This window comes from Pteronotus mesoamericanus, unplaced genomic scaffold, assembly GCF_021234165.1.
Source record: "Pteronotus mesoamericanus isolate MK-2021 breed Mesoamerican mustached bat unplaced genomic scaffold, CSHL_Meso_final contig_221, whole genome shotgun sequence".
Classification (NCBI taxonomy): Eukaryota; Metazoa; Chordata; class Mammalia; order Chiroptera; family Mormoopidae; genus Pteronotus; species Pteronotus mesoamericanus.
Genome location: NW_026555092.1, coordinates 17,719,146 through 17,841,041, shown reverse-complemented (window position 1 = coordinate 17,841,041; position 121,896 = coordinate 17,719,146). Strand labels below are relative to the sequence as shown.

The 121,896-nt window shown below is 48.2% G+C and overlaps 7 protein-coding genes across 9 annotated transcripts in view; 3 read left to right on the top strand and 4 right to left on the bottom strand.

Moving 5' to 3' along the window:
- The first annotated feature begins 6,297 nt into the window (after positions 1 to 6,297).
- Positions 6,298 to 9,002, top strand: HYI (hydroxypyruvate isomerase (putative)). Its single transcript, XM_054572086.1, has 8 exons — positions 6,298 to 6,509; positions 6,587 to 6,698; positions 7,755 to 7,869; positions 8,052 to 8,130; positions 8,218 to 8,267; positions 8,394 to 8,463; positions 8,602 to 8,736; positions 8,852 to 9,002. Exons 1-8 carry the CDS (start codon positions 6,311 to 6,313, stop codon positions 8,923 to 8,925), a joined length of 834 nt encoding a protein of 277 aa, XP_054428061.1. The 5' UTR covers positions 6,298 to 6,310; the 3' UTR covers positions 8,926 to 9,002.
- Positions 9,003 to 9,350: 348 nt separating this feature from the next.
- Positions 9,351 to 60,345, bottom strand: SZT2 (SZT2 subunit of KICSTOR complex). The gene is made up of 72 exons (XM_054572085.1): positions 60,249 to 60,345; positions 50,510 to 50,635; positions 49,566 to 49,739; positions 49,103 to 49,273; positions 45,571 to 45,702; positions 44,672 to 44,813; positions 44,159 to 44,265; positions 40,299 to 40,509; positions 39,910 to 40,080; positions 39,236 to 39,470; positions 38,916 to 39,045; positions 37,987 to 38,129; positions 37,589 to 37,741; positions 37,331 to 37,445; positions 36,908 to 37,125; positions 36,591 to 36,806; positions 36,198 to 36,276; positions 35,870 to 35,964; positions 35,169 to 35,337; positions 34,856 to 34,970; positions 34,646 to 34,759; positions 34,272 to 34,442; positions 34,007 to 34,101; positions 33,444 to 33,567; positions 33,174 to 33,338; positions 32,873 to 33,083; positions 32,476 to 32,591; positions 32,114 to 32,360; positions 31,474 to 31,615; positions 31,239 to 31,331; positions 31,001 to 31,079; positions 30,604 to 30,897; positions 30,305 to 30,446; positions 30,019 to 30,126; positions 29,867 to 29,930; positions 29,452 to 29,637; positions 28,945 to 29,112; positions 28,778 to 28,865; positions 28,569 to 28,640; positions 28,186 to 28,387; positions 27,267 to 27,366; positions 26,407 to 26,536; positions 24,047 to 24,199; positions 23,861 to 23,963; positions 23,666 to 23,771; positions 23,469 to 23,580; positions 22,720 to 22,838; positions 22,445 to 22,609; positions 22,093 to 22,177; positions 21,779 to 21,943; positions 21,524 to 21,691; positions 21,034 to 21,167; positions 20,428 to 20,594; positions 20,210 to 20,307; positions 19,987 to 20,119; positions 19,741 to 19,871; positions 19,505 to 19,605; positions 19,255 to 19,431; positions 18,787 to 19,054; positions 18,605 to 18,684; positions 18,392 to 18,517; positions 18,066 to 18,265; positions 16,072 to 16,162; positions 15,749 to 15,829; positions 15,593 to 15,667; positions 13,070 to 13,283; positions 12,536 to 12,689; positions 12,264 to 12,386; positions 11,750 to 12,155; positions 11,515 to 11,631; positions 10,023 to 10,091; positions 9,351 to 9,885 (listed from the first exon to the last, which is right to left on the bottom strand). The coding sequence occupies exons 1-72, from the start codon at positions 60,273 to 60,275 to the stop codon at positions 9,742 to 9,744; spliced, it is 10,305 nt and encodes a 3,434-aa protein (XP_054428060.1). The 5' UTR covers positions 60,276 to 60,345; the 3' UTR covers positions 9,351 to 9,741.
- Positions 60,346 to 60,387: 42 nt separating this feature from the next.
- MED8 (mediator complex subunit 8) lies at positions 60,388 to 65,766 on the top strand. Of its 2 annotated transcripts, none has more exons than XM_054571617.1 (7): positions 60,388 to 60,486; positions 61,831 to 61,949; positions 62,644 to 62,770; positions 63,285 to 63,425; positions 63,622 to 63,703; positions 64,071 to 64,319; positions 65,381 to 65,766. In XM_054571617.1, the coding sequence occupies exons 1-7, from the start codon at positions 60,481 to 60,483 to the stop codon at positions 65,443 to 65,445; spliced, it is 789 nt and encodes a 262-aa protein (XP_054427592.1). In that variant the 5' UTR covers positions 60,388 to 60,480; the 3' UTR covers positions 65,446 to 65,766. The 2 variants fall into 2 exon arrangements, with proteins under 2 accessions (XP_054427592.1, XP_054427590.1); XM_054571615.1 differs by having other exon boundaries at positions 62,626 to 62,770.
- Positions 65,767 to 80,019: 14,253 nt separating this feature from the next.
- On the top strand, positions 80,020 to 84,946 carry ELOVL1 (ELOVL fatty acid elongase 1). 2 transcript variants are annotated; one of them, XM_054572084.1, is made up of 9 exons: positions 80,036 to 80,131; positions 81,873 to 82,057; positions 82,748 to 82,807; positions 82,996 to 83,186; positions 83,358 to 83,438; positions 83,573 to 83,629; positions 83,720 to 83,825; positions 83,915 to 84,051; positions 84,229 to 84,946. In XM_054572084.1, exons 3-9 carry the CDS (start codon positions 82,762 to 82,764, stop codon positions 84,448 to 84,450), a joined length of 840 nt encoding a protein of 279 aa, XP_054428059.1. In that variant the 5' UTR covers positions 80,036 to 80,131; positions 81,873 to 82,057; positions 82,748 to 82,761; the 3' UTR covers positions 84,451 to 84,946. The 2 variants fall into 2 exon arrangements, with proteins under 2 accessions (XP_054428058.1, XP_054428059.1); XM_054572083.1 differs by lacking the exon at positions 81,873 to 82,057 and having other exon boundaries at positions 80,020 to 80,131.
- Positions 84,947 to 85,202: 256 nt separating this feature from the next.
- On the bottom strand, positions 85,203 to 88,845 carry CDC20 (cell division cycle 20). Its single transcript, XM_054572082.1, has 10 exons — positions 88,650 to 88,845; positions 88,397 to 88,545; positions 88,212 to 88,308; positions 87,902 to 88,030; positions 87,614 to 87,810; positions 87,410 to 87,504; positions 87,033 to 87,261; positions 86,753 to 86,878; positions 85,763 to 85,880; positions 85,203 to 85,381 (listed from the first exon to the last, which is right to left on the bottom strand). Exons 1-10 carry the CDS (start codon positions 88,828 to 88,830, stop codon positions 85,203 to 85,205), a joined length of 1,500 nt encoding a protein of 499 aa, XP_054428057.1. The 5' UTR covers positions 88,831 to 88,845.
- Positions 88,846 to 93,800: 4,955 nt separating this feature from the next.
- MPL (MPL proto-oncogene, thrombopoietin receptor) lies at positions 93,801 to 105,951 on the bottom strand. Its single transcript, XM_054571614.1, has 12 exons — positions 105,873 to 105,951; positions 105,591 to 105,756; positions 105,107 to 105,285; positions 104,326 to 104,624; positions 103,760 to 103,922; positions 103,377 to 103,503; positions 99,707 to 99,888; positions 99,392 to 99,534; positions 96,773 to 96,932; positions 96,470 to 96,566; positions 94,298 to 94,385; positions 93,801 to 94,088 (listed from the first exon to the last, which is right to left on the bottom strand). The coding sequence occupies exons 1-12, from the start codon at positions 105,949 to 105,951 to the stop codon at positions 93,801 to 93,803; spliced, it is 1,971 nt and encodes a 656-aa protein (XP_054427589.1).
- Positions 105,952 to 117,033: 11,082 nt separating this feature from the next.
- Positions 117,034 to 121,896, bottom strand: part of TIE1 (tyrosine kinase with immunoglobulin like and EGF like domains 1) — an 18,247-nt gene continuing 13,384 nt past the window's right edge. The window contains exons 16-23 of the mRNA XM_054572081.1: positions 121,637 to 121,747; positions 121,232 to 121,422; positions 120,122 to 120,235; positions 119,948 to 120,018; positions 118,794 to 118,834; positions 118,611 to 118,707; positions 118,428 to 118,527; positions 117,034 to 117,466 (exon numbers count right to left, since the gene is read on the bottom strand). Of these exons, the coding sequence (XP_054428056.1) occupies positions 117,395 to 117,466; positions 118,428 to 118,527; positions 118,611 to 118,707; positions 118,794 to 118,834; positions 119,948 to 120,018; positions 120,122 to 120,235; positions 121,232 to 121,422; positions 121,637 to 121,747 (797 nt within the window). The 3' untranslated portion in view covers positions 117,034 to 117,394. The remainder of the gene's footprint in view (positions 117,467 to 118,427; positions 118,528 to 118,610; positions 118,708 to 118,793; positions 118,835 to 119,947; positions 120,019 to 120,121; positions 120,236 to 121,231; positions 121,423 to 121,636; positions 121,748 to 121,896) is intronic.

Here is a 121,896-nt window from a genome sequence, read left to right as displayed (position 1 = left end):
CTGGAGAAATAGTCATATTTGTATCCACACACACAATGGCACATATAAGGATGCTTACTGTTCAAAATAGTGATGAATTGGAAACAATCTTGTTGTCCATCAATAGGGGAATAACACAATCTTCATAGTCTGGAATAATTCACAGTTAAAAGAATGGCCAAAGAAAGGGAGAAAGAACAATAAAGTACATTGAGTTTACATGTATTTTTTTTTCCCCAAGGAAAGACTTCCTATATATATCACTATCTGGAAAAGAAGTAAGTTGCAAAAATATATATATGCAACATCATTAGTAGAATTCATGAGCATAAAAATTAAACAAGGGAAGAAGATTCTATAGTCAGGGTTACTGAGGTTTTTCAAAATTCCAAATGTAAAAAAAAATCCAGCTTTTTGAACATTTGCACCCTTTGAGTTATACCGCACTGGTTGTATTTAAGTTTAAAGTTTGCATGTGGATGGGTATGTAATTAGTTAACACTCCATTAGTTAAGGCTGCAAGAGCCTTCTTGTGTTACCAACAGCCTGCATATGTAAGGGAGGGGCGCAAGAAGAGTTTCTGGATGTGATTCCAGTAACAGGATAGAAACTAAAGATAAAGTGTCAGTTATAGGCACTTCTTTTTAAAGATAAGGATGTATAACATGGAATAGCAAATGTTATAATATTCTTCCAAGAATGTAGATGACCACTCATGCAAGCACAAATTTCATAAAGTGTTTCAGTGCTGTTTTGTATAATGATGTTATTCAATACACTGTGCATGAAATGGTTCTGTTTAAATGTGCTGAAGTGTTAGTCACAGAGTCCTAATGCAGATGTGCCACAGATATTCCTCTATGACATGCTTGAATACAATAGAAACCTATGAAAGAAAAATTTAACCCAAGATTTAGTTTCCTTTTTGACACAGTTACAAGCTCTTATGAATCCACGTGATATGGACTATTACTGGTAAAACTGAGTAAAGTAGGAGAATAAAATCCCAAAGCTTGGAAATGCAGGCTCAATGGCTCAAAGAAAAAAAAAATAGAGTGACACTTGAATGTGGATATTCTTAAATCTAGGCAGCTGTAACTGAACACATGGTTGGAGGTGAAAATATATAACATATAAAATCTGATTTGAACATGCTGTATAAAAATGGTAAAAAGACTGGTAGCTCAAAAAAGGAAAGCTAAATAGGAATGCCATGCTCTTGTATTAGAGCAAGGTAGAAAAGCACTTAATGAAGACTGGGTGAAATAAAACACATCAGCATTAACTCCCAACTTTGAAAGATAAAGCCTTCCTTTTAGACACTGAAATGCCTAAGTTGCTGTGGGGCCACCCAGCCTGCTCCTACAAGCTATCTGGAATTATATAAATTCATGAAATGATATGAATACATAGTCCCAGTGTCCAGGGTCCAGATTTTTACCTTGTTTTTTTTTTTTCACCAAGAGAACCAAGTGTTCCTTGAAATGCACCATGCTGGATCTTGAGATGGGAAAAGCAAATTAGTTCTGGTACATCTCGTTTTTGGAAAGAGTTAAGATGAAGCAACGAAGGCCAGCCCGGCTGGTTCCCTTACAGAGGTTCCAAGTGCTGAACACAACGCCTCTCTCAGGGTTTCTTTGCCACTTCACTTGTACATGAGCTTTATTCTTTCTGGCTGACTGTCCCGACGAGGTATGGTTCTATTAGGAAGGAGAAAGGAGAAAACAGATGTTGGATAGGCAACCTGCAATGTCTATAACAGCTGCCGTGGTTGGTCCATCAAGGGTCAGGTGCCCACTCATTTGGTCAATCACTGAGTCTCCGAAGACAGAATCATCTGAGAAGATAGCAGCTTAAGGTGAAGAGGTGGTGAAAGTGATATAGTTCCCCCAAACAAGGGAACTGTACCCAGAAGAAGAAAGAGATCCTCTATTAGTTACCTACTGCTGCTAACAAATTACCCCAAAACTCAGTGGCTTGAAACAAGAGACATTTACTATCTAAGACTTTCTGTAGGTCAGGAATCAGGAGTGGCTCAGCTGTCTCTGACTCAAACCTTCTCTGTGACAAGGCTGCAATCAAGGTGCCAACCCGGGTACAGTCATCTTGAGGCTCAGCAGGAGCAGATCCGCTTCGAAGCTCTCTCCCAGGCCTGTAGGCAAGCCTCAGGTGCTTGCTGGCTGCTGGCCAGAAACATTAGTCCCCTGGCCAGTAGGTCTTACAATAGGGCAGCTCACAACATGGCGGTTGGTTTTTCTCAAAGCAAGTGAGTGAAAGAGTGAGAGAGGGTGTCCGAGACAGGAGCTACAGTCTTTTTGTAACTAATCTCTGAGGTGACATTGTACCACTTGTATTTTATTCCATTTGTTAGAAACAAGTTGCTAGGTCCAGCCCATACTCACAGGGAAGGGACGTGAGGTCATTGGGGACCATTTTACAGGCTGCCTACCATAGGTTCTGAGCAGGTAATACAACAAAAGACCACTAGACTGAGTAGTGGCATGTTGAATCTAAAAAGTGATATTTATAGTTTAATACAAACAAGCTGACTCTGTAGAAAAACCTTGAGATTATGATGATACTATGGTAAGAATGTTAACATAAAATGTGCTAACAGGTAGTAGTAATGCATATAGAAGGTTTAAAAATTTTTTATTAAATATGAAACAGATACAAAATGATATTTATAAGATATAAGATATAAAGAATAGTGATAAAATGAAGATGCATGACCACACCTTCCAGTGTAAGGGAAGGGGGTGTCATTACCTCTGAAGTGTCCAGTGTCACCCCCCGCCTTCCCCCACAGCGGTCACCATCATCCTGAACTTGGTGGTCATTATTCACTTGCTCTTCTTCATAGTGTTATAGATATGTGTCTTACAAACACCTTACACAAGGTATTGTTTGGTTTTCCCTGCTTTTGACTTACTAGAAATGGAATCATACTGTATATGTTTCTCTGTGATTGGCTTCCTTTATTCAAGATTATGTTTCTGAGATTTACCCATCTGGTGTTCACACTGATGTTTTCAGTTTGACCCCAACTTCACTAAGCTCTTCATATATGATTCTAATACAAAAGGAAACTCAATTTTATTTTTTGAGCCACCAGCTTTCTCTTCACTTTTGTATACAACAATGTATCGCTATACCACAATTCATCTATATATGATGTGGGTTAGTTTCAAATTTTTGCTATGTAAATAGTGCACTAGAACATCATTGACCTTGTTTCCTGATACACTTGTGCAAAAGTTTATCCAGGGAATACACCTAGGAAAGGAATGGCTGGATCTAGGGTGTATGTATGTTCAGCTTTAAGAGTTAATGCCCCATTTTCCCCAAAGTGTTTGAAATGATTTACATTCCTATCTCCAATAAATAAATGTTCTACTTGTTTCCAATCCTATCTGATATTTGATATTATCTGTCTTGTAAATTTTTGTCAATCTGGGAAGCATAAAATGGAATTTCATTGAGGTTTTTATTTGCACTTCACATGGGTTATAACATTTTTTTACCACATTGGCAGGTGCAATCTAGTGATCAAAAGAGACTCAACTGTACACTCAAGGTTTAGCCATTATCCATGTAACTCGTTACAAATTATTGTTACCTTAACTAATTGTCATACCTGTGCAAATTCTTTGGTTAAGAGTTAAATGCAAAGAATCAAGATTTGTAATAATAACTTAGTGCAATGCCTGTGTTGCAAAGTGGCATAAGGTATAGACAGTCATGGGCATTGTTCTCCTTTTGTATGTATGTATGTATGTATGTATTAAAACTTTTATTTATTTATTTTTAAAGAGAGGGGAAGGGAGGGAGAAGGAGAGGGAGAAAAACCTTGATGTGCAAGACATACATTGATTGGTTACCTCTCACATGCCCCCAAACTGGGGACCTGACCGGCAATCCAGGTATGTGCCCTGACTGGAAATCAAACCCTCAACCCACTAAGCGACACCAGCAAGAGCTTTTGTATTTATTTTGATATATTAAGTGAAGGTGTTTTAAGGGAATTAAAACAAATGTGAGTCATGTACAGCTAGTTCATATACCATTTCTGCTGCCCTAAAGGGTAGATGGGCAAAGGAGTGAATCACTGGTGGCTGGACAAATTTTGTTCCTGTTACAAACCCTAGCAGATGATGGTCCTTTTAAAGTCTTAGAATTTTCATACTCAGAGGTTTACAGTGAAGTATTAATAAAGAAATTACTTCCCTTAGATGATACTCTGTATGGTCAACATTGGATTGTAAACATGCTGAAGTTTGGATTGACTTCACATCCTGATTGGACTACACCCAAGAAACACATTGCAGGACAAGTCAAAGTGCCAGCTGCAAGTGGACAAGAGATCAGGTGATCTGTAGTAGCCTGTTCTTAGAGGCAGAGCTGAGATGGAACCTGCTAAGCACTTGGATTCACTGAGATGAGCCTGCTCTCCAGGTGTCTGAGTGGGCCTGGCTTGGGATGGAGGCTAGCATGACAGAAGACAGTGGAAGCTGGGTGCTCCTACTGTTTGTTTGCACTTTGAGCTTCCTTCTGTCAAAGCTAGCACAGAAAATAGACCAAGATGACTTTTACCCATGAATGGCTAAAGTATAAACATAAAACATACAAGCTTCGCGGGGCCCATGGTGGATGGACAGCATGCTGAGCCTCCTCATATAATGGAGAACTAGTAGTAATTTCACCATGGTAGTTGGGTCCAGAATTTTCTTTCAACATTGTGAACTAACTTTTTGCATCTTGCATCTCAAGAGGAAGGTGTATTTACTTTACTACTCTGAAAGAAGGAAGATTTTCTTCTTGCCCAGCAACAAGGCCAGCCAATGGAAAATGCCACAACTCAGCCAGTAAGTCCTGGTCACACTTACTTTCCCCCGAAGAACTTTCATTTTTCTTCAACCGAAGAAAACTGATTTTTGCCAACTGAAGATCGAAGGTCGTTATCATCAGTTCAATGCCAACAGGAGTTTCCAATTTGGGGTGTGGTGAAGGGAAAGACTTTATTCAGTGATAACAGCTCAATTATGAAAGAGTTTGGCTGTGGCTGGGACAGCTCAATCAGGAAACAGCGTGATTGTGGTGATTGTGGCGATTGTGATCTGGCCTTGATGTTACGACTCCAGTGTTGCAGCGCATCAGAGGGAAACTGAAAGAGCGCTCCACAGACATGGAAGGGAAGCTGGTTTATGAAGAAAAACGTTCCAGCCCCAAGTCCAGGATTGGCCCCCGCACATGGAAATGAGGACTCCGAATCATTACACTTTGGCTCAAAATGCACTACCCTGATTGGATGGAATGGAGCCAATCTGACTGGGTAGCAAAGATTGGATGGAGAAAAATATCCCAGTTCTATTGGTTTAATTTCTCCCTTAGGAGCTCTCTTATAAAGGTTGACTCAGGTGAGAGAAGCACAATACTTTGAAATGCAGTTCAAAGCAAACAATGATTGCTAGCCCCTGGTTAGGCATTTGAGCCCAATTAACAATGAGTCCTTTTTGGCAGGTATATATTTCTCTGGGTCAGCACTTCCTTGCCCCACTCTCCTTTTTATAAAAGCCTTTTTCATGTGTGTGGCTCCTCTGGGTAGCTCTCTGCTTGCTAGATGAGATGTTGCCTGATTCATGAATTGTTGAATAAAGCCAATTAGTTCAAATTTACTAAGTTGAAATTTTATTTTTTACTATGAGAAATGCTCACAAAATTATATTAAATAAAAAGCAGGCCATAAAACCACATATTCAGTATGATAAAAAATTTGAGAAAAAAGCTGCGCATTTATTTTTTTAATGTGTTAAAAAGTTAGTAAGTAAATGGTTTGATAATTGGTGACTTAAATGTTCTTTATCAGGTCATAATTCTTTATCTGTCCATAGCTTTCAAGTGTTCCATAATGAGCAGATACTATTTTTATAATGAGGAAAAAATACTAAGTGTAACTTAAAGTCCCATTCCTGCATTTCAGCTGGGCCCTGGAGGCAGCCGGGCTCTTGCCACCCCAACTTCAGCCAAACGGGCACCCAAGCTCCCCAGCTTCTCCCTGCCTGCGGCCTGGCTGCGCTGCCCTCGCTCGGCCCTCTCGCCTCTTCCCGCGCTTCCTTTCTTCCTCTTTGAAAATATTTCACTTTTTTGGACTGTCCCCGGTTTTCACGACACACTGCCTTTCTCACCAGAACAGGCCTGCACAGAGCTCGCGACCCTCACGCGCGGCGCCAGCGCGCCCCCGCACGGCCGGCCGCACCCTCGTCGGCGCGCCGTCTGCTTCCGCCTTCGGCCTCCGCGGACTTTGCCCTGCGCCCGCGCTCCCTAGCGGGTTATGGCTCCGCTGCGCTTCTCCGCCAATGTGTCTTGGTTGTTCCCCGAGCTCTCCGGCCTCCCCGCGCGGTTGCGAGCAGCGGGGAGCTCGGGCTTCGAGGCCGCCGAGGTCGCCTGGCCGTACGTGGAGCCGCCGGAGGCGCTGGCGCGCGCGGCGCGAGAAGCGGGGTTGCAGCTGGTGCTGATCAACACGCCTCCGGGTGCGCTGTGGGGCCCGAGGCCCGGGAGTTGGGGGCGGGGGTGTTGAGCAGAGAGCTAAGGTCCGTTTTCTCTGCAGGAGATCGAGAGAAGGGGGAAATGGGGCTGGGGGCCGTTCCCGGGAGGCAGGCGGCCTTCCGAGAGGGGCTGGAGCAGGCTGTGCTGTACGCCAAGGCTCTAGGCTGTCCCAGGTATCCATCCTCTGCTTTCCTCCTCCCTCGATGACCCATGACCTTGCCGCGCGTGGTTCGGGGTGAGGGCGAGGAGGACGCCTGGTGTTGAGGCTTAGAAGCTGAGCGCATTGGCCCTTCTGCACCCCTGCAGTTCTGATCCTTTGTAAATTGCCTTCCATGTTTTATTTGTGTGTCATTCACAGTTGGCAACTCTTTCATGCTTCTCTCCTGCTAGGATCCCATGCTGGGAGCTCAGTCTGACCCGGGAGATAGCAAAGTAAACAGAAAACGGAGGAGGGTTTCCATTTGAGGATGGGTCAATTCATGAGGTGGGAGCAGAGTAGGCACCTGTCTCGATTCAAAGAAAGCTTCCTACATACAGGTTGATGTCGAACTGGGTCTTATGGAGTGGACATTAGCTTGATGTAAGGAGCATTCCAGGCAGGGGTGCTGTGGCCAGAGGCAAGAGGAGGCTTGGTGTGTTCAGCAGAGTCCAAGAGGTAGCTTGTTGGGGTTGGAAGTGGCTGCGAGAGTTAAGATGGTGATCAGGGAGGTGGAAGGCTCAAAATGGGGCTGATCAAATAAATGTCAAATCCTGCAGGTCAAATAGGCAGAGAAGGAACTGGCAGCAAGGGGTCATTATTGGGGGGAGGGGGGACAAATCAGAGAAGCTAAGAAACAGATGCAAGAAGTAGAAACAGACAGCATGGAATTGAGAGAGGGTCAAAATAATTTCTAAAAGGTGAGACTAGCATGTTTATAGGCTGAGGTTGAAAGTACGGTAAGGGCTAAGTGAGGGACTGAGGTTCCTGAGGCAGGAGGAGGATGAGAATGGGTTGACCCTCTGAAGAGCTGAGGGAAAGGGTGTGGCCTTAGCCTTGGCTGCCCCAGGAGTGTCTGAGGCCTGAGTTTTAGGCCAGGTGGTGTGGACTAGCGACCTGGAGGGGCGGGGGGGACAGAAGGTGCTGGAACGGGTGGAGAGCAGCTGGAAGAGGTGCACGTCGGGGCGAGGGAGCAAAGGCCCTGCTTCTGGGATGTACTCCACAGCCCCCTCTGGTCCCGCTTCTCCCACAGGATTCACCTGATGGCCGGCCGGGTACCACGGGGTGCTGAGCGAGCGGCGGTCAGGGGTGAAATGGAGGCAGTTTTTCTGGAGAACCTGAGGCACGCCTCTGGGGTTTTGGCTCGGGTGAGATGACAATGAAGACACACTTACACGAACATGCCCGAGTGTGAGCAGAGGGGGGTGCACGGCGTGGAGGGCAGCCAGGCGCGAGGTCAGAGGGACTGGGGAGGGGTTTGCCCAGTATCTGGAAGGTAGATGGCAAACCTGGGGGAGGAGCTATATTCACAGACCCAACGTTGTGCCAGGAGAACCTCGTGGGACTGCTGGAGCCCATTAACACCCGCATCACCGACCCCCAGTACTTCCTGGATTCACCCCAGCAGGGTAGGACCCCGGCCCTGGGCTGCCTCCTCTCCCTTTGATTCTCGTGCTCCCCTTGAGTGTGACAGCCCCTCCGGGTTTCTCTCCCAGCGGCGGCCATCTTACAGAAGGTTGGAAGACCCAACCTCCAGTTACAAATGGTATGTGGAAAAAAAGAAGTGCTGCTTATAGAGGGCCCACGTCCTCCAGAGCTGGGAACAGTGTGTGTGTGTGTGTTGGGGGGGATGGTGCTGAGGGGGTCTCTGACTGTAGTACTCTCTGCCCAGGACGTATTCCACTGGCAGATCATGGATGGGAATCTGACAGGGAACATCCGGGAGTTCCTGCCCATCGTTGGTGAGAGGGTCCCTTTCTTTGCTCCTTCCTGGAATGCTGTGCTGCTTCCTTTGTCCTCCCACCCTCCCAAGCCCCTGCACCTGTCCCTCAGCCCTCAGCAGGAGCCTGGGCCTCACATCTGCCCGTATCTGTTCCCAGGGCATGTGCAGGTGGCCCAGGTCCCAGGCCGGGGGGACCCCGGCAGCCCTGGAGAGCTGAACTTCCCCTACATATTCCAACTGCTGGAAGACGAAGGCTACAAAGGCTTTGTAGGTTGCGAGTACCAGCCTCAAGGTGAGGATGGGCTAGAGCTCCAGGCCTGGCCCTGGGGGAGGACAAAAGGGATAGGTATTGGGCAAAGGCTGTTTTCCTCCTCCTGGGTTGAGGTGCCAGCTTCCTTCCCCCTCAGGAGACACAGTGGAGGGCCTGAGTTGGCTCCGATCCTACTGGGATAGGCGGGGCCGCCCACAGGCTGGCCAGTGAGGTTCTGCAGTCCACCCACGTGCCTCTCTGGGACAGCGAGTTGAGCATCCTGTCTCCTCTGAATTAAAGACAACCTGCTGAACACTTTCATATGTGTATGTTATTGGGGGTGGGGGGACACACAGTGTCTAACCCTTCACATTCTCCGGGTCGCTTCCCTCCTGTTGAGAAGGGACGCAGCTCATGCTCAAGTCCGCCAGTCTGTGCCGTGTTGCTGTGGAGATGGGTGAGCTTTGGGTCCACCTCATGTGCAGATGAGACACCAGGGTCCAGAAGCAAAGAGACTTGCCCATGCTCACAGGTCTGTCAAAGGCAGAGCTGGGACTTGAGCCAAGATGTCTTATCTCAGTGGCGACGTCCAGCAGTGATGTCCCAGGGGGAAACGAAGACCAGAGAGCTCAAGGTGGGAGGCGGGTGACTGGGAGGCGGGTGACTTGGAGGCAGGATTCAGGCAGAGGAGCTCTCGGGTGAGTGCTTGCCACTGGGCGTAAAGAATTACTGGGACTCCACCAGGTAAGCAGGAAGGAGGAGTCCCTTTCTGGAAGGGCCCAGGGACCTGAGAGGAGATGGGAACATCAAGGGAGTTGACCTGACCCTCTAGAGCCCTGGGCTGGTCAGCAGCTGTGAGTGTTGAGGGAGGGCAGCCCTGCCGCCAGGCTGGCGCTGCAGGCTCCCCCGAATACAGTCACGAATCCTTTGGTATCCCCCAGTGTCCAGGCTCCTGCCAGGGCACAGAAGGGCTGGTCCGTCCTGCTTCAGGTGGGTCATCTTGTAGATCCATCATTCGAGCAACAGTGATATTCAGCGGTCCATTCCTCAGAGGAGACGGGTCCAGAGGGTGAAACAGGCTGTGTTGATGACCGACTCAAGGTGATGGTAGGTGGAGACCAGCTGGGCGGGGGGGCTCTCACTGTCCTGGGGCTGCACTGGGAACGGCTCTCGGAAAACCACTGTCAGAGACTGCAGGGAACACAGTGGGGTACGTTCGTGAGAGGAAGACAGGGTAGGCACCCCAACCTCAGCAGATTCTGGGGTAGGGCGTTCGGAGGACAGCCTCTCACCAGGCTGACACAAAATCCCTCACCCCCTGTGCTCACCGTCTTTCCCAAGTGGGAATCCAGAAACACCAGCACGAAACAGTCAGTGAACTTCTGGTTTAGCACCACCTGTAGCAAAAGACCAAACGAGGCAGGGAGAGGCTTGTCTCATTGGAGGAAGCACTGACCATCCCAGAGGGCACCCTGGAAGTGAGTGGGGCCAGTTGGAAGGACGACGGCTTCCACCTCCACACCCGACCCCACCTGCGCTCCACGGCCACCCAGCACCTCGTCTCCAAACTGAACCTGTCCTCATCCTTGCCGGCCCCGGCCAGCCCGGCCAGGCCCATCAGAGTGAAGGGAAGCGGGGCGTGATGGGAAGGCTCCTGAAGTCAGCTATCGAGAGGCCCTGCACAAAGGTGGCACTGAAGCCCAACACTGAAGGAGCGTTCTCTGCCCTTGATGTGACCCCTCCTTGCCTCCTGACCTGTCCAAAATCTCCTGTCTCTCTGACCTCTCCTGGGACTGTCCCCTCCTATTTGTCCGTCACTCACACTCAGCTTTGCAATCTCTCCCTGAGTGATTTCTTCCACCCCCAGGGCTGCAGTGACCCCTGTTCATATGGATGCTGCCCAGATCTCCCTGTCCTGAGTGCCAATCCCCAGTGCCCACAGAAACCTTCCGAACTGTGGTCCTAGAAGGTCCTTGTAAACCTCAGACTCAACTCCCTGCCCTTCCCCAAACTCACCCCGCATGCTCACCATCCCAGGGGCCCGCCATCCGCTCACAGCCGCCCGCACTACTGCAGCCTTACCCCGACAGCCCTGGCTTCTCCAGATGGCCCTTCAGAGGAACTCGACACTAACCTTTCCTATGAGTACTAGGCTGTATCACCACGAATTAACTCCTACTTTTTCTTGTGAAGCCCTCTCTTGACTGTCCCCTTTCCTGGACCATGGCTCTCACTGGGCCCATCTCCCTCGTCTCTGAATGCCCCCACGCACATGCCTACCACCACAGCTCTTCTCTACCTTCCCAGCAGTGCTTTCAACCTCCACCTGGGGATCTGGCTAAAGGCAGATTCTGAGTCAGCGGGTCTGGAGTGGGGCCTGCGAGTGTACTTGGCAAGCTCCCAGGTGGTGGTGGTGCTGCTGCTGCTGCGAGGGCCACACTTTGGGAGAATAAAGCTTTCAAGTCCAAGGGGTCCTTCTGGGACTGCAGCTTCCAAGAGGATCCACTGAGATTCCAGAACTTGGTCCTCAGGATCTCTAGCCAAGGAAGGTGTGTGTTCTTGTGAGCCTTTGAAGGCAGACTTTAGGTTCTCAGTAAATCACATGTTATGGCCTGATGCTCAGAGCTCATGTTTTCTGCTTTCTTTTGTTTTTGTTTTGTTTTGCTTTTTACACATGTATCTGCAGTCTTCTCCATCTAAGCCTCCCTCCAAATCAGAGCTTGTTTCATCAGGCTGGGTTCGTGAAGGGGAGACGTGTCGTTTCTCTGATGAAGATTTCTGGCAAGTCTCCCTTTTCAGAGGAGGGTCAAGGGAACTTACCAGATACTGAGTTCCCAAGTCTGGGCTCTGGAAATGGCGACAGCTCTGGGGAAAGCGGCTCAGGAGAACCTTGATCAGGCTCTGGTACCAGGAGGCCGTCATAGACAGGAAGCAGTCCTGGGGGCAGGGGGTGCACAGGCCTGGAGGTGCTGTCCTAGAGCTACCCTGCACCCTCCACCCTGGCTGCCCAGGGCTTCCTAACATCTGTCCCAGCCCCTGACCCACAGTTCCTTACCAGCTGGGGGTCAATGTCCCCAATGGATTTGGCGTGGACCGCTTCCAGGAGCTCCTCCAGCTCAGCCAGGGCCAAGCGCCCCCCGAGCCGCAGCCGATCAGGCCCTGCTGGCTCCAGCAAGAAGAGGCGCTTCCAGAGGGTATCCCTGCGGCAGTGTCCTCCAGCTAGCCGGACCAGCTGAGCCAGCCGTGCCCGAGCCACGCCCACCTCTGCAGCCAGCGGGGGGAACAGAGGAGCTGGTCCAGAGGCCAGACCAACCCCTGAGGCCTCCCTAGGGCTGCCAGCTGAGCTCCCGGGAACCTCTGGCTCAGGGGGCAGTCTGGGTGGCTTCCGGAACCGGCGCATGTCAGCGGTTAGTCTGGGGAAGAGCTCTCGTTGGCTGGTGAGAACCACGAAGAACTGTAGCCTGGGGTGGGGACGGGGCAACAGTGTGATGGTTACAGCAGGAGACACATAGGGCAAGGGCGGGGGCGGGCAGGGCAATGGGCACACTCAAGGTGGGGGATCTGCTGACCGCAGAACATGCCGCTCGGCCTCTCCTTGTTCCTCAAAGGGTGCAGCACAGTGACAGACCAGCAGAGACACATCAAAGTCATCCTGGTGACGAAGTCCCTCAGAGTCTAGGTAGGAGCCAGAGCTGTGTGGTGAGGATAAGATGTCAACCCTGAGGTTCTAATGCAATCGCCCTCACCCCTACTGACCAAGAAAACACGGGCTTCCCTACTACAAGGGTGGCCCCGACCACAGCTCCACCAGAAAACATGCTGGTGTCTTCCGCCTGCGTACCTGTGCCACGCCGACACCAGGGCATATTCATTATGTTCTGGGCCCCCTGGCCGGGCCATTCGCAGTGGCTTCATGTGGTAGGAGCTGGCATGGTCAGCCACATAGTTGTACAGCTGGTGTGCAGCAATGAGCGGGGTGGGGAGCTCCAGGGTCCCTAAGGGGCGAATTACAGGAGACAGTGAGCCTGCGATAGACACACCAGCCTGGTTGGTTAGAGGGTTAGGAGCCCCTAAGGCTTTGACTGACAGGCCGACTGGCTCTGCCTTTCTGGGGAGCTCCTAGAGTCCTGTGAAAAATTAAGGTGGGACGGAGTGGCTCAGGACAGACACAGGGCAGGGTACACAACACAGGATCTAAGCTGTGATAGGAAATACACTGTGAAGAAGTTAAGACAGAGATGTGGGGACACAGTCCAATTGATATGAGGCAATTAACAATATGGGATAGAAAGATGAAGTCTGGCCCTAGGAAGTCGTCCCACCAGCCCACGCCTTGTGACCTGTTTCTTTTTTCAGGTTGCCCTTGGGCACCCACCTTGGTAAATGTGATTGCGACCGAAGTGGGGCCCATCAGGGTGGTGGGCCAGGAAGTGTCGCAGAAAGGTAGTGAGGTGGTAGCCGTGCCGCAGCACCAGGTGGGCTCCCAGAACATGCTGGTGCACGAGGCGCAGGTGGAAGTCATAGCTGAATGAGTGCACGTGCATCAGGTCCCGCACCTTGTCGCACTCCTCGGTGAACAGCATGGACAGCTGGGGAGGGGCGGGGCTGCGTTAGGAAGTGGTAGTACAGGCTGCCCTGCACATTCCCATTTCCCTCCTCTTGTGTGGGAAAAGACAGGCCAAGATTCGCCCTGTTGCTGTGGGCCCCCTCTGCCAGAACAGCTCTGGGAAGCCCACCTCATTATGTTCTCTTTTTTATGCTGTATTGTAACTCCGTTCACATGGAACTGACAATTTTGAGAAATGGAACTTTTTTACTTTGTACCCTGAAATCCATTAAAGTCTGGCACAGATTCATCGATGCAAAAATACTTGAGTGCCTGCCTCGTACTGTTCTAGGGGCTGGGAATGCCCTGGGAAACAAACCCCTGCCCTCGAGGCGCTTATATTTGAGTGGTAGGCAGATAAGACAATAAACATTAGACAGAGTAAATGTGTACACAGCATGTTAGAAGACAGTGGTGTGGAAATCAGGAAGTGCATCAGCTGCTATTTTAAACAGGGTATAGACCAGGTGTGTGGTTATTTTCTATCAGAAAGCTTTTGCTGGCCCCTTCCCATCTCTCCAGCTTTATTTTCCCATGAAACAACTGGCTCTTCCCAAGTACAACATATAGATTCTACCCTTGTGTACCTGCTGTTCTCTTTGCTTGGAAGGCAAAGATCCCCTGATCCCCAAACCTGGCTAACAGCTCATTGGTAAGCTTTATCTGGGACATCCTGCCAAGGCAAGGCTAGGCCAGGATGGGCCTCCTCTAATTGATCTGTGAATGAAGGAAGGGAGGGAGGGAGGGAGGAAGGGAGGGAGGCAGGCAGAGAGATGGAGCTGATGCTTCTCTTGGTGGAAATTACCATTACTGAAAGTGTGTTAAAAACTGGACCTATGGGGCCAGAATGGCAGAATCTACATGAGCACCTCCCTGGGGGCCCTCGGCATAGGAGTTAATAGGAAAGGAAATAAATGACTATAAAAGAAGCCATAGCCTAGGAGTCAGAATACCTGCATAACCTTGGGAAGGTCACCATCTACCTGCTTCAGTTTCCTCACCTACCACGGAGATAAAGTAAAGCTCTTCATAAAGTTAGAGGCAGTGTGAAAAATGACAACCAAGAATAAGCCTCAGAGTCAGAGACCCAGTACTGCCCCCACCAGCTCTGTGCCCTGGGGCAAATCAGTGAACCTCCATGAACCTCAGTCTCCTGATCTGTGCAGTAGGGATAAAATTCCTCTTCACTTAGTGTATATACTAAGCACTTAACAAGCAACAGCAATAATAAAGCAATTTAGAAATCTAAGTAGGGTTACAGATTAGCTATCTGGAGGCCGAGAGAGCCAAGTTGGATGGAGATCAGGGGGCAGGGAAGCCAGAAGGACTTCAGGAAGCTCCAGAGTAATGGGGGTGGGTCCTTCCCACCAACACTACAGCCAAGTGTGAAAGAGCACCTGCCATCCACAGCTTCCTCCTGAACACTGAGGCTCAAGTAGGTTCCTGCACACGGTCACCAAGCTTTTCTGGATCACATTCTCCTGTGATGATTGGGCCAGGCATCCACACCCAAGTTAAGGGCAATCACCTTGGGCTGGATATGAGCTGTCCAGATATGAGAGGAGTCTTATGTTGTTTGCACTGGAGGGTGACAGCCGGGACCCAGGCAGCTCCTGATCTCTCAGAAACTAAACGCGAGGCCCATGGAAGGCATGGGCACTCTCGTGATATGCGGGGCAACCCGACGGAACTGAACTAACTCTCCTACAGAGGGCTTCAGGTCCCTGACCTCACTCAAACCTCTTGCTCGTCTGAGCACTCCTTAGTGCTTGGCCCTCTTGGGGTACAGGGGCCCTGCCTTGAGGCAGACAGATAGGCATAAATAACAACTAAGTGACAGGGGCTCTGTGTGGGTGGGAACTCTAGCCCACATTCTAAGTGTCAGTGACTACGCTGACAATGCCAGGCTACCCCCAGCTGAAGATTAGGCCTGGACTGCCCATGGCACCGATCTACCCATGCGTCAGACTACCTGCCACGCTCAAGTGCCGGCACTGTCTAACCAGCTATGGTTATGGATTGACTACAGTGCCAGGCTCTCAGTGCCAGCATGACCAGGGTCAGACCAGCCACTCTGCTGGACAGCCTTCTGCCCTCTTGCTACAGCTGAATGCAGCTCTGGACCACCTGCAGAGTGACACTGGTGGATGGCCCAGTTGCCAGAATGACCACTGGCCTAGCCAGCCCACAGCATCAGATCATCACTGAGCCCATGCGTTACTCTTGCTACAGCACACCAGGGATGCACTGACTAGGTCTGAGACCCCACATTCCTCTGTCCCCACCACATACCTGAGAGTTGACCGCTTGCCCCATGGGGATTCGGGAACACTCTAGAGCGAACTGTTTAACACAGAAGTAACAGCCCTGGAGAGAGGGTGAAATGAGGTCAGGAGGGCAAGAGGCAGGCGGGTCGGGCTCTCCCTGCTCAGTGCTCCTCCTGCTTACCTGGAAGGCCAGCTCCATGAGGATGATGCCCCCGGGCAGTGCCCGCTGCAGGTGGTACGTGGTGACTGGAGAGCCAGTACTCTGAAGAAAGGAAAAAAGACGGGTTCAGGGTCAAGGGTTGGGGGTTCACCGGCTTCAGACCAGCAGGGTAGAAGTCTCTTGGGTGTATGACTTTAATGGTGTCAGGTCGGGATCAACGACCTCGGTCATCACCCAGGGTCCCTGACCTCTGGCCTTGGGGAAATAATTCAGACTTAGTGACACTGGTGTCTGGAGCATCACTGATTTCTTACTGTTGGGGCAAGTACATGGCGACCTGTTACCTTGGGGCTCCCATCAGCCTTGGTCTTCGGGCAGGAGAAGGAGCCCCGACCCTCTGTTCCAAGGAAAGCCATGGCCCGCTGCCGGCTGGTGCTGCAGAACAGGAAAAGGGACAAGATGTGGCAGGTCAGGAAGGTGAAGGACTAAGACATCAGGCTCACAATCCATTTCATGTGGAATCGTTCGGTAGGACAAGAGACAGGCCCGGAGAGGAAAGGACCTGCTTGGGCCACCACGGTGCCTAAGTGGCAAGACTGGGACTGGAGTCCAGTCTAGACTTAGGGCCCCCTCCACAGTAACTGCTGCTTAAGGGGATGTGTGAGCAGCGCTCAGTGCGCACATGGAGACCAGGCCTTTCCCGACCAGTGAGAGGAGGTGGCGGGGGGTAGGGTCAGAGAGGCTGCTGGGAATGTGGAGTGACCCACATGAGGGGATGGAGCTGGCTGCTCGCCAGGGCCGTGCGAGCGGCGGGCGCTGTGGGTCTGAGATTTCATTAGGGAAGCTCAAGGAAACGCCTGACGCCTGGTTAGGCGCCTTCCTCTCGGAGGGAAAGGGGGTTCTCTCCTGCACGGGGAATGGTTCTTTCAGCATTTCACAAGCCTACTATTTCAACTCAGAGGCAAGGAGAGAAGCAGGGAAAGTACTGTGAACGAGGACAACCCAGAAAGGGCTAGTGGGACCCAAGCATTATACTTAGGAGGTACACACTGCCAGAGCGCTTGTTGGGGGCGGGGGGCGGGGCGGCGGCAGTGTGTCTAAGCCTCTGGTGAAAAGAAATGTCCCATTTAATCCTTAAGGAAATAGGAACAAGACCTACCTAGTGATTGGTGATAGTTAAAGACTGGTGAGGAAGGCAGGCCTGACTTGAAATTTTTGCTCTAGAAACATTTTTTTTTATTCTAGTGAATTCCTTTTAAAAAGGAATTCAGATTTCTGATAAATGAATACAAAGTAAACAAACTGAAGTCTTTCAGAGAAGCTCCTACAGCTGGGACCTGGCCAAGGGCTGCAAGCTGAGCAACTGCCCATTGGGTTGTCACTGAGAAACAAGGCGGGGGGTCCCAGAGACACAGGCCTGTCCTCTCTTCCTAAAGCCTGGAAAAGAAGCAGCCCAAAAGGTAGAGAGTTGGTTACAAAACACTTAAGGACTTGGAACTGGTTTTCTGATCCAAGGTGGTATCTGGATTAAGAAAATACAATTATATTTACTAGCGTGAAAGGGCATCAAACTAAAAACAGAGAGGAGGGAGAAAACAAATTCACAAATCCAGAAACACAAAAGTAACTATGTAACATGGACAGATACTTTCCCATCTGCCCCTGGAAAGGGGCTGTAACACAGAATCCAGAGGCTCAGGTGTTGAAAAGAGCACAGAGCAGGGCCACAGAAATGGGGATCTGGGATTCCATACAGGAGGAAAGGTGGTTGCAGACTTGTCACTGAGCTCTGGGGAGATGGAAATTGATGACGGGGGGCCGCCTACTTTCCAAGTCTCAGACTTGTCATTAGTGGCCAGTGAATGAACATAACCAAGAACAGGCTAGAGGACAGTGATGCAAGCAGACCCAGTGCAGCGGCTCTTGGTGTGAAAGACAACTAACCCCGGTGAGCAAATGACTTCCTGGGTCACAAACCATGTAAATATCAGGAGAGGTCAGTGCGTGATGAGGGCAGCAATCATTAAGACCCGGGTCCAGGAGCTTAAGAGCGTGTACCAATCCATGTGCATGGATGTACACCAGCATGTAAGCACGTGGGTTGTATGTACACACGAGCTCTGTGAGAATGTACACGGTTCTGTGAGTTCTCTGAGATGTGTGATAGTTACAGGACATGCATGAGGGTTGCCTGGAAGTGTCCAAGGTCCTCGTGTACATGTGCTGGCCTAGTGGGGTGAACATGCACATGGCATGAACTGTCCTCATGGAACCCATGTGAAGGTAGGAAGGGCAAGTGGGCCTCACCCGCAGTGGAGGAGGGAAGAGATGGGCTCACCTGCGGGCAGGGGAGGGAGGCCGCAGTGGCACCAGCACAAAACCCATGCTCTGCAGATACTGCACATACTGCTGCAGGAACGCCAGGCTCAGCTCCTTCAGCCACGGCTCCTCACGGGTGCCTGGTGGAGGCACATCCAAGGCCTCACAGCTGGAGGGGGCCTCTCGGCTCCCAGGCCCTGACTCAGGGCGATGGCGCCGCTGTAAGAGCAGAAATTAAGGAAGGATCTATCCACTGTCAGCCACCCTACTAGGGGTGGAGGAATGGAGGTCACTGTGGGGTAAAGAGAGGTCTCAGGGGGGAAATCCAGGAGTCTTGAGCGTCACCTGCCCCTCAGGGGGCCCACAGGTCTCTGGGGGCCCGTGCAGCCAGGCAGCTGGGTCGAAGAGCAGGGCTGTTGCACAGTAATGTACCAGGCGGGATGACTGCTTCAGGGTCTCCAGCTCCCCAGCCTACGGAAATGGGGCAGTGAGCGCTAGAGCGGTGGCCAGGGAAGGGTCACAGGATGCTCCTGGAGGACGCGGGTTCCAGCTACTCACACTGATGGGCATGCTGGCTGGGGTGGACCGCTGCTGCCAGGTTACAAAGAGGTTCTCCATCTTCATCTGGCGCTCCAGCTCTGGGGGATGGAAGCATTAGTAGTGGCCTCCAGGACCTGCCGCCCTTCTCCTCCTAGACTCCACAGATTGCCCCTGCCCACCGTCTGGCCCAGCGCCCTCACCTCTGCGCTCTGTCATCTTGATCTCCAGGAACTGTTGTCCGTGGTAGGTGACAGGATCAGGGGGTCTGGGCACAGAGCCGAGTGAGGCGCTGGGGCGAGCAGCTGTGATATCCCTCAGGGCCTCATCGAAGGGGAATGTGTCCAGGGGAAGTGAGCCCCCAGCCCGAGAGGACCCACTCAGTCGGCCTTGCTCTCGGCTCAGAGGGGGGCTTGCGCTCCGGATGAGGGTCTCTGCATCCACTGTCGGCAGTAGGAATGGGTTTGGCTCCTGAAAAGATGGAGCCTCACAATGGGTGCGTGGCCTTTGTCCTCAGACCTTCTCTCCTGCCCCATGGCCTCCCCTCCCAGACTCTCTCTTCCCACTGCCTTGTCCCTTAGTCTGTCCCCTCCCCCTGCTTTGGAGATGTACTTTCTTAAACCAACCTCTCAGGAGCCAGAACTAGAGGAGGGAGCCTGAGCAGCAGGTACCTTCTCATCCCGCACTGGGAAGTCCAACTGGCCGTAATGATGAAAAAGTCCAAGCTTCTGGCTGAGGAGGCAGAAGATGAGATGGGCACGTGCATTCTGCCACTGCACGAGGCGAACCAGTGCTCGGCCCAAGGCTGCCCCCAGGTCTGGAGCCCAGTTGTAAGTCAGCAGCTGTAGCTGGGAGTCAGGGGTCAAGGTCAGTGAGGTCCCAGAACCTCTTTTCCCACCCAGCCCCTGGTCCCACATCTACCTTCTTATCCACGACCTCCAGTAACAAGAACCTCTGCCGGGGAGCATTCCGCCCTGAGCTCCCGTCGCCGCCTGGCTCGAAGCGCTGCAAGGCTTTGGCAGCTACAAGGTGGGGATGGGGGAGTCTTAATGGGGGTCTGGAGACAGAGTCCCCTCAATCCTGTCCTGTTGTCCGCAGGGTCAGAGACCACCCCTTCAGTCACTCTAAACCCACCCTCCCCTAGGCCATCCTCTCACCCTGCTGGGTTGGTCTCCTCCACTGCAAAAAGTTCCTTCCCAGCAGCAGCAGATGCCGTTCAGCTGTGGGGCGGGGCGTTGGGCCCAGCTGTCCAAGGGAACACGGACTGAAGACGTCTGGCTCTGAACTCCTAGTGGGAAGGAGGGATGCACAGAAAGCAGACTGCTTGGTTTTTATCCCCTAACCATCACCTCCCTGAGCGTAAGCCCCAACCCAGCTCCACCTCCACAGGACCCCACACTCACATATGCTGCTCAAAGACGCGGACGCTGGTGTCTCCAGCCATTGAGGTGACCAGAGTGGTGAACTCAGACAAGATGGATGGCAGGAGGAACCGAGACACCATGTGGGTGGAGCTTCTGGACACCGAGGCACAGCCTGGACCCAGGGCAAAGAAGTCACGGTGGAGCTGCAGGATGGGGACCAGGCTGAGGGTGGGAGTGGAAGGCGGAGGGGGAGGGGTCTCACCAATCTGAACCATGAACTCCATCCAGCGCTGAGTAACATGAGCAAACACAGGCTGCAGGGTCCCCACCTCGCCCTCTTCCAGCTGCGTGGTCCGGCGTCTGAAGACACACCAGAAGTAAGAACCTTACACGGATACCTGATATGTATGTACTTACATAAACCCAAGACCCACCTGTGATTTCACACCACACCCTCTCCTACACAACACATACATGCACCTTTGTCTCTTGGCTCCAGATTCCGGGCCTGATGCCCGCTCAGTTCCACCTGGAGTCCGAACATTTTCAGTTTTGTGACGCCTCCGGCCCCGAGTGTCTTCTGGCCGATCCAGGACAATGTCATCAGTTGTTTTGGGGGAACCCAAGTCCCCAGATTCTGTTTTACTCTGAAGGCAATGCAGTGAATGAAGAGGGGCTATAGGGAAGGGGAACAGGGTGGAGGATGGAGGCATCATGGAACAGTAACAAGAGCCTAGAGGATTTGGAGGCCCAGGTTCAGGCCCTGGCTTCACTGGAGGCTGACTAAGCAGCCCTGGGCAGGCTACTCAGCTTCTCTGCGTCCCAGCTGCCTCACTGGCAAAAGCCCCACTTATCTTGCAGGTTGTGAGGTATGGTAAAGAAAGCGGAAGTGAAGGCACTCAATAAGCGGAGGCTCTCTACCAGTGAGAATTTGCCAAGTTCTGCAAACTCCTACCCATGGGACAGAGTAGTTTTATATCTGTAACAGGAAATGTGAGGCAAGGCTTGCAGGGGAGTGTAGGTGGAACTAGGAGGCAGCAAGAAAGTAGATGCCAACTTCACCACTTCCTCCCATTCTCTCATTACCAGCATATCCCAGAAGCTACGCCGGCCAGCTTTGCTGGGGGGAGTCACAGGCTCCTCAGGGGCAGGCCCAGGGGGAAAGGCGCTAGCTCGGCTTGCAGGGCTCTTGGTTTCCAATGACCCGCTCCTGAGACTTCCTGTGGACATGAGACAACACAGACATCTGTCACTAACCATCAATCCCCACAACGTAGCCCCAAGACTGGTACTGATAGTGACTTAACACTTCCTCTACCAGTTAGTGAATGGCGGTATCTGCAATTGATAGCACATGGCTGTAGGTGTTTGTGTGAAACAAATTCCTGACATTTTCCTCTCTAAGTGGGTAACTCTAAGCATGGGTACATTTCTGCTGGTGACTTGCTGATGCAGGGAAGGCAAAGGACAACTGTGAATATGTATTTCAGATGGAGCCTTTGTGATGTCTTCCCAGACTCCCGCACCTGAAATACCATCTTGCCTGGATCTGTGACATTCTCTGGTTCCCACATACCTGGGGACATGTCCTCTGTGCACAGGGAGGCTGGCAGAAGCCTTAGCTCCATGACAGCATCAGCCAGGGCCTGGCGAGCTGCTCCTCGGAGCTTCTCTTCCAGTTGCACAATACTGATATTCCCTTTTTCCCACACATCCAGTCGGAGCCGGGGGGCCCCACTGTAAGCTGGAGGAAAGAATGGAGGTCACTTGAAAGCGCCCCCAGTTCCTAGAGCACTAATTGAACACCCCTCCTCTAACCAAGCTGCCCCACCTGAAGAACTGTCTGGCACGACTGGGCAGCGAGTGACCTGGGTCAGCTGCTCAAATTCCTCCTCTTGCAGTACATCTGGGGGCCCCGGAGAAGAGGGGGGCCAAGATGCCAGTGAGATGGGGGCCCCTCCCTCGTCCACAAAGGCTAGGGTGATGCAGGCAACTCCTGGGTAGAAATCCGCAGGAAAACTCAGGTCTGGGACTTCCAGGTCCCCCTTCCTCCCCCACAGGCCCTCTCGGGCAAGGCTGGGGAAGGCCCTCTTGGCCACGAGACCAGAAAGGGCTTTCCCACACCTGGCGGTGCCCGCACTGTACCTTTGCCCCCAGTGCCCTGTCCACCAGGCTTGTTATACAAGTAAATGTCCAGGTCGGGGAGGCTGCCCTGTGGTGGGAGTGGATGCTGGGGAGAGAACAGCCACCGAGAAGATTAGACAAATGGACAAAAGCCATCGTGGAATGCGTGTCTGGTGGGGAATGGGAAGCACAGGAAGACACAGATAGATAATAAAGGTGTATGTGAGGGGAGGAGGTATACACAGGTGCATCAGCAAAGATACACATGGAGAATCTATATAAAATCCTTACACCGTAAGGGTGTGTGTGGGTTGGGGGGGTGGTGCAGGGATGGGGTGCACGTGGGTGTGGAAAGAAGTGGGTGAAACCTCACCTGGAAGTGGTTCCGGCCGTTGCTGTCTGTGTACTTGGGAGAGTGAAGGAAAATGAGCAGGTTTTGCCGCAGGTACCAGGCCAGGGCCGGAAGCCAGGGCCTGCAGGAGGTGGGCAGGGCCAGATGCAACACCTCTGAGGGGAGACTTCCAGGCGGCTGGATGAACTGCAGAGAGTGGGAAGGGGGGTCAGAGCTGGGTGAAGAGGTTCCGGCCGAGACTGTCCCGCACCTGCAACTGCGCCACGGAGGGTGTTGGAGTCTCGAGGTGAGCTGACCTCCACGTCAGCTGGTGTCAGCTTGCAGTTCCGGACAAGCATGACTGTGATGACATCCAGAGTGGCCTCGTCCAGGCGCCGACGCAGAACCCGCACCAGCTCATCTGTAATCTCAGGACCTTGACACAGCCATGGTGGGAAGGGAGAGACACTGGCTGAGGACCAGCCACCCCAAACCAGCCCTTAAACCCCAGACTCAAACATTCTCCCCTTTACTAGAGGCACTAGGGCCTAGTTCTGCCAAGCTACTCACTGTGACTGTGGACAAATGAGTTTTACCTCTCAAAGCCTCAGTGCCATTAGCTATAAAATGAGAACAGCAGCATCTACCTCATGTGTAACCATCTTAGCCCAAGACCTAGTACACATTAACTGAGCCATAAATATTAGCTGGAAAATTCATTTGCCTAATAGACACCTCAGGCTCAACACTTCTCAAATCAGACCCATCATCTTCACCCCCAAACCACCCTGGTATCCAGCCAGTGGGACCACCATCTATCCATATAGTCACCCAGGATAGATACCTGGGTGTCAGCTTTAATGACTCCTCTTCCCCTAGCTGCATTTCAATCAACTACAGGTCCTACCCCCTAAATATCACAGCACTCTGTCATTCCCACCCAGCTCCTACTTGAAGGAAGCCCAGAGCATAGCGTAAGCTGGAGTAGGAAGGCTCCAAGTCAGGTCCCAGAGACTTCTGGAACTTCATCTGGCTCACTCTCCTACCCTCTCCTTGCAGGCCTTACCTGCCTGCCCTACACCATGCACCAGTAGCTGGATATGTCTGTCCACTTGGCCCACAGGACGAGCAGCATCTGCACTGCGGCTGGAAGCCAAGTTGAGGGGAGAACGAGGACCCTGTAGGAAAACTCTGGTCAAGGCCCACTCCAGGGAGCAAAGCCTGTAGGAGCACAGGGCATCAGAGAGTGGAGGGGATACATGCCGAGGCTTCCTCAGAGGAGATGGGCTCCTGGCTTCGGGACAGAGCTAGGGAGGGAGGCAGAGCATCGCTTTCCCATGGCCGCTCACTGCAGGTTGTCTCCAGGAGCCTAGGAAAGAGTGGCAAGATATTTGGATGTACCTCTTCCTGTGCCCTCCACGACCCATAGTTTACCCCATCTTCCCGGGGCCCACATACCGAAGATAATACACAGCCTTTGTTGCCCGCTCCTGATAAACAAACATATTCTTCCGGTTCACCACGGAGAAGGCATTGAGCACAGAGCGCAGGGCCTGGATGGCTGTGGGAGTAACAGGGGCTCAGGAAACTCCCTTCTCCAGAGCCCCCTCCTCACTGCACCTGCCCTCTCATGCCATCACATACCGCGGGAGACCCCCATGCTGGGACCCATTTTGAGGCGTGAATGGACTCGAATCACGGTTTCCCACACAACGTCACAGGAGAAATGGCCAGGGACAAACTGCATTGTGGCTGCCAGGTACCCTCGGGGTGCACAGCTCTCATCAGCGGCATAATCTGATGGGGGGAAGGCAGACTGTGGTCAGAAATGGGACCGAGCCCTCTGCCCTCTGTAAACCGGTCTACTCGTCCTCACTCCCCTGGCTCCTAGGCCCTATTGCCCTGCAGGGGAAAGATGGTCATTTTGCGTAATAAGGTAGGACCATGCTCTTAAGACGACAGGTCACAGCACAAAGGTTTTCAAAACTACATCAGGGAGACGTGAAGGAGACAAGAAGATGTATCAGGAGAGGCAAAGCATGAGAAAGTCCCGAAGATAATTCCACAACACACTGACCCTGTCAAAATATATGTCATAATATAACATACACCCCATCTGTGTACTCATTGGGAGATGCAACAATAACCCCTTAAAACAAAAAGGTATGACTGCTTACATACATCTGCCGCAGAGTGGGGAAAACTGTCTTGTGCTTTGGAGGACAACTACCCCAAGGAGGACAACTATGCAAGAGCCCACAGCCACAGTGCAATGCTTTGTCTGAACTTTTCCGGGTTTCCAGGTTGACACGGAACGTTCCAGTAGCCCAACAGTGGCATTTGGTTTCCTAGAGAAGCTGCTGTTAGATGTGAGCAGTGCTTAGGAAACCCAGAAGCTGCAGAGTCCGAAATGGAATGCTGATTGCTAAAGGTTTCAGCAAAACCACACGGAGAGACTCAAAATGAGGAAGGGCTCTGCCTGGTTTCTGACGGGTCTAACATCTCAGGCTGTTGGAAGTCTTGGGAAGCAAAAGTACCAGGCTGTCCTAGCTCATTTGCAGAAGATGCTGTCAAAACCCTGGGAAACCCACTAATTGCGGGAATTCTGCTTTGATATGGAACACATCCCAGGATGTGCTGAGAGAGGCGTTCTCCAGAGCTGTCAGGAAGGTTTGTCTACAGACTCGCTAAGAATGTTAAAAATAAGGAGTGGTCTGATTTTACTTTTAAACCAGAAGGGAGAACTGAAAAGAAATGACACAATTTGGCTTTCCTCTATGACAGCGATTTTCAACCTTTTTCATCTGATGGCACACATAAATTAATTATTAAAACTCTGTGGTGCACCAAAACATGTATTTTTTGCTGATCTGACAAAAATAGGTATCACTTTGATTCATTCACACAGGGTGGCTATTGCATTGGCTACTGTCACTTTCTAATTTGACAATCTAAGGGAAAAGAGGTCAATGCCCCTAACTAAATAGTCAGGTATTACGTGTTTTAAAACCCCTGTGGCATACTGGTTGAAAATTGCTGCTCTATGAGTTGGGGTGAGAGGTCATCAGGAGTCAGAGAGGAGAGAAGTGCAGACTTCAATCACATTCCAAGTAGATTACCATGCTCCCTAACCATGATCAGGAACACCAAAGGGGCCCTGTGTCTGCATGTACGGAGGGACAGACAAGCAGATGGCATATCCTCCTGCCAGGTCTCAGGCTCTGCTCCACTGGTCTTCTCTTGGCTGTCAACTGGCTTACTTGTCCCCCACCTCTACCCCCCACTTCTTGGCCCTATTTACCCTGCAGGACAAAGATGGTCACTTTGGAAAACAAGGCAGGGCCAAGCCCTTAGGGAGACAGGTCATAGCAGGCGCCCCTTCAATGACCCCTCTCTCCAGTATTCTTCAACCTCTCCTCCCTACTATAGAACTTTATGGCTCTTCTGCTGTGGAACATAAATGTGCTCAAGTCTCTTATTTTAAAATTGCTGCTTTGACCCCTTTCCTTTAGGTCCTGCCATATCTACTTCATCTCTCCCTTCACTGACAACCCACTTGAAAGAGTACCACATTTAGCTATGTATAATGTGTACTTTTTTGCCCAAGATTTTGAGGGAAAAATAAGGGTGTGCATTATACCTGGGTATAATGATTACATACCATGGATATAATAGTGAATACAATAATCCCGTGTACAATGTGCACAAAATGTCGGTGTGCATTACACATGGCGAAATATGGGAGTTATTCTCTGCTCTAGCTATGTAACATCCTTTCACTTTTCAATTTCCTCTAATTTGTATTCCCATCTCTCTACTGAAAATACTTCCACTGAAGTCACTGATGAACTTGAAATGGCCAAATCTAGTGATCCTTTTGTGTCTTCTCCTTCCTGCTCTCGCTGTATTACTTGGCACCAATGGCCAAGTAATAGTGACTCTACCCTCAACATCTCACCAAGGTCTTTGATAAAGGAAAGGAAGGCTCCCGGGTGGAACCTCACCCTCGCTGGGCAGTGGTGCCCGCTGCCGGGAGTGGAAGGGGGTCTCGCTGCGCCACAGATCTTCTTCACTCTCAGCCACCAGGAGAGAGTTACACACGTGACTGTCATGAAGATCCTGAAGAAGCAGCCGCTGGGAGAAGAAGCAAAGTATCAGGGAACTGGAATATTCCCTAATAAACTGATGGTGGTGGTGCAAGGTGATAAAAGGCCAGAAAGAATGTCCATTATTGCTGGGGGCGGGGGGGGGGTGTGCAGTCAGAGGTCAAAAAGATCATCAGTTCTCACTCGGAGGTCAGAGATGGTGTATCTAACAGTCACTGGGCTCAGGGCTCCAAGTGCTGGACCCCAGTTGGGAAAACATGTCCTTTTTCTTTGCCAGAATCTATTCACCATCCTTCAGGTCTCAGCTTAAAAATCATTCCTTCTAAGGGGCTTTCCCTGACACTTCAGATGGTCAGATCCTGTTGTATGCTCTCAGAGCCGTCTCTACCCTTCCTTGGCATAAGTCTTCACAATTGTAATGGAAGTAATTTGTGTAATTTAGTTGTTCATTGTCTATCTCCACTCAAGCACCAGAGTCAGGGTTTCCTCTTGTTCACCATTATACCCCTAATACTGTGCAATGAGTGGGAACATCTCAACATCTCATAGTCCCTGGGAGGGTATGAGAGGAACCCACAGTACTAGGGGTGGGTTAGGGAGAGTTCTCTAGTTTGTGGCGAGTCTGGGGAATAAGAGCATACCAATAACTAGGGGTCAAAGATGGATCAAGAGCCTCTGGAAGTCTAGGATCTGGAAATCCCTTCCTCAGCTGGGCTGTAACCATGCCTGGAGAGCCCTGCCCCCTGGCTGCCCCTTACCTGGTTGACCTCCCTGCAGATCTCCCCAACTCGCCTCACCAGGAGCTGCTGCAGGTGGCGACACTCGGCGCCTGGCCCTCCGTCTTCCCGAATCAGGCTCCTGGGAAGGAGGGATGGTGCAGACACAGAATTGCAGTGCGGAGGAAATTGTGAAGGGAGGGTCACGGGAGTTGGGGCCAAGAGGAACCATGAAAAGGAAGTAGACTGAACAAAGGGGAGGAAACACGAGGGGAAATGGGAAGGGTGGAATTCTCCAGAGCAATTCTGGAAGCCTAGGCTCCATGACTGCATCACCAGCCTCCACGAGGGTACCATACTGAGGTGTCTATCATGCAGCTCACTTCTTCATTCTCAGATCTTCTGTAACAGAAGGATGGCCGGCCTTTCTCTCAACCCCACCCCACCCCACCTCTGGGATTAGAGCAGTATTTAACCAAATGCCAAGGTACGAATCCCAGCTCGGCCACTTACTAACTGTGACGTTGGGGCAGTAGTTTACTTATCGGAACTTCAGTTTCTTCATTCATAATAAGCATAAGAACACTTGGTAGAGCTGTTTATAGATTAAATAAGCTGATCCAGGTAAAATGCTTAAACAGTACCTGCCACTTAATAAGCACTTGTTAAATATTGTCTATTATTCCTTATTTTTATATATCAATTTCTGAAGTTGCTCTGAGCTATAGATGCCCTTAATGCTCAGCAAGGAGCCAAAATTCCCACCAGCTTTTCCACTCCTTTAGAAAAGTAGAGTGACATGATTTGCTATTACCTGTGGAAGTAGTCAGGAGCCCCTAATCTTAGAATAAAAGTCAGACCGCTACCCAAACCCTTTAACAGCATTCAAGAGAGGTGATGTGGGACCAGAGAGAAGAGGCCAACATCAGAGTCAGGGTGCGGGGTCCTGGCTTCTGCTTACCGTGCATGTGCATACACTTCCACACGATCCTGTAGTATCCGGACGATGAGCCAGAAGTCAGGTAGGCAGGGCCCAAGGACGCCTGAGAGTGAAGTCTGTGGAGGTGTTGTCCCGGGCGGGGTCCGCAATGTGAAGGAGGTCTTCTCACCCAGGGTCTCATTGGGACCCTCACTGTCAGAGCCACTGCTGCCACCATCATAACCTGTGTCAAATGTGCTGAAGTTTCAACCCCATCCTTGGGCTCATCTGAATTTCCAAAGTATATCAGGCTCGGTGGGCCCCTCCAGGTTAGTCCCTTCTGAAGCCCCCTGGCCAGACCTTTCACAGTGTGCCTAAGTGCACTGCCCATCAGCTGGCGTTCTTCACCCCCGGCCACAGCTTACCTAGGTGGTCTGAGTCCACACTGCCCTGACTGGACATGAGGCTTAGTCCCCGGCTGGGCCTAGGCTGGTCCCCTGGGAAGAGAAGGGAAATAAATGCCTGGAGCCTCTCTCAGTCCCACTTAGGACTGCCTTCCAAAAATGGAAGCAGTCCAGGGACGTGCATGTCCTGGGTCTTGGCCTCAGACTTTGCTGCCCAAGTCCTCTCTTACCTCCCTGTGGCAGGCTGGGCAGACTGATGAGGGAGGGGCCCTCAGAATCCTCTGGGGAGCCAAGTGCTTGGGGGCTGGCTGTCAGGGCCTGAGGGGAGGAAGTCAGGGCTGAGTACAGACCCCACACACCCCACCACCATTCCCAGGTCAGCCCAGAAAAGACTCACCTCCCCTTCGATGCCTTCAGCCTTATCCTCATGGTTGTGCCAAGCCCAGGCCGCTGAAGAGGGCACCCCATGGGACCCACCTGGCTGCTGGCCAGCTGCCACAAAGAAGAAGCCACTGTCAGGGTCCTCAAGAAGAACATGGCCAGGAAGGTGGAGGCGACGGAACTCCTGAGGAGCAGAAGCCAGGGTCACAGTTTAGACAGGGACCGCCCCCTTTATTTGTGGCACCCCACTCTCCCTCATCAGACCCTCACAACTACCTCGTGAAACAGACACTAGTGTCCCCATTGCTATGGTATGAAAAGGTTCAGTGACTTGCCTAAGGTTCAGTGGGCCAGTGTCAAGGCTGGGAGCAGGGTCTTTTCCCATTTGGGCTGCCAGCCGTGGGGTAAGGGACAGACAGTGTGGTGAGGAGGTGGGTAGGAGGGTAATTCAACAGACTCAAAGCAAGAGAGGGCCTTCCAATTCTGTATCTGGAGTCCAGGCAGTGCTCTGAGGGCAGCATACCTCCTTGAATTGTGTGAGAGAACGCTCCGGCCCAAACACAAAACTCAGCGGCAGAGTTTGGCGAAGGCAGGTGGAGCGTCCGGTAGAGCTGTGGATATGGGCGGCCGCACGGTGCAGGGCAGGGCTCTGGGGGATGCCCCCTCTCCGAAGTGCCCCTACCATCTCATCCTCCAGCAACCAGCGGATCTGCAGTCAGAGGACAATCCAGGAAGTGGCAAAGAGCACCTCCCTTGCTGACTGGGGCTTTATTTCACTCCTAGACTAGAAGATACTATATGATATTCTGCCTCAACAGATTGAGGAATGTCTCACTTTGATCCCAGAATGAAGGGGTGCCTCACCCCGCTGATACGAGGGAAAGGGTATGTTAGTGTTGAGGGGCTGTCACTTAGGCTGGGGGAGGGAAAGCCCTCACCTCACTCATGGTGGTCTCAATAGCCAATCTGTGGGGTATGGCCAAACTGGATAGTCCTGGGTGCCTAATTGGAAGAAAAGGTCTAGACAATGGTTTCCAGAAAATAAAACTGAGGGGAAACATGGAACTCTGAGAGGGAGAAAAGGAAATACCTGTCTTCTTCTGGGGGTGGCAGTGGGGGTCCTAGGCCATCATCCGACCTTAAAGATGATGGTTGCCCTGGGGATCGTGGGAATGATGCACTGCTCTCAGATGTTGACCTGAACAGGGTAAGGAGCAAAGGTCAAAGGTCAGCAACTAATCTCCTCCCAAGACCTCCTCAGCCTTCCTTTCTTGAAGTATTTCAGATGTCCTTAGTTCTGAAATGCCCCTAGATTCCTTAATGGTCTCCCTACCCTAACAAGGCCCAGGTCCCCCCCCTCAAACTTGCTGTCACACCGGTGATGCTGAGGGTCCGAAGTTGGGGGGAGCTCCACTTCCAGCGGCAAGGTCAGCACAAAGACATCCAAAGTGACACTGAGGTCTCTCAGTGGCACTCGGCCCCCAACTGGGGGGCCCTCCAGACTGGAAAGCACCTGGCCTGGGAGAAGAGGAAAGTTAAGGGTTGCTGGGAACTGTGGGGCAAGCACAGATTCCCAGTTCTCAGGTTAAAGAGTTATACCCAAAGACTCTCGCCCCAACAGGCAGGCAGGCTGCACCGGGATCCATGGCTCTCCCCTCGACACTCCTCAACTCACCCAGGCAGGTGGGCAGGCTGCACACAGGTACTGAGCTGTGCTGCCCACGCAACCGCACAGAGCACGTGAGGTGCAAGAAGAGCGGTGGCAGGTCATGCACAAGGCTCTCAGGCCCAGTGGGCGAGTCGCCCCCCAGGATACTGAAGGAGTCTTCATCAGGGTTCACAGTGTCCGCATCTGACAGCGAGGTGGAGTCTAGCCCGGCAGGCCCCAGGTATGGTTCACGGCTCTCGCGGTACTCCACCTCCAGCTCTGGGTCACTCTCAGTGACCACACAGCCAGCAGATGTGTCTCCTAGAGATGCATGTCTCATGGTCAGCCGGAGAGGTTGGCAGGGGAGGCCCTTGAATCCTGGCTTGAAGTACCCTTCCCCACCTAGAGCCCCTTGCCCACAAACCTTCTTCTCCCATGAACTCAGCCTCTGAAAACTCCAGGTCACTGACTTTTCTGTCTACTGTGTCCCGGGGACCCTCATCCTGGGCAAGGAAAAGAAAGAGACAGTTTGATCCAAGGCAAGACAAGAGCCATAGTGAGGCGTGAGGGAACCAAGGGTCAAGAAAATCCAGGTGGGCTGAGTGGAACCTCTGGGGCTACAGGTTGGTGGTAGGAGAAAGGTAAAGAAGAAAGCCACTCACCTCTCGCCTGCTGGATGGAGGGCAGTAGAAGAAGTAGTGGGGATTGGAGGGCACTGTGCGGAAGTGGAGACCACTGATCTCCAGGAACTTCTCCTGTTTTGGAATTAGAAGGCTATAATGTCCGCCACCCCTCAGAACACTACCCCTACCCTACAACAGACACCTACACACCCCCAGCCCAGGAGAGAACATTAACCTCTGCACAGGCAGGGCTCCGCTTCTCTTCTACCCTCACCTGGATGAGGCTGTGAAGGGCATCATGCGCCTCTCCTCTGAGCTGGCAAACGTCTGTCAGAGAGATCTCCAGGCCAGGGTCTGGATTGCCAGGGACACGGGTGCTCTGAAACTCAGGCTCACTTAGGTCCTCAGTCTCTATGCTGAACAGTTGGGGTGGGGGTGGGAGGTGTTCAAGTTTTAAGAACCACCAAGTCCTCGAGGAGCCTGCTTCCCAGCTGGACACAGCACACAGCTGTCTTACTCTCTAGGAAGGGTGGGCTGGGGGCTCAACAGTGGGAAAAATACAGTTTTTGCGTCTGTGGAACCCAGATTAGTTTGGGGGATCACTACCATTATATGAAATGTCCTTGGAACAGCTTCTACTTTCACTCATATCAACTGGCAACTCCCTAGCTCTAACCCATCTCAATACTCCACACCAGAACAGGAGACAGGGAGAGACAGGAGAAAGGATGCTCCCTAAGCCAAATGGGAGGAGGACGTCTAAGTAGGAGGCAGGAAGCCAGTGACAGAGCACTACTGTCTTTCTGGGGCTTGGGTGCCACATTTGCACGGTCATTCCCTGAAGTTGGAACATCCCGGTTTATCGGGGCTTTGTCTGTGTGTCCCCTTCTATGTCATTCCAGGACAATCCTAACCTGGACTCAGAAGCCAGAAGAGCTCGTTCCCGAGGTTCAGGGCCCTCCTCGATGCTGCTACTAAATAGGCCAGGGCTGAGAGGACCAGGGCTTGGGGGTGCGTTAGGCAAACCCCGAATGTATCCGCAGAGTGTGAGCAGAAAGGGGGTGATGTCTACTTCTTGCAGGAGCTCCTCACAGGCATCCACTGCCATCAGCAAGTCCTGGGAGCTCACACTCTGTGCTTGCTGCAAGCTCCGGAACAGCCCTGGCAGAAGCGGAAGGTGCCACGAGGATCACACTCTGGACCTGCCTCCCCAGTCCCCATCCCTACAATCCTCATGTCTCCTCCCTGATACTCCCTCCTATGGCTTTCTGCTCACCACGGACGTAGCATCGCTGAGCATGCTCCTGCAGCAAGGCACAGTGGTTGGCTGCCTCCTTGTACCTGGGCTCCATCCAGGCTGAGGAGGGGGAAGTCTGGTCAAGAAACTGAGTCCTAGGAATGACAGGAAAGAGGGAGCTTAGCCAACTTCCCTGAGTGACACTTCAGACTCATCATCTGCCCAGATGCCAGTGGATCATCCATAGGTCCCCAATGACTGTATTCAAGGCCCAGGAGGTTCAACTGACTTGCTGAAGGAAGACCAGTGAGGAGCTGGCAAGACTTGACTAAGCAGTTAAGCTCCTGTCACTGCTCATCAACTTGTCTGTCCACACCTGAGTGTGTACCTAAGCCTTGGCTGGGGGAGGACTTAGGTCAACACTGAGGGCACTCACCGGAAGATGAGGTCTCGGGGTGCCTGAGGGGGCTGCATGCTAATCATTTGCTCCCTCAGTGCTTCCAGGGCACAGCTATAGATGAAGACTGGACAGCGGGTCCGGGGTCCATCTGTTTGTACACCCTCTGTTTGTGGAGCCTGACGCCCAGTGCAAGCCTGTAGATCCCGACGGAAGGGTGGGCTTAGCTCTCCTGGATTCTGGGCACTGTCTGTGGAAAGAGGTGTCACATGGTCTTCAGGCCATCTATTTGTTCCCAGTCCTGCTCCTGCTTAACTGACTTAAGAGTCAGCAACCTTACCACAGGCTGGGGTGACACTGAGGATAGGGACCTGGGCCTTTGGAGCCCTGACCCCAGTTCCTCCCAGATCTCTCAGGCTGGAGGCCCCGCTCCAATCTCCAAACTTGGGTTTGGTCTCCTCTTGAGAGGGTCCCTCTAGGCCATAGGCGGCCAGATGCTGGACATCTGAAATGGAAAAGAGAGACATAAATTAGAGCTTCCTGATAGCCCAGTGAGGGAACTGAGGGGTTTGTAACTGAGGGACTAGTGAGGAAGGTCAGTGGTCAGTACCTGAGAAGGCAGCTGGGAGGAACGTCAGAAACACATGCTGAGGGTTCACCAGCCTCGCATAGCAGCGCCACTGAGGGGGCTGGACTGAGACGAGAGGCTTGAGAGTTTCAGGAGGGCCTACGTTCTAAGAGAGAGAAACAAAATTAGAGCAATCTACAAGGGAACAAAAAACCCCTGCTCCCTTCCTCCACCTAGCTGGGGTGTCCAACCTTTTGGCATCTCTGGGCTATAATGAAAGAGGAGTTGTCTTGGGCCCCAGATTAAATACACAAACACTAACAAAAGCTGATGAGCAAAAAAAAAAAGGGTTTTAAGTAAATTTATGGTTTTGTGTTGATCTGTATTCACAGCTATCCCGGGCCACTTGCAGCCCCTGGGCCACGGGTAGGACACCCCTGAGGGTATAGCTTGCAAGATCCAGAACAAAGGGGAATGACAGTATCCTGTCATTGGCAGGAGGCATTTAGTATATCCAGTGATGGAAAGCTGGGTATGAATTGAATACACGGTGATGGAAGGAGGTCAGTGTGAAAAAAGACTCAAGGAGACGAGTAAGTGCTGACCAGGGTAGGAAGAGCCGAGTCTCCTGTGGCCTGAGTGCTGCCGAGTAACTGATCCTTCAGGATCCCATGGCCCCCCACTGGTGGCCCCTCTGGACCTATAATGAGGGCAGAGAGGAGTGGAGGAGGGCAGGGCCAACAGAGAGAGGCAGGGCTCTGAGGTGAAGAGGTAGGGAAGCCAAAACCCAAAGACAGAAACCACCTCCTGGGGTTAGGGGAGAAGGGGCTGGGCCACAGCCGGCTATTTGGAGAGAGGCAGGGAGCTTACCTGGACCGTGGTGGGTCCGCCGCAGCACCTCACTCAGAAAGGTAGCCTGGTCAGCAGCGCTCAGTGGGATCTCCCGGTCACTCAGCTCCTGCCCCAGGCAGCTATGCAGCAGGCACAGCACCATGTCGTTGGAGGGGCAAGGCCCCTCGGTGAAAGGGATGCCCTCCGGCTCTGCCCGACACACATTCTGCTCAGCACCAAGAGCCTCCTGCTACCCGGTGCCCTGGCCCAGCCCTGACCAGCACAGCTCCCAAGCCTCCTCTGGCCCCATCGCCCATCTGCTGGTTCGCAGACTCATCTGCTCTCTATGCTCTAATTCACCCAGGCTTGCAGGCCCTCTAGGCGTGGGGTGAGTGGGTACAAAGTTCACCCACCTCTAGAAAGCAGAAGGAAGAACATCTGGAGCTGTTGGCACTGAGGCAACAGTCCCATTAGGTCAAAATGGAAAGGGATTTCATGGACACAGGTGTCTCCTCCCTGATACAAGCCTAAGAGGGAGGAAAGGAAACAAGACCCATGTTGAGAGCAGGTTTTTGGTCTGTGGCTGCCCTACCCACTCCCCTCAGGGGCCCTTCCCCACTGACCATCAGAGACCCTCGGCTCTGGGGGCAGGGGACTCCATTCCTTGCTCTGGCACAGCTGTATCAGGTACTCAAAGCTCAGCATGGAGCCTATGCAGGCAGCATCCCGAGGGTGGAGCTAGGGGAGGAAGAACAGAGGTCAGGGGTAAGCCCCCCGGAACCCCAGAGACCCGGGCCTCCAGCTCTCAAGGAAGCCCACAGTCAGATACTCAGAACACAAAGATTCACAGGGATCAGAAAGCTCAGAGGCTGCGGTCCTCCCGAAGGGACAGCACCCAGCGTGGTAAGTGGTGCGGGCACTGCTGAGGTCACTCACAGCTCTTGGGATCTCAGAGTACGTCAAGTTTTGGAGGTGTTTCCAGCTCTCAGGGCCGGGTCCCACTCGCCCACACTGTGGCTCCACCCACACCTCGGTGACCAGGTTGAGCTCTGAGTCTCCCTCCAGGGCCTCCACCTCTACATCGTTGTCATCATCTGTCGAAAAACTAAAGGAGGAAGGGCCCTGAGCCTGGGAGTGAGGGGAGTCCCACCCACACCTCCATGGCCAGAGTCAGTCTCTGGAGGGCAGAAGGTGGTGGGCACCCAGGACAGCCACAAGTCGTATGTGCCCTTACCAGACCTGCACCTGCCTGATAAAGCATTTAAAAACGGCGCTCTCTGCTATGGCCAGTGTGGCTCAGTTGGTTGGAACACTGTCCCATAAACTGAAAGGTCACCGGTTCAATTCCGGTAGAGGCACATGCCTAGATTTGTGGGGGTTTGGTCCCTGACTGATGCATGTGCAGGAGGCAACAGATTGATGTTTCTCGCTCACATCCATCTTTCTCTCCCTCCCTTCCCCTCTCTTTCAAATCAGTTAAGGCATGTCCGGGTAAGGATGAAAAAAAATTAAAATAAAAACAGCACCCCCTAGCCCACCTCTCTCAGGTGTTGGAGACAGAACTTTAGGATACAGTAGCGGGGAGAAGGAGGAGGAAGGCGGAGAGCGGTAACTCTCCAAGAGGGGCTGGCTCTCACCTGTCCTTGGTGGAGGTGGAGTGTGGCGGGAAGAGGATGTACTGGACAACACATGTGTGCCTCTCTTCCATGGCAGCCTGCCCCGGGGGCTCATTCTGAGGGTTGAACAGGAGATCCTGGGCAAACCCCAACCAAGGCAGAGATAGCACCCCGCCCCCCCAGCTCTGACGCTCAGAACTTTAGCCCCCTTGCCACACTATCCTGGGACTGGCCTCAGGACTTGGCTCCCTGTGAGGCAGTTTCCAGCAGTCCCAACCCAGCTCAGAGGTCAGTGCCCCTGGGATGGTGACACACCTTGGTGCGAGGTGTCATGAGGAACAGCACCTACCTGAATGGGAAGCTCCAGCACCATGTTGATGATTCCTTCCCCACTGCAGGCAAAGTGGAACCCTTCAGAGAGTCGGACTCTGAAGCCCCATAAAGGTGGGGGCAAGGACAGGAGATGGAGGAGAGACAGTCAGAATACATCCCTGACCCCATGCTACCTGTGTACCCACCTTCCAGCAGCCATCCAGGCAGACTTGAGTGCTGGTGACCCTACTAAGACTAGTGGTCCCTTGAATGTAATATAGGTCTAATTAGGACCAGAGGTCTAAATAAGTAGAGCAGAGGGAGGGGAGGGGATGGCAGTAGCAGGCCTTGCTCTGTGCTGGACACTTTGCATAACAGCTTAGAGAGGGGCGGTGTCTGCCAAGTTGTCCGGCAGGCTCAGGTGACATACTCAGTGAGGATGGAGAGGAGCTGGGCAATGGCGCTGAGCGGCAGTGCAGGGGCCAGTCCTGATGGGACACTCCACAGCCAGCGCTGATGGTAGAGGTAACGGGACAGTGATGCTAGGCTAGAAGAAGCTGAGCGGCCCGACACCAAAGGTAGTGGCCCTGGTGGCTCCAGTGTCAGCAGGAAAGGAGCCCGGTAGTCCAGGGGTAGTTTCTCATACCTGGGAAAACAGGAGCAACCCCCAGTTGATTGCTACTTATACCCAGCTAAGCCACAGCCCTCCCATATGCTCCCAGCCCGAACCCCACCCTCTGCACCAACCTGATGAGTAGCTTGTCCAGTGGCTTCTGCAGGACCACGAGGCAGGGCCGGTCAGAGAGGGCCTGCTGTGGCCCCAGCAGAGGGGGAGACTTGGAGGGAGAGCTGCCCCCACCAATGCCTCCCAGCCCTTTTCGTTTCACCTTAGGCGTTGGCTCCTTGCTTTGAACCCGGTGCGGGAAACGTAGCCGCAGGATCTCTTCCTGCAAGCCTGACACAATCTGCGGGGAAAATGAGATCAGATTCTCCTGCTCCCACCACCTACTGATCTGGGAGAAGGGGCTCACAGACGAGATGAGAGAGCCGTACTTAATTTGGGGGCTCCTCACTCTACTGGCCCTGGCCCTGGCCCTGTGGGTTTGTGGAGAAGGAACCAGTCTACACTCCCGACTCCTTAGGCTAGGAGATAGTAAGAGCCCAGCTCACCTTGTGCCGGGCCTGTGCGGGTGTGCCGATGGGAAAACCCAGGCGGAGAACCATGCATGGGGCCTTGGAGATGATGCGGACCATGTAGAAGGAGGAGGGGGGCTGGTCTGGGGCACTGGGAAGAAATAGGAGTCAGTGAACAGTCCTACGTTGGCTGTAAATGAGTTTAGGAGCAAGTAGGGATACAGTCTGGGGTAAGAGGAAGAGATGATGAGCTGAGATGGCAGGGGAAGAGTGAGGGGACATCACTGTGCCTACCTGGAGAGCAGCTTCACATAGGAATAGCCCTCGACTAGCACGAAGCTGCTCCAGTCCCGAAGCAGAGAGGTCAGAGAGGAGTGTGAGATCCTGCACTGGACAGTGCTGTAGCGTCCATTGCTGCCTGGGGTGTGCAAATGCTTGGGGATGGGTCTGGGAAAAGCAGTAAACATTGAGGTCAGACCTACCAGCTCCAATCTTCGGGGAAAAGAACAGATTGCTACCTCTTTCTCCTAGAATCTGTTTGAGTATATGGGGGCTAAGGAGCAGGAAGGAAGGGTTACAGTTTTTCTTGGCCAGGGTTATTAAGGGCTCATCTGCTGTCCCCCTTCCCCATCATTCCCTGTCCTGTCACCCTTGCTCCTCCATCCCAACTATGGCCCTAAGACGATACTCACGTGTCGTGCTCCAGGATTAGCACTAGGCGGTGCATATGCAGCCAACGCTGCCATGAATTTGCATCCATAGACAACACCGGCTTCCAGTAGGCAGCAAACTGGGCATGGGATGAGTCGGACCCACTGTGTTGAAGGGAGAGCACCTGGGGGTGGGAAGGATAGCTCTATAGGAGCTTTCATAGAAAACCAGGGTACAGCCTCCAGACAGTGCTCAGAACCATGGAGTTCAGAGGGTCAGAGGTGGCAGTGGCTTAAGGCTAAAGGAACCCATAACCTGACCTGGGCTGAAGGCAAAAATTGCCTCCAATGTGAAGGGTAGATTAGGATGAATGAGCCCAGGGAAAGACTAGGTTGCCTTTTAAAGCTAATTCCAGGTAAAAGATGAGACTTGCCACACTTCTATCACTGGCTTCTGAGCAAAGCCACTGAGTGATGGCAGGACCTCAGAGGAAGCTGCTGATCATTAACATAAGCCCCATGGTCTAGCAATGCCAGGTTGGCAGCCGGGGGGCCAACTGTGAAGAAGGCACAGGACAAAGGAAGCTGTGGTCTTCAGGAAGTACACAGTTCACGGTGGTTGTTCAGGGCAGGAAATGGGTGAAGGTGGTGGGGGAGGCCAGACTATGCCAGATGGAGATGGGGCAAGGAGGCCTGCAGTCACCTGGATACCACCACCTACACCTTCTGTAAGTCTTTACCTCTGACATCACAGTCTGTTGAGGACAGCCAGCCTCTCCCTACAGCTTCTTCTCCTCCCCCGGGGGCTTGGAAGGAGGGAGGGGAATTGCTCTCAAGGTTAACAGGTTCTGGTTTGGCTGCCTCAGACTTGAGAGAGAAGGAAAAAGAAGGTGGTTCTGGACTCCAGGTGCCATGCCAGTCCAAGTCTGGGTGGGCACAAAATGGGGATGATGAGCATCAGAACCACTCACCGGGGTGGTGGAGCCAGGAGGGATGTAGAAGAGTGGCACTCCACTCTTGGTGCTGTCCGGAATCGTGAAGTGTTCTGGGACTGAAGAGAAGGACTGAAGGTGGGCTAGCATCTGGTCCGTCTGGTTAATGCTGTAGGACAAGGGCCAATCCTGAGCCACACCTGACTCTGGAGGGTACAGAGGAGGGGAGCCCCAGGCAGACAGGCGACCCTAGACACCAGCCTGGTGCTCAGGGTGACTCTCTTCAGCTCCAAGATTCACACATCCGTCCCTCCACACAACAAATGGGGCACCACTGACTGGGCAGTGACCTCACTCACCTCTGCAGTGTGTTCCAGAACCGCCGGATGACGTGGGTACGATACAGTGAACGAATGGGCTGCCTCAGCGCGCAGGACACATCATGTAAAATGTCATAGCCACCTTCCATCGTCACTTCCACGCGTGTTCCTCGAGGGCCCTCAGGCTCCAGGGGCCAGGGCGCCACAGCCACGTACTCAATGTGCATGTTGTGTTTCCACAGGAGCACCAGCTTCACCTCCAGCTGGGACCCTCCTTCAGGGGAAGCAGGAGGGCTCATTAGGAGAGGCAGGCAGAGGACATCGAGCCTGGGACTGAGCCCTATCTGAAACCCCCACCTACCTCATGGAACTCTAGCCTGGCCCAAAGTTCCAAGCATGGTTCCACAGATTTCAGGCCCATGGCCTGCCAACTCACACAAACAGAATTTTGCAGTAATCTGAAACAAAGCCAAGTTCAAGATACCACACCACTCTCAGGTGACTCACCTTGGGCAAAAGGGGATGGAATTGGGCACATAAATGCTAAGAGAACTAAGCCCTGAAAGAAATTCACTTGTCTCAAACGACAAGCAAAATCTTCCACTGTGACACTATTGCGTGTGATACATGTGTCCTCTGCTTTGTTCAGTGGGTCCTCCCACACGCAAAGCGTAAGAGATTTGTGGGAAACAGCAGGGTCTAGGGATCCTTACCTTTGGCTAGCGTGACCTCTCGGACACTGTAGCCCTCTCGAAGCCGCACAGACACGGTGCTGACCAGGTCGGCTGGCACCTCCTTCTCAGTGTGCTTCTTCCGTCGCAGGGCCAAGGCGGGGTTGCTGCTGGCGGAGACCAGGTGCTCATTAAATAGGCGGTGCTGAGAGCCTAGTGAGGATGGGGAAGGGGAGACAGTGGTTACCTCTTACTGGAGAGAGATATGGAGCAGGAGCTGTGCTAAAATCATGGGGCGAGGACAGTACCAGAGTAGTTAGTTGCAGTTATACTTTCAGTCCCCCAGGGACCAAAACCCCAGGTATACTCCTGTATCACCTCAGTGCGTTTACACTCCCCCATTCCCATACCTGCCCCAACCTGACTCTCACCACAATAATATTCAGGATTCAGGGCTTCCCCACTGCGCAGGAAGGAGTAGAGGAGAAATGCCCGGTGGTAAACAGTCAGACCCAGGTTGCCCGGCTCGGGCTCAGGACAAGTGGACAGGTAGGAGCCAAATGTTGCCATTGCGATGAACTTCATCAATTCCACATTGGGCACATGGCCAAAACTGCAGTCATACGAATAAACTCCTCCCACCTGGAAAAAGTGAGCAATTGGAGACCTCGTTCGAAAAGAGGCACCAGAAAAAGTACAAGAGCAGAAAAGACCAGGCTGGTGGCTGCTCCCATCCTCTAGACCATAGAATGGAAAGTGGGCTGGTGTCCTCCCAACAGACCACTGTAACTTTCTTTCCCTGAGCCTTTCTGCCAGAAGCCTGTGCCATCTGGTCACACATTTCTTCCTCAAACACCAGCCTGCCTCCACTCATTAAAGATCTTGGCAACTGGTTCACTTTCTGTCATCATCCTGAGAGGCTACAGTGTCTCTGACAAAGTGCTTCCCAAGCTTTAGAGTGCACACAATACACCTGGGGATTTTGTTCAAATGCAGCAGGTCTGGGACGGCGCCTAAGGGTCTGCATTTCTAACAACTTCCCTGGTGATGCCCATGGCGCTAGACTGTGGACCATACTTTGCACATCAAGGCTGTCGATCAGAGGTTGGCAAACTAAACATAATCTGTGGGCCAAATTTAGCCCAACACCTATTTTTGTACATAAAGTTTTGTTGGAACACAGCCACGCCTATTCATTTTCATGCTGTCCATGGCTGCTTTCACCCTACAAGGTCAGAGCTCAGGAGCTGTGACAGCCCTATGTCCTACAAAGCCTAAATTACTTACTAGTTGGCCCTTTACAGAAAACGTATGCAGACCTACTCTAGATGATTCGTTCAATTCTCTGGCCTCTCAGTTCCTTAACTCTCATCTCCTAGAACTTTCTTTACTCCTTTCGCCTTTCTGCTAGTTACATGCTGGCTAGTTCTGCTTGTCACCTTTGCTTTACCTGAAAGCACAACAGTCCCCCCTTATCTGTGGTTTTGCTTTCTGCAGTTTCAGTTACCCAGTCAACCACGGTCTGAAGATATTAAATGGAAAATGCCAGAAACGAACAATTCTTAAGTTTTAAATTGTGTGCTACGCTGAGTAACATGATGAAATCTTGCTCCCTCCCACCCAGGATGTGAACAATCCCTTTGTCCACTGTATCCAAGCTGTACACGCTACCTGCCCGTAAGTCACTTGGTAGCCATCACAGTTATCAGATCAGCAGTCAGATGGACTGTCTCAGTAGCAAAGTCCTTGTGTTAAGTAAAGTAACCCTTACTTTACTTAATAATGGACCCAAAGCTCAAGAGTAGTGATGCCAGCAATTCAGATATACCAAAGAGAAGCTGTAAAGTGCTTTCTTTAACTGAGAAGGTTTGTGTGTATAGGAAAAACATACTATATATAGGGTGCAGTACTATCTGTGGCTTCAGGCATCCACTGGGGGGCCTTGGAACATATCTTCCGTGGATAAGGAGGGACTACTGTACTTCTTTGCAATTTCAATTCCCCCATCACATTGTTTACACACAACCATATCCCTTTAGGTTCCTTCCATCCTCCTCCTCCTGCTGTTCTCTGACCTTATTAAGATTGCCAGGCCTGAGCCTCCACTCTCTCCAAGTGTATCAGCAGCCTCTTCATCCCCCTTTTTCAACCCAGCCGGGACCTTATGTTTAAGCAACTTCATCAGCATCATTTTAAATTCCCTGACCCTTCACTTTTTTTCTGCTTCTACCTCAAAAACCCCACTAGGATCTGTATCCCCAGGTGGGATTCCAATGGGTCCCAAATGAAGAAAAACACAGTTGTGTAGGTTGATATCACATCAAAACATATGATGCCCAACTCTGCTAGTCTTTCAATGCTGTCCTCAGGACAGCACCTTCCTTCCAACTCTGGCCTCCTTACCCTTACAATGCTCATCTTAATCGTTTACTGCACAGAGAAATCACAGGCCCTTGGTAGGATTTATCTACATCTTCACTTCTATCCTCCTGGTCTCAAAGGAAGATGTAACCCTCTCCTGCTCCTCAATCTGTTTCTTTAACCAATTGCCTGCCCTCCTCCTTCCCCCACCATTCAATTTACAGACTTTACTCCATCAGGCTTCCTTTTCTTTCCCTTATTTTCAAGCTCTGCTTCACCATGGATCCTTAGAAACATACTTAAGTCTATAGCTATACAAGCAAAAAAACAAAACAAAACAAAACAGAAAAACACCCCTCTCCCTCCACCCTGTACTTCCCTCTGGCTACCATTCTCTCTCACTCCCCACTTAATGACCAGCCAAATTCCTTGTGTCAACACTGTCTCCACTTACTTCTCGTCTATCCACTCCTCAACCCACTGCAATCATTTCCCTCACCACCTCTTCACTGTAATGGCCTGAAAAAGATCCCCGTGACCTCCTAGCCACCAAGACCAAGAGGCACTTTTCATTCCTCATTTTACACAATAAACTACTCCTTTCTTCCCCAAACTCTAAATTCTCTGACACCAGAATCTCCTGGTTCTCATCTGAGTATTTCCCTTCATTGCATGCAGAGTCCTCTACTTATGAAAGACCTTTAAACACTTGCGTCCCCCAGGTTCTTCAGGGACCCTCTTCTCCACTCAATCATCATCTGGAGGCTGACAAAACCTAATTCCCTCTCAGCTAGTGCTGCCTCCACAGTATCAGATGTGCAGATCCAACTCCTAACTGCTATGAATAGCAGCCATTTATTAAGTGATTATGCACTACATTAAGCACTTCATATGCATTCTCTCACCCAATGAGGTAGGTAGTATTATAATCTTCATTTACAAATAAATCCAACCAAGAAGCGATGTGCCCAGTGTCACACAGCTAATAAGCGGAGCCAGGATTTGGGCCAGGCATGCCTAACTCCACACGCCACGTTCTTAACTGCTTTCCTCTTGATCCGTCAGATGCAACATGCATAAACCTGGATGCATCATCTTGCCCTCGCTATACCCCAACTGCTTCTCTTCTTGTTCGTCCTGCCAGCTACCTACCTTCACTAAAGTCAGGAGCTTGGAGACAGTCATAACTATTCTTTCTCCCTCATCCCTCACCCCTTGCTAGTCAAGAGTCATGCTGATTCTATGTCTTCATTTTCTTAATCCGATCCCCTTCTCTCTTACCCTAATTCCCCTAATTTAAGCCCTTCTCCTTTCTCATCTGACCATTGCAATTAATAGTTTTTTTCCTCTATTCCTACCTTTTACACAGCATCAAGAATGACCTTTATTATATAGAAATCTAACTAGTGACTTTCTTTCTATTTATCTGCGTCACCCACAGAATTATGCTGAAACTCCTTAATATAGCAGAACCGGCTTTTCACGTTCTGGCCTATGCACACCCTTCAGCCTTGTTTCCCATTGCTCTTTGCCTCCTTCTCCACAGTCCATCGACCCAAACTGACTGCAGCTCCCTGAATATACCACTTTTCTCCTTTGCTTAAGCTAGTTTGAACTGGGTTTTCTGACCCTTGCAAACAAAACAGTAATAACTAATCAAATAGGACTGGAGCTGACTGCCAGATTTCAAATTCTGCATTCTTTTTACAATAATATACTGTCTCCCACATCCTAAGGAAAGAGGACAAAGACCAGAGTCCTCTGCCACCACTGCCGGCTATCCCATTCTAGACATGACACCTCTCCCCACCACACATGTAATTATGCTATTGGCTTTACCTGGGAAATCATCTCCTGCAAAAAAAAATAACTAACCACATCCTGCTGTGTGAGATGTCATACTTCCCTCTCCATCCTAGAAAGTGCTCACCTGTACAAAGGAACAAGCCACAGTGCCACTGCGAAGCTGGTTCAGCAACGTCTCACAGACAGCAACATCAGGGACACTGGTCACCCCATCTGTGATCACAATGATACCTGCAGCAGGAAACATTAGACTCAGACCCAGGACACTGACCCGGCAAAGTCAGGCACTCAACTGATGGAACCCTGAAGACCTCAGTATTTGCCAACAAATGTGCTTTATAATCCTCAGACGCCTTTCCCCTCCCTTACCCTCCTGCTTCTTCCTCTTGAGTGCTGGAGACCAGTCTCCTCCTAAGTGATGTCCTTAGAGCACTACTCCTTCCTGCTGGTATCCCTGATGGTTGTCAGAGCTGTGGGTACTTGAGATATCCACTAACACACCCTTAACTCTAACAAACAAGGAGGCAGATCAGATCCTCTCCCCTGAGGTCTACTGATCCCCTAGAAACTAGCTTTGCTGATAATGCTCCTAATACCCTTCCTGAATCCCAATCCCACAAACATTCCTTCCACTCACCTGCACTAGAGTTTGAGGGAAGCAACTGCAGCGCCAAGATGCCCTGACGAATCATACTGACCAGCCCAAGATCAGCTGTCACCATGGAGACTCCCATCTTCCGGCCAGGGGGCTCCCCTGAGTCTGGGGACTGATCTTCTGCCTGGCCCAAGTTACAGAAAAAACAGAATGGGACAGAACGCATTGCCGCATCCACAGCAAAGCCTGGATTTAGTGCAGCATCTCCCAAGCCACCCAGGCTCAACCCTGTGAGGATCCCAATCCCCTGACTATGTAGCTGAGCCCTGACTGCTCCCTCCCCTAGTGTGTGTTCAGACACTGACCCTCAGATGGGCAGGGAGTCTAGCACTACATGAAGCACTAGTCTGTGCTGAAGCAGGGTTTCTACACCTCTTGTCAATAAGGCCCCCTTTCCGTATTTTCCCACTGACATGATGAAATATCTTATACACCAGTGAAATTGTGTTTCGGACACACAGAACTTCCACCTGCCTAGCTACTTCTTCGGTATTGAAAGGAATGCGAGTGCACTCTAGTGAACCCAAGGAACTTTATCCCCGATCGTACAAAATACTAACTGGAGATCAAAGACACCCACGATCACCTTCTCAGGTCCGTTGACGGACCAGATCCTGGACTAAAAAAACACAGCAAACAGCTTTCACATTTTCTCCCAGCAAGATTTTGTATCTTGGGAAGAGTAACCAAGCCCTCCTCCCAACAGGGGACCTGTCGTGTGCACTCACCAGCACTTCTATCCCCGGCTCACTCTGCCTCAGCTCTCAGTTCTTATTTCTGCCTTCTTCCCCCTCTGTATTAGGCTTGTCCCTCCTCTCTCCCCTCTGTACCTTAACAGCTCCTCTTCTAAATGGCCTCTACCTACTCTGTCTCCCACGTACCTGGCTTTGGGGGTCATACTGCTGCTGCAGCATGGTGGCCACCTTATCCTCAAAGAGACAGAGCTGCTCATACACCTGCTGCAGGAACACTTCCCGCTGGGTAGGGTCCAAAAGGCAGCCCTGGACCAGCACCTGAAAAACATAAGGGAACGACCAAAACAGGAAGTTCAGGGGGATACTGGGCAGTATGCCTCCTGGTTTCTCCCTTTAGGCAACACCGACTTCCCCTCTAAGCAGGCTGATTCCACAGCCAGTTCCTCCCTCATCAGATCATCTACAGCATCAGTCCTCAGCCCAGGTATTCCTGCTCATTGCCCCCAGGTCATCAGCCACCTTATTCTGGGTTCACAACCTCCCTCTGCTCCAGTGCTCCACACTGGGTTTCCCCATGTCCCCTCATGGGGGCGCCAAAAGATCTCCCAGTTCCTTCTACTTGCACTACCAGACTTTGTCCATAAACCGCCCCACCTCAGCTGGCAAAGCCTTTTTCATTCTAACTCATATTTTTTTTCTTGTTGATTTCTAGGCACTGTACTTAGAGACTGTCTGGAACATTTCTCTTTTTTAGGTTCAAAATCTTCTTATTCCCTCAATGAATGCTGCTTCCTTCCCCTTACTCTCAGTGATAACTTCCCCCCTCAAATCTGTCAACAGGAATTCCCAGCTTACTCTAACTCTCGAAAGACATCCTCAGTGTTTGCTAGATTATGTCTGTGTTCCTATGCTTCCTTACAGGCTCTGAAGGAAGGATTTCTCCTCTTCCTCTTTTTCTCTAAAGATAATCTTTCCATCTAATCTTGGATCTTTTGCCTAGTATTTTCATTCTTTCTCCATGGGGTTTGTTTCCTTCAACTTACACCATAAATAAATGCCCCATCCTAAAAATGGTATGTAGGCCTGCTGGCCTCTGTGGTGGCCCTTAGGATATCTTCTTTTTCTCACCCTCAACCTGCCTCACAGGCCCACTCCTCCCAACCCCTGACCCCCTGTGCAACAACTACCTCTTTGCTCCCTGTTCAGAACAGGGGAAGTAGGCAGGCACAGTCAAAAGAGGGGAGAGGGGACCCTGCAGCACTGTGCAGTCCAGACTATGGGAAGCAAAACAGTATCGGAGGAATACACAAAAGTGTGAACGATGTTCACAGCTATATTGTTTAGAAGAGAGAAAATTGGGTCAGCCCAAGGGTCCAACAATAAAGGTTTGGCTACATACATAATGATAAACTAGGATAAAGTCAAAACAGTCATTAAAAATCATGTTTCTAAAGAACATTTAGTAACATGGAAAAACAACCATATTACACTTAAAAAAGCAGGACATAAAATTGTGTGTCTGGAATGAGTCTGATGTTTCTCCTTTATTTGGATGAGGGGTGGTGGTGAGGGAGGACACACACATACTCAAAGACAAGAAGGAAATTCCGTAAGATGTTAATAGTAGTTATTCTGGGTGATATATTATGGGTGAGTTTTGCTTTTCTTTTAATTCTATGTATTTTTCAAATCTCCTTCAATGGACATGAATAATAAAATGATTTTAACTTACTTTTCTTTTTTAAAAGCAGCAGGATACACCTTGAGGGAGCTATAGAGACGGTGGGGAGGCTGGTTCAGGGTTAAGTGGCCCTGCTGGCTTAACTAAGTCCTCTGCTCCCCACAGCTGCTGCCCTTGCTCAGGCCTCATCTCTTCCCCATGCTATAATAATCTTCTCTTCTTCCCAATCCAGAATTTGTCCTGATCCATCTTCCTTATTGGCCACAAGTGTGACCTTCCTAGTGTACAAATCTGATCCTGTTACCATTCATTTAAAACCTTCAAAGGCTCCCTACTACCTATGGCTACTAGTTTTCATTTGTACGTTTCCCATGTGGCAGGCACTGTTTTAAGTACTTGACATGTATTGATTCTATCACCACATAATATTAGTACTGTTACTATCCCCATTTTGGAGAAAAGACACAGGCACACGAAGAGCTTAAGAAGTTTGCCTGAGGGCACACAGCCAATAAGTGGTATTGCCAGGAAGCAAATACAAGTAATGTGATTCCAGATCCAGAGCTCTCAACCGCCACAGTAAACTTGCCAATAGAATAAAGTACAAGTTCTTAGTCATGACATTCAGGGTCTTTCATAATCCTGCCCCCACTTATCTCTCCAATCTCCTCTTTACCACCCCACCTCCACGTTCAAACTTGACTGTGTCAAACTGAGTAACATGTAATTCTCTAGAACAGTTTCACAACTTCATGTCTTTGCTTTTGCTGGTCCCTCCACCTGGAAAGTCTGTTTCCCTGTCTTTGAATGGTTATCTTCGATTCCTCCTCTTAATTAAGACACAGTTCGAATGCCTCTTTGTCTGAAATCCTTCCCTGTCTCTGCCCCAAGCTTGGCCAGATGCTCCCTCACAATGTTCCCTTAGCCTCTGAGTCATAACTTATCAGTGCCTTTATCACATTCAACTGAAATTACCTCCTTCAATCAGTTTCCCCCACTAAACTCTCAACTCCTCCTATCAGGATAGGGACAGGGTCTGATTAATCTGTATCTCCAGGACCTAGCCCAAGCCTGGCAGAGATCAGGCTTCAGTGTTTGCTAAGCCCAACCAAATGTTGAGTGATTACCTACTACCTCTTCTTTCCTTGCCTTGGCTTTTAATGTGCCTACGAAGCCTGGACTCTATCTGGGTATGGAGCCCATAACCAGCAGTCCTAAGAGCTGCACTAGGAGAGTTTAATCCAGGGTAGAGGGCTGGGATCCAGGTGTACACCAACTGCCTTGTTGTGTATTTCAGAACCTCAGATGCTGTTCCTTGCATCCCTGTCTTCCATAACTAGTCTGATAGCTAAGGTGATAATGCAGCCATCAGGGACAGTTTAGGGTAACCCCCTACCAATGAGTTCAGGGTGGTTAAGAGCAGAAGAGGGGAAACTGGGCCATGTTTATCCATGTCAAAAACAGATATTCCAATAACAGACTTGACCATTGTCCAAATGGAGTGTCTTGTGATAGCCTTGCCTGGGTGTGTAATTATCTGGATGGTCAGCATTACAGCCAACACTTCACAGGACATTCAGAGCAAATGACCCACCTCTGTCCCTGGAAGAAATTAGGTTTCTGGGTATTTGTTACATTTCAAAATCATAAAACTATTCCTAAAGACCATCTTCTGGAGTTAGTGCCAGCAGTCAGGATACCAGCAAACCTGATGAAACTGAAGGCAGGGGGAGGGGGAAGGAGAGAAACACACTGAGAAAACAAATGTCCAGTGGCCAGGACCAGGGACACACAGGAGAAGTGACAGAGGAATTTGTCCAATCAATGGCATCTGACCTAAAGCTTATGGGAAGGATCTTTAAGACCAGAGGAACTGATTCTTTTCAAAAGGAGACTCAAAGAGATGACTAAGAAACGGGTTTAAGCCAGCAGAGCTGGGGACTTTGGGTACAAGCAACAGAGACAGGATAAGGACTTGGTCAGAAGACTATCAGAAATGAGGTCTGAGGGTACATACTTGGAAAAAGAATGCAATACCTGGTGGGACTGCAGGCCAATAATTGAGGAGTAGGCCTGGATAGTTACGTAGATCTCAGGCTGGAAGTCAATGCAAGATCCAGGCACTCGGAGGGGCTGAAGCAGCCCGCCTAGGCAGCGGGAAAGGGCATGGAAAACTTCATCAAACAAGATCTCCCCTGTGGAATCATCCTGAGGGCAATAAAAAGAAAGAGCTCTCAAGAGTAAGCAAAGGCAGCCCTGAGCAGAAGGCAGAAACAAGCAGCTTCAATGGGCCAGTGGGGCTCTTATCTTTTCAGGCTGATCACACTCCCAAATACAGTGCCACTGCTGGAATGGGGTCTGTCTTTACCCAGCATTCTTTACTGGCCTGTCTCCTTTCCACAATGGTAGGCTGAGACCGTTTTTCATTTCTCCCAAGCCTTTCCCTCCCCTCCTCACCCCAACCCATCCTTTCTCCCACTGTTTCCCCAGAGTCCCTTACCACAATGCCCGTAGATGGGCTAAGGTCCAGCTCAATAACAAATCGATACTGCCAAGCCAAGAAGGTGACCCGCGTGGAAGGTACAAGGAGAAATGGCCTTGGGGCCACTGGTTCCTCTGGCTGCCACCCAGGGGGTAGGACACTGAGTACTTCCAACTCCTGCTCAGACTGAAGCTGACAATTAGGATGAAGAGAAAAGGAAAGGGTCAGGGAGGGGTCACCCCTTTCTTCCCGGGACCTGAACTTCCATATCCAAAACAACATGCCTTTGGCTCCACCTCCCACAACCCAACATATACTCTTCCTACATGGAAAGTTATGAAATAAAATTTCCCCTGTAGAATCATCTTGTGGGCAAAGTCACTTGCCCCTCACAAAGCCTGTCTCCCCTACTATCTCTTTCCAGTACCCTTTTCAAAAAAACAGATTTTCTGCCCTGGATGGTGTGGCTTAGTGGACTGGGAGCCAGCCTGTGAACCAAAGGGTCACTGGTTCAATTCTCAATCAGGGCACATGCCTTGGTTGCATGCCAGATCCCCAGTGTGCGGGGTGGTGCACACAAGGAGCAACCACACACTGATGTTTCTCTTCCTTTCTTTCTCCCTCCCTTCCCCTCTGTCTAAAAATAATAAGTAAAATCTTAAAAAAATAAACAAATAGATTTTCTGCCCTGGCTGGTGGCTGGTGTGGTTCATTGTATTGAGTGCTGGCCTGTGAACCAAGCAGTGGCTTGTTTGATTTCCAGTCAAGGCACATGCCTGGACTGCGGAGCCAGGTCCCCAGTAGGGGGCGCATGAGAGGCAGCCACACATAGATGTTTGCCCCCCTCTCTTTCTCCCTCACTTCCCCTCTCTCTAAAAATAAATAAAATCTTTAAAAACAAAACAAAACAAAACAGATTTTCCGAGCCAGCCCCCCGCACACTGTGTGTCTCTGGGCCTCACCAACATCTCCTGAGGCGTGGCCTGCACAGTTTGATGCAGGTGATTGAGGAACCAAGCCAGTCGAACATTTCGGGAGATTCGATAATCCTTTTTCATCAACAGGAACACCTGCCCAGCTTCTTCCACCTGGGAACAAAGAGACATTAATAAATTTGTAAAAAGTTATAAAAGTTCCTCATATATATAAGAGGGACCCAAAATACCCTTGGAATTTATTTATAAAAAATCGTGTATTTATTCTTGTATGTTTAAACTTCAGTCACTTTCAAAGTACTCTCCATTTGGTGCAATGCACTTATAGAGACTTTTTTCCACTGCTCAAAACAGTTTTTGAACTCTGATTCTGATGACTTTTAGACCTTCCATCGTTTTTTGTTTCACCTCTTCCACACTGGCAAAACGTTTCCCTTTGAGGACTTTTTTTTAAAATCCAGGGAAACAAAGGAAAAAAGTCGCTGGCACAAGATGGGGTGCATAGGAAAGGAGGGGCACGGGGGTCATGTTGTTTTTGGTCAAAAACTGCTGAACACTTAGCATGGTGTGGGCAGGTGTGCTCATAAATCACCATCATGAAATGGGCAAATGGGTTGAAAGAGTCCTAAAAAAAAATTCACTGAAGACAAACGCAGCCTCTCACAACATCACCAGCTGGTACACTGATACAGATGGGTTCCTAGAACACTCACCTAGCAGGGCAAGTCTGTACTACAAGGGCCCACATTCTAGAAGAAAATTCTAAGTTTTTTGGGGGTCCTCCCTCATAAAGATCACTGTGCAAGTAACTTGTCCAGGAAGTTCACAATTCATGAGAAGCAGGGTAACAGAAGTGAAAAGGTTACTCTTACCTCCACACAAGGTGTACCCAAGGATTCAATTATGAGCTCTCTGCTCCAGTTCCCCCTGCAGGTCTCTATGTAGATTGAGTGACCTTTACACACCGTCAAATGTTTATGTGAGTTTCCCCTATAAACTACAATCTTTTTGAGAATAGGGACTGTATCTTGTTCTATTTTTTGTGTCCCTGTGTTTGGCAAACTGCTTGAGAGAGAGCAGACACTCAATAATGCCAGATAATTCCTCTTAATGATCCTTGACCACAGCAGGAACTTAAGGAATCTTCACTGGGTGAATAGTAAGCCTGCTGAATACCTCAAAATCAAACTTCCATGGGTCACAATTTCCCACTCTTGCCAGTTATCAACACCAGTTCCTTCCCTCCATTGACTCATAGGCAGTTGGTCCAACGTCCTGACAAGCATCAGCTCCCTTGCCCATGTCCTAGTCCTAACTACATAAGCCCTGCCAAACGTTGATTCAGGATGAAGTTGACATCCCTTATCCCTACACATACCATACCAGCTGCTCTTAGAAAGAAAGTTGCCACCTCTGGCAGGCCTTTACTAATCCTTCTACTTCCCCCTGGTCAGCAACCTCTCTTATTCCCCTTAGAGGGTTTTCCAATCTCTCAACCCCCACAGTCCTGGCAGAGAAACAGGCCTACTGTTTCACAAAGAAAAGACGGGTCAACTGGTCTGAACTCCCCCAACGTTTCTTCGATTTATCCTCATCTGTAGCATTCCTTTACTCCCTCACTCTTGCCTCAGAGGAAAAGACTGCTCTCTTTCTGTTTTAGACAAACTGCAAATTTCTCCTGTGTCCCTGACTAGTGAAGGGGAAAATGCCAGGCTGCAAGGATTGAAGAGAGAGTGGAAGAGAAATGAACAGGAAGAAGTCAACATTTGCCTGTTGAGTAATGTGGTTTTGAAAGGAAGTGGTCTTCTCCCGCCTCCAAAATGGGGAAATACACATGGAGAAGAGATCAAAATAGCTCTGGAGAAGCAATAACAGAGGTGCCTAATGTCAGAGGAGAGTATGAAGAGCAGAGATGCTATGACTAAAGATGAAGAAAACCTATCTTCTTCTCTAAGACAGAGGGCAAGCATAAGAAGATAACAGGAACAGATACTGGGAAATGGCAGGGATGAAAGTAAAAGGCAAAAAGAGGAAAGAAATTCATATTTATTGAGCACCTAAAATATGTTCAACAGTAGAACTGTGGAGGTTAAGTGCAAGAATTTCAGATTCGGACAGCTTAGGTTTGAATCTCAATTCAGCCACTTGTTAGCTGGGAGATTGGAGAAAAGGTACTTAACCTCTTTAAACCTCAGTGTCCTCATCTGTAAAATGGAGATAATCCTAACACCATTCTAATAGTTCTGTTGTGTAGATTAAATGGAATCATGCATATGAAGTACTCAGCACAGTGCATGTTACTTAGTAAGAATACAATAAAATTTAACTATTACAAGTTATAAAACCAGACACACAACAGTAGGGTCTTACCCAGGTAAGCTCATTCAGTCTTCACACAAAACACTTACCAGAAGTAAGCCAAGATCCAAAAAAGTTAATTGACTTAAATGATTACTAGGTCATAGGGTCAGATGTCAGACCCAGGCCTGATGAGCTGCAAAGCCCATCTATTGAGAGTGATAAATGGATAAAAGTAGGGACCTAAGAACAGAAAAGATTTCAAGTGTTCACAAGAAGGAACTTGATGGGACCTTACAAGCAGAAAGGATACTGTGACATAATCAGAAAATTTAATTTATACAATGATTTGATGGGATTCAGCATTATTTTGTGTTGTTGATACACCATCTGGGATCACTCGCTGGAAAATCTTACTCTATAGTACACTGCTTCCTTACTCTGGGCTGAGGTAGACTCTGGCTAGGATTTTGCCTTTTCTCCTGCGTTAGGTCAAGGTACTCAACTTTCTTTTGACTGGGTAGTAACATACCTGCATTAAAAAAAAATTCCCTCTGGATCTAGGAGGACTGCTATAACCACGCCACTGTCATGGTTGGGCTGAAGCTGGGAGGCTGACTGTCGCTGGGCTGTTTGTTGTTTTTATACTGTACGGGATTCCTCCTCTTTTTTGTAATCTGCATTTATAACTGTAACAATCCTATGGTTACCAAAAAATTCCCTGTCTGCCATGTCATTCAGAAAGTTTCCTTAATGACCATGGGAAATGATAGTAGTCTAGACCACAGCTACTCAAAGTAGCCATTCTGTGAACTGTTTGAGACTGGTCCCAGAGGAGACAAACTGTGCTACAAAGTAAAACCACCACTGCCTTTCACTGAGAAAGTCTTGTTATGAAAAAACCAAATGTCATCTTAAACTCACCTTTGAGACCAGTGCATTTTAAGGGATCTTTAGAATAAGACAGGCAAGAACTGGTGATTAATTGGAAGTGAAGAAGAAAGTGACAAAAAGGAAGGTGTCAAGGATGACTAAGGTAGCATCAGAAACCAGTAAGTGGCAGAATGATTTCTAAGTTAGCTAGAAAAAATTGAGTTATTTACCATCACTTCTAACCACCACCCCTCTCAAAAGCTCCCATCAAATTACAGTCTTATTGCCAACTTCCTAAAAACAGAAAAGTGGTCTACTGGCAACGAAAGAAATTGCAGCAATTAGCCCTGGCTGGTGTTGCTCAGTGGATTGAGTGTCTGCCTATGAACCGAAAGGTCATCTGTTCAATTCCTAGGCAGGGCACATGGCTGGGTTGTGGGCCAGGTTCCCAGTTGGGGGCGTCAAGAGAAAACTGATAGATGCATCTCTCACACATTGCTATTTCTTTCCCTCTCTTTCTCCCTCCCATCCCCTTTCTCTAAGAATAAATTAAAAAAAAATCTAAAAAGAAAAAGAAATTGCAGCAATTACTTGCCCTCTCTCTGATCCAGGGTCTCAGGGTAGGACACTCTTATAAACCAGGCAACCTCTCCCTCAGAATTGACTGATGTGGGTGTGATAATTAGTGACCACTCTTGTCTCTTAGTTGACTATACTGGATTCTTGCTCAGGTCTTTATCCAGAAAAGGATAGGCTGGGGCTCACAGTATTATCAGAACAATGAAGAATATGCCACGTTAGCAATCCTTTTAGTTTATCACTCTATCACCAGAGCCTAGTGCAGTGCCTGGCATATAGGATACTCAATACAATTTGGCTGAATAAGTGAATTCACTGTATGTTCTAAGCAAAGCAAACTTGACATTTAGAACTAATCATATAGGCCCTGGCTGGTGTGGCTCAGTGAGTGCCAACCTGCGAACCAGAAGGTTGCTAGTTCGATTCCCAGTCAGAGCACATGCCTGAGTTGTGGGCCAGGTACCCAGTGGGGGATGTGGGAAAGGCAACCACACATGGATGTTCCTCTCCCTCTCTTTCCCCCTCCCTTCTCCTCTAAAAACAAATAAATAAAATCTTAAAAAAACAAACTGATCCCACAGGTACAATTGTTCTCAGGGTGATAAACTCTTAACACTAGTCTTGCTACTATTTTTCTTTTGTTTTCCTTTGGTAGTTAGTATAGACCTTTTCTTTTTCTTTTGTTCTCCAAATGCCAGGTTGTTGCAGCTGTGCAAAGAAACACCAGGGAAAGGAGTTTTGGCCTATTTTGAGCTAGACTTACAAGGGCAAAGAGCACATGTCCCTGGGTCAACACTCTAAGGACAACTGGGGACATTTGGTCACTCTATCTTCTAGGACTAAAATCTTGGCAATTCTGGGTTTAATGAGTGAATCTTTCCATGATTTTCAGCACTGCTAGGTATCTCTGTTGGGCATTCACAAAACAGTTTATAGTTCTTCATAGAATCCACCACAATTTACAATAAAGGATTTAGATACTTGTTAATGTTTGTTTCCCGTACAAGTCTAGAAGCTCCAGTGAAGTAGGGGCTGTGTGTACGAGTATACATAGTTCTTTGCTATATCTCTAGCAACTAGCACAGTGCCAAGGTGCATGAGGTGTTTAACATTTGTTGAATGAATTCATGAAAGAGAAAGTGCTCTCAGAATCAATTTACCACTTATTCTTAATGTTTCACTTTTATCAGTATCTACTCTTTGCTGTCGAAGAGTTTCCATCCTCCCTTATCCATCCACTTTATGGGAAAAATTAGCCTATTTCCTTGTTTGGATTTTTGCTTCCAAGAAAACTTGTTTTTTTTTAACCAGTTTTCCACTAGTCTGTTCTTTTCTGGTATTATCTTCTTTTTTGATGTTCTTAGAATCTAGGGAGAGGTCCTGATTTGGGTTCTAATAGATTTTGAAAAAAAAAAAGTATGATTTGATAGCTAAGACTATGGGCTTGAGCATTACTTTCTCCTCTGTAACATACCGCCAGCTACCCCAATGGTGTGTGAAAGCATAAATGCACACATCATTAAAATAACAAGTCATCAGTCAGTTGCTTCTGAGTCTATCAAACATCTGGTGACAGCCCTGAGTCTTTGCTTTTCCATAATAAACATCGCCAGGTTCTGTAAGTATATCTCAAATGGCATGACTTCAAATCTCTCCATTTTTTAATCTTATATCGTATGCCTATGAGTGAACTTTGGCTGCTCTACTTCTCAACTTAAAATGTGGGGGCCAGAATGGAACACAATACACAGGTGAGGTGACAGAGTTAGAGTTCCCTATGTTCTATTTACGTATTTTGGAAGGTTTACCATACCATAGTCAGGACACACCCACGACTTCTCACTTGTGTTGTTGTTAGGACACATTCACTCCATTCTGTCCTCATGTAGCTGGCCTTTTGGGACACATACAATTATTAAATTAGTCCTATTATATTGGGTAAATTCAGTCTATTACTCCATTATGAAACTTAGAGGGCTATTTTGTCTTCTACTAAATCTCTTTCTAGCTTAATTTCCTGGCTGATTTGATCAGGATACCATCAAGTCCTTATCCAAGTGCAAAGAGGAGAAAGGCAAGGTGAGTATGCATTCATTCATCAGCCAACAAATTTGTGGAGAGCTCGCTACATGCCACCACTGGGCTAGGTCCTAAGGATACAATGGAAAGCAAAAAATGGCATTCTCTACTATCACAAAACTTACCCAATGGGGGAAAAAAGTAAGTAATTACTTTAATTATTATATTACCATAAACTGAGTATGTTCACCAAAGGATACGGATGTGGTTCTATGATAGCAGGTAACCAAGTAACCTACCCCAGGCTAGGATCTTAGAGAAAGTGACCCTGAAGATTAAGCACACATCTCATTAAGCACAGTTTGCTAAGAGAGGAGGGAAAGGAGGATAAACCGGACAGAGGATATACAAGAGCACTGTGCTCTTAGAAAACTTTCTTCAGATTACTAGTTAGTAGGCTGCTTAATTACATTACTACACAACTTCCATTTCTCCACCTTTTCTCAAAAGTTATTTAGAATGATGGACTGACTGTCCAAGGCCAAGCTGAAGTCTAGTTCATCAATCAGTTCTTACAGAATCCACTCTCCTGAAACCATAAACATTTGTCTAATTCAATCTTTCTTACAACACTCCCCCTTATATGTGATTTTTTAAAATCAACCACCATGTTTTCAAAACATCTCTAAGTTTTCTTCATATCCAAGATGTAATTTATCAGAACCAGAAGATTTAAAAAAGATTTAAGCAGCTCAAATGGTATTTTTCAAAGTGTGATCCAAGGGCCAGCTGCATCAGGCAGGAATACCTCAGGTGCTTATTAAAGGGCAGATTCCTGGGCACCAACCCAAACGAGCTGAATTAGAGTTGATAGGGTTCAAGAATCTACATTTAACAAGCTCCCCAAGTGATTATTCCACCTTAATGTTTGAGAATCCCTGAATTACTTGTGTTCTCACAGCGTCTAAACACTTACACAGAGCTTCAAGTCCCTAATATTTAAGCCCCCTGAGTCTGAAGTGCATTACTCTTGGAGAAATCTGGCAAAGAGAAAGCAGTTTTGCAGTCAGAGAGATCTGGAATCAAACCTGGTTCTACTACTTACTATCTAGGTGAGCTTGGACAAGTTACTTAATATTTCCAGACCTATTTCTTCATTGATAACATGTAGACAAGAATATGTACTTCATAAGGATGTTGTTGCAATGAAAAAAAAGAGTCAGAACAATGATAGAGGAAGCCTATCATCTTTTGGAAAATTACTGAGGTCTACATACCATTTATAACAAGATGAATAAAACATCATCACATACTGCACTGCATATTATGTTTATCAGGGTGAAGGAAACATTCCCATCTCATTAATTTGTTGGTTTTTGCACCTATTGCTTTATGATTAAGGTATAATCAAATGCTTCCACTGTTTTGTTAAGGGTCCCATGAAAATGTAGACTTTTTCACCCCTTGAACTGTCTGAAGCCTCCTTACCACTATACATATGACAAAGGCCTGAAACTCTAGCATGACCTCAACCGGAATCTTCTTCAGCCTCACCTCTCCCCCATCTCCCCCTAAGTTAGCATTCCTAGTATCAAACGCTGGTTCTGCTGCTTAGTATAAGGTCTTGGTGAAGCTATTCAAACTCTCTGTGCCTTAGTTTCCTTATCTGTGAAATGGGAATAACAACAGTACCTATTTCATGGGAATTTTAGAAATATTAGATAACATTTAGTTAGCACTGTCAGCTATTCTCATTGTCACACTGTCCCTATACTAGCAGCTGCTCCCTCTTAGTTCTCTGAAGGCTGTAAGGTCCTTCTCACCTCAGGATTTTCACTATTCCCTCGGCCTATAATGCACCTGGCCTCTTCTCGTGGCCAACTTCTACCCATTCTTAAGGCTTAAATGTCATTCATCTGAAGCAGCTTCCTGATCCACCCCTGCCACCACCACTTCTTAACAAAGTAGGTTAAGGATCCCTGTTAAATACTCATTCACTCTGTATTTTTCCTTTGCAGCACTTATTATAATTCAATGTTTGTTTACTCCATTAAAATAAGAAACATGTCTCACACTACTCTATATCCACCCTGATAATTAGCACAATTCTGAGTCCGTAACAGCACTCAAAATATTTTACTTATTTGAGGAATGAATGATTTCTTAAATCTAACTATGCCCAATCTTTCTTTCTTGGGATTGTAACCTCTAAAAGTCAGTCACTTTTCTGCCCAGGGGCAGAACTCCTCACTCCCTTTACTTCCTAAGATAAAATTTTCAGAAATGCAAATCAAAAACTTAACAAATCCTAGCTTTTGGCTGGGTGGGTCTCCCAAGAGGGTGTCTCAACTCCAAGGTACTTTACATCTGTACTGTTCAATATGGTAGCAACTAGTTTATGGGGCTACTGAGCATTTGTAGTGTTGCTAGTCCAAAATTGTATGTGCTGAAGCGTAAAATACAGTCTGGACTTTAAAGACTTGGTACGAAAAAATGTTAAATATCTCATCATTTTATTACATGTTGAAATAATATTTTATAAATATAAGGTTACATAAATATATTAGTAAAATTTTCACCTGTCTTTTTTACCTTTTTAAATGTGACTACTAGAAGACTTACATATATGGTTTGCATTAGGTTTCTATTAGACAGTGCTGTTTTAGACTATCTGCGAGACGGTATGTTGTAGTTCCCCATATTATTTCCTCTCATTTTAATCCATAAAAAAATTTTCCAAATTCTTTCATGGTTTTTGTCAATTCTGATATTTCTGATGTATGGGGCTATTCCAACCATCCCTGTGAATATGTCTGATTATTTTAAAATAAGGCATAGTTTCCTAATCTTGGGTCTCATCACATCAAACTGCAAAAACAAAACAAAACAAAACAAAAAACCGTGGAGATTTATTTTTATACTATAAACATTATGGTTAGGAACCCAAGATCTAGAGCCAGGTCACGGGTTTTGGGAGTCCTGGCCTATATAGCTATTACTTACTAGCTGTATAACTTTGTTGCTCTGAATATCTCTGTACCTCCGTTTCTGCAACTAAAACATGGGGATGTTAACAGTGTCTGCTTCCTAGGGATGAGAGCACTAATTGCTAGTGGTAAAGTGTTTAGAACGTTGCCTGAGATGCTGTGAGCATTCAGTAAGTAATGACTGTCATCGTACATACCCCTCATCCTTCTCACCTACTCATATATTCTCTTGTAATATTGGACACCTCTCGTAATGATGTTGTTCCTCCAGAATTCTGCTACTTGTTAGCTGAGTAGCACTTGGGGAAGGAACTTAGCCTCTCTCACTTTTCAGTTTCCTTATCTGTATATGAGACTAGGTACTGCCACCTTCCTTGCACAAGTTTGAATAACACAATGTGTACGAGGTTCTTTGTGTGATCCCTTAACACCAAATAAGATACCTCAAATGCATTTTCTGGTTTAAGACATGCGGCACTCACAATACACCATAAGATAGGTATTTTGTAAAGAAGAAAACAAGAACTGCAAAGTCAAGACTTGCCCGAAGTTAGCTATCTGTGCAATGTTGGAACGAAGTTTCACTCTGAGCCAAAGATTTTTTTCACGAAACTTGAGCTGCTTTCCCTATGCACGAGTGCTAGAAATAAATTACTTCATGATGTTCATGGGATTGCAATGTTTGGAGAAATGCAAGAAACCGGCAAAGTAAGTCTATCGCCCTGTTGCCCGATGAAACTGCAATATAAAATCAAAATACAGGTTTTCTTAACACCATTATTAGGTCAAAGTACCCAAGAGCCCTAGAGTCGGCGACATGGACGAAATTTCAGTAAACAAAACAAAGCAACGAGTTTCTCCTCTAGCGCCCCGAGGAAATTGAGGACCTCGGGAAGGAGGTTCAATTGACGGGCCTTCGGGGCTGGGCCGGTCCCCGCCCAGGCTGCGCAGCCCGGTCGCCTCCAGACCCGAAAGAGGCCACGGCCCCGCTGCACCCGCCCACCCCTCACCTCCGGCTCCGGGCGCTCCGAGGCCATCCCACAGCGCTCCCGCGCCAGCCCGGGCCAGAGAAGAAGTTCCACTTGTGACCCCTGACCCGGCTATCTCGCGCCTGGTACAAACCGGAAGTGAGTGGGTGGGACAAGTTATGAGCTCCCTGATTGGTGGAAGGAGCCCTCTCAGAGTGACTCGCTGACTAGGAAACAGGAAGAGGAGGTCGTGGCCGCAGACTCAGACCCCGCCATGCAGGTGAGTACCGGTTTGGGGCTCATGGTTGCCAGTTAGCTTCGGGTTGCTGGACCGGGAGTGGCTGAGAGAGGAAAAAATTAGAAGCTGGGGCTGAGAGGAGTGGGCGGGGCCGGCGGCTAACGTATAAAGGAACGTGGTGGAGGAGCAAGGCCTACAGGATAGGAGAGATAGAGATTTGATGGATTGGGAGTCTTGCTGAGAGAGTAGCTGCGGCTAAGTCTGGAGGGAGGAAGCACTGATTTGCTGGAGTGTGGGGTAGGATCAGGTTGTTATTTGGGAAGGCTGAGATGTAATCTAAGGAAGACAGCTCCAGAAAGTGGCGGTTTGCTCAGGCCCCGGCCTTGGCTGTTGTATGGACGCCATTGGATGCAGAAATAACAGGAGATTCGTAATTGGAGAGAAGCCCGAGGTGACGAAATTGGGGGACACACTGACTAAATCTAAATTAATTATAACCTGAGACCGTGGGTAGAACCCTGGATCAAGTCTCTTGCCCTGGAAACCTGTTGGCGAGTTTGCAAAACTGTTTCCCAATCTGTGCCCGATAGTTGTTAAGGATAAAGATCTGAAGTTAAACTGGAGGTCATAAATGTAAAAGAGATTGCTTTGCAGACACCAGCCCCCCCCCCCGCCCCCTGCCAGCATTGACAGCTGTTTGTCTACTGCTTAGGATATGTGCATTTTTGTTTTTTTGTTTTTCATTTGTCATTTAGTTTCTTTCACCTGTAGTCTGTCTATAAATGTTTATAGGTTGACTAAGCCTGTGAAAGGGGCATAGGAATATTGGCACAGAGATAAAATGAGTGCAGATTAATTCAGCAAGGAGGAGGTTGAAACAGCAAATGCTGAAGGCAAATGAAGGGGGTGGTGCAGTGGTGGTGCAAGGCTAGTGTGCAGAGAAACCTTCATGTGTTGGTAGATTTCTCACAGATTGTGTGCCATTGACAAGAACAGCCCAGCTCAGAAGGCAAGTTCTAGGACAGAAGAGTATGTATGCTGCAGAGGTACACAAAAAGATAATAAACCCAAGGCATTTAGGCCTGGAGGAAATGTCTCAGTAAGAGGGATTAGAGTGTACTTAATACAAAGGAAAAAACAGGCTTGGATTAGGAGGTGATGAGAGAAAGGAATCGGTTGGTAGGAAGAATCGAAGTCAGGTGAATGGGTTGAAAGGTCCCAGGGTTGATGCTGTCTGTGACCCAAATACCAAAGATAAAGTACAACCTGACTCTCTAATGCCAGTGAGATCCTGAGTTAATTTGACTAGTGTTGCACACTGTTGTCCTGTATGTGTATGTCATACTCACACTCATCTGGGTAATCATCCTGTTCCTATTGGTGCAGAGGGAAGAGAAACAACTTGAGGCATCATTAGATGCATTGCTGAGTCAAGTGGCTGATCTGAAGAACTCACTGGGGAGTTTCATTTACAAGTTGGAGAACGAGTATGACCGGTTGACCTGGTAAGGGCGGCCAGGGTAATCTGGGGAGGGTTCCATGGATGGGGGACCAGGCCTCCTGGTGGATAGAACATCTCCAGTGATGTAACCATTTATCATTTGCAAACATCTTATGATATGTTAGGAGCTGGGTTTCCCAACATCTAACAAGTAAAGTATAGCTTAGGGCCTCCATGGCAAGGAAATAGGGAAATACCCAGTTTCCCAACCTAGATTCTTTCTAGCTTTTGAGTCTCACTCTTCGACCTCACTGGGAAGAGATCCTTCTTCAGTGGGTCTTCCCACTACAGTAGGAATACAAAAGTCATACTGGATTTCTTGCCATAAGTATTGGTGAGTATTTTAAGTCCAACCTACTCTGGAAGTATGGATCCTATTTCTAGGCCAGAACGACAGCGTTTACTCAGTTTCTGAGTTTTTAGTGGTAACAGTGTACCCATAGTTCCTATTTCGTCACCCTTCCTCAGCCCATTTAAATAATGAACTGCTGTTTTTCTCCCTGTGTCAGAAACTGAAAGCGTGTCCCTCTTTCCTAACCTTATAAGCTAGTCAGGTTCCCACCCCTGCCCAATCAAGACATAGGGCTATGAGTCTTTTGGGGCTGAGTCTGGGTATTCCTAATCTGAAGAATTCCTTTGAGACTACTGGGAACATTCTGACACCTTCTTACTACCACCAGGCCCTCTGTCCTGGACAGCTTTGCCTTGCTCTCTGGACAGTTGAACACTCTGAACAAGGTCTTGAAGCATGAAAAGACACCATTGTTCCGGAACCAGGTCATCATCCCTCTGGTGTTGTCGCCAGACCGTGATGAAGATCTCATGGTAAGAGGAGGAGAAAGGTACACCTTGGGAAATTAAGTTCTTAGATGAGGACCTAGAGCACAGTTGTTCTAGAGATTCTGAATGTGGAGTAGTGTGTGGCAATAAAAAGTGAGGGCTGCATTTTGGAGGCCTTGCTTCTTATCCTTCTGGAGTTGGGGAGTTATTCCCAAATAAACCTGTGTCACCAAGGCAAAGACCTTTTTCCTCCAATACCTATCTCAAGCAAAAGTATGTTCTTTTGTGACTTGTACATTTCAGTGTTTGATAAAAATATAGTAGAGAGATTTTCCCCTGTGTCTGGTAGGTATAAGGGTGTGAGGAGACAGAAACAAAGAAGGAATGGTATAGAAGTGAGGGATATATTGTCCTAGGAAGCTAAATATTATTATAAGTCTTAGGCTGTGTTTTCCCTGAAAATGCACTGTTTGCCTGTGGCAGGAACTACAATATATATCAGGCCAGACTGAATCTTCTTGGAATGCATAGGAGGATTAATAAAATTTGTGTTTTACAGCGGCAGACTGAAGGACGAGTACCTGTTTTCAGTCATGAGGTGGTCCCTGACCATCTGAGAACCAAGCCTGACCCTGAGGTGGAAGAGCAAGAGAAACAGCTGACAACAGATGCTGCCCGCATCGGCGCTGATGTGGCTCAGGTTGGGCTGATTCACTGCTCTGCTGCCCCCCATTCCCCAAGTCCCATCATGAGAAGCTAGGCATTACCATTGCTGTCCGGTAAGGATGCACAGTTGGTTGCATGTAAATTGCCCCTAGAAGAACACAAGAAAGCAACTTCCTTGCTTCAGTCATTTCTTGCTTGTCTTAAGCTCTGTACCAATTTTTGTGTTACAGAAGCAGATCCAGAGTTTGAATAAAATGTGCTCAAACCTTCTGGAGAAAATCAGCAAAGAGGAACGAGAGTCAGAGAGTGGAGGTATGGAGGGATCGGTGGCAAAATGGAGAAGGAAAGAGGAATAAGAGCACTTCTACAGGAATGGCATTTTTGGTAGGAATGCAATGAGGATGTAAGAATGAGTTCCGTAGGAAAGGGTTTACATCCATTCTGTTGGTCTTTTTACTTTTAAGGCCAGCCCAGAAGCAGGTGGAGGAAATGGGCAGAATGAAAAGGGAGAATTCTGAGACAGTCACGGGGAATCCTCTGGCTCCTCCTCTGGGCCACCAGGGAATCTAGATGCGGCTGAAGTCAGAACTCCAAGTTCTGGTACTCATACTGGTTTTCATACTGCTAAATTCAGTCCAGGGCCAGAGGTATACCTTAGGGTCCTCACCCTTTTCTTCAGGTCTCCGGCCAAACAAGCAGACCTTTAACCCTGCAGACACCAATGCCTTGGTGGCAGCTGTTGCCTTTGGAAAAGGACTGTCTAATTGGAGACCTTCGGGCAGCAGTGGACCTGGCCAGCCAGGCCAGCCAGGAACTGGAACAATCCTTGCGGGATCCTCAGGATTACAGCAGGTGCAGATGACAGGTGCTCCAAGCCAGCAGCAGTCAATGCTCAGTGGGGTGCAAATGGCCCAAGCAGGTCAACCAGGTAAGATGGCAGGGATTGACATGGTAAGGGAGCTTAAACAGGGAAGTGGGAATAAGCTGAATTGTCTGTGCCTCCAGCATCCCCAAAGCTGGAGATTTTCTCCTATTCTCCTGGACTGAGACCCAGAAAACAATTTTAAAGTGTAAAAATCTCATTTGAGACTCTAACAAACATGAAGAGAATGAATAACTTTCAATAAGAGAAACTGCTCTCACCTCCAACCCGCATCTCAAACCTCTGTCTCAACTACCCTTCTGTTTCATTTACTCTGAATATTTGATGTGTTGTCAGGGTTTTTTCTTAGAGAAGCTGGTGGTCAGACGTTAGTTAAGACCATTTGGTAGGTGGGTTGGGAATTGACAAGGAAGCAAGTTTCCCAAGTGCTACGTGAATTCTTTTCTCTGTATCCTGTCTCTCCTGCTCACTTTTAGTAATAATGATGAGAGCAGCCTAGAGGAGTTCCAATACAAGTAACTAAAAGAGATATTTTCTTCCAAGCTGTCTGAGAAAAGAGACAATTAAAATAATAGAAAACAGCCTGGCTTGTTTGGCTCAGTGGACTGAGCACCGACCTGTGAACTAAAAGGTTGCCAGTTCAGTTCCTAGTCAAGGCACATGCCTGGGTTGCAGGCCAGGTCCCCAGCTGGGGGCTTTGTGTGAGACAACCCATATCTCACATACTGATGTTTCTCTCGCTCTCTTTCTCCCTCCTTTTCCTCTCTCTAAAAGTAAACAATCAAGAGAGAGAGAACATATACTTTTACCTGTGACATTAAATAGGGGTCATACAGGTTTAGCTATTTTTTTCTAGGAGTATGTGAGCAGGAATCTGATCCCTCCCACTGCTCCCCCCGCCCCCCCGCAATCCATTCTTTCCTCCTCAACATCTTCAGGGAGAGATCTGCATGAGGAACCACACCTCTGAGTTTTGCCATCCAGGGTCAGATGCCACAGAGGTTCTGAGATGGTAGAGGAGGTGGCAGAAGGAAACCTGAGAGACCACATTTCTGATCCATCATAAAAGTCCTGTCATGTTTCACATGTCTTCATGTTCCTTTTAGGGAAAATGCCAGGTGGAATAAAAACCAACATCAAGTCAGCTTCAATGCATCCCTACCAGCGGTGAAGGAGGCCAGCAACCTCTGCTGCCAGGTGATCTTTGCAGAGTTGAGCAGTGAAATCGCCTTTTGCCCAAAGCTGACCTAGATGAGTAGGATAAAAGAACATGGGCTTTCAGCAGCCATATTTTCAGATAAATCCCAGCTCCACCACTGACTAGCTATATGACCTTGCAAGTGACCTAATTTTTCTAAGCCTATTTCCTTATTTGTAAACGGTGATAATACCTACCTCTTAGCGTTGTTATGAGGATTAAAATGAGAAAATAAATTTAAAACACTAAGCACCATGTATGAAATAATTGGTATTCAATAAATGATAGTTTCTACAGCCACTTCTGCCTGTTGCCCTCCACAATCCTTGATCCAGAACTGACCCTGGCCTGATACTGCTTCATGTCATGGGTGAGCTGATGAACACAAGACCACAGACCACTCTGTTCCGTTTGAAAGCCTGTGCTTATTTCGTGCTGCTACAAACTGCCAGCCTCTATGTCCTTAGAGGCTCACTGTCTCTGGCCAGGTTCCCCCCTGGCCATCTCCTAGCTGTAGGCAATAAGGCTTCCAAGCTTGGGTGAACTGTCTACCTGCAGCTCTGGTGAAGCTTGGGCCAGCTGTGCTCCCCACTCTCAGAAGCCAATTCAGCTCTTATCTGAGAAATAGTCACAAAGTTTCCTATCTTTTATCCTACTCTACACACATGAAGGAAGATGTTGAAGGCCCAGCAGGTGGGGGCTTCCTCAAGAAGTAGTTCTACCAGTAGGACTGCGTAAGAAAGGGTTTTCCTTAGCATGTGAAAAAAGCCCTTTCTTTCCCAGGCTCATTTTTCTTACTCAGGAGAAGAGGGAGATTTTACTTTACACTCTTCCTTTAGGGTTTGGTTATCATATGCCCAGTTCCTAGACTACAGCCAGGGATGGCTCTCCTCCAGTCCGCCGAGTCTGTGCCTCAAGTAAGAACCAGACTGATGGTGGGAGGGGGCAACCACCAGTACCTTTCCTGGCTTTTTTAAAGCTGAAGAGCAGTGTGTTTGGGTCTCCAGTCTAAGCTGCTTTTCTTAGCACCCCCTTGTGGGCAAGGGCGGGAGTTAAGGCAAAGGAAGTGGACCAAAAGTTTTCTCTGAATAAAGTTACTTAAATGTTGATGGTCATTGTGTCAGACTTACCTGACAACAATTTATGAAAGAGCTATATAGGGATCAGAGACTTCCAAGGTTGCTGCAAGGCAACTCTAATTTGTTCTCCCTAAAAAGTTTTATCTGCGATTAGCTTTGGTCTAAAATCCTGAGGTATGAGGACAGACTGTTCATACCTTCCAGCAGCCTTTTTTTCCTGCTCTCATCACATTGCTAGTACTTTGACATTTGTTTGGTGCCAGGCAGAATTCTGCCAGGCTGTGGCAGCAAAGGACTGCAAAAGTGGTCCCAGGTGTCACATCCATTCTTGTTCCATCAAGACAAGAAACCTACAAAGTATACCAGCCATATTACACAGCAGCACAGGGAGTCCTGTCATCAGCTCCGAGGCAATGCCAGACCTTTCTCCCACTTTATGGTGCTGCCTTACTGCTCTGTCAGTCCGCTCAGACAGGTCTTCATCTTATTGCCCCTTCTCCCAATGATATTAAAGCTAACTGTCATACTGCCCAGGGTTCATGCTGTGCTTTTCTAAAATCCCTGGAGTATCTTTTGGCAGCTGCTTCCCTTTATTTGACTGAAAGATTCCTTCTGGTTGAAAGGCACCAAACCCATTTCTTTGTTGTCTGTGGTTAATACTGACATCATTCCCACCATTGTATTTGAAATGGATTCCTTGTCCTCTAAGGATGGAACTATCCATCTGCCCTAACAGGAAGATGACGGACCCGACCTATATCTTGTACCCATAAGCAAATATTCCTTACTCTGGAGGCACTCACATCTCTATATTCTAAACTTTGGGAGTATTTGCTTACATTTCCAGGCCCTCCCCACCCCTAAATTCTCTGGAGCTCACAAACGTGTAGCATCGCCAACTTTGGGGGCCCATACAACCCAGTAACCACCTCAGCGGAGAGTATGCATCTCCTGCCCCAACACACACATTCGAGAGGGAATATATATGGAGTTTCCTTTGAAAATGAGGATATGACCTGCTTGCTTGCTCAAATTTAGGATTTGCAAAAGATTACCCTTTTGCCCTATTTTGGTAATATTCCTCAGTCTCTGAGTGCTCTGTTTTGCCTGGGGATTGCTTTTTCCTACTCTTGGGGTCCAGTGTTCCAGGTTTATGCTTAGGATGGAGAAAGAGGCAGCAGGTATGACATAATATCTTACTAGATATTATTACCTGAGTGCATCCTGCTGGAGGCAGGAGCTTACTGAATCAATGTCCGTGTGGCACCCATTGCCTAGGACCTCTTCCTCTCCAGCTCTGTCCTAAGGTTAGGGTTGGGTCATTGTTCAATCTCCATTCATTGCCCCAATCACCCGATTTTATTCCCTCCTGGTGTCCATTGCACTCTTACCTAACTAGTTTACTCCAGTTAACTTTGTACTTTCTTGGGAAACAGCCAAGGTAGATAGATAGGTTGTAGCTAAGTGTTCCTTTTAACTCCACAGGAAGTCCTGGCATTAGGACTGAGCTAGAGGGGCTGTCTTGCCCACCTCCTCTCCCGCTGCTTGGGGGAAGAAGCTGAACTCTGTAGGAATGTCCTAGTGCAAGGCTGGTCCCTTTTCCCACCCCCTTCTCACCTCCCCCAGGCAGCTGGGAACAACCTCTCCCTTTGTCTGAGCTGCTTGTACAGAATAATCCTCCTACAGACAATGTATTCTCTGTGCCCTGTGGACACAGGAGCTGTATGAGCTGATCCCAGCACCAGGCAGGACAGAGGCTGAATCCTTCTAAACGCCCACCCTGGGTCAACTCCTGATTACTGTCCAGAGAAACTAAGGCATGTACATTTTATTTCATCTGCTCCAGATTTGAGGGGATGACCTTCTGAAGTTTAGCAACAAGACAGAAGTAGGGCCAGGGACTTTGGTCCCTTTTCAATTTGATCCTGAGGGTTCGCTGTGCCTCACTGAGGAGTCTTGACGTGGCTCGAACCTGACAGCCTTGAACACACAGGGGCTGACTTTTGTAAAGAATTTGCCACCCTGTAGATGGGGCTCTCTAATTGGAACAGAAGGCAAACTCCAACCCATCTGACCAGGCCATAGCACTCTGTCACTTCAAGATGTGTTTGTCCCACTGGACAAACTTCTTCTCTCCTTCCCTTTAACTTCTCTTTTGTTCTTGAGCCCCTATGAGGCACTGTGGCAGATCCTGGATCTCCGCTGTGGTCTCTTGATGGGTTCCATGCTCTTAGCATGTCACCTACCATTAGGACGTGGCATCTTTTGCAAATTCATCACGGACAAGACGCCTGACTTCTCTGGGCCTGTTTTCTCACCTGAGTGATCCCAGTGTTCCCTCCTAGCTCTAAAGTCTCCGGAAATGATTCTTTTTATTTTCTTAATTGCATGACTATGTCTTGTAAAATAGGACAAATTTTTCTTAGATCAGCCCCCAAATTCCTCAAACCCCTACAGGCTTTTTTATTTTTTTATTTTTTCCTCATTAAACTTTGTTTAATGAGTCTCAAAATTCTGTGATAGATTTTTGGTCAAGTTGTTTCCATTAAAAGTACCGATTTTAAAAAAACTAGTAACTTAAAAACTGCCACATACACACAAAAACCAAATGGTCCGCAAAACATTCTGTTTTCCTTCTGAAGGTTTTCATGAGGCATTGGAATCATTAACGAGTCTTTTACTGTTAAACTTAAGTGGCCAATTGAAACAAACAGTTCTGAGACCATTCTTCTACCACTGATTATTTATTTAGCCTTCTGAGCTTCCTGGGCAGACTTGGTGACTGCTCGCTCCAACTCCTCCTTGTCCACTGCTTTGATGACACCCACAGCAACTGTCTCATGTCACAAACAGCAAAATGTCCCAAAAGAGGATAGTCAGAGAAGCCCTCAACATACATGGGCTTGCCAGAAAACGTATCGATGAGGGCAGCATCACCAGACTTCAAAAACTTTTGGGCCATCTTCCAGCTTTTTCCCAGAATGATATGTCTCCTTTAGCTCACCAAATTTGCAAGCCATATAAACTGTGTGACAATCCAGCACAGGTGCATGTCTGGCACTGATTTGGCTGGATGGTTCAGGATAATTACCTGAGCTGTGAAGCTTGCTATTTCCTATTGGTGTCACCAGCCACAATGCCATGACAAACATTTCTGACAAACACACTCCTGACATTGAAGCCCACAATATACCCAGGAAGAACTTTCCTCAAAGCTTCATGGTGCATTTCAGCAGTATTTACTTCGGTTGTTATGTTGACTGGAGCAAAGGTGACCAATGTGCTGGACCTGAGAACACCAGTCTCAGCTTGGTCCGCAGGAATAGTACCAATGCCACCAGATGTGTAGATACCCCGCAGGGTCAGAGGCAGGGCCTTGAATGAGCTGATGGCAGGATGTGATCCAGAGCTTCAAGCAGCATGGTGTCACTGGCTTTGTCATGTTTACAGGTCACTTTCCATCCCTTGAGCCAAGGCATGTTGTCATCTGGCTCCAGCATCTTGTCACCATTCCATCCAGAAATTGGCACAAATGCTCCTGTGCCAGCTACAATGTAGGTGCTGACTTCTTCAACAATTTCCTTGTGTATCTTCTGGCTGTCGGGTGGCTCAGTGGAATTCATTTTGTTAACACCATCAGTCAGCTGTTTCATACCCTGTGTGTAAAGCCAGAAGGGCATACTTGTGGGTCTGCCCATTCTTGAAAATCCCTGCTTTAAATTCACCAATCGGGACAGCACAGTCAGCCTGAGATGAGATGTTGACCGGACCAAAGGTGACTAGCATGCTGGGGTTGAGAACACCAGTCTCAACTTGGCCCACAGGGAAAGTACCAATAACCACCAGATGTGTAGGCATCCTGGAGGGACAGAGGCAGGGACTTGAGTGAGTTTGTGGCAGGATGCAATCAAGTTTTTTGTAAAGTCTGTGTGTCCTGGGACATCAATGATGGTCACACAATACTTGCTGGTCTTGAATTTCCACAGGGAGATATCAGTGGCGATAGAACGCTCACATTCAGCTTTTAGTTTGTCTGAGACCCAGGCACACTCCAAGGAGCCCTTCCCCATCCCAGCGGCTTCCTCAAATTTTTCAATAGTTTTTTTGTTGACCCCACCACATTTGTAGATCAGGTGGCCAGTAGTGGTAGACTTGCTGGAATCTATGTGCCCAGTGGCTATGATATTGATATGAGTCTTTGCCTTTCCCATTTTGGCTTTGATTTCATGGTGGTTTTCATGACACCTGTGTCATGGCAGCAAACTCATTACAAAAAAGCCCTACAGACTGTTCTTAACGCTCCTTCTCTGTCACCTGCAACTTAGCACATTAGCATCTTTCTGGACCATTACCCTAAATTTTTTTCTAGCTTTCACTAGTTCTCTAGTGAAAAGTCATCAAAGAGGTGACATCACCACAGAGATATATATATTATGGATCACAAGTCACCTTTCCATTCTAAGGCATCCCTCTCTCCCCGCCGGGGCCAAATATATGTACAGAGACTCCTCTAGTACAAGCAGTAAATTATGCTTTTTCCATGTGATGAGAACCTTCCCTACTGAGTCAATCTCAAGAGCCCAGGGCTGTTTCCTTTCCTACTTTCCCTCTGCCATTCCACTGCCTTCCCTTTTCTTACCCAAATGTCCCTAGTTGGTGGTCATTTTGATTCTTCTCTTGTCCATACTCACATGAAGGCCATCTTTTATTCTTTTTACTAATTTCCCTGGGCTGCACCTATTTTCAAAGGTTGGTGTCTTTTTAGCCTCTCTTCCTTCTTGATCCCACATCCCCACTCACTGACTCACAGCCATGCTCTTGAAATAAACAGCCTGCAATCACTGTCTCTTCGTCCACACCTCCCATTCACTCTTCAGGCCCTGAATGGGCTTCTTCTACCATTGCTCTGGAACTGCTCTATCATTGGTCTAATGGTTAAATCCAGGATTTTTTCAATTCTCATCTTATTTGATCTCCACAGCATTTATCGGTGCTGATCATTTCCTTTTCATCTCTTTCCTCTTGGCTCCTATTACTGTGATCATTCCTCGTCTGTAGCATTCGGCTTCTATCGCTCTGGCTGCTTTTTGAATGTTGTCATTCTCCAGGACTCTGTCCTTAACCATCTTTTCTTCCTCTTCTACCCTTTGTCTGTGACCACCACTTTCATGTACCTCTTTGGTGAGCTGCAAATAACTATTAGGCATCTCTACTCATATGATCCACAGATACCTCAGGTTCTGAATGTCCAACTCTAATCATCCTTCCTTTCACCCCCGTTTCTTTGTTGGTTTTCCTGTGTGTGACCTAAGCCAGGTCTACAGAAGCCACTCTAAACTCCCCCCTCCCTGCCCGCCGCATGTCCCCAGTCCCCCACAACCAGTTGTGTTCCAAATCCAGTCAGTTCTGTCCTCTGAATAGTCATCCATCCTGCCCTGCAGTTCAGGTCCTGGGCCTCTCACTCTAAAATTACCCAGACTCCTTGTCTCCAGGCTTACCCACTCCAACTCATCTTCCACATGGCTTCCAAATAGCTCTTTTAGCAGCCTAATTACATTACTCCCTCGATTGAAATCCTTTTGATAATTCCCTCCCCATGATTCTCAAACTGAGGTCCATACACCTGACAGATTGGTAGGGCCAGTGCCAGGCATACCGAGAGTCAGGAAAAAATCATCCTGGATCACACATTTCACTTGAGAGTAAGTAATTTGTAACAGAGAATACAAAATTATCATTTGTGTATTATTAAAAGAAAATAGACTTCAAAGGATCTCTACTATAGTCATGTGTTGTTTAATGAAAGGCGCATGGTCTGAGACATGCACTGTTAGGTGATTTCAGCATTGTGCAAACACAGAGTGAAGAAACCTAGATGGCTTAACCTACTATGTGCCCGGGCTGTATGGTGCATAGCCTGTAGTTCCTAGGCTGCAAGCCTCTAAAACATGTTATTGTACTAAATAACTGTAGGTGATTGTAACACTGCAAGTGTGTATCTAAACATAGAAAAGATACAGTAAAAAATATAGTATAAAAGATAAAAAGTTCTACCTGTATAGGGCACTTACAATGAATGAAGCTTGCAGGATTGGGATTTGCTCTGAGTGAGTCAATGAGGAAGTGGCAAGTGAGAGTGAAGGCCTCGGGCATTACTGGACACTCCTATAGACTTTATAAACAGTGGATATCAGCGTCACCACAAACACATGAGTAATGCATTGTGCTGTGACATTACAATGCCTACAACATCACTAGGCGAAAGGAATTTTTCAGCCCCATTACAATCTTATGGGCCTGCCGTTGTATAGATGGTTTGTTGTTTACCAAGATGTTGCTGTGTGGTGCATAACTACAGCCCGAAGGGCTTCAGACTGAGCCACTGGATTCAGTACTTACTTCTTTTCTTTTTTTTTTCCATTACATTTACTTCACTAGAAAACTTTGGAAAACAGCTCAAATGTTCTGGAAAGGCAAATAAGAGTCTGTGTGACCTAGCCCCCTGACTTCTTCTCCTGACTTAATTTATATGTATATTGTCCTACCACCCACGGTATTCCCAAGATATACAAACTGTTTGAAGTTTCCTGAAAGGAACAGACTCTTTTCCAGCCTCCATTTCTTTATTCCCACTGATCCCTCTGTGTGAAACACTTTGCCCAATCATTCTGTCTGATGACCCCCTATCCTCCCTCAAAATTCATCTCCTAAGTCACTGTGTGAAGCTTTCCAACAATCCAGTCTGCCCCCACCTCAGTGCCGCTCCTACTATGTAAGGTCAATTACTGCCTCCTTTACCCTCCATATTTGAGCCTTGTACAAACTCACTCTGGCTCATGCTGCCCTTTATTGTCCCCCAAGTTCAAGCACTAAAATGTCAGTGTTTGAATTCCAGTTTTTTCATGTGAGAGTTGTGTAATCTTTGACAAGATAATGTGTGTAGTATGCTAGAACACCTGTAATGTAGCATTTGGGTTAAAAGCAAGTTCCAGTGCCATGTTGCCTGGGTTTGAACCCTAGCTGTGACCCTTACTAGCTGTGTGGTTGTGGGCAAGTTAATTTACGTCTACATGCCTCAGTTTTTTTTATTCGTGGGGATGATAATAATAGTGGCTACTGCACAGGCTTGCTGTGAAGTTTCAATAGGTTAAGACATAGAAAGTTCTTAGCATAGTGCCTAACAATAGTAGAAGCTCAATAAATGTCCTCAAGGTAGTGTCTGCTCTCAGTAATTGTTGCTTAAACCAATGATCAATTTGTCTTAGAAAGAAACCTCTTCCACCCTCTGCAGCTTCTCTTTGCTCACATTCAGGAACTTGGCCTCAGGAAACATCCTCTATGCCTGTTTCATTCCCCATAGTGTCTCCTTAGCATATAGCATAGAGCAGGCATCACAACATGTTTACACTGACTTGCCTGATGTCGTAAGTCATTTTTTAATCTGGTTTTGTGGATTTTCTTTCTTCCACTTGTCACCTATATACTCTTCCATTAAAGCCCAGTATGGTCTCTTAAATCACATCATTTTGATTTGAGACCAAATGACAAGCTTCAGCACCTAAAATGCTCTATTTCATCTCTCCTACATTGTATCTCTTCCCTGTCCAAACCAGGTAGACTCGGTTCCACTGTCGGCCTACCTTCTGTCCCTAAACAGGGCCTTCATCACTGATAGATCTCTCTGTGCAGCTGTCATCAGTTCTCTCCCTGACTGTCCTTACTTATTTGGTCTGGGCTCAGGCCTTCATGGGTGGCTGTGTGTAATTCACTGGGTACTGCAACCAGAGCTCCATGCACGCCTCTCTTCCCTTCACACTCACCACCCACTCTTCAGGCCTTATTTTGTTATGGCACACCCACTGTTCTTGCCACCAAACTAGAAACACTCTCAGCTATAGCCATAAGGAAACACCTTGGGGTCAGGTGCTGTCTCACACCTGAATGGCTCTCTACCCTCTACCTGGAACGTTTGCCCTCTCTTCTTCTTGCTTCAAGTCCCTTGTTCACCCAGTGAACAATTCATCCTCCTAGTTCAAGTACCATTTCCTCCCTGGTACAACTGACCATTCTTAAATTACACTTCTCTGTACACTATACACACCTGCATTACAGTACCTATAGTGCTATTGCAGTATATTTACAAGTTTAAATCCTGACCATAACACCTACCTATCGTATGGCCTTAGGCAAATTACTTCTCTTCCAAGAACCTCAGTTTCCATCTCTGTAAAATGGGATTAGAGCACTGACCTCAAAGGCTACCTTCAACTGAGTATATTTTAAATTAAATTTAACCTCAGTTTTCTACAGGATAAAGTCCAAGCTTCTTAGAAGCATACAAGTCTCTTCAGGCATATAGTCAGCACTCAAAAGCTAACTACTTCCTCTACTTTCCTGAGCAATCTCATTTTTATTAAATGGTATATTAGACTGTTTTGATTGCAACACATTACATTAAACTACCTCCTCCAAAAACAAAAAAGGGGACCCAATTGCATTTGGGTTATGCAGATGTGGAGTGGAAGGGTGACTGGTTCTAGGCGGCTTGGGGCTCCAATGTTGCCTAGGTTGTCTGTTTCTGCGTTCCTCCACTCTACAGCAGTATAGCTCACCTGGTGGAAGAACTCCGTTCTTGCTTGGATTCTGTGCCATTAGGAGCTTGGGTTGCAGGGAGGGGGAGAACACCATGATTAATGAGCCAATGCAGTTGAGTTGGGTGGGAATTCCTTAAAGGAAATGAAAGCAGGGGGATGGGAAAGTGTCTGAATACAATCCAAATTCAAGCTACCATGGTCCACTTTGTAACATTTCATCTCTACAGACAGTCTTTGGGTTTTTTTCCCTCAAGCTCCATCCCTTCTCCTGAATTTACAGCACTGTGTTTCAGGTTGCCTGCTGAATGTGCTCTCTTACCTTGAACTTAGGACATCCCAAACTACATTCATTTCCTCCATCCTACTTCACCTGGTTGTCAGCTTAACGTTGCTGTCAACTCCAGGTCCTCTCTTTGTTCTCGACCCTCTTCTTCCTTCTCACTCTGATTGTTCTAGATCAGGCCTTCATTGTGTCACATCTGTACCTCTGAGCTGGTCTCTCAGTTGGCCTTTTCCCTCTTTTTCCTCTTGATAACATAGCTTTCTCTCATCAGGTTTGTCTTCATAAAGAACAGTGAGGATCATACCAATCCCCTTTCTTAAAAATCTTCAGGGACCCCCCCCCCCAATACAAATAAAACTCCTCTTCTTTCATTCAAAGCACTTCATGATATGGGGCCAACCTATTTTTCAACCTTCTATCATATGTAGGCCTTTCATTCACCTTATCCTTTAGCCAAACAGAATCACTTGCAGTTCCCTACGCCTGTCCTGTGCTTTCCTCCATCTCTTCACCCACACTTTTCCTGCAGCCTACAACACCTATGTTGCTTCCACCTTACTTGCTATGTGACCTTGAGAAGATCCTTCACCCTTTCTGATTCTGTTCTTTTCATCTGGTAAGCAGTGATAATAATACCTTACGGGACTGAACCATAAAAGCATGTGGAAAGCAACTGGCCCCATGCTGGCCAGGGAAAGTGCTGCATAGTAAACTACATTTTCCCTTTTCCCCTTTTGGCCCTTCTCACACATATTCCAGGTCGTGCCAACTCTCTTTCTTCCATCTTGATGGCCTCCTCTGGTTTGGTCCCTACCCAAAAGCTTCCCCATTTCTCTCTCCAGAGTTCTCCGTGAAGGTTTTATCAAAGCCCTCTTCCCTCCTCCCTGAGTTTCTTTACTCCAATTCAGCGAACACTCTGTGATACCCATAGTCTGTTGACATTGGCTACCTACTCTTGTCCCTGACCTCTCATGAGTCAAGGCAAACCCTCAAATTTCCAGCTGATATGCTGATTGTTTGCAAACAGTCTCTCCCTTCTGCCAGCTAGATGTCTTTCATGATCATGGTATCTGCCCTGTCAGGTAAATATTCAGATGTCTTTCCAGCACTAGTTTCTTCAGCCAAGGTCCTAGCCTTAAGCAGAAGTTTCTTTCTAGCTGGCGAAGGCGTAAGGACATGCAGAATGACTAACTGACAAACCCTTCATACTCATCTGTGCTCCCTGTCCTCATAGACTTAGCCCTCCCCTAAGCCCCTCAGGGTGAGTACTGTGTAGAAAGTGCCCTTTGTCTTTTACAGGATGGGGTGGGGAAGCTTGACGCAGCCCCCAGGAAGCTGCTTCCATCTCTACCTGCCACTCCTGTTGTCCCTCAGCCTAGACCCCTCAGTTCCTGTTGTTCTTAGATGACCTCCCCTGTCTCCCATACCCTATTCCTCCCACTGCTCCACCTGCTCATTCACTCACTCACCCACTCATGCGCATACAGGCATGACATTTTCCTTTTTTTAACCCATTACCATTCCTGTTTCTTTGATCCCACATTTCTTTAATTTTTCTGCTGAAACATATAAAGCCTAAAATAATTATGGGAATAGAGTTGCTAGAGTTTATACAAACGATGGTTTTCAGATGAAATTCTTGGAGAACATAAATCCATGCCTTCTGTGGAAAGAGGATGGAGAAGGGCTCCTTAGAAAGCAGGGAGAGAGCGGAGTGAGTCAGACAGGGTGGGACATAGGGCAAGTTGTCACCTCATTTCCTGTTAGGGAGGAGAGGGAATTTTCACTATTGAATCAGGTATTCTTTCTTGGAAACACCAGACTTTCCTTCTTTTCAAGACCGTGAGTTCCTGGCCCTGGCCAGGTAGCTCAGTTGGTTATAGCATCTAGAGCATTGTCTAGATACACCAAGGTTGCAAGTTCAATCTCTGGTCAGGGCACATACAATGAATTCATAAATAAGTGGAACAACAGATTGATGTTTCTCTTTTGCCTCCTCCCCCGCCCCCCCCTCCCGCTCTCTCTCTCAAATCAATTTAAAAGATTGTGAGTTCCTGGACCCCTCCAGTTTCTCCAGTTATCAGCCTGTCCCTGGTATGGGGAGCCTTCACTCAACCTCCGATTCCCAAGGCCTTCCGCCTGGCTTCCCTACAGGTCCCAAATGATTCCATTTCCTCCCAGTGCATTGACAAATGTACTCGTTCTTTTCCACATACTCCAGTCTGTGAGGTATGTGCTGGAGCCGACTGTTTCCTTCCACACAGCACACAAACATGCTTAAGTCTCTTCCCATTAAAACAACTGTTAGAATCAATCTAGAGGTGAGAGCCAGGCATTGATATATTAAAAGCTCCCTAGGTGATTCTGGTGTTCAGCCAGGGCTGAAAAAGATAAACAATAAGGTTCAAACTGTGACAGACAGAGGCTTTTCATAAACTGACTCATGCCCAGGTTTCCTGCCCTTACCCATGTGCCCTACCCTCTGTCCCCCAAGCTGGAGCCACACCAAACTACCCAAAGTTCCCCAAACCTACCACATCTCTAGCTGCTATGCCTTCGCACACATGCCTCCCTCTCCCTGGAATGCCTCCCCCTGTCTTCTATAAAATGTCCTTTAATGCTCAGCTTACATGTCATTTCTGTGAATTTAAGAACTAACCTCCACCTTGGGGTACGGTGTCTCTTACCCCCCTGCTTTCATAACCCTCTGGATTTATCTCTGTAGGAATACTCAACACATGCTACTGTAATTGTTCATTAAATGTTTGTCTTTCTCACTAGACTGTGAGTGTTTTACAGGAAGCCCACAGCCATGGGGATGCCATTTAGTGGGACTTGGGGCTAAGTGGTCTATATCAAATAATTGGGGACGCTTTCTCAGAGGACCAGGACGAGAACTGAGCCAAGTGAGTCTTTGGGCATGTTCATTCATGGCACCAATCAATACTTATTGAGAGTTTGCCATGGTCTTTTGCCAGTGAGGTCTAGGTGAGTACATAGATAGCTGAAGTTCCCTATCACTATAATTGGCCTCTGGGACAGTTTCATCATCTATAATGGTCTGCTTTGTTCTTCTCTAGTCCATCTCTAGGTGGACACTAAATCCAAAATCTTTCAATAGCATTCTCAGAATAGTGCTTTGTACACACTTGTTAAGTACTTGTTAAACGAATGCTCATGAATTTACATAGAAGTGTACGGAAGCAAGAGGAGACAAAGATTTCATTTCACTAAAACCTAATCCTCACCCCCCCAAAATTCAATCCAGTTGCTGAGTATATGGAAAAGGGAAAGCTGGATAGACAACTAAGAGAGTGTGTGTGTGTGTGTGTGTGTGTGTGTATTTCCATCTGACTCAGGGAAATCTCCACAGTGTCTGCCTCTTCATTCCCAAACCTTCTCAGGTCAGGCTGTATCTCCCACTGGCCTCTCTCCAATGCCGTCTTCATACTGGCCGCCAGAGCGAGGGGATTTAGCTCGATGGTAAACCCCATGCACAGACAGCTCTGCCTCATTCTTTGATGTGTCACCAGCCCTTAATACGGTCTTGCACATGGTAGGTGGTCAATAAATATTGGATGAATATTTGATAATACAAGACTGATTATAGCCTCCTCAAAAATCTTCATGGTTTCTCTCCTGCTTCCACAATAAAATCAAACTGCCCCATTTGACCTTCAAGATCTACATTCAGCCACAGCTTCACTCCCCGTTTTTACCTTTTGCTACCTGGATGGCCAGTATAGCCAGTGATTTACTTGCTGTTCCTGCCCCAGGCCGTGTGTGTGTGTGTGTGTGTGTGTGTGTGTGTGTGTGTTTAATAAAAAGCAAACTAATTTATTACAGTTTAGTACTTTCTTAAAATAAACATCACAGAACAGTAAACAGTTAAAAACAAAGCACACATGCACAGAGAATGTAACAAGAGTTCATCTGGACGTCTAATAACTCAGCACTTCAGACCACACCACCTCCCACGGGGCATGTACGGGGCATGTACCGGGCAGAGCAGCTGTGCCCCAGGCATTGTATTTTCCCACCTTTGTGCCAGGATATCCTCTCAGCTCCTCCTAATGGAGGGCCCATCCGAATACATAGGCTCACAGGGGAAGCTTTCGTGCCCAGTCGCCCTCTTGAACAGAAACCACCCTTCTATTCTGGCCCGCCTCTCAGGTCTCACCCTTTCTAGAGGGGGGCTCTTTGAGGGAAGGACTGAGCCCTGGAACTTTTCCCAGGGTCCTAAGCTGGGTGGGCCTGCCACACACAGAAAGGTGTGTTGGTGGTGTTGGAGGTTTAATCACCAGAGGGCCCAGAATGAGGCCTTTTAGGGGCTGAACGTCAGGAGGAAGCAGGGTACAACTCTGGCAGCCCAGGCCAGGCCTCAGCGACCTGACAGCAGCAGGCGGAGTGATGCCGAGGGAAGGGGTGGGGAGTGAGGGCTGGGCGTGCTTCCTGCCCCGGGATCGGGCGTTCCTCCCCTGCTCCCGCCCTGCCGGCCCAGCCTAGTCGAGGCTGGACGGCCCCTCCTGCCTCAGCCTGAGGCCCAATCAGCAGGCGCCCCCCACCCGGCCCGCCCTCTCCCCCTCTGGTGACAGAAAGTCGGCCCAGCAGATGAGGAAGTGGCAGGCAGGCTGGCCCTGGGGACTGTTCTCTGGCCCTGCTCCCTTCGAGCCCTCTACTGCTGCCTGCCTGGCCCCCCACTGGTGAGTCTGGACCTTCCCTGGGCAGAGGCCCCACGTGCCCAGGCCCCCCGCCGGGCTGGCCCGGCCCAACCCTGCCCTGCCCTGCCCTGCCCAGGCTGTGGGCGAGGCTGCTCCTGGGGAGAGTGGGTGGGAGGTCCCAGCTCTGCGGGGCTCAGCCTTTCCCGCAACCTGCCCCCTGTCCGTGGACCCCATTTACTCAAACCTAGGCCTTCCTCTATCTCCTCCTGGTTTTACCCTTGTCCCCTCCTTCTCCCCTCCCTTCTCTTCCCTCCTCCCTTCCCCTCCCCCTTCCTCTGCCTGTCTCCTTTTCCCTTCCATCCATCTTAAAGGAAGAAGGACTGGACTGAGTTCCCCCTACCGGGGACACACCCAGAGTCTTCTCAAGCTGGGAGAGAGGTCCTTTCCAGAAGCCTTGAGCCACTCCTGACCTCCAAGAGTGCATGAGTGTGTGCCTGTGTGGTGGTTGAGAGAGATAACAAGCTGGCAAACTCACATGGGTCAGGAAGGAACTGTGTGTTAGAGCACATGCTACGCCTTTTTGGGTAGGCCCTACCACAGACTAGGCAGCCAACAAAAATACGATTGTGAATGAATGAATGAATGAATGAATGGTGATTGTCATCTGTGGAAAGATGTTTGTGTGCTCCAACTAGGGCAAGTGTGTGTCTGCATGTGGTGTGAGTGATTTTCTATTCATTCCCTGCTAAGGGGGCTGTATGAGTTTATGTATGTGGCCACATTTATCTGTGACTCATATGCGCAACATAAGCATTTGCATGTGGTGCTGCGGGACCTATGAGCGAGGATGCGTGAGTGTGTTGGGTGTGTTCACTAGCGTGAATGTAGTTGGGAGCAGGTGTGAATAGGACTGAGTGTTAGGAACTGTGCCTGTCAGAGTCCACGGAGGCTGCTTTGGGTGGTGTGTCAAAGGAGGGCAGTTGTTGCCAGCAGGAGGTGTGTGAGCTCTCTGTGCCTACGTGTGCTAACCATTGGTGAGTCCATCATTGGGTGGGTGGGGGAGAGCTGTGCGAGAGGGTGTGTGTATGGGAGGACTTGGGCCTGATCGTGGTGAGGCAGTTGGGGGTTGACGTGGAGGCGGAGGGAGCATTTGTGAGATGTGTGCCCAGTGAGTGTGTGTGAGGGGCGTGTATCCAGCCTCGGTGGATGTGTCAGAAGCTGCGTTCTTCACTCAGTACCTGCGGAGATTGTTCTCTGGCTAGGAGGAACCTGGCCGACGGGAGTGCTGGCTCTCAGAGCATCAGCTGCCCGGGCTGTTCGGGGACTGCGTTGCCCCTCTGGGACTGCCTCAGAGCTCCAGGCTCCCCTGGGTCTGGCTTTGGTGTCCCAGTGAGCCCTCCCCCGACATTCCTTCTGGCTCTGAGGGGGAGAGGACCTAGCTCATTAGACCCCTCCCTGAGGGAGGGGAAGATTCCTGAGACCTCCCCCACTCCCCCACCTCCTCACATGCCACTGGCTTCCTGCCCCTCCCTGGGAGAGAAGGGTTATTGTACCCATTCTGAAGTGGGACAAACTGACAATGTGTGCCTAGTTTAGAAGATACTGGGTGTGGGTTTTCGGCAGTTCTCTTTGGGCCAAGGTTTGGGCTGGGACTGGAGCCCCAGTGGGTTTGTGGTTCAAAACCTGGAACCTTAGCCTCTCTGGCTGGTCTAGGGTGGGTGGGCGGGTGGTGAGTCCCAGCTTTACTTGGCTTTCTCAATCCTCGTGGGTCCTGCTCCTCCAGGCACTGACCTGTGGCCTAGACCCACCCTCCACCCCATGTGCTGTGCAGCAGGGGTGGGCGGAGGGCGGGGCTGCTGCCAGATCTAGTCGGACAGGTGGAGCTGCCAGGGCAGGAGTCTCAAAGAGCCAGGCTCCCAGAGAGGAAGGGCAGGAGGAGAGCACCGGAGAGGAGCCGAGAGGCTGGAGGTGAGAGCCCAGGAGGGCTGAGCAGAGCCCCAGGGAGCAGTGTCACAGCGCGGGGAGAGGAGGAAGGGGCAGGAGGGACTGGGAGGTGAGCGTCCCAGAACAGACAGAAGGCACAGGATGGGCAGGAGGGGCTGGGAAGTGAGAGTCCTCCAGGGGTGAGGAGGGACCCTGGGGAGATGAGAGTCCTGAGGGACAGTCCCAGAAGATGAGCACCACGAAATGGGCCATGAGGTGGAAGGGGAGGATCCCTGGAGAGAAGAGAAACCCAGAGCTGGAACGGGGAGAGACTTTGGTGAGGAAGGGAGAGGCAGTTCATCCGGGAGACGAATTCCCTGTTGGTGAGATGTAATACTTTCTAGAAAGAGATCAAAATTGAGAGTTTTCTTGTGAAGGAAGAGGGGAGGGGAGATCATAGAGTAAAAATCTCCAAAAAGCAGAGAGTGAAGAGAGGAGGGGAAGGTGTGGAGAGGAAGGACGGAACAGCCCTTCCCAGGCAGGCAGGATGTGTGGGAAGCAGATGCCCCTGACAAGCTGCCTCCTCTTACCCCCAGCAATTCTCTCCCTGTGACATCCTTTTTGCGATGAGGCATCGGGAGTTGTCTGGTCTGGTCTGTGCCCTCTCTGTGGGTCAGGGATGGAATGGGGCACACGGTCAGCCCTGGCTGACACCCTCCTTCAATACCTCCCCAGAGTCGTTAGCCAGGATGGAGGCTGTTGTGAACTTGTACCAGGAGATGATGAAGCATGGAGGTAAGATGCTGTCCACCTGCCCTCCCTCCCTCCCTCCTGCCCTGTGGTCTCTGGATCTAGAGCTTTGTCCTAATGGAAAGTCCCCATGACCCCTTTGACCCTTTGTCATCTGACCTCATATCTATACACCTGGCGGGGACCCTTTGAACCCTGTGGCACTTCCTGACTCCTTTGATTCTTATTCACAGATCCCCGGATTCAGAGCTACCCTTTGATGGGGTCCCCCTTGCTAATGACCTCCATTCTCCTGACTTATGTGTACTTCGTTCTCTCACTTGGGCCTCGACTCATGGCCAACCGGAAGCCCTTCCAGCTGCGTGGCTTCATGGTTGTCTACAACTTCTCACTGGTGGCACTCTCCCTCTACATTGTGTATGAGGTGGGCCTCTGGGATGCCTAGGCTTGAATTCCTGCTGGCAGGATAAGGGGCAGGCGTTAGAGCCAGAGCACAGCATCTCCTGTCCAAAGAGGCTCAGCTCCATTTCTTCAGCTAGAAAACGGGAGGGATTGGGGAGGGAATTCTGGTGGTCTAACCCACACCCCATCCTAGTTCCTGATGTCTGGCTGGCTGCAAAGCTACACCTGGCGCTGTGACCCTGTGGACTATTCCAACAACCCGGAGGCACTGAGGGTAAGTAGGAGCAGGGGCTAAGTCACAAGCAACTTGGGGATAGGAGCAATTTGCGTATGACCTGTGCTCACGGGCTGGTTCAGAAAGGCTCTAGGAGTAGTGGGGGGTCCTAAGGCTGTCCTGACTTCTTACAGATGGTTCGAGTGGCCTGGCTCTTCCTCTTCTCCAAGTTCATTGAGCTGATGGACACGGTGAGAATATATGAAATGTGAGAACTTGGGGTTGGGGTGGGGGAAGGAGAGACCCTGACTCTGAAAAGCCTTTCCCTACTCTTCTCTCAGGTGATCTTTATTCTCCGGAAAAAAGATGGGCAGGTGACCTTCCTGCATGTCTTCCACCACTCAGTGCTTCCCTGGAGCTGGTGGTGGGGAGTAAAAATTGCCCCAGGTGAGTGGTGAAGGCCACTAGGGGAAGAGAGGTGGGCACTAGGGATCAGAGGTTTAACTCTCCTGACGCTGTTCATTGTCCTCTCACAGGAGGAATGGGCTCTTTCCATGCCATGGTAAACTCTTCTGTGCATGTCATCATGTACCTGTACTATGGCTTGTCTGCCCTTGGCCCTGTGGCTCAGCCCTACCTTTGGTGGAAAAAGCACATGACAGCCATCCAGCTGGTAAGGGGCCAGCACCCGGCCTATAACCATCCACCGATCATTACTAGTCTGGCTCTCCTTTATCCATCCTTTCACCTTTGACCCTATCCTACCACTCAGTGTTTGGTCTCTTTCTCTACGCCTTTTCCCTCCAGTCCTCTCACTATTCCCTCTGACCCTTGCCTTTCTCTATCCTAGATCCAGTTTGTCCTGGTCTCGCTGCACATCTCCCAGTACTACTTCATGGCCAGCTGTAACTACCAGTACCCAGTCATTATCCACCTCATCTGGATGTACGGCACCATCTTCTTTGTGCTCTTCTCCAATTTCTGGTATCATTCTTACACCAAAGGCAAGCGGCTACCCCGTGTAGTTCAGCAAAATGGAGCTCCAGGTACTGCCAAAGTCAAGGCCAACTGAGAAACATGCTCTAGCTAGGTGCCCACCTAAGTGCCTCAGGACTGCACCTTGGGCAGCATCCGTCATTGTCCTTCCCACCTACACCTGTGACCAAGGCTTATGTGGTCAGGACTGAGCAGGGGACAGGTCTTCCCCTCCCCACAGCGGGTACACAGGGACCACAGCTTCTGTTCCTCACCCACTTCTCCCAGCCAGCCCCAGGGACATGGCCTGGCCTCATTGCCCTCTGCCACTCCAGAGCTGGGGGCTGAAAGGGCTGGACGCTTACTTCCCCCTCCCTGCCTTAAACTTGGGAGAGGAGCACTCAGGGCTGGCCCCCACCAGGGTCTTGTGGCCTTTTTCCTCACACTGAAGAGGTCAGCAATAATCTGTCACTGTGGACCCAGGCTCCCTCCTTTTCCACCCCACAGGTCAGAGTGGGTGGGAGGCCGGGGAATACAGCCTGTGGAGACTGCTCACTACTCATGTCTTCATTAAAAGTGACAGAGGAAACCACTGAGGCTGTATGTGTATGTGTGTGTGTAAATGGAGGAGGTGGGGTACAAAGCCTACCACCCCTGTCTAGGAACAGGAAGGACGGTCAAGGCTCCCACAGGACGGACATTTGTAGCTCTCAAACACAGGAGCGGAGCCCCCTGGGAAAGCCACTGGGAAAGCAGTCATGCAAGGTGAAGAGAGGGAAACATGACTTTATTAGAAAAATTAAAAAAAAAAAAACACACAAAAAACAAACTAAAGTGACGAATTGGTCCTCAACGGATGCCTTGATGGATGAGGCTGCTTTTGGCTGCACTAGCCTTCTCCCGCTCCCGCCGCCGTGCGGGGTCCAACTCAAAGCAGCGCCATAGCCGTAGTGTCTCATCTGCTGCTGCTGATGCCACTGTGGCCCCATCTGGACTCATGGTCAGGCTTAGAACCCGGGCTGTGTGACCTGGGGCATGAGAAGGGAAAAAATGAGAGCAGCACATGAATGTAGACATAGTACAGCTCTCCTGATTTTGAGGGCAACCTACCTTGTTTTTTTAACAGCTTTATGGACATAATTAATCATTTATATAGCATGAAATTTATTCTTTTACACTGTACAAGTCACTGGTTTTTAGCATAGTCACCAAATTGTGTAATCATCACAACTATAATTCCAGAACATTTTCATCACTCCATAAAGAAAGTCCCTCATTACCCTTTCCCTCCAGCTCCTGGCAGCCATTAATTGATTTTATCTTTTTGCATTGCCTCTTCTGAACATTTCATATAAACAGTCATACAATATATAGTCTTTTTTGTCTGGCTTCCGTCATTTAGCGCCTACCTTTGAGCTCAGCCACTTTGGCCATGGTCGGGTACTTCCAAATAACCAGCTGGTTCTGGGCAAAGCCATGACCTGAGATGAGTTCTTTGTAGTGGGAAGACCAGAGGATGGAGCACACCTGTGGAGGGGCGCATGGTGTAGGCATGACACAGAGGGCTACTCGAATCAGAACTAAGTCCATTCCAGTGTTAGGCACCCAGCCAGGTGCTATGCACTGCTAACAAAAGCCTTTTGAGAGTTACAATCGTTACTCATTTTACAGATGAGGAATCAAGCAGAAGAAAGTTCAGTAAGTTGCCTAAGATCTCATGCAAGTTACGTTAGTGGGTGACAGAGCCAGAATTTGAACTCTGGCTTGAAAACTACAACCTAGAATAAAGTTTGGGGAGGGGAAGGGAAGAAGAACCTGGAGTAGTTGCAGGGAAATTCACCAGGCAAAGGCCTCACATCCTAATGGATTTGGGTTATATACTGTAGGTGATGGGGAGCCATTGCAGGGTTGAAGGAGGACAGAGGAAGATGGGAGGAGCTGAGGTTACTGAGACCAGGGCACTAGGCCTCTGCCGGGAAGACGGGTGAGAATGAGGGAAGGGAACACATTTGAATAATACTGAGGTAAAACTGGTATGTTGGTGACTACGTGAAGAGGGTAAAAGATTCTAGAAGGTTTTTCAAATTTCTGAATAGTTTCTGTCCTAAAAGAATGTAAGAGGAGGAGATGGAACACATTAGGGATGGAAAGGGAATTAACAAGTTTTAATTTGGGACATAGTAGGGTGGTGCCACATATAGGAACACGGGGTAGGAGATAAGCCACAGAGTGCTGGAGATAAGGGTCTGCAGCTCCTGAGTGACAGCTGACTCAGATGTTTGGAAATCATCAGGATACAGACTTGGTGAAGCCATTGAAAGGGACATGGTTGCCAAGGAAGACTACAAAGAGTAAGGACATATCTGTTGAGTGAGGGGCTAGAGTAGGTAAAATGATACCTGGGAGTGGGCATCCACAGCATTCAGACAGGCCCCAGAGCAGACGTTCCAGATGCGAATGTGTCGATCACTGGTGCCCCCTCCAGTTGCCAGGATACTGGACTGCCAGGGACACCAAGCTACAGCCTGGATGGGATAAAGGTGAGGTCAGCAGGTACTAGACAAGGAGCAATAAGGGTGCCACATTAACCCAGTCCAATCCCAGCATCCCATCTCCCCATAATATTCCCCAGATTCTGGGTGAGGGTTTGCACAGGCCCCAGCTCAGCCCCATTCTCACCTTGACAGCCCCTTGATGCTGTGTGAATGTCTGCAGGGGAACCCAGCCCCCCTCTCCAGGAGCACTAGGCCACACATTGACCAAGTTATCGTTGCCACCACTGGCCAAATGTCGTCCATCTGGGGCCCAGCGCAGCCCACACACTTCCTGGCTGTGGCCACTCAGTGTGGCCACATGGTGTTCTGCTACCCGAACATCATGGTGGTGGATGTGGCCAGAGCGTGAGCCACTGCACAAGGAAGGAGGGAATCAGATTCTGTGGCAGTGCCAAACGCCACCAGTAGGCCAGAACTGCTTCACTTCAGAGGTGTACAGTCTGGGGAGAGAGGGCAAAAATCATAGCCTGCTTTTGCAACAGACCAGCAAAAACTACTGACCTGGACAGGATATAGCTGTTCCAACTTAGGGAGCCCACTCTCGCAGAATGACTGGTCATGTTCCGAAGCCGCTTCTGCTGTTGCACATCCCATAGCTAGAGAGAAAACCACCATGATCAGAGATTGGGCCTTAGCATTAACATCTTGCTGGGCGAGCTCCCAGGGTCTGGGAAACAAGAGCTGCAACACCGCGATAAGTCTCACCTGCACCTCTGCATTGCTGGTGCCCACAGCCAGGTAGTTACCCTCTTTGATCCAGGACACAGAAGATACATAGTCCCCAGGCTGCTCCATCTGCAGAAGCTGCAGGATGTCACCTGAGCTAGCACTCCACAAGTATACACTGTTGTCCAACGCCACAGCCAGAACATTCCCAGAGCTCCAATCCACCAGGTTCAGGTCTGCCATAGGAGCAAAACATAAGCTTCCTTGTTTGTCTGGCCCCCAGGCGCTCTTTTTCCACCCATCCAGCAAGGAACAGGCTGCACTTACAATAGTCATTACGGATTTCCGGGGCATCCAGGATCCGGTCCGGTAGGGAAGGAATGTAACGGCAGGTCTTCCTGCTGGAGCCAGGCGTGGCCTTCTGGCTATACAGTACTTTCAGTCTGTTCTGGTAACCTATGGCAATGGAGTAAGCCTAGACACGGAGAACTGACACCTCCCTCTGCCCCTAGCCTGGAAGGCCAGATAAGTACTTTCCTTCCCTCAGTTTTAGGTGTGAAGGGCAGATAGGCATCTCCCCTCAGCCCTGGGGATGGGCTGACACCTCCCTCTAAAAACCATGAACTTCAGGTCTTACCCTCTGGAACTTTTTGTGGTTTTCCACTGAGCCGAAGGATCTTGGCTTCCTCCACATCAAAACCGTTCAGGTTCAAAGCCCAGGCTTTCTGATGTTCCTGATACATAGGGTGGTGGTGAGGCAGAATAGCATTATGCAAAGAACACAGATGGGTCCCTTGCCTTAAGCCCCTCTAGGACACATACCTTCTTGGTGGGCGTCTGACTATTTTCGGGGTGGTTCTCCTTGCTCAGAAGGAAGCTGGCAACCTCCATCTGGGAAGCACTGCGATGGGGGATATAACGGTCACCGCCAGGTTTGCTGGGAGTGGTCTGAACCTTGGAGCTCGATTTGCCTGGGGCAGGAAGAGGGAGGCCAAAGAGTCTCACTAGGCTCCCGAGAGAAGGGGCATGTAGGCTGCTCCCTCTCCCTCCGCGTGTCCCGCCGCACCCCACTCACCCGGAGTTCGGCCAGGGGTCCTGCCGGCGCTATGGGATCGATTGGCGGCCCGCATGGGCGAGGGGGCCGGCCCCCCGGTCTCCTTAGCTTTGCGTTGCCAGCGCGCAGGGGGTGCATTGGGGATGGGTGTGTCCAGCTGCAACAGCGAGTGCAAGTCACTATCGAACACGAACTGCGCCATGGCAGCAAAGCGTCTGGAGAGGGAGGGGTCCTTGGAGTGGATGCCGCCGAGCCCTGGAGGAAGACAGGCGACCGTTCTCTGGGAAGGCCGGCCACACAGCCAGGATCACTCCGGCCGCGACCTCACTTTGGCTGGGCCCAGCCGCCTTTCACTGTCAGATCGGAGAAGATTACTGCATCTGACCGACTTCAAAAATGCCGGACTACACTTAAAGTCTCCGCTCCGAGCACTCATTGGCTCCTTCAAAACCCAACCGTCGCAACTGTCGTCTTCTCCCATTGGCCTTTACGGCACTGGGGGCGGGCCTTCCGGGGCAAGTCACAGATCTCACGAGAATCCAGCAGTGGAGCGTGATTTGAAGGGTGAGAGTCAGTACTAAGGTAGGTCCCTGAGAACTTGTGCCTGAAAGCGAGAGGGAGGGGCCTGGAGCGTCTGGGGGCGGGGCTTGCGCTGCCTCCGCCGTCCTGGTTCGCTTCCATTCATTCCTCAGATTCCTCTCACTCGCCCTTCACATTTAAATCCTTCTTGTGGATTGTATTGTATTTATGATACCCAAGTGCAGAACTCCGTGGAGCGACCTAAAGCACTTGAGCCGTTTAGGGAAGAGAAAGGCAGCGGGCGGGCGGGCGACCAGCCGGCCGCCGGACAAGCGTGGGACAGGGGAAAGGGTTAAGAAGCTCAGGAAGGCCAGAACTAGTTAGGGTGCATCTGCTGTTTGTTTGGTTCCTCTAGGAACACCGCTAGAAAGAAGTAGTATGTGTTTGTTTCTAAAAATTGTTTTGTTGTTGTTTTACAAGCAGGGGAAATGAGGCTGAAATAGGGTGAATTCCTTATAGTTAAGAAAAAAAGATCGGGATTCAGACTTAACTATCTGGAAGATAAGGCTGGACTGCCTCGAGGGGGACACTGGCTTACCCTCATGGGTCTATAGAGGTGTCAGGAATTTTAGAGATCCACTAGTCTAAACTGTGGTGGCGCACCCTCCTCATTCTGGCAACATACCCATATTTTACAGGTAAAGAATTGGAGGCCCAGGGAAGGGATTTGCCCGAGGTCACACAAATTGATGGGAATCCCGGTCTGAAACCCATTCAATCCAATGCTCCAATAATGGCTTGAATGAATTGTGTGAATATGCTTAGAGGAGAAGCAGCAATAAAAAGTAATAATGGGTACCATTTATTGGCCATCTGCTAACGACTGTGTTTAAACATTTTACATACATTACTGAGTTTAATCCTTACCCCCATAAGGCAGATATTCTATCATCCCCTTTTATAGAAAAAGAAACTGGGTCAGAAAAAGGTTAGAAACTTGCCCAAAGGCATGCAGCCAATAATAATAAGTAATGGAATGAACTCTGATGACAGAGAAAAATCTGTGCTCTTTGCTCAAATTTAATATTGTTATTATCTTTGATTTTGAAGTGTTTATGTTCTCTATTTTCAATTATCTTGGAAAACAAGGAGTTAGATGTCCTGGGTTTGTAAATGGGGAGTCCCATTTACATAGAAAATATAGTCTAGAGTCAGGCTGGTCGTGGCCTTAAATGTCAAGCTTAGCAGTTTGGACTTTATCTGCTGGTCATTGTGGAATTAGTGAGAGTTTCTGTGTATGGAAGGGCCGAACAAAACACTTCTGAAGGCAAGACATGGCTAGCAGTTTTCAGCTTCTGGAGTCAGGATTAAGTGTAGAGAAAAAGAAGGATAAGGTGATTAAGGGTACAACTGCAGGGAAGTCATATATTTTAAAATAATGGGATGAAAGAAGCCAGATTATACTGACATGAACCTTGAAGGGGGAGGAATTCTGATATGATACAAAATAGTTAAGCAAAATGATGTCAGAAGAAGTCAGATTTGGCCATTGAGAAATTAATCATCAGTGACCTTGGAGAGAGTGGAATCAGGAGAGTGGGTGCTTGGGTTCCATTTGGAAGGTTTGTAGAAAGAAGGGTGGGGATAATATGGAGGCAGCAAGCACAGGCTACTTGTGTGAGAAATCTGAAAGTGACCAAGGGGCAGTGCATAGGAATTTGAGGGACTACTAGCATTAGGAGGCCTATGTCTATTTGAAGGTGAAGGCAAAAGAGGGGAGGTGAAAGAGGCCAGGCAAGGACCGGCTGACAACAAGGGAACTGGGTACCTTCCCCAGGAAGAAATGGGATAGAAAACACAGGGAGCTTAACCAGTCTGGGAAAGAAAGATCACTTCCTCTTAGACGGGAGGGAAGGAGAACAAGACTTTTGAGATGGATAATTAGAAGCTGAGAAGCTGCTTAGTTGGGGGAACTCCCACCTGAAGGACTTGAATCTAGGGAAGCAAAGGGCATGGAAGGATAAAATATAGGTGATATTCAGGGGGTGGAAAAACTCAGTTGGGATAATAATAAAAAATACCTCAATAAACACTGAGTTGTCTCTCTATGCTTGCCATTGTGTTAACCCTTTTAATCCTCACACCTGCAAAGAGTGTAAGAAAGAAATCAGGTTCTGAAGAGTCAGACTAAAGATTTAGAGGTAAGGAGGGAGATTAACAGGAAGATCAATCTGGAGGCCACATACAGGTTGAGGCTGGAATGATATAAAGAGGGACTAGAGGCAGAGATGTTAGTTAGAAGGCTGTAGTTCAGTGGAAATAGAGGAGATGGAATTTAGGAAGTAAAAGTGATCAGGACATGATGGCTGAGTGGGTGTAAAGGTGAGAGGTTCAGTAGTTTGAGTCTCAGTCCTCGTCTTGAGTCCCTAGGAGTGAAGTCAGAGCCTGGAACATGGCTGGGGGAAGGAATGATGGAAAGTAAGTATACTGGCTGTCATCCATGCGTCCCATCCAAACCCGCTCTTCACCCTCCTCCACCCTGCCCTGTGCTCTGTGAGGCTGATTCACATGGCCTACGTCAATAGATTTCCTTGGGCTCTGGTTTCTGTTTGAGTTCCACCAATGGAAGGATATAATGGACTGAATTGTGTCCCACCCTCCAAATTCATAAGTTGAATTCCTAAGTCCCAGGACTTCAGAGTGTGATCTTATTTGGAAATAGGGTCATTGCAGATGTATTAGTTAAGATGAGATCATTTGGGTGGGCCCTAATCCAGTATGTCCGGTTTCCTTATAAAATGGGGAAATTTAGACATAGACACACACAGGGAGAATGCCATGGGAAGATGAAGGCAGAGATAAGGGTGATGTTTCTACCAAGCGACGGTCCACCAAAAATTACCAGGAAACCACCAGGTGCTAAAGGAGAGGCATGGAACAGATTCTCACAGTACCCAGAAGGAACCAACTCTGCTGACACCTTGAACTCCTAGCCTCCAGAACTGTGGAACAATCCATTTGCGGTGTTTAAGCCGCCCAGTTTCCGGTACTTTGTTATAGCAGCCATAGCAAACCAATACAGAGATCAGGGGATCAGAGAAGAGTGAACTTGAGCTATTTATTCCCCTGGCTCCCTCGCTGCTGTCCCCACAGGTTCACTGTATCTCTCTGCGTAAGGCCACAGCTCCTGCCAGGTAGTCCTCTCTCACAGCCACTCTCCCCAGATCTAGTAAGCACTCTCCCCCCTTACCCTTTGATGCCTAAGAGTGGAACCAGTTCCCAGCTGTTGTTAGCCCTGGGGTATTGCACTATTCCTTGATGATTTTCCTAAATCCTGCCTCATCTTTATAAATATTCCTTTTATTAAACTCTCATCAATATCTCCAGTTTGGGTGTACCATCTATTTCTGCCAAATCTTAACTGATACAGTGGGTATGTTTGGAGCCAGAAAAAACAAAAAGGCAAAAAACAAAAACATCTTTGAGAATTTAAAAGGGTTCAGGGAATCCATAGCCAGAATAGCCTAAGCACTGTTGTATATGGCTTAGAGGATGAGAGAAACAGGCCTGGGGTTAAGGTTGTGGTGTTCAGATAGATTTCATTAATTTAGAAAACATTTATTGAAGGCTTACTACCATGCACACATCACTACTTTAGGTGCCATGGGTCGGGGAACAAATAAATCAAAGCCCTTGCCCTCAATGAGCTCACAATCTAGTAGCAGGAGACAGACATGTAAACAGTTACTTACATAAGGCCTCCCAGGTGCTGTAGTAGAAGCCTGGGCTGGAGACAAGAGCTTTGGAATGGTCAGCATAGAGTGAAGACAATGAGAATGGGTGGGATTGGAGACTGTTAAGAATGGACTCTTGAGGGACTGCAATAATTAAGGAGTGGAAATAATTAAGGAGTGGAAGAGACACCAGGAAAAGAGAAAAGGAAAGAGTAAGTTATGACCATTCAGATATATTAAACACTGTGTCCTAGCCACTGTGCTTTACTTAGATCATCTCACTTAATCCTCTTCACAACTTTCTGTAGGGTTCCGTTACTCCTGTTTTATAGATGAGAAACTAAGGCTTAAAGACTATTTGCCCACAGCTAGTAAGTGGGTTGTCAGAAATTGAACTTAGTGCTGATTACAGAGTTTATGCTCTTAACTACTGGAGAAGCAAAGTCAGGAGAGAACGTGATGAATGGAAACCAAGGAAGGAGAGAATTTAAAGGAGAAACAAGTAGTCACCATGACAAATGCCACAGAGAGATCAAATAAATGAAGGGTTAACAAGAATCTATTGGATCTTGCAATTAGAGAATTTGTGGTGAACTTTGCCTCAGCAGTTTCATTAGCAAAGTGGTAGTAGAACTAATTAAAGTAGTCCAAAGAGCAAATGAGAAATGGGGAAGCAAAGACTTCTTTTTAAGGAGTGTGGCATTAAAGAAGAGAGAGAAAGAAGGTGGAAATTGGAACTGAGTAAAATAAATGAGCCTTGCCTGAGGAAAGAGGATCGTGGATTTATGCCAGCAGCAGTACTGCAAGATCAGTGTTGTGAAGCCCAGCTACAAGGCTCAACAAGGGGGATGGAAGTGGCGTCTGAAATGTGTATGGTGTAGGGGTGCGTGGGGTGGGTTGAGAGGGTGGAAAGAAAGGTCTAGAGGGTTTGGATCTGTCCAGGGTACTGGGAGTGAGGGGCCTGCCAACAGGTCAATGGTAAGTAGGAATGGTTGGCAATGTGAGTGGTGCAGTAGGACCCTGACTCAGCCATAGGTGGGCACACAGACAGGGCCATGGTCCCCAGGCAAGAGGACTGCAATCCTCGGTAGTCCACCTGGACCTGGGAGGAACATAGGGGCAAGGGAGTCTTCTCTGAAGACTTAGGTAGAATTTCAAGGAGGCTGGGTTCCACTTCCTCACAGACATCTGAGACTGCAGCCTTGGGCTGGGAGAGATGGGAGGGAAAGGGGTCTGGATTAGCAGATCCTGTGGGAGGAAGACCCAGATTGTATAGGAAGGAAGGTTTGGCTGGGGGTAGGACCCAGGGGGATGAAATGCTGGTGGGTAGTGGCCTTGGATAAGTTGTGTTGTGCAGGCAGGGATCCAGCTCCAGGTAGGACTAGTGATGGGTAGTAGGGAGGGGAGTGCACTCACCGGACTCAGGGCTGCAGCATCCCTAAGGTACTGGCCTAGGACCCGGTGTAGGTCTGGGAGCGAAGGCCACAGGGCATGCCTCAGGCTCCTTGGGGAGAAGGAAGAGGAGATTGAGTCATGGGAGTGAGATGGGAGGGAGGAGAACAGTGAGGTGAGGCAGTCGGGAAGGCAGTGAGGTGGCTGAGTGGTAAGAGGGTAGCCAAGGTAATAAAGTAAGAGCATAGGTGCAAACTGAACCTCAGGTCGGGGAGAAGAGTTGGTGGTGGAAAGGTTCAGAAAAGGAGTACAGAGTGTCCTCAAACATTCTGCTTCAGGGCCTTTGCACTTCGTCTTCTGTCTGGAACACTCAACTTACTCGCTCACTTCATTTAGGTCTCTGCTAAAATGCCATCCTGACAGGGAGGCCTCCCCTGACTACCCTGTCTAAAATAGTATCACCTCCCTTCCCTATCACTCTATCTCCTGCTTTGATTTATTTTTCTTTATAACACTTGACTTATTGTATATTTATTATTATTATTATTATTATATGTATTTGCTTTTGTCTGTCTCACCCCATAGAATGTAGCTCCATGAGAGCAAAAATTTCTCTATTTGCTCACTCCTGTATCTCCAGGGTGTAGAACAATGTGTAGCCCATAAAGTGCTCAAAAAATTAGCTCAATGAATGAATGAAGAGAGGCAGTGGGGCTTATTACTGTTAAGTTACTTGGGAAGGTGATCTATCCAGGACGAGTATGGATTAAGCCAAGGTATGTTGGGGGAACTTCCAATTCTTTAGGTTCGTATTTCCACATGGAGGGACTTTAGCTGAACAACATTTTGGGCCTCTTCTGTGATCTCATTCATGTCCCTCCAGGGAAGGAAGAGTGAGTTATCTGGCAAATTGGGGGGAAAGGAATTGAGTATGTCTGCATACTCTGCAGCACCAATTTCTTCTTCTCCCCTAACTTTTTGGTTGGATCTGGCTACCTGCATAGAGGCTGCATTCCAGTCTGCTCATATACAAAAGTCATATTAAAAGGTCAAAGACAGACATGTTCAAAGAGAGATGATAGTGTAGGGCCATCAAAAGAGGCTGCCTGGAGGAGCTGCCTTCTGAGCTGAGTCTTCAGGAATCAAGAGATGTTACCAATTAAAAGGCTGAGGTGGTACAGATTCTATCTTTTCTGTTTATAGTTTCCAATGACATTTCTCCTCAACCTTAGGTTTCCCACATAAATAAGTCATTCATTAATAACATTTATTTAAGGGCATGCTCTTTGGCAGACACTGGGCTGAGGATTTAAAGATGACCAAGTGGGGTATAGGGAAGACATGTAGAGAAATAAATGCAGTAAAATGCTACTGGTACTATGACAGAAGTCTGTGCAGAGAGGGATACAGGGATAGAAAAAGAGTAGCCAATAGGGGAGGGTTAGGAAAGGTTTCCCAGGAGTTGGTGAACAAAGTTGCTTAAAGGTAAATGGGCATTAGTCATCCAGGGAGGATATTCCTGACAGAGGGGACATTATGTGCAAAGGCACTGAGAAGGAAAACCATTTGACTTGGGGAGGAAATTACCGGCAGTTTGGCAAGGCTGATGCACAGGGTGGAAGCGGGTGGAAACGCTGGCAGGGGCCGAATTTTGCGGAGGTTTACTCATCATTCTAGAGTCTGAACTCTGTCCTAATGAGCTAATGAGGAGTTTTAAGGAGGTGGGTGATAAATCCATGTGTGCATTTTAGAAAGATTTTTCTGGTGGTTGCGTGAGGCCCATCAGAGAGAGAAGAGGCTCTGTTTCAGTGAGTCAGGTAGTGTCGGTAGGGCCAGAAAAAAAGGGGCCATTGTTTGAGCGAGGTTTAGGGATGGAATGACCAGACCAGATCAGACTGGATAAGGAGGGAGGCGCCTAAGTGTTTTGGCTCGGGTGACAAGTGGACAGTAGCTTTGTTACTGAGATGAGAAGCCAGGAGATGGGGCAGTTTGAGGTGTTCAGTACAGTGGGTATGTTGGAGTGTGAGGAAGCGGTGCCACCCTCAGGAAAGACGTGCAGGAAGCGGCCGAAACCACAGGTGTGGACTCGAAGTTGTCCGGAAAGCGGGTGTCAGAGGGAGCGCTTGGAATGCTTATTTAGAGGCCGCTGGCCCCTCCCTGGCCGTGGCCCCGTCTCCTGCTTGACCGGGCCGGTACCTGTAGTGCGCAGGAAACTGCCACCTCAGCAGCAGGAGGCCCAGGAGAGCGCTGAGGCCTAGTACCAGGAGCAGAGCGGTCACCAAGGAGATCCAGGCTAGGGGATGAAAACAGACCTCGGCTACCCCTGGCCGGAGCCCCGCCCCCAGGCCCGGCCAACCCCGCCCCCGGGCTCTTCGGGGCTCCGGCGCCGCGTACGTCTGCGCAGCCGCAGACCAGTGCGGTCGGAGCCCCACCCCCGCTGCGCCGGCTCGCCTTCAGTGGCGCAGCCGCAGACCGCCTTTGCCCTGGCCGCGCCCTCACCTGTCTCGGAGGCGGTCTCTACCCGCGCTGGGTCAGACCAGGCGCTCCAGGGACCTTGGTAGGTAGGGCCGTGGAGCCTGGCGCGCAGCTGTAAACGGTAGCGGGAGCGCGGGCGCAGCTCCAAGATCACTCCGTGGGCCCCGAGAGGTGGCTCCAGCACCTGCGCAGAGGAGAAGCGAGCAGGTGGTCAGGCTCTAGGTGCAAATCAGAGGGCATCGGGTCCTTGAGAGATCAGCATCTGTGACCAAAATCCTACCACTTTGAATCCCAGGGCATTCCCCTCAAAGAACCTCACTGACAGAAATCACATATCCGAGAGGAAATTTGGAAGATGGAATGCCAGACAGAGACAGAACTCCTCCCTCTGCCCGCGGTGTTGCCCTGCCTGAGGCCTGCCTAGCCTGGGAAACGCGCCCTGACACACAGGCCTCATTCGAACAGAGAATTACTCATCCAGACACAAACACATACGATACACCCTGACAGAGATCCTGGTGCACATACACTGACCGGGACACAAGGACATTCTGCTAGAAGCAATGGAAATCCCAGACAGTCTCATATATACTCAGTACCCTTTGCAAATAATATGCATTCAGCAGAAGATGCCAGAATTATACTAAGCGCTAGAGGTACAAGGACAGATTCTAAGCAGAAGGTGCAAGCATCGTGTTTACAAGCAGGGGAACTTTATTAACTTAATCATTTAGCAAGCATTTGTGAACTGCTTGTAATATGCCAAGCATTGGGCTAGGCGCTGGGATAAAAGGTAAATGAAACATGGTCTCTCACATGTCTAATAAGGAAGACATACAAACAAGTAAATAATCATTCAACACAAATAATTAGTATTATAATAATGATATAAGTAAAGCACCAGGAGCACAAAGGAGCATTTAGTGCTGCCTGAGTTGTTTGGTTGGGGACTGCAGAGTAGCTCAGTGAGCCAAGAGCATGGATAGGCAGGCTGGATAGTCAAAGATGAAGCTAAGGCAGTGGTAGGAGGGATTTGAGGACCGTTAGTACAATGAACTCAACCTATATGTTGATAAATAGGGGGAAGAGACAAGGCAAAAGCAAGAAGCTTCTTGCAAAAAGCAAGAAGAAGAGGATTCCATGCTTGGGTAAGCGGTGGTGCCATTGACAGAGACAAGATACAGAAGAGAAGTAAGTTTGAGGAAGAAATACTGCATGGGTCTATTTTATTAAGTTCAACAACAGTCAAACTTATAAATGGTAGTGTCGGGATAGTGGTTGCCTTGGAAGGAATGTGTGCAACTATAGGGGCATGAGGAGTTTCTGGGGTGCTAGCAATAACATATCATGATCTGGATAATGGTTACATGGGTATATACACATGTACAAATTAATCCACTGCATACTTAAGGTTTGTGTACTTTACTGTAGATGAGTTAAGTTTTGGATTTATTGTCCCACCATATCTGCAATTTCTCTGCAGTTTCAGTTACCTACCGTCAACTGCGTTCCAAAAATATTAAATGAAAAATTATGGAAAGAAATAACTTGTAAGTTTTAAATTGCCTGCTGTCTGAGTAGCATGATGAGAGCTCCTGCTGTCCCACTCCATCCCACCCAGGACATGAATTATCCCTTTGTCCTTCCTGATAATCCCTATGTAGCTGTCTCAGTTAACAGACCAACTGTTAAGGTATTGTAATGGTGCTCAAGTAACTCTTGTTTAACTTAATAAAGCCCCCAAAATGCAAGAGTAGTGATGCTGGTAATTTGGATATGCCACAGGGAAGCCATAAAGAGTATGTATGTATGTATGTATGTATGTATGTATAAGAAAAAACATAGTACATATAGACTTCAGTACTATCCATGGTTTCAGCCATTCACTAGGGGTCTTGGAATGTATCCCCCACAGTTAAAGGGGGACTACTGTATGAGTCTGAAATGCTCCTGGAGGTTTTAGTTAGATCTAATTGGTAAGAAGTTGTATATACTGTGTATGTAGTAAATGAGAATAAAAATAGAGAAAGAAACTAAGATTTAACTCATGTATATAAGTACCTTCTATCTGTCAGGCAGTGTGGTAGATATTGATATAATTAATCTTTACTGTAACTCTGGAAGGTAGGTAGCTTTATTCTCATTTCACCAATGAGGAAACTGGGACTTCAAAAGTTTAGGTAATTTACCTATGGTATAGAAGTTCCTTTCCATATGGTAAGTCTGGGATGGTTAATGTATGGTTGTTAAAACCATGGAGTTGAAGCATTCACCTAGGGAAAGTGTATATATTTATCTAGAGGAGAAAAGAATCTAGGATGGGTCTGCAGGAAGCACAACATATTAAGGAAGAGTGGAAAAGGAAGAGCCAGGAAAGGAGAATGAAAGATTTGGTCAGAGAGAGAGTACAAGAACCAGGAGAGACTGATACCTGAGTGGCAAAGAAAAGAGAAAATTTTAAATGAGAGTAGTCAGCAATATCAGATGCCAAAGAGAGAGTAAGATAACAGTTGAATCAGATAAACACAGATATACAAGTCTAGACATGGCTACATGGACACCCTCACCCCTGACAACAGACACGGTGAAACTCAGGAATACCCAGTGTGGTGAGGTCTGTGCACATTTGTTCCTTGACCTTACCTTCCAGTCCTGATGGCCTTCTCCTGTGTATCGGAGCTGATAGCAGGTCTCTTGGGCTGCCCAGGATGATGGGTGCTGCCATTCCAATTCCAGCTGCCCACTGGAGACCTCCCTCCAGTGCAAGTCTGGAGTGGGGATGAGCACTACAGGGATGTCATCAGGGAGTGGCCTAAGCCCTCTGTACATGAGACACCATGCCACCAGGCCCACGGGACAGAAGTGTCAGAGGTGGTGATTCTGGACATAGGGTTAGATGCAGGGAAGGAGGGGCAAGGGGAGGGACTGTCTGAAAGGAGAAGGGAAGAAAGTTCTTACCAGCCTGATGGATCCAGAAAGGAGAGCCTAGGTAGCTGTGAAAAGCACCCTGGGCTGTGGTCACCTCCACAAGGATGTGAATAACACTGTCATTTTGTGACTTGAAGTGGCAGCGGGAGAACTGGGAGGATTGTAATCCTGGATTTTTCTCTTCCTCTTCACACTTCTCCCAGATGGGGTCCCTAAGAATCAGCCCCATAGAATCATTGAATCAGGCCTGCCTCTGATATTCCCCATCCCACAGCAGCTATGCCCTGCATGGATTATAATCTAACTCCTCTCTTGGATGGGCCTCCAGGGCTTTCTGTCTTCATGCCATAATGTTTTGCTTTTTAAAGTTTGCTTTGGTGTCCACCTTCTTCCTCTTAAGGAAGAATCTAGATGATACATGAAGATAGCATGGGCTATAGAGTTCAGGTCTTGGCTTGTTGGTGTATAACTCTGGGCAAATTACTTGGTTTATCTCTGTCCCAGTTTCCACAATTGTAAAATGGGTTAATAACACCTACTTCACAGGATTGTTTCAAAGCTTAAAGAGCCTTTATCTTTCTGCAGGAAAACATCCTTATGTTTTAAATCTGTTCTTATGCAGCAGCATTCTTAGTCATCTCTATATGTTATTTTACTATTACAATATTATAATCTCCTAACTGGCTTTTATGCCTCTATTTTTGCCACTCCCTACAATTAGTTCTTTACACAGCTACCTGAGTTTGCTTCCAAAATGTTGACTTGATAATGTCCAGAATATATCACAAATCTGTCCATTTATTTTGATTTTGACCACTGCTACATTAGATGAAACCACTATTATCTCTTGCCTGGATTAATGAAAATTTCTAACTGGTGAATCTGCTTCTAGTCTTCCCTCTTTATACCTTCAGGAAGAAACATATCTTTATAAAATGTAAATCATATCATGTCACTCTTCTGATTAAAATCTATTAATGGCTACCCATCCCACTTGGAATAAAATTCAAACTCCATGTACGCCAAACATACTGTCTTTGCACTTCACTTTGCCCTGGATTGCTGACTCTAGAGTTTCATGTGACTTAGTCCTTCTTGCTACTGAAGTTTTAGCTCATCTGTCACTTTCTTGGTGAGTCCTTCTCTGAGTATTCAGTCTAAATTAGCAAACCACCCCCCATCCTTCCACTTAGTCTCTATCATATAATCTTGTTTATGTATTTTTTGTCACCCCTCTCCTTTCCCCACAAAAATGTAAGCCCAGACAATGCTGGAACCTCTTTGGTTTTATTTGTCACCTTTATCCCCTGTGCTTGGCACAGCCACCTTCAATAGTTGTTTATTAAACAAATGAATTGTGTCTCCTTTTTGATTATAACTCATAAAGGGATAGTTATTACTAAAGTTACTTATCATTTTATGTATTTAATATGCTTACTCATTTATTCATCAAATAATTAACACTACGCACCTGGCACTGTGCTAGGCCCTATGAATACATAGAAGAATAACCTTTAAGGAGTTCTCATTTCAGTGGGAGAGGCAGAAAAACAAACAGATGGTATTTTTCTGTGGTGCATAGGCTGGTTTGGGAGTATCAAGGAGGATGATCTTACCCAGAATGGGAGGATCAGAGAACACTTCCTGGACGAGGCAGTACTTAAACTAAGTCTTGGACTATAAATAGGATGCAAAGGGGACAAACGGGCATCCGAGGCACATGCTTGGGCACAGATAAGAAATACAGTGCTTTGGAAGAAATTCTAAGTGGTGCAGAGTGCTTTTAGCACAGAGGGCTTGGTGGTGAGTGATAAATGTGAGAGGGCAGATTAAGGTCATGGATGGCCCTGTGGCCTTTCTAAGTAGCTTGAACTCAATCTCATAGTAATTATGGAGACATTTAGAATTTTAAACACAGGCTGACTTTGTACTTTAGGAAGATCACTCTAACTGCAGTTTTTAGGAAAGGATTTGTGAGGGTGGACTAGAAGGAGAGAAATCCATTAGGGCACTGCTATGGTTTTCCATGTGCAAAGCGATGAGGATCTGAAAGTAGGGTTATGGCAATGGGGGCAGAGGGAAATAGATGGATTCAAGGGATACTGAAGAGGTAGAAATGACAAGGCTTTCTGATTGGACCTTGAGGGTGTAGAAATGGCAGAAGTCCAAGGTGATTTCCATGTTTCAGGCCTGAAAAGTTGTGCTGATAGTAGGAGGTAGGACAGTAACAGGAGGAGCAGGTCTTGATAGAGGAAATGATAATTCTAGTTTTGCCACACTTTAATCATTCAAGGCACCCCTGTACTTTGGAAATCTATGCAGTTATTAAAAAGAATGAGTGACATTTTTTGTAGTGATCTTCAAGACATATTTTTAAGTAAAAAAATAGGTTAGCAAACCACACACACATACATATATGCAATTTATACTGAAAACTATTATGTGTTTGTATATATAGATGCATACAAAAGCTGGAAGAATAGATTAAAACTGTGACTAATGTTTTGTTTCATTATTCATCCATTCATTCAATACTTTTTTACTGAGCACCTACTATATTCCAGGCACTGTAATAGGTGAAAATACATTGGTGAGTAAAAATCAGACACTGACTTTGCCCTAATGGCTCATGCATAGTAAAGATCATCCTTTTCCAACTGGAATTCTGAGAGGAAATTTTATCATCAATCAAATAACCACAAATTATAAATGTAAAAGTGTAACTATGATTAAATACTTGTTGTACATGGTACAACAAGGATGTATAGTAGCGCCATTGGAGGACCAGAGGCGGGTTCCCTGAAGAGGTGACATTTTTTAGTGTAGATCAGAAGGATAAGTAGAAGCTAAGCAAAGACAGGAGAGCTGGGTAAATGGCATGTGCAAAGACCCAGAGGCAAGAGGGAATATGGCACATAAGAGAGAACCAAAGAAGACCAGTACTGAAGCATAGAGAGTGAAAGGCAACACGGCATCACATGAGGCTGAAGGCCAAGGTAAGGACTGAGTCTTCTAGAACTTTATAGGGTCATGGCAGGGTCCTTTATCCTAAGATCAATGAGAAGCTATTGAAGATTTATAAGCAGGGAGTGTTATGTTCATTTTTTCACTTTTAAAAGGTCATGCCAGCTCCTATGTGGAGAATAATTTAAAGGATTCAAGAGGTGATCAGTTAATAAGTATTCTCAGTCACCCAAGTGAGACATGATGATGCACTAGAATAATGGCAGTGGTGAAGAAACAATGGACAGACTCTAGAAATATTTAACAGGTAAGATCAACAAGGCTTGGTTATAAACTGGATATGGTGGGGGTGACAAACCAGTGAGGTATTAGGTGGAAATTCTTGAAGACGAGGCACCATTTTGATTGGATTTGATAGATAGTGGAAAGCTGGCAAAGTCTGAGTTGAACAGAGATCACGCTGTCAGCAGCATGGGGGACAAATTGGAGGTGAAGGAGAACACAGGCTGTGGCAGTGGTCCAGGTGACATGGTTAAAGCTGAACTAAACCAAGGCATTGCCGATGGGAGTGGAGAGAGGCTGAGAAGCCAAAACACCCATTGGAGGGAGAGAGCGTGGAGGCCCCTTGGTTCTGGGACAGGGAGGGGAGTGAAGAGGACCAAGAACAATCCCTTCTTTCTGCAAGACTGGGCCTCTCTCCCATGACATCAAGCTCAGTCAGCAGTTCACCTCTCACCTGTCTCTGGGGCAGCACCACGGCCTGCTGTGATAGAAGAAGCCTTGGGAGCTAGCATGGTCCTGTTGCTGCCACTGACAGGTGACATTCTTCAAGTCCAGGGTAAAGCACTGCAGTCCAATTTCCACTGAATCAGAGAAGGAAGTCCCATCAGGGCCCACGTGCTGCTAGTCCACATCGTATCCTTATCATCTTTACATGCATAACTTGGAACATTTACTCCTGTTCTTTGTTTTCTCCCTGAACATAGTTCACCTCTGTCCAGTGGCAAGTTTGAAGTCATCGGGAAGGACCCTGGTTATCATAGCCTCCATGTCCAGCCCAGGCCTCCCTAGATATTTTTTTAATTGCCTCTTCATCTCCCCATTTCTTTATTGACTCACCTGCATCTCTAGGCAGGTCCACGGTTGAAGGGGGAGACCAGGGTCCCCAGGAGCCATGGAGGGAGACCCCATCAGGTTGGCTGCGCAGCTGGACCCAGTAGGACTTCCCAGGCTGGAGCCCTGAGATGAGGCAGCTTCCACTCACCACTGTCAGAGATGGGGCCTTGAGAGAAGAATCCCAGCCTCAATCTAGGTCTGCCTCTCAGCCAAGACAGCCTCCATCTCTTATGTTTGAAGCCCCACAGCATGCCTGTGGAGAGATGCTCAGTTCCTCACTGGACAGATATGCACACAGGTTGGGGACCAGGTCACTGAGTTTCAGGTGACATTCAGGGGTTTTTAGGGAAATCCCCATTAATTTGGAGGCCCAAAGCTCTCAGTTTTGTTGGTGTGAATGACCCAAAGTGGGAGATCCCTAAATAGACACAGTTCTTGAGGTCCAGTCAGAGTCTGTACTAACTCCCCAAGGACCAAACCAGTAATAAATCCCCAAAATATAGCCTGTCCTTTCTTGGGGCAAAATTAGGGGTAGGAGATAGAAAGCAGAATGGAAGAAGCCAGGATACTTCTCTAGTTGGGGAGGTCTGCGCTGGTCCATACTGTTGGGACATCATGGGCTGTGCACATGCAGGATGGTCCAGAGCTGGGGCGGGGATTGGCCTCCGCAGAGATGGGCAGCAGGTTTCTGTGGACAGTAACTGCAAGACTGTGGGATCAGTGGAGTTCCTGGCATCCTTGGGACCATAGCGGAGTTCGTGCCTCAGGAAATCACTGATTTCGGGAGCTGGGGCCTTCCAGCTGATCTGAAGTTCCCCTGGTTGTCTTCCGCTCGTGGTCTTGATGATATTGGGGGGAGCTGGTAGGCCTGAGGGCAAGACAGGGCACATCATGGATTGCAGAGAGGGCTGCCTGAGGTCGGATTGGCTCTCTCGCAGGGCAGGGAAGGACAGAGAGGCTCCTCATCCCATTTTCCTTTCCTCATGAGAACAGTGACCTCATTCCTGGTTAGCTGGACTCAAGAACAAGCATGTATTTTCATCAAGAACATGGATCTCTGTATCCTTGTCACCTAGCACAGTGCCTGGACCCATAGTAGGTATCCTGTAACTGTTGAACAGGTATGAAAATGAATAGGTTATTGATGGGAGGACCAGGGTGTCCCTGGTGTGAAACGAAGTCTAGCTCTAGATGCCAGGGCTGGGAAGCATGATAAGGGCAACTTGAGGTGTCACACATAGTGATGGAGGGCACACACATTGTCCTGAAGGAGCACCAACCAGCCCGACTCTGTGACCCGGCCTGGGGCAGCAGACAGAGGGGCCAGGGCGACAGGAGGACTGGCCTTACCCACGCTATCCACAAAGAGCACCCGCTGGGTCACGTTCTGTTTCAGGAACACATTCTTCACCCAGAGATGCAGTGGGAAGAAGAGACGAACTTCATCTTGGGCTGGAAACTGGCACACATACCGAGTTCCAAAGGGGAGCACACTCTGGGAACTCAGGGGGCAGGCACGGGGCTCCTCCCTGTGGACATAGGAAAAGTCCATCCTACCTTCCTGGCCACCCTCAGGGCCCAGGCTGGGCCCAAGCCCTACTTCTATTTCCATTACTGCCTTTTTCTCCCCAGTGCCTGGGATAGGTGGGATGAGGGGTTATGGAGGGGCTCGAGCTGGATCTAACCAAAGCACATCAGTTCAGTAAGTGGCTACTTAGGGCATGTACTTGAAGTAATTCTCATATAGAGTCAAAGGCATGGAAGCTACTGGAACAAGGCTCAGCTGAAGTAAGGACAGGACAGACATGGGGAGCAGGGCACAGCCAGCACCTACCCTGGGTAGGCATACAGCAGCTGGTATGTTCCACTGGGCGCTGCCTCTTCCTCATCCCAGAAGCAAGTGAGGTCCTCAAATGTTTGAGAAAAACAGTTCAGGGGCTTTGAGTCCGAGGCCAGCACGGAGGCATCTGAGAAACAGCTGGTGAGTGGGGCTCTGGGTCCTTCCAGGCGTGTTTATGGGAAAGAGTGGGGGACCAGTGGGAACCTCCTAACTTGCGCCCCTCCCAGGCCTCCCTATTCCTGGCTATAGGTGATCTCCACCCTCCACACACCTCACCTTGGCTGGTGACTTGTGCCAGGTTTTGGGGGGCCAGGAGGAGGCAGGAGGTGACCACCAAGAGGGTCCAGGAGGGCATCTTCTCCGGCACTGTGTGCCTGCCTTAGCCCATCCTCCCTCCAGGAAGCCGGGCCCCAATCCCCTCCCGGGCCAGCCCCTCAGGTTCCTGTCAGATACAGCCCCACGTCCTGTCCCTGTCCCTGCCCCTGTGGGGCCCATCCAGACCACATTGGGGCCAGGGGCCTGGGGAGGGGGAGTGGGACAGGATGGTAGGAGGAATTGAAAGAGAGGAGCCAGGCCTTTGGTGGGAGAGAGATGGGGGTTATACTTCTGACTGTGTACCAACAGGAGACTAAACGTCCATGTGTGTCTCCATTTGCTCTTGTAGAAGAGGGTGTGTATTATCAACAAGAATGGTAGCATTTACTGAGCACTTATTATGCTGCCATGTCTTAAGTGCTTTGTATCTATTGACTCAGCTAATCTTCACAATAGCCTATTACTCCCATTAGAGAGATGAGGAAACTGAGATGCAGCGAAGTTAAAGATTTGCCCCAGATCACGTACCTACTTGGAGGTAAAGCTCAGGAACCCAGGTGCTTAACCACCATGTGATGCTCCTAAAAAGCGTAATCTGCCAACGATTGACCATCTGCCTCACAACCACAACAGAACGGTGGCTATTTCCACTCTTGTAGGTCCTTCCTGCAACTGGACATGCCCCTTCCATTGTAGGTAGATCCACAGTTGCCCCTCATCCTTTGCTACTTAAAGGTGGTCTGTAGACCAGCAGCAAAAGCATTACCTGGGAGCTTGTTAGAAATGCTGAATCTTAGGCCCTACCCCAGATGGGCCAAAATAGAATCTGCATTTACCAAAGTCCCCAGATGATGAGAATACATGTTAAATAAAGTTAGAGAAGCACTGGTCTTCAGTACCTTTATTTGGTTGGCTCAAAATCATGGGATGGTTCGTCTCAGCTCTTCCACTCATGCTCATCTTCACACTAGTGGCAGAATAGGGCCCCTTGCCTGAAGCCCAGGCCTCCTCCTGGGAGTGCTCTAACTGTGGGTGGCTTTTATGCCACCTCTTAGGAGCTTTGACTCTTGCAGGGCATAGTGGGGTGCATGTCACATAAACACTCACATGTAGCCCTTCTGGCCTCAGCTGCAGCTCCCATTGTTAGCTTTACAGACCTAGTGTCCTCAATATCACCTTTCTCGCTTCCTCCTGAATTAATGTTACTAACACAGAGAATTATGGGGAGGGGAGATAGAAGAGGGAAATGGAGATCCGTCAGCCTTCCTGTGAGCTCTTAGTTTTTCTGGCACCATTTCTCTGTCAGAAGTCTCTTAGCCAGCTTTGTCCTGATTCCTGTCCAGCTCTCAGATTCAAGGATCAGCTTCCTTTGCCCAATGGGGATGACATTGAATACCCCTCCCAGCCCCCAACCAAAGCCCCCGATCTTTGTCAGGTCAAGTGAGAGGGGAAATAGGGCTTTAATGTCCATATAGGCCCATGGCTTTGAGGCTATGTATATGCTGATGACTTCAAAGTTAATATCGCTGATTTCCCTCCAGGCTCCAGATTTGGATTGCCAACTGCCTTCTTGGCATCTCCACTTGTATGTCCAATGGGCATCTAATTCTTAAGATGGCCAAGATAAAACTCTTGATTCTGTTTCCCACCCCTAAACCTGTTTTATTTCCTCTAGGCTTATCCACATCTATAAGTGGTACTTATATCTACTCAGCTGGTCAAACCAAAAACCTCAATAGTCTTTGATTTCTGTCTTTCTCTTATCTTGTATTCAATAAGATATCTTTTTTTTTCATTAGTACCCAGATATCTTTTTTCTAATATATTTTATTTATTTATTAATTTTAGAGAGAGGGGAAGGCAGAGAGAGGGATGAGTGAGAGAAACAGCCATCTGTCGCTGAAGACGCCCCGCAACCCAGGCATGTGCCGTGATGGAATTGAACCAACGACTTTCGGTGTGCAGGCCAGCACTCAATCCACTGAGCCACACCAGCAAGGGCTAGATATCTTTTAAAAATATACCCCAAATATAAATATTTTTTACGACCTCCACCCCTACGATTCTAGTCCAAGTCCGGATTACTGCAATAGCTTCCTAACTGCCTCCACTATTACCCCACTTGGCCCATCTTCCACATAATATGGTGATATGTTTAAACTACAAATCATATTTCTTTGCTCCCCTGCTAAATTATTCTAATGATTTCCTACTGCACTTAGAATGAAATCCAAACATTTCTTAATGGCACACAAGGTCTTGCCTGACTTGGCCCCTGCCTACATAAATCTCATCTCCTCCCACTGTCTTCTTCACTCTGGATCAGACACAATAACCTCATTGTGCCTCTTACCTTAATCCTTATTATACTTGACCTATCTGCAATGTTTGATATTCTTCCCCTCCTTAGGGTTCTATGATATATCACATCCTCCTAGTTTCTCCTACTCTGGTAACAGTTTCCCTACCCCCAGTTTCTTTCTTTGTTCTCTCTCTCCTAAATGTTACTGTTCCCCAGGAGTTCTTGCTTTGCCCTTTATATTGCCCGAGTGCTCTCACAGCTTCAATTTCATCTATATAGCAGTAACTTCAAAGTCTTCATCACTCTCTTGAACTTAAAATTCTGAAGGTACTTCTTAGCCATCTCTATTTGTTGTTCCGTAAGCACTGCAACTCACCAAGTCCTGAAAAGAACAATTACTAACTCCAGCGCGCCCTTTTGGACCTTCTCTTCCTATATTTGCATCTTGCCTTATCCTACCTGGGCATTTAAGCCTGAAGCCTGATAGTTATCCTCAACTCCTCATTCTTCCTCCACTCCTGCCTCCAAGTATCCAAGTCTTAGAAGGCCTGTGACTTCTACAGGGAGGTGGTATAACAGTGGTTAAGGGTGCAGAGCCCACAAGACAAGAAGCTTGTCTATGACTGTCAGAGAGTTGGGATGAAGGCTTTCTGCTCCTGCATGGAAGGAGGTCCAGCTACTGGTCCTTGCCATTTGCCCGTTTTTCTCTGCTCCCACACCGCTGGAAAGAGGTGCTTTCCCCCAGCTCTTTACTTCTTTAGAATATCAACAGGACCTGGAATAGACCTAGGGAGACCACTTAGGTCTGTCTACTCTTTGGCCAAGGAGTCCAGTAGCCTCCTAAGGTCCAGCCCAGATTAGCAGGCCTAGGCTTTTCTGTCGGCATATAAGGTCTAAGCCCTGGCTTATTAAAGCCCCTATCTGATCTCTGCGCAGCCACTGCTGAAAGAACTCAAGGGGTTGCTGGATGAGGATTGGCTCAGAAAGTAAATAGAGTGCTATGAAACTACTCTCTCCAGGGGCAAGGGGAGGGGAAGTCTTGTTTTGTAGCATTTGCTGCTTTTTGTGATGTGAGTACCCAGCCACGGCCAAATTCAAGCTAACACAACACTTAACAGTGATTTGGAAGAGAATTGGCTCTCCTAAGCCTGTATTTGTACCTTTGCCTCTGTCTCACCAGATTTCCAACACCAATGTTTTTATCTAGTCAGAAAGTCCAAGATAGGTAGGTCCAGGCACTTGGAGTCTCCATCTCCCCATCTCTTTCCCAGCATAGCCAAACTTCTCTCCAAAATGCTTCTTCCATTTACACCTCCAGCAGTGTGTTAGAGCACTCTACTTTCCCCACACCTTTATCAATGTTGTTTTAAGCTTGCCATTCTGATAGTTAACAAATGGTATCTCCTTACTCAGTGCTTTTTCTGAAGCTTGAATTGGCTTTTATTTACTTCCCTGCTTAACATCCTTTCATGGGTCCACATGATCCTCTGGACCAAGACTCATCTCTTGATGCTAGAACATAGCCTTTTGACCTTTCATCTTCCAGTTCTTGGAGTCTCTCCCTCATAATGCTCTCACACCCAGGCTCCATCCTGCCACAGAGCCTTGTTTCCTTGCTTCCCCAGGCACACAACCTCCAACCTCTTAGCCTGCTGGAACCTTCTTTGTGATTCAAGATCTCTCCCCAAGTCGCTACTTCTTGGGGAGTCTTTTCTTATCTCCCACCTATAGATAATGGAGGAAAAGACTAACTTAAAAAGAGAAATGCAATTTCACATTCCTTTCAGAGGCCCCAGTAGTTCTTCTGTGGTCAGAAACGACTTGGTGAGCCTTTGGGCATGACCTTGATAGGACAGCATTAGAGAGCTAAATAGGAAATTGGGAATTGCAGCATTTCTGTGCTAAGTCCTGAGAAAAAGGAGAAGGTCGAGTAAGTAACAGACAGCAACCTGAGGAGAAGAAAGCTTCACCAGAGAGAAATTCCAATAGAAGGTCTGTTGGAGGGAAATTTTAGAATGGTGCTGCCTAATACTCCGTTTTAAGTTTACATGCTATTCAGTGAATGCTTAGCTTCCTTATGGCAGCCCAGACATTCAGTGAAAGTGTCCTATACACAAAACCTGATGTTCACAGTGGCTTGGGAACAAAGAGAGAAATCCCTTTTCTGATACCTGTGGAGTTGAGAGAGGATGGCAGCCGTGGACAGTGAGCACCCCAGTGATCAAGAATTGAGCAAGGACAGGGATTCAGACTGAGAGGGGATCACACATGTGTAAACCCTATTTGTAAAAACAGAGGAGGGCGGGGTCTCCCCTGAGAATGTGGAATAGGGACTGAGCTGTTCTAAAGGGATATAAATGGAAAAGGTTACTCCAAAGGGCTGCTTGGAGGACATTCCGGTTGCAAACAATCTGTTCTTCCTCTGAGTCCCCCCAAAATTGTGTGCCTCTGTTGGGGTGCTTTCATGCATAAAATGCCTCCACCCTAGCTAGACAAAATGTGAACCTGCCAAGTAGGGACTCACTCCTTCTTGGGGTAAAAGTGGGGTGGGACTGGGCCTGCCTGTTCCTCTGATTCCTTATCCTGCCATTAGCCTACCTACCATTAATGAACATTTGCCCTTTTCCTTACTTTATAGAAGAGAAAATAGGGGCTGAGATGGATTAAATGAGTCGTCTAAAGTCATTATTAAGGAGTAGAGCTGAGGTTTGAATTCAGATCTGTTTGACTCCAAAGTCTATTGTTTAACCACATCATAGACACCCTGACTAGGACCTCTGATTCCTCCATTTCATTCATTGATTTAACACTATGAGGTGGGCATAGGGCCTGGTGTGAGCCTCTCCCACAGGATGAGGCTGAGTTCCAAACAGGCATCAAGCGACAATTTAAGTAAATGGGAAAAGGACCAGTAGGTGCCCAGCAGTGACTCCAAGCAAGAGAGCTGCCATCCTGGCTCCTGAGCTGCTTTTACTGAGCTGCCAGGCTCTCTCTGACCCCTTAATCCACGTTTCCTGCTGAGCAAACAGGAGGACCAGCCTACTATGGTCAGGCTCTGGTTGGCCTGCTCCACCCCGGGAGAGGGCCAGGGGTAAGATAAGAGGACGCACAGCCCAAAGGAGGGGCCTGAGCTGCCCAGAGGGCCGAGCAGGAAATCACTCCTTCCTTGGGGGCTGAGCGGGAATGACTCGGCTGGCTGGTGGGAGTTCCGTTTTTGCGGCCAAAACCAGCTGCAGTGAGGCCCTGTGGACAGCGTGCTCAGGTTGGCCTTCCCCAGCTGCCTGCCTAAGGAGGCTTTGAGAGATGTATCTTGGCCTTTCCTCTTCTTTTTTCCATCATTTTTCTGGATACAAGTTTGTGCTGCTGGACTGGTCTCTTGTTCCAACCCCTGCCCAGCCTAGGCCATCCCCTGTGAGAAGGTAGCTTTAGAGAAAAGCTGTGAGAACTGAAGCTAGACAGGTGTGGGGCAGGTGAGGCTGAGTATTTAGGTGCTCTGTGCCTGCGGTGTGCTGCCTTGTTTGTAGTGAGGCTCTGGGTACGATGCGGTCACAGTGGAAATTTGGGGATCTTCTGTTGGTAGAAGGGGCCCCTTAGGTTCTGCCCTTAGCCCAGGACCTGGCATGAGATCAGCGTATTTGTGTTGAATTGGGAAGTTGTATTATACCCCAATCTGGCCCCTTTTCCCAGTACCAGAGAAGCAGCATAGCACTGTGGCTAAGAGAGACACTCTGAAGCCAGGATATCTAGGTTTGAATCCCAGCCCTGCTATTTACTAGTTGTTAGACTTTGGCTAAGCTACTTAACCTCTCTGAGCTTATTTTATCTTCTGTAAAATGATAATAATAATAATACCTACCTAATATGTTGTTAAAGATTGGAGGAATTAATATATGCTAAGTGCTTGGAATAGTGTCTGGCAATTCAGTGCCATGTAAGTATTGACTGTTCTTGTTCTTTTAGTGACTGACATCTCCATTAACCTAGTTATCTAAGCATAAGCCTGGCAGTAAACCTAGACTCTACACCTTCCTTTCATTCCCATATTCAACCCGTCTATGTTTTTACCCATGTATTTCTTCCAGTTTGCCACCATACCATCATTTCTCACCTGTACCACTGGAATAGTCTTTGGCCGATCTCCTTGCCTTCACTCTGTCTTCCTTTAATAGCTTTACGGGGATATAATTCACCCATTTTAAGTGTACAATTCAGTGGTTTTTAATATATTCACAGATATATGCAACCACAGCCAATTTTAGATGTTTTTATCACTTCAGAAAGAAATCCAGTCCTGACCAGTGTGGCTCAGTGGGTTGGGCAGCATACCACAAACTGAAGGGTTACTGGTTCGATTCCCAGTCAGGGCACATGCCTGGGTTGCACGTAAGGTCCAGGGTTTGGGGCATGCAAAAGGCAGCCAATCAGTATTTCTCTGGCACAGCAATGGTTCTCTCCCTCTCTTTCTCTTTCCCTTCTCCACTCTCTAAAAATAAATAAATAATATCTTTTAAAAAAATCCATATTGTTTAGTTCTGTCCTGCTAACCACCCCTTATCTTTCTCCCAGCCCTAAAGAAGCAGGTTTGCCTGTTCTGGACATTTCATATAAATTATATACAAATACAATATGTGGTCATTTCTTACTAGCTTCTTTCAGTTAACATGGTATTTTCAAGGTTCATGCATGTTATAGTGTGTACCAGTACTTCATTCCTTTTTAACGGCTGAATAATACTCCATTGTGTGGATATATCACATTTTGTTCATCCATTCATCAGTTGATAGGCATTTGGGTTATTTCCACTTTTATTTATGAATAATTAACTTATTCTATTATGAATGATTCTTCTATAAACATTTATGTACAAGTGTGTGTGTGTGTGTGTGTGTGTGTGTGTGTATACATGTGCAATTGCTGGGTCTTATGGGAACTCTGGCAAGTTTGAGGAACTGCCAGACTTTTTTCCAAACAGGTTGCACAATTTTACATTCCCACCAGCAGTGTATGAGGGTTCTGATTACTCATTGCCAAAACTTGTCATTACCTGACTTTTTGCTAATAGCTATCTTAGTGGGTGTGAATCTGTTTATCCTTATTGTTTTGATTTACATTTCCCTGGTGACTAATGAGGATGAACACCTTCTCATGTACTTATTGGACATTTGTATATCTTCTTTGGAGAAATATTTATTCAAATCCTTTGCTCATTTAAAAATGTCTTATTTATCTCTTTCTTATTGAGATGTAAGACTTCTTAATGTATTCTAGATAATAGTCCCTTATCAGATACGTGATTTGCAAATATTGTCTCCCATTCTGTAGGTTGTCTTTTCACCTTATTGATAATGTGCTTTGATGCACAGAAGTTTTCAGTTTTGATGAAGTCTAGTTTATCCATTTTTAAAATTTTGTTACTTATACTTTAGTGTCATATATAAGAATCCATTACCAAGTCTGAGACAATGAAAATTTACCCCTATATTTTCTTTGGAGGGTTTTATAGTTTTGGCTCTTACATTTAGGTCTTTGTTCCATTTTGAGTTAACTTTGTATATAGTATTTGGGTAGAGGTCTAACTTCATTCTTTTGCATGTGGCTATTCAGTTGTTCCAGCATTGCTTGTTGATGACTGGTCTTTTCCCAGTAAATGGTCTTGGCACCTTTATTGAAAATCAGTTGACCATAGACACAGAGGTTTCCTTCTGGACTTCCACTTCTATCTTATTGATTTATATATCTATCCTTATGCCGGCACCACATTATCTTGATTTTTGTTTTTTCGTAGTTAGTTTTGAAATTGGGGAGTGTGAGTCCACAAACTTTGTTATTCTTTTGCAAGACTGTTTTGGATATTCTGCGTCCTTGCAATTCCATATGGATTTTAGAATCAGCTTATCAATATCTACAAAGGATCGAGCTAGGATACTGATAAGAATTTTATTGAACCTGCAGATCACTTAATAGTAAGTGTTTCCTTCATGAACATGAGATGCTTTTCCAATTATTTAGATCTCCTTTAATGTCTTTCAATGTCTTGTAGTTTTTGGAGTATAAGTTTTATACTTTTTGTTAAATTTATTCCTAAGTATTTTATTCTTTTTAATGCTCTTTTAAGTGAAGTTGTTTTCTTATTTTCATTTTCAAATCGTTCATTGCAAGTATATAGAAGAAAACTGCTTTGTATGTTGACCTTGTGTCCCACAACCTTACTAAACTCTTTTTTTTAGTTGTAATAATTTTTAATGGATTCTTTAGGATTTTGTATATATACAATCATGTTAACTACAAATAAAGATAGTTTTATTTTTTCCTTTCCAGTTCAAATGCTGCTCATTTCTTTTTCTTACCCAAGTGCCCTGGCTAGAACCTCCAATACAATGTTGAATAGAATGAGGAGAGAAGATATTCTTGTCTTAGTTCTAATCTTAGGGAGAAAGGATTCAGCCTTTCACTACTAAATGTGACATTAGCTGTAGGATTTTGTAAATGCCCTGTATCAGGTCAATGAAATTTCTTTCTATTCCTAGTTGTTGTTGTTTTTTTAATTAGGAAAGAGTGTTGGATTTTGCCAAATGCTGTGTGTGTGTGTGTGTGTGTGTGTGTGTGTCTATTGAGATGATCGTGTGGTTTTAGTTTTTTTATTCTATTGTTATGATGTATTATACTAATTGATTTTTGGATGTTAAACTAACTTTATATTTCTTGGATAAATCCCACTTTGTTAGGATATATAATTCTTTTTATATGTTGCTGGAATCTGTTTGCTAGAATTTTCATGAGAATTTTTGAGTCCATATTCATAAGATATATATTGATCTGTAGTCTTCCTGTGATGTCCTTGTCTGCTCTGAGTGTCAGGGCAATACTGGCCTCATAGAATAAATTGAGAACTATTTTCTCCTATTGTATTTTTTTTGGAAGTGTTTGTGAAGAATTTATGTTAGCTCTTATTTAAATGTTTGGCTTTACCAGTGGGTAGTTTTTAAAAATTACAAGTTAATCTCTTTACTTGCTGTAAAGATTCAGATTGCCTATTTTTCTTTTGTCAATTTCGGTAGTTCCTTCCTTTCTAGGAATTTGTCCATCTCACCTCAGGTAACAAATTTATGGGCATACTCCTAAACTTTTCTTGTTCCACATTGTGATTCATTCTCTGCACAGTAGCCAGAGTGATATTTCAAAAACACCACAAATCTGACCATGAGATACACCTGCTTCCAGCTCTTCCATTCCTGCTCTCTTCCCTTAGGATAAAGATCTATGTCCTTAATGCTGCCTATAAGGTCCAACGCGGGTGGGCCCCCTCCCTTCTTTGGGTTTATCACCCTCACAGGGCTGTGTCCTCCCTTTGTTGCAGCCACATGGAGTTCCGCAGCTCCTGAACATACCACATGTCACAGGTGCTGTTTCCTCTGTCAGGATCTTTTCCTTTGTTGAGTCTCCACTTCTTCTTCACGGCCCAGATGAAAATGTCAATTTCTCTTTCAAAGTTTTCATGCTCCATCTCCTTTCTTGGTGTTACCCAAGTCCCTTCCCTCTCTTACAGCATATCCTCCTATTTTTGTTCGCTTGTTTACATATCTATCTATACTGGTCCCCATCAGGGACAACTTTCTCATCCCTACATCCTGGACCTGGCAATATCCTGGCAGTGGATCTGAAATAAAATTTCATTTTAGCAAATCCCATCTCTATCACCCTATATAGCCTCCCATTTATTCCAGTTAATGTCTTATTCTTAAATTCAGCTCCACACACCAGCCATTCAGGTCTTTTCAGAATACAGACTCTGATAACCCCCACCCCCCACCCCCATTCAATTTCTTGCATTTGTATGTATTACCTGCTGACACTGAGCACTATGCACCAGGCCCAGTGCTGTGGAAAATGTGCCTGTGTGATCTCATTTAGTGCAAACAACAGGAAAGTAGCTATTACTAACCCCACTTTTCAGAGAGGTTAAGTGACTTGACCAAGGTCACACAGATAGTGATATAGCAAGGACTTAGACATGGGTCTGTGATTCCAGAATCTGTGCTCTTAACTACAATGTCATACAATGTTATGCATCCTTTGATGTCATCCGAATCACTGAAAAAATGTGTGAAGCAAGACAAGTGTTATTTTCTAAGGACCAGTGGGAGAGGCCAGCAGGACCAACGAAAAGGATAGACAAGCCTGATGGCCGCACGGCATGGAGTGGGACATGGGACTAGCTTTTAGGACAGGGAGCACCTCCCAGCACACTAGGAGACCCTGAGTAAGGCAGAGGTATCCTCCTGTGGCTGGATGAAGATGGGCGTGACCTCTGCCTTCCTCCTTTGGGGCCCAGAAGCTGGGCTACCAAGCCAGGAAAGGGTGCCTAGAGACATAAACAAAAGTGGGAGCTTCAGACAGGCCAGAATCTGTCTGGTGCTGAGGAGTGAGTTTGAGCTGAGGCTGGGCTACAGCTGATCCTGGCATGCACTGTTTGGACAGAGCAAAGAGTGCAGGGCTGGCAGCTACCTAGAGATATAGGAAGACACGCTGGTGACGGGGCTGCAGAGTAGCGAATAGACCAGGGGGGAAATTGGGCTTTTCATATGACAAAGATGTAGGGGTGGTGTAGGTGTAGAATTGTTTTCCAGAATACTTCTTGTCATGGAGATGCTACCCCTACAGAGGGACGGGGTCTACAACACTGATTAGGAGCTGCATTCCTTTTCCTTGAAAGTCCTGTTTCTCTGTCTTTGGTTCACCTTTTCCCTGGGATTGGCCCACATTAAAAGGCAGACATTGGACAGAGCTTCTCAGAGCATTTATTTTTTTCTGATTACGAGGCCAGGAGGGAGGAGTAGCGGCGCAGGGCATGCTGGTGGTGTGAGTGCTGACTTGAGTGGGGGCGCAGAAGTAGGGGTTGAGTGTGGGAAGTAGAAGAGGAGCACCTGCGTGGAGCAGCTGACCTAGAAGGAAGGATACGAAGGCAGCTGTAAGAGTAACTGCAGGGGGCAGGGGAGCAACTTCGAAAGATGAGGACCCAATTCCCCTAAGCCCACCCTGTCCCCGGATCCCTTCTTTTCTTGCTTAAGTTAAAAAAAAAGTCCTTGAGGCAGCCCAGGTCAGAGGCTACAAGGATCAGAAGTCACAGGATGGAGAGCAGTTTGCTCTGGCCAGCAGAGCCAGGTTCTGTCTGGATGGCAGCTCAGGCCTCCTCAGCTGTAGCGTCGATGCCCGCATAGGTGAAGTTCTCAAACAGTGACATGTTCACATAGGCCTGGGGAGCAAAGCAAGCTTTAGTGGGGGCCAGGGATGGGGGCAGCTCTGGCCTGGAGGTCCTTGACTTCCATGTGGTTGGGGTGTTTGAAGAGATACTGGTTTGTTCTGGAGACTCAAGATGTCCCCATGGTCAAAGGCGGTAGTTCCTCACCAGCCCAGAACACCAAGGGCATTAGACCACAGTTGAAGGCTCAAGTGAGAGACCCTTGACACAATCGTGAGGAGTTTTTCATGCACTCATCTAATGAAATGTTCGTTCATTCATTCATTCATTCACTTATTCCTTTATTTATAAAGCTCTTTTTGATGGTTTACCCATTCATATGGCTATTTGGTTATTCCTTAATTCTTAAGATACTCTACTAATTCCTATATCTATTTAGTCATTAATTAATTCATATGAAGAATTCTTTGTATTTACAAATATATTACGTTTATTTTGATTCTTCATTTATATTTGACAGCTCATTTATGCACATAGTTATTAGATTCCATTATTTTATTATGTGTTTATTCATGATTATATCATCTATCCACTAATACTATTCATTCATTCATTCATTTACCATAGCATCCATCCATCCATCCATCCATCCATCCATCCATCCAATCCATCCATTTCTTTACTTGATCACTCATGCTTTGCACTCTGGCTCTGTGATAGGTGAGGAGAGGTGTCCTGGATGAGAATGGGCTGATGGGTCCCTCAGAGGAGGATAGGCAAGCAGTGTGGGACTGGGGACCTGGAGGTGGATTTGCTGCTGGGGCCAGCAGTAGCCTTGGAAAAGTTTAGAAGGGCCTAATGTTCAACTCATTGTGAGCTGGAAAGGGACGCCTGGCCTAGCTGTGTTGGCAACTAGTGGTGGGGACAGGGACCTGGAGGCTGATGCTGGCTCCCATGTGAAGGCACTCCTGTGAGCCTGGTGAGCACTAGCCCTCGGCTACCCCCATCTCCTTACCTTCCTGGCTTCCAGCATTCGGCCCAGCTGCAGCGCGATCTGGGCAAAGGGAGGTCGCTCATAGGGACGGTCCCGCCAGCACTGACGCATCAGCTCGTATCTGCAGATGGGGCATTGCTGAGATAAGGGGTCAGGGCCAGCTGGGGTGAGGGGGTCACAGGGCTCCAGGCTGAGGCAACTCACACTTCATCATCACAGTTCCGAGGCTGCTCCATGCGGTAGCCCTGAGGCAGCTTCTCATAGAGCTCAGCACAGGTCATGCCACAGTAGGGTGTGCCCCCTGTGGGAGGGGACAAAACTCCCTCAGCCCAGGGTCCCAGAGGGGTCAGGTGGAGGCGCGTTGGGGAATAGGGGTCAAGGACTCACCAAGGCTCACGATCTCCCAGAGGAGGACCCCAAAAGACCAACTGAAATGAGGAGGTTGCACGTGGTTACCTGTAGGCCCTGGGGCCAACATTTTAGTGTCTATCTACCCCAGGTTTGCAGTCGTCCCAGCCCCTGCATGTGTCTATTCTGTATGATTCTGCCATTGGCCAGCTGTTGCCTCTGCTCCATTGAAACTCCTTCATGGCCCTTCCCATGCTCTATGTAATCATAATTGACATTTTTATTGCATGTTTACTATGAGCCAGGCACTGACTATTTAATGTATGTGTTAATATATTTAATCCTCACGCCAACCCTATGATATAGGTACTGTCCTTATCCCCATTTTATAGATCTTGCCCAAGGTCACACAACTAATAAGCAGTGGAACTCGGATTCACACCCTGGCAGTCTGACTCCAAAGCCCTTCCTTTGGACTGGCTCTTCCAGTTTAACAACGTCATGCATGTGAGAGTCCGGCAAGGGCAGGATGGGAGTTCTAGTAGGGGAAGGGAATATATGGGGTCTGGGAGCAGAAGCAGGAAGTAGGCAAGTGGGGATGAGTGGTGGTCCATGTGGTGGACAGTGAACAGGGGGCCAGGGCTGGGGGCAAAGAGGCAGAGCCGGGGCTGGAGGGCCAGGTGGGCTAGGGTTCCCAGAGAGAGAGGGAGGGTTGTGCCAAGATGATTGTCTGGGGGGCGGGGAGCACAGAGAAGGAGTCTTGGGGGTCATGTTCTGGTTAGGTCCTCATGTAGGGATGACTCTGCCCTTTAGAGAGGAAGATAAGGGCATTCCTGAGTGGTCTCTCCCTGCCAATGGGCATTATCCACCGGCATCCCCAAACCTCTAAGGCATCCCCCAGTCTCTTAGACAAACACTGCCTTAAACTACTCCTACCCCAGTCGTACCCCTGAAACACCTAAGACAAAACTTGCTTCCAGCCAGCTCCTCTACTTTCCCACTAAGATGCTGGGCATCCCTAAGGTATACCCAAGATACACCAGCATCACACCTGTACCACACCAGGAACACACCCTGGGATATTTAAGTCATGCCTTGGACTACCTGAGACATGTCTGAGATGTGTGCAGGTTATGCCTGCGTGCATCTTTGGGAGACCAAGCCCACCTACCCCTTCCTACCCCTACACTTACACATCACTCTTGGTGGTATAGACACTGTAGTTCAGGGACTCAATGGCCATCCAGCGCACAGGGAGACGCCCCTGGGAGAGAGTGGGTTTGAGGGTCAGGTGAAGAGGAAGGGCCTGTTTAGAGGGCTCTGGGGAGCAGGGCCAGGTATGGAACCTGAGGGGAAGACAGACTCACCATCGTCTTCTTCACATAAACCTCCTCCCCACGAGAAAGGCCAAAGTCGGCGATCTTGGAGGCCAGGTTCTCTCCAACCAGAACATTTCGGGCAGCCAAGTCCCTATGGATGAACTGCAGGCACGGTCAGGAGTCAGGGAAGACTGGGGACGAGTGAGTCCAGGACTCCTGGGTCAGTGACACGTCTGACCCACGGCCAGTTTTCATGGCCACCCTCAAAGGCTTTAGCAGCCACTTATTCTTCTTCCTACCCACTCAGGCCTCCTGGATCAGTGATTCCTGCCTCAAAAAAGCCACAGCACTGGCTGCTGTCCTCCCTACCTTACTGTGCTATGGCTATGGCCAAGCTCAGCAGTATCCCTCTTCCTGAGGCCATGGTGGGCTTTTCCCCAGCGACCTCATTGTACGTACCCCACTTTGCATGCTCCCTACCTTCCTCTCTCCCAACCTCTCCTCTCCCTTAACTGATGAGAATGGGGAAGGCCTTTCTCTTGCCCAAGGTGACCCTTTCCCTTGAGTTTCCAGTCTTCTCCACTCAACCCTCCACCTTCCTCAGAGACCTCTATCCATCAGCCACTCCCTCTCCCCTGCACCTCCTCTGCTTTCAGAGATACTCAGAACTTTACTACCTTTAAAATGCCTTCCCTGTTTCCTGTTCCCCTACTCCTGCTGTCCCTCTCTCCTTTCATACAAGCAGGGTATCCTTGGACTGGGGCAAAGCTCCACTCTCTGCTCTGCCTTTACCTTTTCCTGGTGGGCCACACCCCCGCCCTCACCATTAGCATTACCGCCTATGGAGCGACAGTTTCCAGAGGTTTGTCTCCAGCCTCTCTCCTGAGCTCTAGGGTGGTATCTCCAACTGCTAACTCAATGCCTCCACCAAGATGTTCCTTGGATGCTTCAAATGCAGTAGCTCCTCCAGACCCACTTCTCGTCCTGTGCTCTTACCCACTCGCCCAGGCCAGCACCTCAGGGTCATGTCCTTCTCTCGACTCCTCAATCCCTCATCCAATTAGAGCCTGCTGATTTCATCTCCTGAGGCTGGCCCAGTGGCCTCCTCTCTTCCCTCTAGCACACCCTCCCCTCCTGCGCTCACATGCTCACACACACCTGCTTCTCACTCAGGTACTGCATGCCATTGGCAGCATCGCTGGCAAAACGCAGCAGCTGCCGGGAGCTGAGGGTGGAGGCTGTTCCATGTTCCCGGGCAAAAGCTGGGTCTGTTTCCAGGACCCGGCTTTTCCGCAGAAAATCTAGCAGGTTCCCATAGGGGGCATATTCAATAGCGATATACAAGTAACCTGGGAGGTGGGGAGATACATGGTGGTCATTTATATACAGGCGACCTGGTGGCAGCAGGTACCCAACAGTAATAGACAGGGAGCCTGAAGCATGAAAGAGAATAAATAGCGATGTTTAGGTACCTGGAGCACCCAGGGGGCTACTGATGTGAAGGAGGTGATGGCTAACGATGGGGGTTTCAAAGAAGTGATAGGTAATGAGTTGGGGACTCACCGCGGTTCTCACAGGCTCCCAAGAGGTTAATGATATTGGGGTGATGCCCCAGTTTGCACAGAACTTCCAGTTCTCCCGCAAAGTCACGATGATCATTTTCAGAGGCATATTCTGTGTAAAGAATACAGTCTCACTTTTGCCAGAAATAATTCTGGAGAAAGGGCATGGGCTGGTAAGGGCTGAGGTCATTTGCTGGAGTGCGCCAGGTGGGGTGTGGGTCTGTGGGACAAAGGAGAGGGTCAGGGCTGGGGTCAAGGGCC

Coding starts and splice junctions, on each gene's coding strand:
- HYI (XM_054572086.1), top strand. CDS start 6,311: ATGGCTCCGCTGCGCTTCTCCGCCAATGTGTCTTGGTTGTTCCCCGAG. Junction 8,268..8,393: donor CCAACCTCCAGTTACAAATG/GTATGTGGAAAA, acceptor CTCTCTGCCCAG/GACGTATTCCACTGGCAGAT. Junction 8,737..8,851: donor TTGCGAGTACCAGCCTCAAG/GTGAGGATGGGC, acceptor CTTCCCCCTCAG/GAGACACAGTGGAGGGCCTG.
- SZT2 (XM_054572085.1), bottom strand. CDS start 60,275: ATGGCCTCGGAGCGCCCGGAGCCGGAG. Junction 26,537..27,266: donor TCTGCAGGGAGGTCAACCAG/GTAAGGGGCAGC, acceptor TTCTTCTCCCAG/CGGCTGCTTCTTCAGGATCT. Junction 22,839..23,468: donor GCATGGTGTAGGGCAGGCAG/GTAAGGCCTGCA, acceptor GGCTGTGTCAAG/GTCCTGAGATTACAGATGAG.
- MED8 (XM_054571615.1), top strand. Junction 62,771..63,284: donor ACCGTGATGAAGATCTCATG/GTAAGAGGAGGA, acceptor TGTGTTTTACAG/CGGCAGACTGAAGGACGAGT. Junction 63,704..64,070: donor ACGAGAGTCAGAGAGTGGAG/GTATGGAGGGAT, acceptor CCTTTTCTTCAG/GTCTCCGGCCAAACAAGCAG.
- ELOVL1 (XM_054572083.1), top strand. CDS start 82,762: ATGGAGGCTGTTGTGAACTTGTACCAGGAGATGATGAAGCATGGAG. Junction 82,808..82,995: donor GGAGATGATGAAGCATGGAG/GTAAGATGCTGT, acceptor TCTTATTCACAG/ATCCCCGGATTCAGAGCTAC. Junction 83,187..83,357: donor CCCTCTACATTGTGTATGAG/GTGGGCCTCTGG, acceptor ACCCCATCCTAG/TTCCTGATGTCTGGCTGGCT.
- CDC20 (XM_054572082.1), bottom strand. CDS start 88,830: ATGGCGCAGTTCGTGTTCGATAGTGACTTGCACTCGCTGTTGCAGCTG. Junction 87,811..87,901: donor GGAAATCCGTAATGACTATT/GTAAGTGCAGCC, acceptor CTCCTATGGCAG/ACCTGAACCTGGTGGATTGG. Junction 85,382..85,762: donor CAAAGTGGCTGAGCTCAAAG/GTAGGCGCTAAA, acceptor CTCATGCCCCAG/GTCACACAGCCCGGGTTCTA.
- MPL (XM_054571614.1), bottom strand. CDS start 105,951: ATGCCCTCCTGGACCCTCTTGGTGGTCACCTCCTGCCTCCTCCTGGCC. Junction 99,889..103,376: donor TGGTGCTGCCCCAGAGACAG/GTGAGAGGTGAA, acceptor GCTGATTCTTAG/GGACCCCATCTGGGAGAAGT. Junction 99,535..99,706: donor TTTCTGGATCCATCAGGCTG/GTAAGAACTTTC, acceptor ACATCCCTGTAG/TGCTCATCCCCACTCCAGAC.